Genomic DNA, 122797 nt, shown 5'->3' with positions numbered 1-122797 from the left:
AACAACAGCTGTACATAAACTGTGTAACCAGCACCCATAATTGCATATAATCAAATATGTATAATAAATCCCTTATTCTTACCACTCTTAATGGTTCTGCTTCTCTGATGGAACCCTGATGGATACATCTGGATTATTGCAACTGACTCCTAACTGGTCCCCTTGCTTCTGTCCCTGCCCTCCTGGGAAGCCAGAGTGATCCTGTGAAAGCTTTTCAGACATGTCACTCCTCTGCTCAAATCTCTCCAGTAGCTTCCCATCTCATTCTAAGTAAATGCCAAAGTCTTTCCTTTAATTGTACCAGATTCAGTTTGGATGTCTCTCAGCAGTCAACATCCTTGCCTCATTGCCGAACGTTACTGGCTGCCTCAGCATCATCAGGAGGCAAGAGCTAGTCTTTGGCATGAACTCAATTAAGCCTGCTACAGTAGGAACACCAGAAGCTTTGGCACTCATGTCTGACCCAACTGGGCTTATGAAGGCTCTGGCTTCCCCAGCAACAGCCCAGTGGAAGGAGTTAACACGGTTCCAAAGGGCAGACTGTTAAGACCCTGTTGGCAACCATGAGACTGGACAATGAAAAATTGATGACAGATAAATTCCTCACTCTTCTGCCTTACTATGGACTATTTCAAGACATAATGGTTCCATGTGACCTCTTTGAAGAGATCCCATGTGACTGAGCAACTGGCCTTGGTTTTTGTGGGGCTCTGGCCAGCTAAGTAATGTAAGATCTTATATTTCTTTCCTTCTTTTTGTTTCACTTCTGTTCTCCCCCTCACTTTTGCTTCCTTGGGATTGTAACACCCAAGAAAGCATCAGTGTACAACCTTTGATTCAGGCTCCATTTTCTAAGGAACATAGGTTGACATTTAGTACCAGAAGAGGTCCTAGAAAACAGACCTCCGGGGTGTGATTTTGTAGTTGAATTTCTCACCCATGTGAAAGCAATAGGAATCTCATTGTTGGTAGTAGATGGAGTGATAATAACTTTGCCCTTCAGCTGGCATCACAATTAGTAAAGCTTTCACTTGTGGTGAAGGGAAGGCTGTGTAGAAAAAAGAAATCACAGCCAATCACATTATAAGTGGCAGAGTTGCAAAGGTCTCTAAATGTACAGTGTCAGTAGACCTCCTCCGTCATAGTCAAGGCCCTGATAGGGAAAGAGTAGGATCCTGAGACCTGGGCTAGGGACATCAGGGTAGACAAACCTAAGAATCTTTATCTCATAAGTTCTCCTGGGTGGCTGAAGCAGCCCCTGCCCTCTTGCTAAGGAATAACAGTTTCTCACTTCCTTGAGACTATACAATGATCTCACATGAAGCAGGTCCTTCATAAGATATTTGTTCTCCTTAATACAAATGTACTCCCAAAACACACTCAAAGAACTGGGATCAGTTCCTAGCAAATCCTAAGTGGGGAGATTTAAGTCCTGACCCAGGAAATATAAGCTACACATCAAAGGAATCGAAAGGCCTGGCTAATATATGTGGGAGTGATCTTGGGAGTTTTAGACATGGCAGTGAGGGGGCAGGCATGGCAGAATATAAGACTGGCTAATGGGGAATACATTGTCATGGACCACACTTGAGTAAGTCAGGCTTTCATATGCTTGCAAGGATGCCTGAGCTGGTCTCTGGTAGTTTCCAAAGAGGGTCACCATCAATTCCTTCCTTCCCTCTATGTACATGCCACTCCTCACATCAGAAGATGGAGTCTATTTTCCTCCTTTCCTTGAATTTGGACTGGCCTATGACTTGCCATAACCAACAGAATATGGTAGAAGTGACACTGTTCCAGTTCCAGACCTGGCCTTTGAGAAGACTGGCAGCTTCCATTTCCTCCCTCTTGGATGCCAGCCACCATGTAAGAAATCCAACCACACGGATGCCCTTACACTGTGAAGAGACACCATGCTGAGAAAGAGAGATGCCTGACCAGCCCCAGATGTTCCGTCCATCCCAGCTGAGCTGCCATTTATGTAAGTGAAAAGGACATCCTGGACATTGTGCCTCCTGCAACACCTACAAACAATACATGAAGCGTACGAACACCCAGCTGAGCCTAACCCAGGCTGCAGAATTGTGAGAAATAATAAATTGCTGTTGTGTTAAGCCTTTAAGTTTTGGGTGGGTGGTTATTCAGCAATAGATGATTGAAATATGATCTTAATAGTTTGCAAGGATGGTTCCTTAAAGCAGGATGATGACCTACAATAAATGAGGTCAAGATGCTAGAACTTCCTTGGTAGAGTATTAAGAAGAGGTCAGGGACTTCCCTGGTGGCGCAGTGCTTAAGAATCCGCCTGCCAATGCAGGGGACAAGGGTTTGAGCCCTGGTCCGGGAAGATCCCACATGCCGCGAGGCAACTAAGCCCGTGCACCACAACCACTGAGCCTGCGCTCTAGAGCCTGCGAGCCACAACTACTGAGCCCCAGAGCCACAACTACTGAAGCCTGCACACCTGGAGCCCGTGCTTCGCAGCAAGAGAAGCCCCTGCAATGAGAAGCCCGCACACTGCAATGAAGAGTAGCCCCTGCTCGCCACAGCTAGAGGAAAGCCCGCACGCAGCAATAAAGACCTAACGCAGCCAAAATAAATAAATAAAAATTTTTAAAAATTAAAAAAAGAAAAAGAAGAGGTCAGAAAGTTTAGGGAGGTGGGAATGTAAGATCTAAGAACTCAGCACCCATGTTCTCTAGGAGGGCCCACACGACACCCTCTGCACTAAGTCAAAAAGGAACTCACTGATAAAAGAGACACCAGCACTTCTGAGTAGCTCAGTGGTGACTGTTTTGGGTACCCTGGGATTAAGAGTAATAGATGCTGCCATGGAATTGGGATCCCTAATATCAATACTAATGTTGGGATTCCAGAATGGCAGAGGCGGCATCCAAGACCAGGTGAATGTAATTACTGTCAAGGGCAGCAAGGCCAGAGTGACGATGAGGATGCCTCGATCTGCAGGAATCTATGGCAAGTTGTTATGGAGATGGAATGGATGGACCGCTGACTGGGGGATCCTCTATTTTCATATTTTTTAAAAAATCAGGAGCTGGTAAGCAGATGACTGACATCAGCTGCTACAATGGATAACCACAGTCCCTCATCTAGATTCTAGATCTAAGTTCACAGAGCCAGAACCCCTTGACTACAGCAGAGGCCATAATTATATACAGTAAATATTCCTCCAATCCTTCCCCAAAGGAATCTGCTGTCATTTACCAGGATAACTGTGCATTGGAAAAAGGACAATATTCAGAATATTGAAAGATTGTTAAAGAAATGGAGTCTGAATTGACACAAAACAGAGTTCTCTGGCTAGAGCAGGGAGTAAAGGAGCGCAGGTGATATAGATGGAGTTTAAGTCCAATGGGTCCCAAAGAAGCTGACAGAATCCTTTCATTGATTCCACGATCTGCAGAGTAAAGGCTATAATGATAGGAAAAGCCAAGCAGAAGCTCCTGAAACTCCCTGTATTAGTCAGAGTTCTCCAAAGAAACAGAGGACCAATAGGATGTGTACATATATAGTAAGAGAGTGATTTATTTTAAGGAATTAACTCATGCAATTGTGGAGGCCGGCAAGTGCACAATCTTCAGGGTAGGCTGGCCACTTGGCGACCCAGGGAAGAATTGATAATACAGCTTGAGCCCGAAGGCAGACTGCAGGCAGAATTCCCTCTTCCAAGGGAGAGTCAGGATTTTTTAGCTCTTAAGGCTTTTAACTGACTGAATGAGGCGCACCCACATTATGGAAGGTAATCTTCTTTACTCAAAGTATACTGATTTAAATATAAATCTCATGTAAAAACTACCTCACAGCAGCATCTAGAGTAGCGTTTGACCAAATATCCAGGTACTGTGGCCTAGCCAAGTTAACACGTAAAATTAACCATTACACTGCCCTACAGCTGATTTGTGCAGTATTATTTCTGATCTAATACTTTAGCTGAGCTTGGATTCCCCATCGTATCCCCATTCAATTCACCTGTCTAGCCTCCAGGAAAACAGATGGATCAGTAGAAGATGGATAGATCACTGTGAACTTAACCATGTGATAGCCCCAATCAGAGATGTTCTCCTGGATGTGGTATCTTTACTGGAGCATATCAGCACAATCTCGAACACTTGTGTGTGGTTATTGATTTAGCAAATGCTTTCTTTTCAATACCCGAGAGAAGAGATGATCAAAGGCAGTTAGTTTGCCTTTACATCACAATAGGACAGTGAGAGCACCTTCACTCTCTCCCCTCAGGGCTTTGTTAACTTTCCTGCTCTCTGTTATCTATAGTCTTCAGGGAACTTGATCACCTTGACATCCCACAGAACATCATATTGGTCCACTATACTGATGACGTCATGCTCATTGGACATGAAAAGGAAATGGTAAGCACCATATTTGCCAGGGAGTGGAAGATAAATTGCGTGAAGATTCATGGTCCTGCCACACTGGGAATATTTTTAGGGGTTCAGTGGTTTGGGGCATGCCAGGACAAGTTATCTCACCTCACATATCTCTTAGAAAAATGCACAGTTTTGGGGGGGGCCTCTTTAGATTTTGGAGACAGAATAGACACGCTTAGAACTACTTCTCCAACCCTTTATTAGGTGACCTGGAAAGCTGCCAATTCTGAGTGGCGCCCAGACCAACAGAGGACTGTATAGCAGGTTCAGATCATAAAACAGGCAATGCGGCCACTTTGGATTATATGATCCTGCAGATACAATGTTGCTTGAGGAATCTGTGGTGGATAAAGTTTCTGTGGGGAGTCTCTGAAAGCTCAAATAGGAGAGTTGCAGTGAGGACCCCTAGGATTCTGGAGTAAGGCCATAATTACCATGGTCCATTTGAACAAAAAGGTTCTGATGTGTCACTGGGCCCCAGTAGTGACTGAGCATGTGACCACCAGATGTCAGGTGGCTGTACGTCTAAAGCTAGATGTTATCAGACAGGCACAGCAGCAATCCAATATGATGGAAGTGGTACATTCAGGGCTGGGCTCAAAGAGTTCAGAGGCATGAGTAAATCAAATGAACAGGCAGCTCAGACTCCCATGGCATCTAACTCTGTTGATCTGACACCTCTGCTTTAATTCATACCTATGGCCTCATGGACGGTTCCCTATAGCAAACTGATAAAGGAGGAAGGGAGTAGAAGCCAATTTACACGCAAGTCAGTATAGGCACAAGCTGGAAATGAACCACTCTATTACAACCCCAAGTGGGGGTAGCCCTGAAGGACGGCGGTAAACTCCCTTGGGGCAAAACTCCAAGCAATATACTTTGTCCTTCCTTTTGTATGGAGGAAGATATGACTGAAGCACAGATATACACTAATTCCTAATAACTGGCAAATGGCTTGGCTAGTTGGTCAAGGGCATGGAAAGAGAAAGAGCAGAATTTCAGAGACAAGCAGGTCTGGGTAAGGGGCACACAGATGAACTTATCGGAGTGGGTGCAAAGTATGCAGATCTTGTGTCTCACATTAATGCTCACCAGAGACCACCGAGGCTCTCCAGCCAGATGGCCAAATGTCCCATCTTATGGATGTCAGCTAGCCTCTAAAGTTAGCCACCCTGTTGCTTTGCAAAAGACCCATAAAATGGTGGCCATAGTGGCAAGGATGGAGGCTATGAATGGACCCAACAACTTGGGCTCCCTTTCATCGAGGCTGATCTGACAACGGCCAACAATTAGTCAACCAGCCAGCAGCAGGCAGCAGCATAGAAACATTGGTCAGGGAGGGCAGCCAGCCCTCCGTGGGCAGGTCAGTTGTATCAACCCCCTTCCACCTTGCAGGAAGCAATGATTCATCCTTACTGGAATTATGTACTCCAAATATGGTTTGCATTTCTAGTTCTGCAAGCATCGCCATCCAAAGGTTGAAAGAATGCTCAATCCATTACCCAGAGCCAGAAGACTCATTTTATGGCAAAGGATATGTGACAATGGCCTCATGAACATGGGCTTCACTGGTCTTACCATATGCCCATCACCCAGAAGCAGCCAGCCTGAGAGAACAATGGAATGGAGTGATTTCATTTCCACAAGTTTTAATCTCCTCTTCTGCAAAATAGGATTATAAACAGTTCTAGTACTTCACAAGACTGTTGTGGGATTGGATCTCTTTCTTGGCCCTTGTATGCTGCAAGTGCTCAATAAGTGGTAGGCATTATTATTAATTGAATTAAACTGTGAAAGACCTTCTGCCCCAGGAGGAGCTGGTGATCGGGCTTCACTAAGCCCAGTAGGGCTGTGGATCTCACTCTAGTTTGACCTGCTTTGAATACTCTTAGCTATTCGGAAAGTCTCCGACTTGAATTACACTTTTTGGCCAGTAGGCAGCTCAGCAGAGATGTTGTCACTGAACAGAGCTGGAGGGGAAGAGAAAAGATTCCGCAGAGCTCGGGGAAACCAAAACTAGAAACTCTGACAGGGATTGGCCACCTGGGGGCAATCTGAAAGGGCTATAAAAAACAAGCCTAAGAGCTGTTACCTCACTGCTGTTCCCGTCTATCAGCAGGCTGCAGACAGGAAGCTTCCTTCTCTGCTCTCCTCAAAGGTAAACCCAGAAGCTATGAGATGTGGGTGTCAAGCTGCCAACCTCTGCCAGGCTGCCTGCCCTTGAGGCTCATGCCATGAGAGCCGGGATGCCCATTCTTCAGGGAGTCTACACCCCTGAGTGCCCTGGACTCAGAGTGGTCTGAGGGGATGTGTTGGTGGGCTTTTAGGGGGTTGGGTTGCAAAACCCCAAGAGTCATGAAACTTAGCTTATAGGTGCCATGTCAGCAGTCTCTGGCCTTAACCCTGCCACTTCACCTCCTTGGGCTTTAGTTCCTCATCTGTAAAATGAGAATCAAGCTACCTGTCCAAAGGACTGGACGATTTCTGAAACCCCTTTATTGCAGAATCTAATGTGACAGTGAGTTTATCTTTGAGGATAGATGAAGTGATCTGAAGTAGATATTCAAAGTGTGGGTTTGGGCATTAGTCAATTGTGGCTTTAAATCCTGACTGCTACTCCCTAGTTTAGCAGGCTTGGGATTATTACTTTTCTGAGCTTCAGTTTCCTTATCTATAACGTGTGGTTTAGAACAAAGGTACCTACTTTATGGGGTTGCTATGGGTATAAATAACCTTGTACCATAAAGTGCTGAGGAAGTGCTCAGTAGAGGGGAAGTGGTTTGGGGTTTTTGTTCGTTTTCAATTCAAGGAAAATGCTTTGAGCGGACAAAGTTCACATTAGAGGTGAGTTGTGGTGGGGGAAGGGAAGTGTGTTTCTATTTTGCTGTGTAATGGAAAGAGCATAGGTTTTGGATTCTGCAGTCTTGAGTTTGTGTCTAGGCTGCACAATTCCTTGTGTGACCCTGGGCAAGCTCCTTTACCCCTCTCTGCTTTCTTTGTGAGAAAGGAAGTTGATGTGAAGCCAGTGTTTGGGGCCTGTAAATATTCAATGCAGTGGGAGAATAAATCTATCATCAACCATCGTTTAGAACATTCTGTGTGACAGGCACCGTTCTAATTGCTAGGGATATAGTGGTGAACGGTTGCAAAACTCACAGCCACCCTCCGAAATAGGCTTTATTAATAGGCCCACCTTAGGGATAAGGAAACAGGCTCAGAGAAGCCCCAGGTATCCTGCTTATGACAAAACCAGACAAAGCCAGAAACAGAAACCACAGTAATGATACTAGCTGACTTCCGCTGAGTGCACAGTGCATGCCAGGCACTGTACCGGAGAGGATTCCATCCTGTAATTCTCATAACCACCGGTGTGGCAGGAACATCAGCCCGCTGGTGCCGTGAGGAAACGGAAAGCCTGCGGCTCCTTAGAGGGGTCCTGGGCTCAGTCCAGAGCATCTTGCTGCTTTTTGTGGACTCCCCCTCGAATCTAAAGGGAATACAATAGAGCGGGAGTGGCTCCAATAGGGCTCTGGGGACCGTCTCTTCCCTCTCCCTCATCCCAAGTACGGCGACAAAGCCTTGCGCTGTGCCACCATGCGGCAGAAGGCGGTATCGCTCGTCTTGTGCTACCTGCTACTCAACACCTGCGGCTGCGAGGAGACAGGTAAGGATCCTGGGGCACCTGGGGACTCCGGGATAAAGAAGCGGAGAGTTTCAGGATCCCTGGTTTCGAGACCCAGGCGTGCCTCTGAACGAGAGAAGCTATTCCAATGGACAGCGCGGCGCGGGGTCCCTGTAGCTGGAGTCCCAGATTCGAATCCCTGCTCTGTCAATTCTTCCATTCTCCCTAAATGAGTTCATGCCAGTTCTGTACCAGGCAGAGCGCCCTGGGAAAAGTCCCTTCCCTTCATTGAGGCTCTCCGAAATGGGAGGATGGTGGCCCCACCTCCGGGGGTGGTCCGGAGCATCAGGCACAGAGTAGGGGGACCCTGCTCCCCACTGGACATTGCCCACTCTCCTTCCAGAAGAAAGTGAGTCCGGGTTCTGGGGCACGCTGACCTACATGGCCGTCGGAGGAGGTGGGTCTGGAGGGCGGGGAGCCCCGGAAGGTGGGGCGGGCCCTGCGGCTGGCGTCCCTCACTGCTTCCTCTTCCTCCAGGGCTCATGGCCGTGGCGCTGCCCGCGCTGGGCTTCACGAGCACAGGCATCGCCGCCAACTCGGTGGCTGCCTCGCTGATGAGCTGGTCGGCCGTGGCGAACGGGGGCGGAGTGCCCGCCGGGGGGCTGGTGGCCACGCTGCAGAGCCTGGGTGAGTGTGGGCCGGCCCAGGTGGCCCTCTTTTCTGTCCTGAGCCCTTTTCACAGGCTAACTCAGCTCTACTAGGCGGGGCTTCTTCTAATCCCCACCACTTAATGGGGAAACTGAGGCACCCAGGGATTAAGGAATTTACTCAAATTCTCCCATATAGTTAGCACCACGGCCAGGATTCAAACCCAGTCAGTCTGCCTTCTGGTTTTCAGACTCTAAGGCCAGAGCCTTCACTAATGCTTTGGCCAAGTCACAAGTCCCTCCGTTTCCTCATGCGTTAACCAGGATAAACATCCTCAATTTAACATTTTATGAGTCTCCTCAATCCCAGAGAACCAGAGTGCCAAGGAAATGTGGTGAAGCGACCCGATTCAATCTCATACCAACCCTGCTCTTGCAATTCTTGAACATCATGAAGGGGATGGATACAGAGCACAGAATGGTGCTTCTAAAATACGTGCTTTCACCTCTCTCTCTTTCTTCCAGCCCTTTCTTTTTCTTTCTCTCTCTCCCCCTCTGAGGCGTCCAAAATCCTACAGAAAAACCACCCCTGACAAACTGCCCCTCTGCCTTTCTGAACCCTCCATCTTCCCTCAATTCTGGATGGCAAAAGCCCGAAGAACCAGCCCAAAAGGACACAGCCCTTCTCAGAGGGGGCAGAGAGGAAGACACAGACCAGGCTGCACCCCTGGTCTGCAGTGAGAGGTGAAGGGTGTGGGCAAGGCTAGAAACAGTCCTGTGCTATAAGGTGGTTGTTCTCTCACCAACTGTATTTGCTTTACAGGGGCTAACGGTGGCAGTGCCCTCATGGCCAAGATTGGGGCCCTTCTGGGCTATACTGTCCACAAGCAAACCGAAAGCAGAGGGAAGGAGAGAGCGGATGAGGAGTAGCTAGCAGCTCCCTGGACCCCGCTCCTTCCTCCTTGTCTTCCTTTTCCAGCTGCAGTCCAGAGGTTCCTCTTTCACACTTGGCAATGACCTAGGTAAAAAAAACAGAATAAACGTCTCTCAGAAAACACTCTGTCCTGCTGTGAGTCGTGCTGGCTATGAGAAGCCCCACAAGATCTGGCTCTGGGCTGCCTCATCCACACACCCCACCCGCATTTCCCCCAAAGGCCATCACAGCTCCTGGGGCAGAACTAGCTGATTTTGCCTCTGAGCCTCGGCGTATTCTGTTCTCTCTGCCTAGAATGTCCTTCTGAAGCTCATAACCCAGCGCAGACATCTCCTCCTCCGGGACTCCTTCCCAGCAGAGCTGCTAATCCTGTCACAGCCTGAATGCTCAGGCTCTATTTCTCAGGGTTCCTGGGGAGGCAGATTCTTTCTGTTTTCGGTGAGAGAAGTTTCCAACTACTTCCCTGATTGGGCAGAGATGGAGAAGCCAGATCTCCATTCTCCAAAGAAGTGCTAGAGTAGTCTCCCTCAGGCTCAGGATAGAAGGCCAGACATTTGTCTTGGGGAAACGGTGTAACAGCAGCTTCTGGGGGGTCAACAAGGCCTCCCTTCCCTCAGAAAACTCTGGGGACAGGGTAGGCAGTTTTCATGCGGAGCCTACATGCCTTCTGAGGGGGAAGGGAAGGCCAAGCCCTTGGGAGGATCTGAGGTTTGGGAGGCCTGTTCAGTGAACGAGAGTGCCAGGACTTAGGCAGGGGGAGGGCAAAAAGGCCCTGGAAATTGTTTGGTAGTAAAGCTAGGGCTGGTTCTAGCACCAATCGTGCTGTGGTTCTGGTCTGAGTGGGTGTACCAGCCTCGATACCAGACCAGCCTTCTAGAGAGATCTGCACCCCTGGGAAGTGGCCATGTGTGAACTACAAAAGCTGGTCACTACAGGGCCAAGCCAGCTGTCCTCAGGCCTCCCCTACCCAGCCCCACTTCTAATCCAGAATTTCTTCTTCGATTACAAATGTATGGAGGTGGGTAAGAGGCTCCTTCGTGCTTGCTCCCATCCCCAGGTCCAGCGCCACCCCTGCAGGTGGCAATGGTTTGCCTCAGCTGGCTTGCCCCAGGCCCCCAGAGAAGCAGTGTTTGTGGAAGAGGGGACACAGGTGGTGCAAGCACTATCTGCACCTCAAACACTGTCTCCACAGCTTGTGTCCAAGAGCGGAAGCTGAGCTGAGTCCCCTGCCCTGATAATCACCACTGGGCCTCAGCTGAGTCCTGCCTTTGTTCGGGCCATTCACTGAGGGGCAGATGGAGTGGACCTCTGCCCAGGAGGGGATGGGGTCTCAAGCATCACACTCTCCCAGGCCTGGTAACTGCACCCCAGTCTGTAGAGTTGATATCCCAGAGACAGAAACGTGTATCCCTCAGCCCCTTCACGGCGGGCACTGCGTCTAATTCATCTCTCCTCCCCAGTGCCTGGCACACAGTAGGTGCTCAATATATGTGGGTAGAATTGAACCTGAGGTTAGTCTCCGCCCATCTACCTGTCCCTTTACCTTTCCCAACTTTCATGGGAAGGAGGGACTGGACCACTTGTTCTTTCCCTGGGGAGCCCTTGATAATACCCGCTGTCACTGCCATGCAGGCCTCGGAGAGGGGACCTCAACCCCCTTTAACACTGTGGTCAAGTAAACACAGGCCCCTAACCTTTTATTCAATATTCTCTAGCACAGATGAGGCTGGGTTTTCAATAAGGCAGTGGAGCAGAGTGGTTAGGGATGTCCCTCTGGAGTCCCACAGACCTGGGTTCAAACCCGCCCTGCCATCTCCTACCTGCATGCCCTGGCACAAGTTCCTTCACTTCTCTGTGCCTCAGTTTCCTCCCCTGTAAACTGAGAATGATAATAGCATCTACCTCGTGGGGTTTTTGTTATGAGATTAGATGAAATAATGAACAGAAAGTTTAACATGACGCTGGCACATAGTAAGCACTCAGTCAATGTCCGTTATTATTATGATTAAGGACTTGCATGAAGCAAAGAGGAAAGAGCCAAACAACAGCCAAGAATGAGATGCTCTAACTGTGGAGTCAGGGTTTACTTTCTGGGGCTCACAGCCCCTGTTCTTCCTTCCTCCTAAGAGCGGGCAGCCTGCCCCAGGGGCAAACACCCTCCTTAGACATCATATTGCCTTGCACAGCATCAAGGCCAGAGAGAAATGGACAGCTCTACCCCCAGATTTTAGATCTGAGGCCTCAGCAATTCTCAAGCTGAATGACACTGGCAATGACTTGTCTTTAAGGAGATCCTCTGCCTACCACAGGATCCCTTTGGGCCTGTGCAGGATAAATCTTTGCTTTCATTCTGCAGCGGTTTGCTGGGCGCTCACTCTGTGTCAGGCACTGTGCCAAGTGTTAAGGACACTGCAGTGGAAGAGACCCAGTTCCTACGTACTTGGAGCCCATAGCGTACAAACTAGGAGCCCCCCAAAGCATCCATGACCCCCTTTCTCCCTCCCTGTCACCACCTCCTCACCCCCATCTCCGTTCACCCATCCTGGCCCTTGTCAACTTTCACGGACCACAATTGTCTTGTCTACAAAGTAGGAGACAGAATGATGGATACAAACCAGAATTCACTAGTGCAACAAGTCCGGACATGCTAATCACCTTTGGACTTCTCCTTGACAACGGCCTTCAGAAAGACACAATGCTGAGTCCTGGCCCAGCTCCGGGGGGGGCACTCAGGCAGGTTACTTGCCCTCTCTGAGTCCCAGCTTCCTCATTTTCAAAACCAGGGGGGCTGGACATCAGAGTCTCCGAGCGCTTCCTGCTCTACAACTGCTGAGCCTGAAGCACAGACTTCTGAATCCCCTGGGTCCTGTCAGGTCCCAGTCCTCTGAGATTTTATTTTTGGAAGCTACCAAAAGCCACCTTGTGGTGCCAACTTTGGTGACTAAGGTGGGTGATGGTGCTGAGAGATGCCTGTTTGGTCACAAATGAGGGTGGCTAGAAACTAGCAGGGCAGTTCCTCACTCTGGGACCACACCCTAACACAAGCCCAAAAATAGATCCCATCTGTGTGGCTTACTTGATGGAAAACAGCATTGAGGTCCTCTGACATCATCATTTCTCTCTGGACCTCAGTGTCCTAGTCTATAAAACAGAGGAAGGGAAGTGTTAGACTCTCCTCTAGACCTAGAATGTCTTTCCAAAGTGCTCAAGTTAGAGGTGTCTTGCTCTTTGATAAAAATCCCTTTATCTAGAGATTTCTTTTATTCTTTAAGGCCCTCCCTGGCCCCCAGACCCTTGAAAGTCCACTCACTCCCTCTCCAGGCAAGCCTCCCACAATTCCATTGCTCTATGCATGGATGTGGCCACCAGGTGGCAATACAGTCCCAGCCTGGAATCCTCAGCCTGAATTCTCCTCCAGCAGCTCCACCAAGATCAACAGCCCTCCCTGGGGCCAGGCCCCCCATAGATGTTAGAGACCAAAAAGATTCAGGCCCTGCGCCTGCTCTGCAGCAGGAGCTCCTGAAGCTCACAGGAGTGGTCAACGCTCAGGATCCCTGCAGGGCCTGCCTCTTCCTCTCCTTCCAGACCCTCAGTCCTGCAATGCTGGGATCTCCTGAGCACAGCATTCAGGACCCTCTGCAATCAGGTCTCACTTCCAGCCTGTGCTTCCAGACCTGAGCCACAGGGATTTAAAGGCAATGAGAGGAGCACTCCACACAAACATTTCTTGTCTGGGCAGCAGATGGTGATGCCAGGAAGAGGGCATCCCTGGACCCAGACTTGAAGGGGACCTGGGCCAGCAGAGGGCCTGGGTCAGCAGTAGCCGGAGGGAGCTGAGGCAGAGGAGGCCTGTGGCTTCCTGTGAAGAACTAAAGAGCCACTTCCTTTAAGCAGATGGCTGTGAGGGAGGGGCAGAAGATTAGAGAGCGCGGGCTTCCTGGCTCAGAGGGAGAGGAAGGCCCTAGGAAGACCCTAGGAAGTGGCCCAGGGCAGCCTTCTATTTCCTTTCCCTCTGGGGTCTCCATGAAGCAGACAGTGCAGACAGGCAGGGTCACACCTTTCCCACGTGCTGTGAAGCCACAGAGAGGAGAGTCAGGTTAGGGGCAGTTCATTTGTACAAGACCAGTAAACAAATGGCACCTTGGTTACTCAAAGAAGTAGGCCCAAAGGCACCTCCAGGCATGCAGGAACCGAGACTAGACAAAGGCCTTCCCCATGACCTTCCAGTGACAGTTCCTTCTTCACTCTGGGGTCTCCGCTCAAATGTCACCTACTCGGAGAAGCCCTCCCTGACCACTACTTTAAAGCAGCCTCCTTGTTTCTCTCTACCAGAGTGGTTCCCAAACTTATCCGCTGCTGGGGATTACTTGGAGGCCTCAAAACATACAGATACCTGTGTCTCACCCACAGAGATTATGATTTAACTGGTCTGGGGTGTAGCCTTGGGCTTCGGCAGTTAAAAAAAAAATCTCTGGGTGATTCTAATGTGCAGACAGGCAAGTGTGGGAACCACTGTGCTAGCATATGATCCTGTTTCGATTTTCTATGTGAGGCCAGTGAAGAAATGGGGCTTGGTTACTTCAAGAAGCAGGCCCAAGCCCTCAGCCCCAAATACTCAAGTCCAAGTACTCAGCTTCAGAACCCAGTCCCAAACACCCAGATCCAAGGTTTTACATATATTGACTCATGTCATCCTTACCACAATCTTCTTTTTTTTTAATATTTATTTGTTTATTTAGGCTGTGCCAGGTCTTAGTTGCAGCACACGGGATCTTCATTGCAGCGTGCGAACTCTTAGTTGCGGCGTGCATGTGGGACTTAGTTCCCCGACTAGGGATTGAACCGGGGCCGCAGAGTCTTACCCACTGGACCACCAGGGAAGTCCCTTTACCACAATCTTCTTAGGTGTTATTAGGATCCTCATTTTACAGAAAAGAAATCAAGGCAGAGAGAGGTCAAATCACTTCCCCGAGGTAAACAGCTGGCAAGTGACAGGCCAGGATTCAAACCCAGTCAGCCTCACTAGGACAGTGCCTGGCACCCAGAGGGGACTCTATAAGTGACTGTCCAGTCAAGGAACTTAATGTTAATCTCCTTCTGCCTCACCCATCCAACCCCATTCAACTGAGCAACCAGGCAGCCTGGAGATTCTATTTTCTAATTATTTCTTTAGTCTGTTCACACGTCTCCACCCACATGGCCCCCCTCTCAGCATCTAGCTCACTACCCTCAGGCCTGGAGGGCAACTACAAGGTCCTTCTAATGGGTCTCCCTGTGTCCACTCTTGCCCCCCTGTGTTCACTCTTGTCTATTCTCCACATAGAGTCAGGAAGATCTGAAAACAAAGTAGATCAAGTGACATCCGCCCCAACCCCCTCAAAACCAACGGTGGCTGCCCATCACACTTAGCATAAAATTCTACTTCCTGGGCTTTCCTGGTGGCACAGTGGTAAAGAATCTGCCTGCCAGTGCAGGGGACACAGGTTCGAGCCCTGGCCCGGGAAGATCCCACATGCCGTGGAGCAACTAAGCCCGTGTGTCACAACTACTGAGTCTGTGCTCTAGAGCCCGCAAGCCACAGCTGCTGAAGCCCGCGTGCCACAACTGCTGAAGCCTGCGTGCCTAGAGCCCGTGCTCCGCAACAAGAGAAGCCATCGCAATGAGAAACCCACGCACCACAACGAAGAGTAGCCCCCGCTCGCCGCAACTAAAAGAAAGCCCGCGCGCAGCAACGAGGACCCAACAGAGCCAAAAATAACATAAATAAATAAATTTATTTTTTTAAAAAATTCTACTTCCTTGCTTTGGCCTTCAAGGTCTTTAATAACCTGCTCCCCTAAATCTCCACAGTCTTACCTCACCTTCCTTCCCCTCCCCCAACTCTTTTCCAGCCATACTGGCCTCTTTTCCCTTCCCAGAACCCTCCAAGAGCCTGCCAAGTTCAGTGCCTGTCCACAAGCTCTTTCCTCTGCTTGGAACACTCTTGTTGCTTCAGGAGTCAGCTGGAATGTGACTTCTCCAGAGACCTGAGCCCCCAGTCTAAATTAAACACTCCGTTATTCCAGCAGCCTGTACCTTATGTTCCTAGAATTGATCACGGTTGTAATAACAGCACGATTGGTATAAGCATTTTGTTACTGTCAGACCTGCTCACTAGACTTGAGCTCTCTGAGCACAAGCACAGGACTCATCGTTATTTACCGCCAGCACCCAGCTCAGCGCCTGGCACACAAGAGGCGTCCAATAGCTTTGGTTGAGTGGGTGGACAGCTGGATGGACAGACGGATGGGTGGACGAGTGACTGAGTGAACAAATATATTTTAAAACTTATAAAACTATTCACCTGCCTGTATTTCTCAGGTCAGCTATAAAGTGCGCGATTCACAGGGGTGTTATTTTCATCCTTCTAGAGGCCCCACCCACCAGCCCTTCAAGGCCTTTCTCAGGCCAGGCCACTGGGCGGGGCTTCCGGGGGCCGGATGATTGACGGCACGGGAGGCGTGCCCGGAGTCAGCCTCTGCTCCCTGATTGGCGGGCGCCACGACAGGCTGCACTCACAGCCACTGCTATCGGAGTAGATGCAGTGGGACCCAAGGCGAGGGAACGCAGCAAGGCGTGCCCGTGGACCTCGGCGAGGTCGTCCGCAGCCGCGCCAGCCTCAGCTCATCGGAGTCCCCTGAGGTCGCGTTCACGTAGCGCCGAGCGTTTGGCCAGGTTCTCGCCATCCTGCAGGGATATGTGACAGCGGAAGGGGCCCGCGCTGTGGCTGGACGGCTGCCCGCAGCGGGCGGGGCAGAGAGCCAGTGACCAAACCTCGACGCGCTCACTGAAGCGCGGCTATTTCGGGCCGCTGACCTCAGCGAGGAAAGTCCCAGAAACACAGCCCCACACTCCCCCCTCACACCTCTGGACACGCTTCACCTCTTCCCCCCACCCCAAACTCAGACCCCAAAGAGCTGGACGAGGAGTAGCACTGGACTCCTACCTCCTTCACACCCCATGCCAGCCCCGCAGAAGATGCTGTTCCCATTTTACAGAGGCACAAACTGGGGTCTCTGGATGGATGCTCTTTACCTAAGGTCACATGTGAGATAGTGGCCAAGGCAGGGCAAACTTCAAAGCCCAACCTCTTTCTTCTACCCCTCAGCTTGGTGTCTCTTGTCCACCTGCCCTGCTACCAGGCCCATCCTGCCGGAAGCATCATAAAGTCCTGAGGGTCCCATGGCTCCTGTTCCACACAGCTGGATCCCACCCCCACTGGGGCCTCAGCAGCTGTGTCTGGGCAGCACATGGGGGTCACAGATCCTGGGTTGGGCAGGCACCAGGTGGGAGAGGGCATAGCTTCCCCAGGTATCCAGGTGGCCTCCCTCCCTTCACTCAGGTGTCTCCACCTCATCCAAGGGCCTTCCCTTGCTGCCCATCTAAATACTACTTCGCACTTGCCTTCTGTCCTTTTATCTCCTTTATTATTTTTTTCTTGGCACTACCAAACGGCAGGTAATTATTTGCTTGGCCTCCATCTCTGCTGAGGAGCCGGATCTCATCACCTCTGCTCCCTCTACTATCTGTGGCCTTTGCAGAGCCATTCCCCAAGGGACCCTGCCTCTCCTGCCTCCTCCTATTGTCCTCTCTCCCTTCTTCCTCCCACAAATGTTTATCCATGCCTACTCTGTGTCACTGAATAAGCTCAGTGCTGGTCCTTGCAAAGGGAGAGACTGACAAGGAAACCACGTTATAATTCATTCACCCATCCCCAATCCTATTGCCTTCCCCTGTTCTGCCCTCAGCGGTGCAGTCTGCTCTCCACACTGCAGCTTGAGCCATCCCGATAAAAGGGAGGTCAGAACATGTCACTCTTATGCTCAACCCCCTCCCATGGCTCCCTAGCCCAGAGGAAAAACCAGTGTCCTTGCTGTGACCTGCAAGGCCTGCATGAGCTACCTCACCGCCTCCCACTCTCCCCTCTGAGAGCTCTATTCTGGCTGCACGGGCTGCCTTGCTGTTTTTCAACCTGCCGAGCATGCTTCTGCCTCAAGCCTTTGCATTTGCCCTTGGTGCTGCTAGGAATGTCTTCCCCAGGTATCCAGGTGGCCTCCCTCTCTTCACTCAGATGTCTCCACCTCGTCCAAGGGCTTCCCTCACTGCCCATCTAAATACTACTTCCTACTTGCCTTCTGTCCTTTTACCTGCTTTATTATCTTTTTCTTGGCCCTACCAAATGACAGGTATTGCTTATTGTGTGTTCCCCTACAGGAGTATAAGTCCCATGAAATCTCCTACAGTTCCCCACCCCTCAGGAGAACAAAAAAGGGGGGGAAAGAGAAAAGAATATCAGGAAACTATGAAGAAAGAAAAGACACCATTAACCATATTACTATAGATAATTATATTTAAAGCCTCAATAATTAAAACAACTTGCTTTGGTTGCAGGAAGAGACAAAGGAATGGGCTGGACTAGAATGTCCAGAAATAGACCCAACTGCACAGGAGAATTTAGTATTTGATAAAGGTGTCATCTCAAAGTGGAGAATGGACTCTCTAGTAAATTGTTCTAGGACAACTAGGTAGCCTACTGGGGGAAAAATGAGATCTCTACCTCACACGGAGCATTAGGATAAGCTCCAAAGATTTAAATGTTAAAAAATAGGGGCTTCCCTGGTGGTGCAGTGGTTGAGAGTCCGCCTGCCGATGCAGGGGACGCGGGTTCGTGCCCCGGTCCGGGAGGATCCCACATGCCGCGGAGCGGCTGGGCCCGTGAGCCATGGCCGCTGAGCCTGCGTGTCCGGAGCCTGTGCTCCACAACGGGAGAGGCCACAGCAGTGAGAGGCCCGCGTACCGCAAAAACAAACAAACAAAAAACAAAAACAAAATAAATGTTAAAAAATATTAAAATAAAATAAAAGCACTGGGACTTCCCTGGCGGCACAGTGGTTAAGAATCCGCCTGCCGTTCCTTTCTAACCCCAGCTAGGCAAGATGGCTCCCGCAAAGAAGGGTGGCCGGAAGAAGAAGGGCCGGTCCGCCATCAACGAGGTGGTGACCAGAGAATACACCATCAACATTCACAAGCGCATCCGTGGAGTGGGTTTCAAGAAGCGTGCCCCTCGGGCACTCAAAAAAATACGGAAATTTGCCATGAAGGAGATGGGAACTCCAGATGTACGCATTGACACCAGGTTCAACAAAGCTGTCTGAGCCAAAGGAATAAGGAATGTCCCATAACGTATCCGTGTGCGGTTGTCCAGAAAACGGAATGAAGATGAAGATTCACCAAACAAGCTCTGTACGTTGGTTACCTATGTACCTGTCACCACTTTCAAAAATCTACAGACAGTTAATGTGGATGAGAACTAACTGCTGATTCTCCAACAAAGTTACAGAGCTGCCTTCGCAAAAAAAAAAGGATCCGCCTGCCAATGCAGGGGACATGAGTTCGGGTTCGAGCCCTGGTTCGGGAAGATCCCACATGTCGCGGAGCAACTAAGCCTGTGTGCCACTTAGTTGTCATAAATAAATAAATAAATAAATTTAAAATAAAAGCACTAAAGGAAAACGGGAAAGAATCTGTAATCTCATAGTGGGAAAAGTCTAACCATGACTCAAAAAGAGTCATTAGAAAAGATTGATAGGGACTTCCCTGGTGGCGCCGTGGTTAAGAATCTGCCTGCCAATGCAGGGGACATGGGTTTGAGCCCTGGTCAGAGAAGATCCCACATGCTGCGGAGCGACTAAGCCCTAACGCCACAACTACTGAGCCTGCACTCTAGAGCCCACGCGCCACAGCTGCTGAGCCCACATGCCACAACTACTGAAGCCTGCGCACCTAGAGCCCATGCTCCGCGACAAGAGAAGCCACCACCACGAGAAACCTGCGCGCCGCAACGAAGAGCAGGCCCCACTCGCCGCAGCTAGAGAAAGCCCATGCGCAGCAACGAAGACCCAACGCAGCCAAAAAAAAAAAAAAGAAAGAAAACCTAAATACATAAATAAATAAAAAAGAAAAGATTGATAAAGTCAACTATATAAAATTAAAAACTGTTTCATGGAAAACTCGTATAAATCAAGTCATAAGATGAATGAAAAACTAAAGGAAAATATTTGCATCTCAGATCACAGATAAAGGGTCATCTCTCTAATTTATAAAGAATTCCCAGAAGTCCATTAAAAGGGCCAACAATCTGTAGAAATAGGCATAAGATATGAACTGACAGTTTGCAGAAAAGTCAATACAAATGGCTTTTAAAGATATAGAAAGAAGATCAAACTCACTCGAAAGAAATGAAAATCAGGAAAACCACACTAGGATACCATTTCTTATCAGTCTGGCAAAAAATCCAAAAATTTAATAATATACTCTGTGGGCATTTCTGTAAGGAAACCGTACTCTCACACCTGCAAATATAAATTGGTACAGGTCCCCAAAAGGACATTTTGGCAAAATCTATCAAAATTACAAATGAGTCCAGGTATTCTACATCTGGGAATTTATCCTTTGGATATACTTGCACAAGTGAGAAATGATGTATGGATACAGTTATTATCTGCAGCACTGTTTGCAATAGCAAAAGACTGGAAACAAGTCAACTGTCCATTAGTAAGTGTTAGGTTAGGTAGAACACAGTCTATCCATAAAATGGGATACTATGCAACTAAGAAAGAGAATAAGGGAGATCTGTGTGTCCAGATGGGGAAAGGATATCTGTAAGGGATATTAAGTTTAAAAAACAAAGTGCAGAGCAGCATATATGATATCCCACCTTTCGTAGGAAAAGGGGGGAGAATTATATACACAGTTGACCCTTGAACAATGCAGGGGTTAGGGGCTCTGAATCCCTGCACAGTGGAAAAACCCATGTACTGCTCTCTCTGCCTCATAAACAAAGGACTTGATAAATGACTCACACAAGGGCAGGAACGGAAACAGTTTGGAGAGAATCAGGATTCAGACTCTAACTCTTTTGATTCCATAGATTGTGATCGCTAATCAAACACAAACTTTTCCCCACACAATTAAAGATCTGTAAAATGAAAATCCAGGTACTATATTTATTGGGAAAAAAATCCCTGTATAAGTGGAACCACCTGTGTCGTTCAAGGGCCAACTATATATTCAAATTCCTGCTGAGGAGCAGGGCAACCAGTGATTAAGAGCCCAGGCTCAGAAGCCAGACTACCTGAGTACAAATACACATTCTAGTACCATACTGGGTTCAGTAGTGTCCCACCAAATGTCCACTTGGAACCTGTGAATGTGACCTTATTTGGAAATAGGTCTTTGCAGATGTAATCAAGGTAAGATGAGGTCATCCCTGATTAGGGTGGGCCCTACATCCAATATGACTGGTGTCCTTTTAAGAAGAAGAAACTTTGGACACAGCGACAGACACACACATATGAAGACAGAGGCAGAGATTAGAGTGCTGCATCTACAAGTCAAGGAATGACAAGGATTGCTGGCAACCACCTGAAAATAGGAAAGAGGCACGGAAGTTCTCCCTATAGCCACCGGAAGGAATGAGCCTTTTTGACACCTCAATTTTGGACTTTTAGCCTCCAGAACTGTGAGAGAATAAATTTCTGTTGTTTTAAGCTACCCAGTTTGCGATAATTTCTTATAGCAGCCCTAGAAGCTGTAGTAGTAATACAGCTACTTAGAAGCTGTGTAATCTTGGAAAAGTTATTTAGCCTCTCTGTGCTCCAGTTTTCTCATTGGTCCTGGAACCAATCCTCCACAGATACCAAGGGACAACTATCAATGAATCACTATATTCTTGGACAAGTAACTCAGCCTCCCTGGGCCTCAGTTTCCCCATCTGTAAAATAAGGACAGTGAGATTGACCTTACTGTGCGTTTAGTGTGCTCAGTGACACAATACAATGGGCACCTCACATGCCTCATCTCAGTTCATCACATTACAGACTTTATTAATATAGCCATTTTACAGATGAGGAGACAGGCTTCAGGAGTTTAAGCAGCTTGTTCAAGGTTACCCAGTCAGTAAATGGAGTAGTCAGGATTTGTCTAGAGGCCAACGTCAAGGTTATGGAGAGAAGGCAGTGTTAATCGGTTCAAGCAGACCCTGGGCCAAACCCCAGTTTTTCACTTATTCACTAGTTGTGTGACCTTGGGTGAGTCTCTGGAACTCTCTGGCCTCTATCCCTATTAACAGGAAGAATGACTCTACTTCACAGGGAGATAATGCAGGTAGAATGTCTAGAACAAGGCCTGGCATAGAGTAGGTGCTCAGTAAAGGGTGTTCCCTCCTCCCTTCCTTATTTCCCTGCTCTGGTAGGGATGTCAGGCCTGCGGGCTGACCTAGCTGTCTTAGAGACAATATTTGTGTTCCCTCCTCCCATACTGAAAAGGCCTGGGGGACTGCTGAGAGCACCCCTCAGTCCCAGGGTCACTCCATTCGCAGGGAACCTCTGCCTGCTGGGGTCTAGGGGATAGTCGCCAGGCTGATGGAGAGCAGCCCAGTCGGAGAAGGGCTATTCCGGCCCCAGGCCTGACACAGAAACCACAGCATTGTGCCACCTCATTGCGCAGTGTGTGTGTGGCTAGCGTGTGCACACAGGAGGTAGAAGGGCTGGTGCTCTGCAGGGGCGTGGCTGGCGCTCTGCCCCATGTTGAGTGAGCTGCCGGGCTACTACCTGCTGGAAGGTGAACACATTGTGTGGACGGCAGCTGGAGAAGTTGGCACAGTCCAGCTGCTGCTTGTCCAAGTGACAGCCCAGTGCGTCGCTAACGCTACGCATGGTGGAACAAATAGGAATTGTACCCTGAGGGCCTGGGCCACCCAAACTGGCCCACTTTCTTCCGCCCACCACCTACTGACACCCTCTCACTGAGCGCCCTGGCCCCCAAGGGCCTCAGGTCTCACAGGCTATGAAGCAGAGTAGCTCCTCCACCCCAACAGGGCTCCTATACTCTGGAAATAAGCAAGCCGTCCATAAAGCAGGAGGGACTGCAGATAGACTGCAGAGACACCCTTGGAAGAAGGGTCTGTGCCCAGCAATGCTCCCCACTTCAACTGGGAGTCCCATTCTTGAGAAAGGGCTGCTGAGGAAAGGAAAGGAGTCCTGCCCAAAGGCAGAGGGATGGCCAAGTTAACCTGACCCTTATCTGGAAGCCCCAGAGCTCAGACGGGACGCTGCATCAGGACTGGCTTCTCCTTGGTGCCACTGACTTGGAGGCCACAGCGGATGTTGCCCCCCACCCCCAGGCCATGGTCACGAGCATCACCTTATAGCCCATACTGAAGGGCTGCTTATGGCTGAACTGGAGGGTGATGACCTGCCCTGAGGGGCAGGAGAGAGCATGGGACTTCCAGGGACCCCAGAATCCTTGGACTGCAGACTCGGGGCTGAACGGTGCTCTCTGGGCAGCCTCCAAGACCATATACCATCTCCACCACTATTCTCACTCATCTCTGAAATATCCCAGCCCACTCAGTGAAAGACTCCAGCCCCCTCTGAAGTACTCCTGTTGCCTCTGAAATAATCCAGCCTCCCCCAGAAGACTTCAACCTTCTCTACAACATTCCAGCTTCTCTCTGAAATACTCTAGATCCTCCTCACTCCCCATAATATTCTAGCACTTTCTGAAATAACCCAGCCCTCAGTGAAATTCTGTAGTCCCTCACTATACAATATTCCAATCATCTCTGAAGTACTCCAGCCCCGGCTTTGAAACAGCACTCCACTGTTAAGCTGCAGCTCAACTTTATTTTTAAATTTTATTTATTTATTTAGGCCGCACCACACAGCATGCAGAACTTCCCCAACCAGGGATCGAACCCGTGCCCCCTGGAGTGGAAGCGCGGAGTCTTAACCACTGGACCGCCAGGGAAGTCCTGCAGCTCAACTTTAAATGTGTGCTCCAAGTTCAATACTCCAGTCCCCCTGAAATATGCCAACACGCGTAATACTCCTCACCCCACGATAATACTCTAGTCCTCACTCCCATTATAGTCTCCACCCCCAGTGAAAATCCTCCAGCCCCTTCAGTAACACTCCAGTCTCACTCTGATAGCCCCAAACCTCTGTAATGCTCTGTCTGTCCACAAAGATGGACCCCCAGGCCTGCCTAGAACATACTGAGAGGTAGTACCTGCTCTGGCTCCTGCTGGTTCAGGCGTCCTCCTGGACCTCAAATGGCTCCTGGACATCAGCATAGGGCAGCATCAACACCCCTGCTGGGAGGAGGCTGTGAGATGACCCCACCAGCTTCCTCACAGTCCTCCAGCCAAACAGAGTCCCCTTCTAGAAATCTTCCCCCCACCCCCACCCAGGTTAAGGGCCCCACTAACAAAACATGATAGTAGTCCCCAAAGGTTGGCGGCGCCCAGGCCCTGTGGGACAGCACACCACTGACTTGCCAGGTCAACTTGTCAGGAACCCCCTGGCTGGGTCAGCTGCCCAGAGTAATCCCGCAGGCTCAGTCAGCTCCAGCGCCCGACCGGTTTCCCCCTTGTGCTGCTCTGAGACACCTGTCCTGTGGCTCCATGGATCTAAGATAAAAGGGCAGTTAGGCCAAGGCCAAGCTGTCTCTGTTCAAGGAACACAGTGACCCAGTAGGGCTTCTGAGTCACCAGGGAGTGGAGCTGGGCACCTGGGGAGGGTTTGGGGGGCTACCTGCCCTTTTTTGTGCTTATTCAAGTGCCACCCCTGGGTCACCCTTATGTGAGGGTGAGTGTAGCCAGAACCTAGCAAGTCCCTGACCGTGAGGTGGCTGCGAGGAAGGTGATATTAATTATGGGTTAGCAAGTGGAAGGAGCTAGGTCCCAAGGCCAGCTCTGTTGTGTTACTTTAGGCCAATCGCTTTTCCCCTCTGAGCTGCAGTCGCTTTACCTTTGAAACAGATAGTAATACTTTTCTTGCCCCTTACCAGTTTGCTTTAAAGCTCCAGTGAACTAGCAGTTAGAGAATGAATCTTGCATTTAACAAGTATTTATTGAGTGCCTACTATGTGCCAGGTCTGCATCAGACATAGACATAAAGTATGTATTATTTCTCCCTGCATCAATCAGCTTACGTGCGTGCAGGGACTAGGGTATACAGTGATGGTGGGAGAGATTCTAAAACTCCTGATCAGACATCCCTCCCTGGCTCCGGACAGCCTTTTGTACACCTACTATGTACGAGGTACTTTCAAAGGCATCATATCCTTTACTCCTCATCCTGGGAAATAAATATTAAGTTCTGGTTTTACTGATGTGGAAATTAAAGCTTAGTGTTGTTAAGTCACGGCCCAAGAAAACATAGCTAGTAACTTATGGGGCTTAAATTTGGTCCATCCTACCTTTGACAAGGAAGAAGTCAGAGCAGCGCCACACCCTGATGCCCTCCACGAGCCAGGTCTGTTCCTGGGGGTCCTGGCAGTGGGGCCTGAGCCAGTGCCATCTCTGTCCTCCAAGAGACCCCAGTCCCATAGAGGACAAGAGGACTAGACTCCAAGCCAGACATCTGGAGGTTGAATAGGCCTCATAGGGCATCCTGTCCCACCCTGTGCTTGTTCACATCAGGAAACAGAGGTCCAGAGGTGGGCAGACCCTTATTCAAGGTCACACAGCCCGTCAGAGGCCCTGCCTCTTACCCAGGTGAAGACTTGCTGCTCATAAAAGACAGAAAGTGCCAATCGCCCTCCAGCGGTGCTGACAAGAAGTGCTCGAGGGTCAGGGAAGGGAGAAAATACCACCTGCCTAGAAGGCTGAGCCTGGGCAAGAAAAGAGGAGAGAGAGGCTGCCAGCTGGGGAGACCTCTGGGCCAAGGGTTGGCAGTGGGACTTGTGTGCATCACCATGGGGGCCCATCCCCTGCCCACACATGAGGCTAGTCCATGAGGATCTCCTCTGTTGCTCTCCCTGGTGATTCCTGAGACAAACCATTCTGCTGCTGAGCTATTCTGAGAACGTAGTTCTTCCTGCTTCTGAGCTGAAATTCTGCTGCCTGACGCTGCATCCGCTGGTCAGAATTTTGCTGTCTGGGTCCCCAGAAGGAGTGTCATCCCAGAGCCTTGGGGGGTGGAAGTCGGGGGAGGGACTCTATCAGAGTTTTCACCTGTGGGCAATCTCCTATTTCTCCTTCAGAACCCACTAGATACCCTCTCCCCTGGGGAGTCATCCCTCTCCCCCAAGCAAAGTTCATTCCTTTCTTCATTCCTGTTTTCAACCAACGACTATCAAGCACCTACTAGGTGCCAGGCACGATCGATGTGCTGGGCAGACCTGGTGACAAAAGCCCTGCCCTAGTGGAGCCGAAAGCCTAGGCGGGAGGCAGAAAAACACATTGACTAATACACACCCTGATAGCTGTTTTTTTCCCCAAAACTATCTAGCCAAATTTTATACATTACATTTGGCAATGATGTCTCTCTGGTCTCCTTTAGTAGAGAACAGTGACCCCATCCTGCCTTTTTTCCTTTTTAAAGACAACAACTGTTTTAAATGACCTAGTCAGTTGTCTTTCAGAATGTTCCACATTATAGGTGAGCATGAAGGTTCCCTCTAGTGTCGTTTACCGTATTCCTCTAAACCCGGTGTCGCTTGTAACTGGAAGTTAGGTGGAGACCACAGGATAGCAAACTTTCTCTGTGAAGGGGCCAAAAGTAAATATTTTGGACTCTGCAGCTCATACAGTCCCTGTTGCAAGTACTCAGCACCGTCGTCGTAGCATGAGAGTAGCCATACACAGTATGCAAATGGAGCGTGGCTGTGTTTCAGTTACAACTTTATTCAAGGACATTGAAATTGGGATTTAACGTAATTTTCATATGTCACGCAATATTATTCTTTCTTTGATTTTTTAGAACCATTTAAAAATGTAAAAACCGGGCTTCCCTGGTGGCGTAGTGGTTGGGAGTCCGCCTGCCGACGCAGGGGACACGGGTTCGTGCCCCGGTGCGGGAAGATCCCACATGCCGCGGAGCGGCTGGGTCCGTGAGCCATAGCCGCTGAGCCTGCGCGTCCGGAGCCTGTGCTCTGCAACGGGAGAGGCCACAACAGTGAGAGGCCTGCGTACTGCAAAAAATAAAATAAAATAAAAATGTAAAAACCATTTTTACTTCAGGGGCTGCACAGAAACAGGCAGAGGGCCATCTTTGACCCATGGTTTGCTAACCCCTGACTGGATTTAGGTTAAGCATCTGTAGCAAGAATTCTTCATACTGATGGTGTATACCTAATAGTCATCACATGAGGAGGCATGTACTGCCAGCTTATGCCAGTTACGGGGTGAGTTGCAGGATGTCCACTAGACCTCTCCATTGAAAAGAGAGACCCTCTTTGCAAATGCCAGGTCAGCTGTGCGGGGCTCCTTCAGCATTATGTGAACATTGTGCTCTTTAGAACCTTTCAACTAGCGTTTTTAGCACCAGCTATGCACTGAATTGTGTCCCCGCCACAAATTCATATGTTGAAGCCCAAACTCCAGTGTGACTGTATTTGGAGATAGGGCCCTTATGGAAGTAGTTAAGGTTAAATAAGGTCATAAGGGTGGTGCTCAAATCCAATCAGACAGGTGTCCTTATAAGAAGATACACCAGAGGGCTTCCCTGGGGGCGCAGTGGTTAAAATCCGCCTGCCAATGCAGGGGACACGCGTTCGATCCCTGGTCCGGGAAGATCCCACATGCTTTGGAGCAACTAAGCCTGTGCGCCACAACTACTGAATCTGCTCTCTAGAGCCCACAAGCCACAACTACTGAGGCCAAGTGCTGCAACTACTGAAGCCTGCGTGCCTACAGCCCATGCTCCCCAAAAAGAGAAGCCACCGCAGTGAGAAGCCCACGCACCACAACGAAGAGTAGCTCCCGCTCCCTGCAACTAGAGAAAGCCCTCACATAGCAACGAAGACCCAACACAGCCATAAGAAAAGAAAGAAAGAGGGCTTCCCTGGTGGCGCAGTGGTTGAGAGTCTGCCTGCCAATGCAGGGGACACGGGTTCGTGCCCCAGTCCGTGAAGATCCCACATGCCGCGGAGCGACTGGGCCCGTGAGCCATGGCCGCTGAGCCTGTGCGTCCGGAGCCTGTGCTCCACAACAGGAGAGGCCACAACAGTGAGGGGCCCGCGTATCGAGAAAGAAAGAAAGAAAGAAAGGAAGAAAGGAAGAAAGGAAGAAAAAGAAAGAAAGAAGATACACCAGAGTTCCTTCTGTCTCTGCCATGTGAGGGCACATTGAGAAGGCAGCCATCTGCAAGCCAGGAAGAGGGCTCCCACAAGAAACCCACCCTGCCAGACCTTGATCTGGGACTGCTAACTTCCAGAACTGTAAGAAGTAAATGTTTGTTGTTTGAGCCACGCAGTCTATGGCTTTTGGTATGGCAGCCCAAGTGACTAACGCATCATTGACAATTCTTGCCTAAATTGATTATCATCTACTTGAGGCTGCAACATGGAGTTTTTCTAGTTCTCACATTCCCTCTAGTGTATTAGCTGGCATTCTTCTACAAAGAAAAGCTTTCCTTCATCAAGTAGGAATGAACCGCAGCTCCTCCTAAAAAGACAGGATAAATGTTAAATTCTCTAAGGGAAGGTTTTGGGGTTTTTTTCTTTTTAATGGGAAATTCTAGAACCTGTTTGTATGCTGAGAGGATAATTCTTTGGAGAGGGAAAGACATGGTGCAGGAGAGGAGGTTACAGAAGGCGTAAAGTCCTAAAAAGGTGGGAGGATGTAGAGTGCAATTGGGGAAGGGGGAAAAAGGGTGGGAAAAGGGAGGGCAGAAGAAAGGGTGTGAACTGGTCATCTGCGCAGACACACAGGGCCAGCTTACTAAGAAATGCACCGGAGGGTTGCTGGGCCTGGTTCGCATCCTTTGAATCTGGGAGCTGTAACTCTTGGCTGTCTGGCAGGTGGCTTTCTCCTCCTCACCCAGAGAAGGTGAATGGTTGGATTGCTACAGGCCTGGGGCTTTCCAGGCAAGCACACCGGAGGCGGCAAGGCAGGGCAGGGGCTTGGCAAAGGGGCACCATAACGACTGACCACAGAATCCAAGATAGTTGAAAACAGAAGTGAGAGCGGGAGAGTGATGGCTGGATGAGAAATGGATGGGAGGTCTCAGCAGCTGGCTGGGCCTTGATTTTTGGTTTTGGTATCAGTTTTCAGAACTGATTTAAAGGAACACATGAGCGAGCGCAGGAGCTGTGAGCACTAAGGATAGTGGGGGAGGCCCCCCCCGTGGCCTCTTTGCCCTGTGCCCATTGTCTCCTGTGTCATATGGGGGGCACGTGCCACATGGAGGGCAAGGACTGGACCTGACTCCTATTTGAGCCTGCCACAGACTAGTGACAGGGAAGGTTGAATATGATCGAACGAATGAATGAATGGTAGTGAACACTTATACGGCACTTACTATGTACCAAGCACTAGTCTAACAGCTCATCAATTTCTCTCAAGACTTCTGTAAGGTAGAGACTCCCCATTTTACAGATGAAGAAACCGAAGCATGGAAAGGTAAAATAATTTGTCCAAAGTCACAGAGCTAGGAAGAGGCAAAGTTGGACTGCAAACCAGGCAGTCTGAGCCCAGAGTCTGTGCTCCTAACCACCAGGTTATTCTGAATGGATGAATGAGAGTCATAGACTCGGCCTATCTCTGTCCTCGGTGAAGCCAGGCATATCTTGAGGTCAGAGCCCCGATCTGGTCAAGAGAGACCCCGAGACGATCAACAATGAACTGAGAAATACTCAGTTCTAGATTGTGACAACTGCCATGAAGGAGACAAACTGGGTGCCAAGGGCAAGAGTAAAGGGACCTCCTTAGATGAGGTGGTCAGGGAAGGCTTTTCTGAAGAGGCAGCACTTCAGGTTAAGGATAGAAAGGAGCCAGTACTGTGAAAAGCCAAGGAAAGAGTGTCCTAGGAAGAGGGAACTGCATGTGAGAAGATCCTGAGGCAAAAAGTCAATGTAGTCTAGGAACTGAAAAGGATTTCAGTGCGGCTGAAAAGGAGGATGGCCCAATGGACCTGAAGAGGTGGGCACGGGCCAGGTACGCAAGGCTTGGGAGGTCATGGCAAGGCATTTGGATTTTATTATTCTTCCCTATTATTGAATTGTATTTTTGTTATTCCAAGCAAAATGGGAGGTAAGCCATGAGAGAGTTTTAAGCAAGGAACTTATGTGGTCTGATTTGTATCTTAAAAGCAGAAGCAGGGCTTCCCTGGTGGCGCAGTGGTTGAGAGTCCGCCTGCCGATGCAGGGGACACGGGTTCGTGCCCCACTCATCTTCCCGGAGCAGCTGGACCCGTGAGCCGTGGCCGCTGAGTCTGAGCGTCCAGAGCCTGTGCTCCGCAACGGGAAAGGCCACAGCAGTGAGAGGCCCGCGTACCGCAAAAAAAAAAAAAAAGCAGAAGCAGTTCTGTTCTGTTCATTTGCTTATTCATTGATTCTTGAATATTTTCATTCATTCTTTAATTCTTACATTCAGTCGTTTATTTTTTCATTGGGCTTTCATTTGTTTACCTATTAATTCCTTTGCTCCTTGACTGATCCATGCACTCCTGTACCCAGAGAACCTGCCTCTCTGTGCCAGGCCCTGCCTGGGCTCCAGGGGCATTGCCAAGAGCCAGGTCTAGTCCTTGGCCTTGAGGAAAACATATCCCACACCGCACACCCCAGGAAAATGATGCTGAGTGCTCAGCTGGGGATAAGAAGCCAGCCCTTGAAGGATGACAGAGCCTGATAGATTGGGGGATCCCCAGGGATGGGACCAGTCTCTTTCATGTCTGTGCTCCTGAAGCCTGACACCTGACAGGCAATGATAAATGTTTGTTTGTTAACTGAACAGGTGGGACAATAGCCAGCCAGGGAGTGCTTGATGGCGGAGGTGATGATGTCCAGCCAGGGTGACGCCACCCTTCCCAAGTCCCTGCACCTCCACCTCCTCCCCTGTGTCTTCCTCCCCCCATCCTTCCTCCCATTATCCTAAGAGAAAGCCATTCTTACCTGCACCCCACTGTTCTCTGCCACCCCGCAAGCATATTGAGACACACGTGAGCCCATGCGTGTGCACAGACACACACAGGCATTCAAACGCATCCCTGCTCATACACAGAAGCACATGTGCCTGCATAATGTGTCCCAGTTGTTGATTCCAAAATTGCAGTCATCACGTTCATTGCCTCCAATCACACACTCACACACACACACACACACCTGTTCTTACACACGCTCCCTGCCTCCCCACTATATCCCAACACACATACTTCTCCACCAAACAGCCCTCCCACACACATCTCTTCCTCCCCAGACAGGAGGGATTCTCCTGGTCCTGGCTGAAGGCTGAAGAAGTAATAGTGGTGGTGGTGGGGGGATTGAACCCCAGGTTGAGGGGAGGTCAGGGTCCTCCCTGACCTTGGAAAGGCTGGAACTGTGATAGAAGATGCTACTCAGTTTTTCTAAAACTTGGGTGTGGGGGGAGGCTTGACATCTCCCTGCTTCCTCAGTGTAGCCCAGTGACTGATCCTCTGAAAAGCAGTTTCCTAAGAGAAGGGTCTTCTGCTGCTCCCCACTGTCCTAGATCCCTGCCTCCACGGCGCTCAGTCCCCAAGGATGGCAAGGTGTGGTGACTGGATCCGAAGTGGCCCTGGTGACAGCAGTCTGAGGTCAACTGGCTGTGAGAATTTGGGTTAAGGTCTGTCCGCATCTTGTCTTCAGTTTTCTCAGCTGCAGAAGGGGGGTGGGGCAGTGATAGAGAAAAGCCCCTCTTAACCTCAAATGCCATGATTTTAAAAGAGCAGGTGCTTCTGGGTGTGAGGAACCTGCCCCCTTGGAGGGGGTCTTGGGAAGGTTGTGCTGGGGATTCAGGTCTGGGGACAGGAGCCAGGGTGCAGGGGGAGGCCTGGGAAAGCCGAGCCGCGGTAACCCGGGGGAAGGTGGGAAATGGGGGCGGGAGGGCCTGGGATTTGAGGGCCCCTCCCCGCTGCGGGCAGCTGGCTTGGGGCTGGGGCGTGACTGCAAGTTCTCCCCGTCGCCACCGCCACCGCGCCGCTGCGGCTGCAATAAGAGAAGTCCGAGGCTGCTTCCTCCTCTCTGCCCAGAGGGGGCGGCGGTCAGAGGCGGGCAGCACCCCAGTTTTCTCGCCCCCACCCCCGTCGGTACTTGTGGCTGCTGGGAGCCCCGGCTGGCTAGCCCCGGGGTCGGTCAGAAGCGGTGTCCCCTGGGACCAGGTAGGTGCAGTCAGGTGGGGCTGGAGGGGCAGGCGGTGCCCCGCCCCCAGCCCGCCCTAGGCCCCAGGGTCCGGGTTGCTGGGGAGTGGGGGGACGTGAACTTGGGGAAGATTGCTGAGGGAGTTGAAGGCCAAAGCGACCCCGCTCTGAAAAGAGCCTGTAAAGGAAAACTGAGGAGGCCTGGAGAGTGAAACCGGTAAAATTTGGGGAGGGCGATGAGGGAATATGGGGAAAGTAAACTAAAAGGACCCCCCAAAATGGTCTGGTGGGGAAAACGGAGGGAACCTGTAGAGATAGAATTTGGGAAAGGGGCTGAGTCGGGGGAGGGAAACTGAGGGGACCCCCACAAGGGCCTGGGAACCTTGAAAGCGAGAATTTGGGGAGAAGCTGAGGGGTCTGGAAGAGAGGAACTACTATTTGGGGGGCCTGGGAGAATCAGGTGAGGGAGTTTGACAGAAAGGGGTCAAGGAGAACCATTTCTGGAGGACGCAGAACGTGGGGCGCAATTCCGGTGGTCCAGAAAGTCCCCCTATCCGGAATCGGCAGAAGTTGGGGGCGAAGTCTGTAGCTGGGAAGGGAGGGGAGGCTGCCACGCTGCAGCCCCCTAGACTCTCCCGCCCAGCACAGGTGGGCGGGTCCCGGTTGGCTAGGGGACTCCTTCAACTTGCTGGAGGCGTGGGTTCCCGTTTCCTGGGGAAGTCCCCGCCCTCGGCAGGGATGGGCCTCTCTGGGTGCCCCCTCCTGGCCCGCGGTGGCGGTCTCGGTCCACGTTCCTCTCGGGATCCGGGAATTGCTGGCCGCCCCGACGGAAATCCTGCCTTTGACCGCGATTGCAGGGAGGGGCTGTCTCCATGGCAACAAGAGGGCGGAGAGACCGAGCCCAGCGCTTGGCTGCAGCGGTACTCAACGCCCGCGGTGCCCCCTTTGGTCCCCTACCCTCCCCCCCCATTTTGGGTCCTCAGTCGAGGGCGGCCTGCGGGACAGAGGAGTAAGGCAATGATGCTCAGTGTTCAGGGAGGTGGGGAATCTGCATTCTCAGGGACTTAGCCAGACTGGGACCTTGATTGCTGTGTTACTTTAGGCAAGTTATGGGGCTTCTCTGGGCCTCATTTTCCTCATTTGAATTATGTAGGACATTATCTCTGCCCCTACCCAGCTCCCATTCCCCACCTTATCCCCAGTCATGAGAACCAGTTTTTGCCCAGTGTGCTGGAGGGGTTAAGACTTATCACCCCTTCACTTTCCCAAAAGCATGGAGCGGGACCAAGAAGCCTGACAGGGCCTCCAGGAACCAGCACACAGCTGACTTCTAGTGAAATAAATGTTTGTGGGTCTGTTGAGGCCCCATACTGGGAAAGTCAGCAGGTTTGAGATATGTCCCCCACACCCCTGCCCCCCCTTTTTTTGCTATTTTTTGTGTTTATGTTCATGGTGTAAGCACTGGTTTGTCAGCAAGTTTTGCCGTTCTCAATTCCAAATAATACAAAGTTCAATATGAGTTTTATGGAAACTTCATTTTATTGAAACCAGTGATCCCTGAGTCCTTTGGCATCCTTCCATCTGTGTGTGGTGGTGGGAGAGCAGGGCTGTGTTCCCACTTCTAAGATGGGAAGATGGAGGTTTGGGAGTGAAGGACTGACTGGCTAGCAGTAGGGACCCAGAGTCCAGGGCATCCCGTCCCTGATGTGGTGAAGGAAGTAGCCAGAGATGAGGCCGGCGTTCCCCCCGAACCCTACCAAATCCCACGTAGCCCTCTGGAGGGGGGAGCGGGTGAGGAGGGGTGTGATGGAAGAAGGTATGGGGTTCCTGGGCTTCATGGCTGGCACCTGCTCCCCAGTGGATGTGAAGTGGTGAGTGAGGGTGGAGAGTGTCTGTGGATGTGCTTTGGGCTTTGAGTGAATGAGCATGGGCATGTGAACATATGTGTGGGTGTTTGGGTGTTCTCTGCAGCCACCTGGGGCTGACGTGGCAAAGGAAGTGGCCAGACTTTTGGGAGGATGGGTAGGGAGACCCCAGAACTGGGGAAGGAGGAGCCAGGGCCCTTCCTGCACAGAGCAGACCAGGCTGGGCTACCATGGGACCCCGGGGAAGTCTGGCCACACAGTGGAATCTAGGCTCCTGTTCCCTCAGCTCCCCCTGAACCACCCATGGCTCCCATCCCCCAAGAATCTCCATTCCCTCAAGACCCCTATTTTAGAGGCTAATGAGTAGGTTTTCAGCAACAGATGAGAAACCACCTTTACCCACAAGAAATGGAGGAAATTCAGCTGACGCCCTCAGGGCCATGTGGAGGGGAAAGTGAGGGTGGCCCCTCTCCCCCCTGCAGGCACCTGGCCCTACGGGTGGCAGAGTCAGACTCTGGTATGGCCTCAGCCCCTGGGTGTTCAGGGCTGGAGGTGGTAAGGCCTCAAGCAGGAATGGTGCGAGATGGTTGGAGGTCCTATGAGAGGCGAGGGCCTCAGTGAGGGAGATGAGGGCTCAGTAAGGGCACTAGAGCCAGTGAGGGGTGGAGGGTCCCAGTGAGGGGTGGAAGCATTCATCAGGGGTGTCAGGCCTTGGCGAGGGACGGTGTGCAGCGGGGCTGAGACTTGGGCCTGCTCCTGGCCAGCCCAGAGCCCTGAGGAGGAGCCGGAACTCTTGCTGGATGGTGGTTTCCTGCTGCTGTTCAGTCCCAGTTCCCTTATGGTGAAATCCCCCAGGCAGCTGGGTCAGCTCAGCCCTCCAGCCGCACCCAGAGCACTTCTCTTTCTTCTCAGCCTTGCAGCTCCTCCTCCCTCAGCCTCAGAGGGGGCTTCCCCAAGGGAAGGGAACAGAAGTGAAAGTTCACTGAGCAACTACTGAGTGCCCTGTGCTTTCAGGGGCTTGACTTCAGTTGATGCGCAGAAGCAACCCCATGAGGTAGAGATTTAGATTCCTATTTTCTAGGTGAAGGAACTGCAGCTCAGAGAGAAGTGAACTGACTTGCCCAATGTCTCAAGCTAGTTGTCAGGCAGGGTAGAATTTGAGGCAAAATCTGTCTTCAGATCCCACAGGACGTCCTGTGTCTCCATCAAAGCCCTGATGTGGCGTTGACAAGTATGGACCTCAAGGAAGATGGGTGAGCCTGGGGCTCCTATGTCCAGGAGTAGGGGTGGGAGGGAGGCAGGTTCCCTGCTGGGTGGCCAGCTGCCATATGTCAGGGGTGGTGTGATCAGTTGGCCAGGAGCTGGGTAGGAAATATGACATTCACCAGTCAGGGACAGCATGACCTCCTGCTCAGGCTTTGGAGAGCATAGCCGGGAACAGAACTCTGGACCCAAATTAATAATCCTGGCTTTGAATCCCCTGTCTGGCTGTTTGACCTCCAGCAAGTGACTTCCCCCCTACACGCAAGAGGGAGGTAGACTGATAAATGGTCCCTGGGGTCATTCTAGCATATGCTTCTCAGCCTCACTCAGCCACACTGGGCAAGAGCCTTCCCAATAACTGCACGGAAGGTACAGATGCAAAAACTGAGGCTCAGAGGGCTCACATTATTCACCCAAGGCCCCAGAGCTGGGTAGGACCACACAGAGGGAGATGCTGAAGGTGGGAACAACATGGTCCAGGACTGGACCTCAGCTCTGACATCCACAACCTGATCTTGATCCAGATCAGACTTTGGAAACCAACTCCTGTCAACCAGATGTTCAAGAGGCATGTTTATTAACAGACTCAACTCCCTGCAGCGACCAGAACACTTGTAGCCGTTCTCTGAGCTAGTGACTTTCTGGTGTTAGCAGGCAGCCTAGATCAGCGCTGAGAAAAGAGAGACCTGGATTCAGATTCTAAGAGCTATGAAAATCAGTGATTGCCTGAGAGACCCTGGGCAGGTCACTTCCCCTCGCTGGGCTGTAATGAGAATTCAGGGCATGTAGCACAGGGCCTGGCACACTGTAGGTGCTCATTAAGGTACATACGTTATTGCTTTCACAAGGACTTCAAAATGCAACATCGCTTATGACGGGCTTTGGAGCCAAATTGATTGGGGTTGCATTTTAGCTTCCCCTTACTTGCTATGTAGCTAATCTTAGGGAAGTTATTTAACACCTTTGTGACTCAGCTTCTTTATCTGTAAAATAGGGGTAAAAATAAAACCTACCTCATAGGGTCACTAAATGAGATCAATCATGGGAATTGCTTGGCACAATGTCAGGCACTGAGTAGGTGTTTAATAAATTAGCATTTTAGAACTAATAGTCATTGCCCCCCCACCCCAGACTTTTAGGAAGTCAAATTACCCTCCTAGGAATTGGTGGCTGGTAGTTGAGATCAGAGCTAGGTGAGGACAGAGTCCTGGGGGGCTATTTTCGTGCAGATGCCAAGCAGAGAGGACCCTACCTGCTCCCTTTCTCTTTTTCCTAGCTTTAGCTCTTTAGTTCTCTGTCTCTGCCTCTCTCTTTCTCCGTCTCTGTCCCTCTCTGTCTCTCTACCTCTCATTTCTGTCTGTTTGTCTCTTCTCTTTGTTTCTTTCTGGCAGTGATATGCTGGAGCTAGCTAGCTGGTACTGGCTCTTGGGAGCTGATTCTGCGAATCTCTTTCCAGCCCAGCGTTCAGGAAGTCACTTCAGTAACTTGAAATCAGCCATGGTGGGAATATTTACACCATGGAAATCAGCAACTGCTACAAATCAGGGCCCTTTTCTCCCCTTTTCTTTTAAGTCAGTATACCAGGATACCCTCACCCCTGCCCCCGCTGCTTTGCCAGGGCTCTCCCTAAGCCCATAGAGCCTTCTGCCTCCTTCTCGGAAGCTGACAGTTTCTGAACCCACATTCCACTCCAGGCGTGCAGAATTCTGGGCTCCCCTTAGGCTGATTTGAAAACATTGTGGTAACAGGTACCTGTGTATTGTTGGAAGTGGCCGCATTGTATCTAAGTGGGGACCCAAGAGGTTGTATAAGTTTGTATCTCTTACAGAGGGGAGCTCTGTGTGGGTCTGTGACTCAGGGATGGGGGAGCTACATATATCTCTGGGTTTCCCTCTGGGGGCTCTGTGCACCTGTGCATGCTTGCAGGAATAGCTGTAATCATCTGTGTCTGTGACCAGGCAATGGAGAGAAGTGGTTCAGATCCTGGAACCAAACGCCAGGATACATCATCTGTGTGACCTTGGGCAAGTTTCTAAACCTCTCTGTGCCTCAGTCGCCTTATCAATAATTATAATACTTACCTCGTAGAGTTGTCGTGAGAATAAAATGAGGTAATATATATATATAAAGCGTTGAATGCAGTGGCTGGCACAGAGGAAGTGCTATAAATCCTCCATATGCTATTCTTTGGGAGAGGCTGTGTGTGTGCATGTGTGCGTGTGCATGTGTGTGTGCGTGTGTGTGCATGTGTGCGTGTGCATGTGTGTGTGCATGTGTGTGTGTGTGTGTGTGTGTGTAGATGGGTGAGGGCTGAAGGTGTGTGTGTATTCACAGATGTCTGCATCTGTGAATCTGTACAGAGGAGCTCAGAGTCCCTGTGTGAGGCGCTGCGTGTAGCTGAGGTGACGTGTGTGCGTCTGAGAAGGTGTCGGGAGGGCCGTGTGGACCTGCGTGTAGGGCTCTGTGTTGTTTGAGACGTGCAATGTGTCTTCCTGTGAGAAGACCTCCATTCTCACCCTATAACCTTTGTTTTCATCTTACCCCCATCTGTTTCCTCAGTGCCTGAAATCCCCTGCCTTAGCTCTAGATGCCCCCCACCTCCACGTCTATTCTCTCCCTGAGTCTAACCAGCCCTGTAGCCCTTCAGACAGTGGCTTCACCCCAGGGGAGGGGTCCTGAGGTGAAGACCTCGGCAATGGCTTGGTGAACAGGGCCTATTTTGGGGCTCAAACCACAGCCTGCTTCACAGCTCACCACATGGGTGTCACCCCCCCACACACACACGGGAGAATGGTTACAGTGGAGCATGAGACAGGCTGGTGGGTCTAGAGTGGGAGTCAGGGCACTGATGTGACAGAGCCATCAGCCAAGCAGCTGGATCCAGTGGATCCAGGAAGGCTTCCTGGAAGAGGTGAGTCGTGCTGGGTAGGAGGGGCAGGACCCATAGAGAAGAGGGGGGAGGCTATCCATAAAGGGAACTGGACTTGGGAGTTGAGAAAAGCAAGACCGGGCACCTGTCCCAAGGATCCTTGGGCCCCTCTGGGAGAAATCAGGGTTCACTGGGTTGGTGAACCCTCTCATATCTCATATCTGAGGAAACCGAGCCCTCTCCCCAGCAGTTCCTCTCTGACTGTTGCAGTGGCAGAGTTTCTGGAGGGGCGTGGAGAGCCCTTGCTCAATGACCTGCCTGCCGTGTCGCTCAGAGGACACAAAGGCTTGGCTCACTTAGGGGTTCCCCAAGGGACCCTGGTGGCTCTGGCTTCTGACCTGGGCCTTCCCCTGATGTGGGGATAAGAACAAGCTCTGGAGGTAGGTGTCCACCTGCACTCAGCTACCAGACGTAGTCCTGGGGTTGCCAGGGTTTACCCAGCCCAGGGTGGGAACAGAGGCAGCGCCCGGAGGCTGGGCTTGTTTTTAGGAGACAGTGACCAGAGGCCTGTAGTGAGCTGAGCAGCGCTTGACAGAAATCCTATTAGAGACATGAGTCTAACCCAAAGGTCCGAGTGTGTGAGCGCACGAGTCTGTTAGCCTGAGAGGCAGCCTGTGGCGTGTGTGTGCCTGTGTGTGCTACCATGCATCAGGGCCTGGGCTCGTGTGAGAGTCAGTTGTGTTGGTGTGTGGCAGTGCTGGTGAGCACACTCATGCACGTGTGCGCTGTGAGTACTGGTGTGTCACTGTGCGCTGCCATGGGTGCTACTCTATGTGTTGGTGTGTCGGGTGGATATGAGCGCGAGAGGGCTGGTGTGGTGGCGTGTCCTGTCTGGGGGTGGATGTATAAGTGAGCCGGGGCTGTGGGAAGGAAAATGAAGGCAGAAGGCACGCTAGGGCCGAGCCCGGGCCGCCTGGCTTCCCGGAGAGGACAGGCGCCGGCATCTGGCTGCAGGAACACTGGCAGAGACTTCACCTTCCGTGTCCTCTGTCTCGCCTTCAGGTCTCTGGCCCCTCCCAAGGACCATGCCGCAGCCCCACTGACCCAGGAGTAGGGGCCTGAGGGGTGAGTGGGAGGAATGGGGACGGAGGGCTCTCAGGGTCAGGAAATGGGGTAGGGGTGGCTTTTCTGGGCCCCACAATTCCTCACAGCCCCCTCCTCCTACAAGGACCCTGTTGCTAGGTAACAGATGGGGGAGCCGGAATGAGGCAGCTTGAAAGGCCAGAGGCTGGACCCACGACAGGAAATGGCCTTGATCCCCCTCTGCAGGGAAGCTCCAGGTGCAGTCACACAGCCCTCACACACACTTACACACAAACACACATTGATACATAGACATGCACACACACATACCCACAGAGACATGCACACCTACTTACACAGACCTACACACACAGATACACACACGCAGACAGGCACAAATACTCCCACTCAGGGCTATGCACACAGACGTGACACACAGATACAGAGGCACCCACTCACACACACCCACCTGCATGCACAGTCACACACACACACACAGGCACGCACATGCACGCTCACACAGAAACACATGCATACGTAATACTCATACAGACATGAACACACAGAGTCATCACATGCAATAAACATACACACACTCATACACACACAGACGCAGACATTCACAAAAGGCTGCACATACACACACACACACACACACCAGCAAACTCACAAATACTCAGAGATACACACACGAGCACTCTGACGGAGTCACGGAAACCCAACACATTGAAGCGCTAGGAGGCAAAAATATGTAAATGAACACAGCAACATCGTGAAGCAGAAAACCAGCCCCGTGGAGGAGACACATACTCTCTCCACACACACTAAGGCAGCTGGGGGGGTGGACGCAACGGTGGCCCGGCCCCACCTCTATCCCTCACTAGGGAGGACACCCCCTACTCCAGGCCTGAGAGAGAAAGCTGCATGCCTGCGTGAGTGTGTGTGTGCAAGCGTGCGTGCATGTGTGCCTAGGGTGGCATATCTGGCAGGGGCCCCAAGTGAAGCATGCCCCCGTTCTGTAGCAGGGCACGTGGAATGGGCTGTGTGTTCTGCAAGAAGTTGGAGCCGGGGCCCAAGGAGGATGGTGGCCTGGAAGAGGACTTCAGGGGCTACGGGGCTGCAGACTGCTGTGGCCCTGCCCCTACTCAGGGCCGGCCTGCATCCTCCTTCGCCCATATCCCCAACTACAACAACTTCTCCCCTCAGCCCGCCAGCCCCGCCTTCCTCAATGGGGGCACCATCAGGGGCATCTCAGGTGAGTCCAATGGGCTGGAGTCAGGCACTGACTGGACCCTGGCAGGACCTAGGGGACGGAGAGACTTGGACTTGCCCTTAGGAGCCTCCATTATGATTTGGGAGACACGGCCCTGCTTTTAGCGCACAGTCTGAGGGAGTATGTACAGCCCTACCTTCAGAAACCCCAGTCTGAAGGGGAGACATAGTTCTGTTCCCAGTCTGAGAGAAGGACTCTGATGACAGATGCCGGTGGGAAGTCTGCTTGGTGGGGGAGAGCAGAAGCGACTCCCCAGGGAGCCCCCAAGGGGGGAGGGATGGGCTTGAAGGTGTGTGTCCTGAATCCACGTCCAAAGCAGAAATCCACTGCATTCCAAAGACCTTTGCGAGCCAGTGCACTGCAGCAGTGGGGAGGCGTAGTGCCTGGCTGTGGAACAGGACTCTGGGGGTGCAGCCCCTGTGGTGCCCCCTGATGAGTAGCCCTGACTCTGCAGGGACTGGGGTGACCCTGTTCATCGCCCTTTATGACTATGAGGCCCGAACAGAGGATGACCTCACCTTCGCCAAGGGCGAGAAGTTCCACATCCTGAACAACATGTAAGTGATCAGGCCACCAGCTCAGGACACGGCCTAGACCGGGAGCAGGACCCAGAGAGGAATCCTGCCTGCTCCTTGTCCTCAGAAAGCTCTAGCCTAGTTGGGGAGGGATACTTGACAATCACAGGCCGGGGTGGTTGCTACTATGTAGGGGAAGCCTGAGGAACTACGGGCACAGAAAGAACACCAGCCATGGTCTCCAGGGTAGTAGTGATCAGGGCAGGCTTTCTGGAAGGGATTTCTAAGCTGAGACTAGAAAAATGAATAGACATTGAAAGAAGGGGTGAGAAAAAAGGAAGAGAGAGCGAGAGAGAATGAAACTAGAGAGAACGAAACTAAATGATGACTTCTGGAAACCACCAAGTGGTTCAGTATAGGTGGGCCATAAAGTATGAAGTGCAGAACAGAGAGAGCAGATCCTGGAGAGGTGGGTGGGAGCAGATTCTGCAGGGCTCTTTAAGCCATCTTGAGGAGTCTGGATTTTATCAAGAAGGAAATATAGCCATTGGAGGGGTTTTTAATGGAGAAGTGACCTAGTTAGCTGTCCACTGCCCGCCCAAACCCCAGCCCAGCTGAAGTGTCAGAAAAGAAAACCAGGAGGCCCAGATGTCCCCAGACATATTCCTTCAGCAGGGAGAAGCTCCCGGGGCAGCTGCAGTGGCTGGGGCAGAACAGACGAAAGCCTTGGGGAGGGTGTGTACCCAAGGTGAGGGGTTGGCAGGGCCAGTGTCCACCTGATCCTCGGCGTGACCCTGCCTGGCCCCATGGTGCCCCAGGGGCTGGGGTGCCAACGCCGCCGCCTGTTCTGTGCCTTCAGCGAGGGTGACTGGTGGGAGGCTCGGTCTCTCAGCTCTGGACAAACTGGCTACATTCCCAGCAACTACGTGGCCCCTGTGGACTCCATCCAGGCTGAAGAGTAAGTAGGGGTTGGGGGGAGGCCAGCCTTACAGACAGGACCCTGGAGTCCAGACTCAAGGCCACCTCTTGGGCAAGTCACAGCTCTACTCTGAGCCTATCTCCTTACCTGTAATTCTGTAAGATCTTTGTGAGGATAAAAAGATAATAATGATGACACTAAGAGTAAGTAAATATTATCTAGCATGTACTATGTTCTGGACACTATTCAAAGTGCTTCCTGTGCATTAACAAAGTTAGAAACTAATAGAATCCTATTTTACAAATGAGGAAACTGAGGCACAGAGAAATTAAATATCCTGCCCAGTTCACATGGCTAGTAAGTAGGTGGAGCTGGTATTTGAACCCAGATAGTCTGGCTACATTTGCTAAGCATTATATATATACAGCCTCTCGGAGATAACAGCAGTGTATGAACTTTAAAAAAAAATTGTAAAGTGCTAAACAGATGGAAGGGGGCATTACTTAGAATTAATTCTATTAAGGAATCAGGCAAGTATCATTTATGGAGCATCTTGATGTAATTGAGATACTATGACAGATACTTTACCTATCTAGGTTCATTTAATTCTCACAGTAACACTATGGATATTATTATTGTCCCATTTTACAGATGAGGAAACTGAGGCTCATAAAAACTCTTTATCTAGCCTCACATATACATACATATATGGGAAAAGTAAAGATTGGAGAGACGGCAGAATGGGAGTCACCAGGACTTGGTGACTGAGTTGCCATTGGGCTATGGGGAGTGGGAGGAATCCAGGGTGACCCAAAACCTTCCTGAGGAACTGAGTGGGTGCCATTTGCTGAAGTGGGGAACACAGGAGCAGGCACAGATACATGAGCGAGCTTGTTAGGTTGAATTCGTGGAGAGGAACACCCACATGGAAGAGACGGCCAGCAATTAGATTAAGTTGTGCTTTGTATGCGAGGTGCCCAGCCCATGCCAAGCCATGCCCCTGAATTAGCCCAGAGGAAGGGGCATCTTATTCTCATTGGAACTAAGGCTCCTTAGTTTGTTTGCTGTGGCTCCTGCAGAGGGCACACCTGGGCTGGGGTGGCAGGACTCTTCAGAGTGGAGATGATAAATAGAGCTGCACAGGGGAGTGAAGGAAGAGGGAGAAGAGTGAGAAAGAGATTGGCCCTAGGACCCAACTTTGGAAAGAGCTGTTGGAAAACCAGGCCAGGCTAAGTCAGAACAGCCAAGAGGGTGGAGGGGAGGTTTCAGGAAACAAGAGAGGGAGTGTCAGAGGCTGCCACTGGATTTGGCAGTGGGGGTGACCTTGGTGAGAGATCTCTCCATGTGAAGTGGGGGTGGAGGCCAGACAGCAGAGCCTGGGAGGGAGTGGGAGGTGAGGAAGTAGAGACCCAAGTGTGAAGTGCTTTTTCAAGTGAAGGAAGGTGAGAGATATAGCAGAATGTTGATGGCAGGATAGAGCTTAGAACGGTTTCCTTTGGGGAAGGAAGAAATGTGGGCATATGTAGAGGCTGGTGGTGGGATGGAGAGGCTGCTGATGGGGGCTGGTCGGTGGGGGAGAGGTGTCCTTGAGCAGATGGGAGTGAACGGGGTCCTGAGCTCAAATGGGATGAGGCCTTCATCTGGAGAGGGTGGTAGGAGGCGTGGAGGAGAGGAGAGGTGATGAGGCAGAAGATGAGAGGTTTGGGGGTCCACATCTCGGCGGCAGTGTTGTGAAGTTCAGAGAGGCACTCCATGCAGTGTCATGGTTAAGAACAGTGTCGTGGTCAAGAGCGCATGCCCTAGAGCAGACAGCTTGGGTTCCTGTTCCGGCAGCACAGCTTAAGAGTCGAGTGGCTGTGGGTAAGTTGCTTAACCACTAGGCATTTCAATTTTCTCGTCTGTCTAATGGGGGTTAATAATAGTACCTACTTCACAGTGTTGTTATAAGACTTAAATGAATACATATATGTATGACAGCAGAGCCTGACACAAAATAAGCGGTGTTATGATTACGTCAATTATTAAGGATGTAGCTAATGTCATGGGTGTGAGTGGGGGCAGAGCATTGATAAAACTTGGGAATGTGTTCTGTCTGAATAGTTCTTCAACAGTTTCTCCTTTCCCACCCTGCCTGCCCTCCTGGACACGCTATTCGCCAATGCCTTCCCCTCTTCCCCAAACTGTGCGTAGTACCCAGGTATGGATTGACAGTCCCAGAGTTCACTGAGACTGCCACCTCCCTTGATTTGAAAACTATGCTCCTTCTAATTCAGCCCAAGATGGTCACAGGCCAATTTAGTGATCAAACGACATCTGAGTCTTCTATGACACCTACGGTCACCTCGACTCTCCCAGTGTACTCTCACAGTTGGTTTCAGGCTACAGTTCAGTCCCAGAAAGAATATCCAAGAGACAGCAGGGATGCTTGAGGTCTGAGGTTGAAGTAGAGACTTAGAACAACATCCAGATTTAAGAGAGTGGAGGAAAAGCAGCAGTCAGAGCTGGGCAGCAGCCGTCAAAAAGAGGGGAAGAGGGAGTTCCCTGTCAGTCCAGTGGTTGGGGCTCGGCGCTTTCGCTGTCGTGGCCCGGGTTCAATCTCTGGTCAGGGAATTAAGATCCCACAAGCCACGAGGTGCAGCCGAGGGGGGAAAAAAAAAGGAGGGGAAGAGAAGCAGGAAGGGGTGTCGATCTGGACGACAAATGAGGAAAGGGTTTGAGATGTGTGCAGGGAGAGGAATCTGAGCGACTGCCTGCGATGGTGGGAAAAGAAGTAGGGTGGGTGGCAAAGGATTTCAGGTAGAGCTCATCAGCCAGCCCTGTGGGCAGGTCAGTTCCCCTCTCTGTGCCTCAAGTTCCTCATCTGTAAATGAGCCTATGGAAGGAGCGGTAGTGAGATGGACCCTGATGAGGTCACTGATGACCGGGGTTCTAGCAATTTAAATTCAAGAGAAACCCAGAGAGTGGAGAGAAGTCTAACCTTTATTGGGCACCTTCTGTGTACCAGGCATTCTACATTCGCCTTCTCTGTGATCCTCCCAATCAGGCTGAATCTTGGCTACTGAGGTGACTTTTCCCAGGAGGCTGGGTTGGGGGTTGAACTGGGTGTATCTGACTTTTGCCTGGCCTCCCAACAGGTGGTACTTTGGAAAGATCGCGAGGAAGGACTCAGAGAGGCAGCTGCTCTCCCCGGGGAACCCCCGGGGGGCCTTTCTCATTCGAGAGAGCGAGACCACCAAAGGTGGGGCTGTGCCACTGACCATACAACAGGGAAGCCTAGCCTTTAGGGGGGAGGCTAGGAGCCGTGGGGTGGGGCTTGGGACAGGGCCACGACTGGGACAGGGTTGGAGGGGCAGAGGTAAAGCTGGGACTGGGTTCAGGGGATGTGGCCATCCAACCTCAGAGTCGCCAGCCCTGTGGGCCTCTCTGGGCTCCCAGACTGGGGATGACGAGGAAAGCTGGCCCAGAGGTGACCCTTGCCCACAGGCGCCTACTCCCTGTCCATCCGGGATTGGGACCAGGCCAGAGGCGATCACGTGAAGCATTACAAGATCCGCAAGCTGGACACAGGTGGCTACTACATCACCACGAGGGCTCAGTTCGACTCGGTACAGGAGCTGGTGCAGCACTACCTGGGTGAGAGCAGCCCTCAAGGCTGGCGTGTGCTTCAGATTCCTGAACCAATCCGCTGAGACTGAGGCCCAGAGAAGGGGCTCCCAAAGCAGTAGTGGCTGGACCAGAACTAGAACCCAAATATCCGGGCTCCCAGCCCAAGATCCTGCTCTGTAGGTTTCCAGAGGAAACTGAGGCATGAAGCTGTCCATGGCCAAACGATGCCCTCTAATGTCTGAGCTGGGTAGGAGACTGAGTGGACCTGACTTGGAGGATGGGCTGTGGGGTTGAGGAGAAGGTTAGCATCCATGCCTGGTTTCTGCTTTGGTTGGTTAGGCCAAGGATAGGTCCGTGGAAGGGTGAGGGCTTCATGTCCACACCTTTGTCTGGAATTCCCAAATCCATTTCTACCTGTCAGGCCCAGCTGGAGGCCACCTCTTATGCGAAGGCCCCAATCCTTTCAGGGATCATCTCTCCCTCTGGTGCCACCTCGTTCCCTGGGCACCAACATGTTCACCTACTCAGTGGACCAGGTTGCCTTCTGCCCTGGCCTGTGACCTCAGCTGTGTCCTAGTTCCTTATAACTGATCTTGGGGGCTGGGGTGGGGTGAGGAATGTGTGGGCCATTCTGGTCTGCCTTTGACCTCCAACCTCCCAATCCCCCACTGCCCAGAGGTGAACGATGGGCTGTGCCACCTGCTCACGGCGGCCTGCACCACCGTGAAGCCGCAGACGCTGGGCCTGGCCAAGGACGCCTGGGAGATCAGCCGCAGCTCCATCGCGCTCGAGCGGCGGCTGGGTACCGGCTGCTTCGGGGATGTGTGGCTGGGTACGGAGGTCCTGGGAGCGGGGGCCGGGGCCCGAGGCAGGGGCGAGGGCTTGGGACGGCGGCGAGCCGGTCCTGACAAGCCTTTCCGCCCGACAGGCATGTGGAACGGCAGCACGAAGGTGGCGGTGAAGACGCTGAAGCCGGGCACCATGTCCCCGAAGGCCTTCCTGGCGGAGGCGCAGATCATGAAGCTGCTGCGCCATGACAAGCTGGTGCAGCTGTACGCAGTCGTGTCGGAGGAGCCCATCTACATCGTGACAGAATTCCTGTGCCACGGTGAGGGGCGGGGTCATGAGGCGGAGTCTGGAAGGGCGGGATTTGGGGCGAAGTTAAGCTGCGTGTCTCTGGGGGAGGAACTTGGGTGGCGACTTGGGATGGGGCGAGGAACAATGGGCAGGGTCCGAGTGAGGGGCCGGAATGAGTGAAAACACAGGAGCGCTGGGAGTGGGGGCGGGGCCAAGTTAGACGGGGCGGGCCCGGCCTGGGGGCGGAGCCTCGTGGGTGGTCAGCTGGTGGGTGGAGCTTGGGCGAGTGAAGGCGGGATCTGTGATGAGAAAGGATCTGGGGCAGAGTCTTAGTGGGGTTTGTCTAGGGAAGATGGAGGAAGAGAAGAAATGAGACGTGGGCAGAATCAGGGTGTCTGTGAGAGTAGGGCCTGGGCGAGATCTGTGAAGGGTTGAGGCACCTGGCAGAATCCTGAGCGGGGGCGGATCTAGGGTGAGAGGCCTGGGAGCAAGGGATGGGGTCAAACTATGTGAGAGGAGTCATGGAGAGGGGCGAGGCCAAGAGAGAGAAGGCAAGCCTGGAGCTGGGAGTAGTGTCTTGATGCTGATTTTTTGAGTTCTCCTCCCCAGGTAGCTTGCTGGAGTTCCTCAAGGACCGGGAGGGCTGGGATTTGAGGCTGCCCCAACTGGTGGACATGGCAGCCCAGGTAAACTGGGACAACAGCCTTTAACTCTCAGAGCCCCTCCTATTATTTTCCACAAATCCCTGTGTCCTCAAACGCCTAGCCTACCCCTGGAAGTGCAGCCCCAGCCCCCTGGATCATCTGTGCGACCTGAGGCAGGGCACTGCCCCTCTCTTTGAGCCCCAGTCTGGAAAGTGGGTTTTTCAAATGATCCCCCACGCAAACCATGGTGTTCCCATCTCTCTATACCTTCGCCCCCAGGTAGCTGAGGGCATGGCCTACATGGAGCGCATGAACTACATCCACCGAGACCTGAGGGCAGCCAACATCCTTGTGGGGGAGCGGCTGCTGTGCAAGATTGCTGACTTCGGGCTGGCCCGTCTCATCGAGGATGATGAATACAACCCCCATCAAGGTGCCCTGCCTCACCCCACCTTCCAAGAGCTCCCCAGTGCACCAAGGGGCTGCCATGGGGCCCCACATTCCCGCAGACCATCCGGGACATTCCCACTCTAATGTAGTGTAAGAGGCAACTCTGGGTTCAAACCCAGCTCCTTCACTTACCAACCATGTGGACTTGGGCAAGTCACCTAACCTCTCTGGGAGCTGTCTTTTCTCACAATAAAATTCTCAATGAAAATATTCAGACAACAGTAAGTCAACAGATATTTACCAAGCACCTACTATGTGCAAGGCACTGCTATAAATCTCAAGTGAAAGACCATAGAGTGTAATAGGGAAAATGCTGTAGCCAGAATGCCTGGGTATGAATCCTAGACACTTACAAGCTGTGTGATTTGGGCAAGTTATTAACTACTCAGTGCCACCTTTTCCTCTTCTGCACAATGGGGATAATAATAGTAATAGTAAAAAAAATAGTAATAAAACTCACAGGGTTTTCATGAAAGTTAATTGAATTAATGCATGTAAATCGCTTAAAATGGTGCCTGGCACATGGTAAAGGCTATACAAGTGTTAGCTATTATTATGATGGGAATTATTACAATGTTTATAAAGTGCCCGGTACTATACTAGACACAGTAACAAGTGCTGGCTAGATACCAGGTCTTTTCTGTTATGCCCAGAGACCTCTGTGCTTAGGGTCTCCAGTCCTAAAGATGCCATTCTCTTAATCCAGCTGTCCCCAGGGATTTCTGCACTAACTTTCCCTTCTCCCCCAATCTCCCCAGGGACCAAGTTCCCCATCAAGTGGACAGCCCCAGAGGCTGCCCTCTTTGGCAGATTCACCATCAAGTCAGATGTGTGGTCCTTTGGGATCCTGCTCACTGAACTCATCACCAAGGGCCGAGTCCCCTACCCAGGTTTGCTGGGAGGTGGGGAGGTGGAAGGGTGGTCATGGGAAGGGCTTCTTCCTGGTTGCCTCTTCAGGAGGGGCTAAGCCCCCTGACTGACGGAGCCCCACCCTCCAGGCATGAATAAACGGGAAGTGCTGGAACAGGTGGAACATGGCTACCACATGCCGTGCCCCACAGGCTGCCCAGCATCCCTGTACGAGGTCATGGAACAGACCTGGCGTCTGGACCCGGATGAGAGGCCTACCTTCGAGTACCTGCAGTCCTTCCTGGAGGACTACTTCACCTCCACAGAACCCCAGTACCAGCCTGGGGATGAGACATAGCCTGTTTGGGCATCAACCACCTCTCTGGGGGTGCTCACCAGCCCTTCCAATTGCCAGGGCTCTGGTCCCAAAGCCCCGCAGGCCTAGAACCCTATAGAGTCCTAGCATGTCAGAGCAAGCATCATCTAGGGCAACCCATTCATTTTAAAGATGAGGCAAATCAAGGCTCAGAGATAACCCCTCACCAACTCTGGCCCCAAGCTCTATTTCTCCCCTTCCCACTTCTGCCCCTGCATGCCTCTAGTCTTCCTGTCTGCACTCCCCCCACAAAAGAAATGCTCAGATCTTGTCTAGTTATTTATAAAACTGTATATCCTTTCCCTCACTTATCTCCTGTCCCTGCTTTCCTACCCTGTCATCCCACCCTGGTCCTGGCCCCCAGAATTCACCTCCTACTCAATTCTCTCATGTCTGTAAGTTACAAAGAGAGGGAAAGACTTTGCCGGATCCCTTTCCTGCTGGGTGGATTCTGTAGTCCAGGACTGAGGTCCAAGCCCAGGGTGAAGGAGAGTGTTGCTGAGGGCTCATCCCCTCTCTGAATCATGTGTGTGTTTACTGATTTTGTAAATAAGAAAAGTGACAATATGAATCCTTGAGCCGTGAAAATCCCTTCTTGTGGGAGGGATGGTGGTCGGTGGGAGGTGAGTGGGGTTGCTTTGGCCGCTGGGAGGCGGGGGAGGCAAGAGCGCGCCCTAATGCCTACTAAGCACAGGGCACCCAAGGTGCCCTAGGACACCCCAAAGTCCTGAAGCTCATCCCCTTGTGAGTTTAGGGCGAGTTGAGAGATGGATATAGAAGACAGGTAGCTGCAGATCAAAACATCTCCTTCATTACTGATGTGGCTTTCAGTCTGCATGCAGTGGTTTTGCTAATTCTTTAGTTGATTTCAGCAGATCTACTGTTCATCACAGGCACCACAGAAGACCCTCAGGCCTCCCCGAGTGGGGCAGGGGGAAGACCACAGTGGACCCTCTGCAGCTCCCCAGAAGGGACAAGGTGGGGGGGGGGAGGCCTGCGAGTCTAGCTCGTTGGATTTCACTTGGGGCAACTGTGCCCCCAGGGGGCTTCTGGAGAGGTTTGGAGGCATTTTTGTTAGTCACAATGACTGGGGGCTCCTACTGGCATGTAGTGGACAGGGAGGGGGCTGCTTAACAGCCTGCCATGTACCCTGCAATGAAGATTTGTCCCCCCCCCCCCCCCGCTCCCCCTTTGAGAGACTCCAGCAGCTGATGTGCCTCCGGGTGGAAACAAGACAAACAGGGAGGGCTTCCCTGGTGGCGCAGTGGTTGAGAGTCCGCCTGCAGATGCAGGGGACGCGGGTTCGTGCCCCAGTCCGGGAAGATCCCACACGCCACGGAACGGCTGGGCCCCTGAGCCATGGCCGCTGAGCCTGCGTGTCCAGAGCCTGTGCTCCGCAACGGGAGAGGCCACAACAGTGAGAGGCCCGCGTACTGAAAAAAAAAAAAATAGACGAACAGGGAATAAGGATTCCCACCTCTCCCATCAGGAAGTTGTTGACCCCTGACTTATTAAGGGAATGGCCAGGGGAAAGAGTCTGGGGGCTGGGAATCACTGCTACGCTTGGCAGACAATGACTAAGCATTGACTCTGTGAAGGGCCATTTGCTGGCAGGACCCTGGGAACACAGAAATGAACAAGACCTGTCCCTGTCCTAGAAGAGTTCACAGTCAGGCTGGGTAGAAATAATAGTAATAATAACTCATTTATTAAGTGTCAGCTGAATGCCGGATGTGTTTACATCCATCTTTTCATTTAACCCATTCCTGAATCTGGTTCTATGATTAGCTCCCCTCCATTTACAGATGAGGAAACTGAGGCCCAGGGGTTACATGATGTACCAAGGTCACACAGATATATGTGACAGAGCTGGGATTTGAACCCAGGTCTCACACCAAGGCCCATGATCTTTCTACCAGACCTTGCTGCCTCTGGGCCTTGGGAAAAGATCCTATCTGTCCCAGGTGGATGTCTGGGTGATCCTTCTCTCTCGAAATATTGGTAGAAGGAGTCCCTGGAAACCCCCCAAGCTGAGTGACTTAAAGGAAAGTGGATGAGGTGGCCAGTGCAGATGGAGCATTCCCTGTGCTCAGCCCTGTGCTGGGGTTGGCTGAACAGGAGCGATAAGATGGGTAGAGGCCAAGTGGCTGCTTAGAGAAGTGGTCACAGGAGTGGGAGCCTTAGCTCTGTACATTCCAACTCTCAGGGGCCAAGGCTTCCAGAAGGCCATGGTCTCTGGCAAACCAAACTCACAAGAGCCTGATGTATAAACCTAGTGTTTCCACCTGCCATGGAGTAAGCAGATAAGAGCACAGTTCTGGAGCTGTAGTGTAGTATTGTGAATCTTGCCTCTACCACTTGCTAGCTGTGTCACTTAGTGCAAGCTATTAATCTCTCCAAGCCTCAATTTCTTCATCTTTGAAATGGAAATAAATGCACAATACATGTTAGCTGTCTTTGTCACTACCACTTACAAATCATTTACTCTATGCCAGACATCCTACTAAGTGCATGCCGCCTACTAAGTGCACAGAGCCCTATAAGGTGAGGGCTATTATATCTTTTTTTTTTTTTTTGGCTATTATATCTTGATTTTACTAATAAGGAAACTGAAGCGCAGTGAAGTAAATAGATTATAAGACATAATGGCAGAGCAGGGGCTTGAACCAGGTCCTCTGACTCCAAAATCAGTGCTCTCAGTAACTAGAGTCTTTTCCTGGGACCAGACTATTCCTGTCTGCCCAAAGGGGCTCTGCCTGGCACCTGGATATCCATTTAGTTTAAATGGAGGCCCAGCAGGGCAGTGAGCCACCTGGAGTCCACCAGGCCCCCATGACTCCTCAGCAGAGACCAGAGCCACCTGAGCCTGGAATCCCTATGTCTACTGGTTCCCTGTCCCTCCCTCCCTCTGGTGCAGCCGAACGAATTCTCCCTTGCACCCCCTTTTCTGTGCATCCTTCTGTTCCCTTCAGATAGAGCACAATGCAATTGATTAGGCCTCTGTTTTCTCAATTTCAATCACATCCTCGCCCTGCCTCCCTGAGATTACAGGCGGGTCACCTTGATTGCGGTTTCCACCGTTCACAAAACCCTTCAGTCATTTACAAAACCATCTCTGTCTCATTCACTCCCCCACCTGGCTCTTCTCTTCTGTGATGCGTGATTTTACTGGCTTAAGACTCAGAGGGCAATTTTATTTCCAAGTTCATGGTGGGGGAGGAGGACACCTAATTGACTAATGCTGGATGTTTCACATGCCTCGTCTAATTTGAGCCTCGCCATGAGGCAGTGCAGAAGTATGATTATTCCTGTTTTACAAAAGTGGAAACAAAGACTCTGAAAGACTACAATGCTTGCTCAAGGTCATCCAGCTGGATGATAGAGTCAGGATTTGAACACAGGTTTGCGTGACTTCAAAGTCTTATGCATCCCCCTGTGTCACGTTGCCTTATTTAATGGAGCAGCATGGGGAAGTATAATACTCAACCAGAGTCAGGGCCAGAGAGGATAGGGGGTGGGGGTAGCCCCATATGTGCTGAGGGTTGTTTTCATAAAAGAGCCAAGTCATTTATTAATTTCACACACATCTACTGATGTCTCTTGTAGGCTGGTCCTGTCCAGGAGACAGAACAGTAAACAATTACAACACTTAGGGGCAAGGTCAGTCTGGAGGCCAAGGGAGACTTCTTGGAGGAGGTGAAAGAAAAGTCTGCTTGATGAAGCAGCCAGAGGGTGAGATCATCTCCCACTGAGGGAATGGCATGTGCAAAGGTCCAGAGGTATGGGAGAGCAAGGCCAAGTCAGGCAAGAGCAAATAATTATGTATGGGAGGGTTGAGGGAAAAGATGAGGCATATAAGAAGATGGTTGGAAAGTCAAGGCAAGAGGTAGGAGGGTGAGAAAACCAAGGGTTATGGTCCCTGAGTTGTGGAGAAAAGTCAGAGAGAAAAAATCTCGGTGCCCCAGGACCTATTGGGATGAGTCTATTCTGGATCCCACTGCTCCAGTTCTGAGCTGGGTGGACCCACTATCCACTCCAGGAATTCTCTCCCAGGTACAGTATCAAAGCCTCCCTTCTACCCGGCCATCCACATCCATTACACCCCCCCCCCAACACACACACACCCGGATGGTCTTGCAGTGTAACTAACACACACACGCGCGCGCGCACACACACACACACACACACACACACACACACACACACACACACACACACACACACACACACACACACACACACACACACACACACACACACACACACACACACACACACACACACACACACCGGATGGTTTTGCAGTGGTGTCCATACTCCCTCTAGTGGTCACTCTGGGCACTACATCCAAAACTTTCGTCCGAGACAGGAGGACCAGGTCCCTTCAGAGCCTCCCAATCCATCAGAATGGGAGAGACAGTAATTCAGTACAGTTCCTACTCTCAGAAATCTCACAATGTGATGATACTGAGAGTGAAGGAGACAGGCACAGGCAGAAGACGTAGGAGAACAGGGGAGGGTCCTAACTCAATTGGGCAGGGGGAAGTCTTCTCATTAGAGGTGTTGCTTCACCACCGGAGACCTGAAAAAGGAGTGAAAGTTTGCTAGCAAGAAAGAAGCAAGCAAGAGAGGGGCATTCCAGACTTGACAGAATTAAGTAGCTCAGAGGCAGGAAATGGGACCGTGCAGAGAGATACAATTAAGTAGGTGTGATTGGAGTAAAAAATTTGAGGGGGATCAGTGGCTAAAGATGAAGATGACGAGGTAGGCAGGGGGTCTTGTCTGCCATTGCCCTCGGGCTAGGATTCCAAACCTTGGGCCACGGAAGCCACTGAAGGTTTTGAGCAAGGTAATAACAGAGTCAGATTCACTTTCCAGAAGGAACCCCGTGGTGACCAACACGGAGGAAGGATAGGAGGGGAAGAGGTGGGAGAGGAACACCCTTCTTGGACACAAAGAACCACACCAGGTCACACTCATAGGAGAACACAGAGCTTTGGGCAGGCCTGTGAACCAGATATATCAACACACGTGATGACACCTACAGACATGTCAGTGGGACCCCAGGCTGAGCACCCAGACAAACAAACACATACTGACAGACGCTCAGACATATAACTCAGGTCCTCGAGCCAAAAGGAAACCAAGGACACACATTTACCCCCAGACACAGGCTGACAGTGAGAACCATGCATGCCCTGATGGACACAGGAATTCACACACACAGACACACACACACACACACACACACACACACACACACACACACACACGCAGTGTGGCTGTCAAGGGCTCTACCCTGCCCCCCTCTCTCTCTCCCTGGGTCCCTCACCACCTCGGGCAGGAACAAAGCTGACCTTTGCCCTCTGGCCTCTGGCCTCTCCTCCCACACCCCCTGCCCAGAGGGAGGAGCCGTTTGAAGTCTGGGCTGCAGCTGGGGTTTCCTGTTGCCTGGAGGAATGTGGGAGGACTTTCTGGGAGGGGTGAGTGCAGGGAGGCTAGCCCATGAGGAGGGATAATGGGGACCTGGGGGCCTTGGTTCCCACTGTACCACAGTGAAGGAGGGCTTCCTGCTTCCATGGTCTCTTGGGCCCCAGCTCTGAGCCGTTCCCATCCAGAGGAGGGGAAAACCAAGGCCATAATGGCTCCAGTCCAACGGGCCTCTTGTTCCTGGATCAGTAGCTCAGTGGCTCAGGACAGGCCCTCAACCTCTTTTGGCCCAGTTTCTCCTTCTGTGGACTGGGATGAATTCCTCTCCAGCAATCCAGACCTTTCCTGCGGTAGCTCCAAGAGTGGGACCAACCCCAGAACTTCTGTAGTCAGGGAAGGCAAGGCTCCCTTCACTCTGCCCTTTCCAGGAGCTCCAGGGGCCTGGTTCCAGGCTGCTGTGACCTCTCAGTTATTGTCATTATTATTATCATGACTTAATAATCCCTCAGCATGCCCGTGCCAGTTTTCAAAGTGCTTTCACATCCATGTGTTCAGTAAATCTTCTCAACAGCTTTGCCTGTAACACAGAGAAAGGGTTACTCCTCAACTTGACACATGTGGAAATTGAGACTCAGCGAGTTTTAAGGACACACAAGTAAATGCAGAATCAGAACCAGGTCTGGGGAATTCCCCGGCAGTCCAGTGGTTAGGACTCCACGCTTCCACTGCAGGGGGCCCAGGTTCGATCCCTGGACGGGGAACTAAGATCCTGCATGTCGCTTGGCACAGCTGAAAAAAAAGAACCAGGTCTGTCTGGCTCCTATTCCACATGGCCTCCAAACCCTTGGGCCCTACAACTTTACCTCTGGACTCTCACCTCTATTTCCTGGGGTCTAGCTATACCACCTTCTGCTTACATTGAATCAGAAATGGTTGGAGTGAGCAGAACCCAGAAAGGATGATGCAGGTTCTTCCAGGACCTGGGTCCCCGCCTTCAAGTCTGCTTTCTCTGGGCGCTTATAGCTACCCTGCCCAGCCTGAGGTGACCCCAGATGCTGTTTTTGAGGACTGGGTAGTCCCCATTTAGACTAGGCTGGTGAAGCAGAGATGTCAATTAGACACTAGGTGGCAGCAGCCACCTACAGGAAGACTCAGCTTGAGTTTGGGGAGACCACCCCCCCTCACCCAACACAATTTTAAGAGGCTCCAAGAGAAGGACCAGCCCCCAAATGACTGGGAAACCCTGTGATGCTTGGTTTCCAGCTATGCCCAACACCTTAGGGACCAAGCACCCACCCTGTCTGGGGAGGGGGTCTCTGAAGCAACCTAGAGTGGGAGGGGAACGCGCGGACAGCCCCACCTAACTTCTATTCCCCTCTCACTCGTGGAGCCATGGGCCCTACTCACCTTGCACCTTATGACCTAACCTCTCCCCTCCCACGCGTTTCCCAAATGCCTTTTCATCCCAATCTACCTGGGGCTGCCTATTTCCCAGAAGCTATCCTGTATGCCCACCCAATTCCCTCCCCAAATTTGCTTCAGCTTAGGTGGGACCTTCATGCCCTTGGGCAGAGCCTAATAGGTAAGGATGCTGTGAGGGGGTAAAAGAAAGGGGAACCTGGGCCTCTCCTATGCTCCCCAGTGATAAGTCTCACCAGTGGGGGACCAGCTGGTGCAAGATGCCAAAGTCCCATCTATTTGTGATAACTTTAGACTCAGGCTTTGGAGGTGCAAAGGGCCCCTAACGACTTTAACCACTGCTTTCATTAATATCTGACCTTATAACTGTTCCCATTCAATGAATAAATCTTTGAACCCAGGGCTTGCCTGCAAAGAGAAGCTGCTCCCAAATGGGGGGCCTCTGCCACTGGCCATGCCAGCCCCATGATGCCAGATCAATAGGTGTACTATTTAGACCCTAAACCTCTCCCACGGCTGCTGTGCCCCGGTCCCCGCAAAAGGCCAACAGAGAGTGCCCCCTAGATCCCCTCTTTTGCCCTCTGGGGGTTCCAGACTGTCTAGAGGAGGGGCTTGGGAGGGGTGGAGGTGTAGGGAAGGTGGTGACAGGGAGCTGCAGTTGGCAAAATGACACCACCTGCCTTTGTCACATGCTGGCCCTCACCTCGCAACACCCCGCAGGGCCAAAGGAAGAGTCAGAAACAGGTGGGCCAAGGACAAAGGCACTGCTGAAGAAACTTCAGACATGGGGCAAGACAGAAAAAAGCCAGCAGACACTGGACAAAGGAATGTCAGAAACACAGATGAAGTGGGACTAGCGCAGGACCAGTCAGGGCCGGTGCTGGTAGACACCAAGAACTGGGCAGCCACCATGCATTATTCATCTCCATGTCCCCTGTGAGCCCTGCATACCTCAGTTAACATTTGTCGAATTGAAGTGCCAAGGGAGGACACACAGACACTGGGAGAGAAGGTCAGACAGAGACCTGCGGAGTCAAAGCTCCCTGCCACGGCCCAGAGGTTAAGCAGTGGGCTTTGGAATGAAACGGATCCTGGTCTGGCTGGGCTCTACCACTTCTTCAGTGGGTGTCATGGGCCTCAGTGCCCTCATCTCTAAAATGGAAATGATAACCATACCATTTCACCAGGTCTTTGCAGGACTCAAGAGCCCTGCGGTGTTCAGTAAATGGCAGCAGCAGCAGTTTTCCTTTCTGGGCTGTCCAGATACCTCCCCTTGGTAACCAGGCCCTGGCAGTGCACATTTCCATCTGTGGGGATAGGCCAGGCAGGGGGCCCAGAGCGAGGGGCTGGATAACAGATGTGACCTGAAGAGGAGGTAGGTGAAAGTGCTGAGTCCAGCCCCCTGGGCACAGCAGGGGCTCTGAACTGTTGAATCTGAATGTTGCTTCCTGACACAAGGAAAAAGCTCAGTCGAATTCAGGAAGGCAAGGTGTGTGTGTGTGTGTGTGTGTGTGTGTGTGTGTGTGTGTGAGAGAGAGAGAGAGAAGAGAGAGAGAGAGAGAGAGAGAGAGAGAGAGAGAGAGAGAGATCTGTGGATTATCCAGGAATTTGTGCCCTCGCCGCCCTTGGACTTCTAGAAACACTAAGCTTTGGTGGGGGTCGCTAAACCCAGAGCTCAGAACTTGAGACGGGGTCACTGAGTGAGGAGGAGGTGCTGGTGGGCTTTGAGGTTTCTAGAGCAGCCCTCTCGCCATAAACCCTTGCGCTTTACTCAGTAGGAAACCTTTTCATAAAGGGAGAATGCCCCCAAATTCAGGGAGCCGGTCCTCTCCTCTTTCCTCTTCCTCTCTTATTTAATTGGGATGCCCCAGAAAGTAGCAGGCCCTTTAGCTAATCCCTCGATTCCCTATTCTACTCTCATTCCCTTCGCAGACCCCGCCCCTTCGCTCCCGCCCCTAACCTCCGCTCAAGCCAGAGCCCCCACGGGGGACTAGGAACGTAGGAAACGTTCCCAATCCTTGGGGAGAGCCAGCACCCCTTGGTAAAACAGGACTCGCCCCGGCCGGAGGGGCCCGGGCGCTGGGGTCCCTGCAGGGTCCCGGCCGCGCCGTCGGAGCTGCTGGCACCGCCCCGCCCGCCCCGCGCGCCGAGCGGCCGAGCGGCCGAGGCGGGGACTACAAGTCCCGGCGTGCCGCGCGCGCGCTCCCCCCTGGGGTTCCGGATGGTGAGCGGCGAAGGTAAGGCGAGCTCGCAGAGGCAGCGGCGGCGGCGGCGGAGACGGAGAGCGGCAGGCAGGCAGGCAGGGCGAGGGCGAGAGACGGAGGGAGGGAGCGAGCGAGGCAGACCAGACAGACAGACAGGCGGGCGGGCGGGCAAAGCGAGCCACCCGCCAGGCTGCGCTCAGCCCCGCTCGCAGCGGAGAGAGCAGAAGGCAGGAGGAGGGAGGGGAGGAGGGGGAGGGAGGGAGAGAGGGAATCCAGCTACCACCACCCAAAGCCAGCGTCTGCTTTCTGTCCTCATTTCCTTTTCCCACCCAGCTCTGAGAGCAGAGAAAGGCAGAGGGAGCGAGAGATAGAGACAGTCAGAGAGACAGACAGACAGCCAGAGAGAGCAGGAGGGAGGAGGGCGGAGGAGGAGGAGCAGGAGGAGGACTACGCGGGGCGCGTTCCCTCCCAGGTTTGCAATTGGGGGGGGTGGGGGCGGGGGTGTCCAGGGCTGTGAGAGTGTGTGCGCGGTGGGGGGAGCGAGGGGGGCGCAGAGAGCGAAGGAGTGATAGAGGTGGGGGGCGCCGCGGGAGCGGGGGGCCGTGTCCAGTGGAGTTAGCGGCGGAGAATGTGAGCCGAGGCGCGAGCCATGCTGTCAGCAACGGCGGGCGGCTCAGGGCTCCACCACGACTGCTCTCCCCAGCTGCCGAGCGCCCGCGTCGCTGCCGCGGCCGGAAGACAGACGCCCCCCAAAGCCCCTCGCCTGGCTCGGACCAACGGAGCCGGCAGCCCAGCACTCCGGTGAGTGGCGCCTCCTCCCCAGCCCTAGACCCCCGCTGGGGACCGGCCGGCCGGGCTCTTTTGTGCAGCGCACCGGGGGGGCTCTGCGCCCCCTCCGCGCGCCCGGGTCCGGTCCGCCGGACCCCGTGGCTGCGGTGCCCGCGGTGCGATCGGTCTTTGTTTCCACCGGGGCCCGCGGCTCGGCTGGGCTCGGCTCGAAGCCTGGCAGGCAGCGCCGGGAAGGGGGAGGGGGAGGTGGACGAGAAGGGGGGGCGGGGAGGGGGGGTTCTCGGGTTTCCTGGCCGCCCCGCGGCTCCCCCGGCTCGGGGGCGAGGTGCGCGCCCAGCGCTGCCGCGCGCCCCCTCCTCCTTCCCCCTCCCTCCGTCTTTGGATTTAAAACTGCAATTTGCTCTCCAGCTTGCTGAGAATGTGGGGGGGGGGGTGGGTGAAGGGGGGGACCGTGGGAGCGGAGAACAAGGCTGGATTTTAGGAACGGCCCTGGGAAAGGGGGAGACTGCGGAGGGAGGAGCCCCTCCCCTTCAACCCCCAAATCCCAAGGTTCTGCTGGTGCTCTGGGAGTTGAGGGGCGGGGACCTAATGACCCGGAGGGGGTGTGGGGCGGAGGAGGGATTTGGGGGCGGCCAGGGCCGTAGGGGTTGGGCCGCGTGCCCGGTTACCTGGCGAACAAAGTCGGCTCACTTTTGCATAAATAAATAAATAATCGCCTATCAATGCGTTTCCTCTGAGGCTCTGATTGAATCGGCCCCCTCTTCCCCAGGGGGTGGGGTGCTGAGTGACAGCTGTCAGCCCCCTGGGCCGGTAGCTGGGGGTGAATTGCAGAATCCCTCTGCTTTCTGGCTAAGGGCGCATTCCCCTGCTGGGTCCTGGTCCCCAGGCAGAGCCAGAGGGGCAGGGGGCTGGCTCTGAGTCTAGGAAATAACCTTGTTTCCTGTTCTACAGGAAAAGGGACAGCAACCCAGAGTTTGGGGGCTGGGGATGAAGACTGATGGGAGCTGGAGGGGTTCCCCAGCAGCCTGACCCCCCAGCCTCCTGCCAGGCGAAGGGGCCAGCTGAGGGAGGAAGGATGTGGGCCTTGCTGGCCGGAGGCGGGAGCTGGGGCCGTCCCTGAGGCGGGCAGCGGGCACTGAGAGGGAGGAGGGAGAGAGAGAGAAGCGGGGGCGGGAATTCTCTACCGCAGACCCTGGGGGCCAGGGCCAGATGTGGAGGGGTGGGGAGTCCCCCCCTCCCTCCTAGCTTGGGGGCCCTGGGGCTGGGCTGGGAGGGGCTGAGCCTGGTGCCCTCCGTTCTGCACCAGTGCCTGACTGGCAGGGCCAGCTGAATTTGGGCCCAGGCGTCACCCTGGGAGGTAGGGCCAGGCTGCACCAGCCTGGCCCCTGAGCACAAGGAGGGACCCTTGGGGGGCCTGTGCCTGTCTGGCTGGGCAGGCGTTTCCCGCCGGACCAGTTGGTGTCAGGCGGGACTTGGCCCCAGCTCCCTGGGCAGAGCTCAGGGTGTGAGGACAAGCTTTGCCTCCGGGTCAGGGTGGCCACATTTTGTCCGCTGCTGCCGCCGGCGGGGCGGGGGCATGCGCCCGGGCCTGGGCAGAGTCCTGCCAGGAGCATTTGGGGTGTTTCTATTGTTGGCTTGTTCCTGTTCCGTGTGGCCCGGTGTGTGTAGCTGTGTGAGCTGGGGCTGTAGGTGACAGATTACCAGTTGGTCGTCCCCCACCCACACACAGCCCCCACCCCTGCCGCCTGGAGGGGCAGGCTGGGTTGTGGTGGTGAGCTGCGGGGGGACCCCCCAGGTGGCATGTGCCTGCAGCTTGCCATCTCCCTCCTTTGAGCAGATGTATATTTTTATAGTAATGGAAAATCAAACTGGATAGTAAGTTGAATTCATTTTTTTCTTCTGCTGTGTCAATAGTTGGAGTAACCCCTAGAGACTAGTGAACTTCTTGCCCCAGAGCTTCTATCCTCCAGAGGTTGCAAAGATCAGTGAGGGCATGAGCTTTGGGGGACCAGTTCAAACCAGTGACTCTTGTCCCTCTTGGTCTGGCATTGGGGCAGGTGCCCGGGTGGGCGGGCATTGCCCCCTCCCCAGGCATTCCCCCCACACCCCACCCCACCCCAGGTGTAGTCTGTCCTCTCAGCCACCTCCTTGGTCAGTGCCTAAGCTGTGCCCAAGCCCTCAGGGACCTTCTCCTGGTGGGCTCTCTCCCCCTGCCTGGGCTCCCGGCCCACGTGTTGATATTTATTTTCTGTAGTAAAATCCATTTTTAATGCCGTTACTTTTGAAATAATATAGAGAGAAACAAATGTGATGTGTTTAAGTTGCCCTCTGTGAGTTTTTAATGTGATCTATGGCTGAGGTAGTGATGGAAGGAGCTGTTCGGCTTGGGGGAATTTGGTGTCATAAAGAAAAAGAGCTTGCTGTTATTATGGTTGCTGGGCTGGGGGGTCTGGAGCAGGGTCGTGGGGGCAGGGAGCCCCAGCACCCCCAGGTGCTGTGGATGGACAGGGCTGCTTCTCAGTTTGGAGGTGTGTGGGTTCCAGGATTGTTTTGCATTGCTCCGCAGCCCTTGATGGGGCCTTTGGTGAGGGGGCTTGGGAGCTGGGGGGCTTTGTCCCCCCCATTCCACCTGGTTAGATTGGGGCAGGGAGGCTTATGGAACCCCCTGCTGAGCTCAGTGGGGGGTATACTGTAGGGAGGATGGATTTGGATTCTAAAGGAGATTAAGAGACAGAGACGGGATCTTTACCTGCTTGGTGTGGCTGTGCTGGAGGCTTGCGGGGCAAACTGTCCCTGGCAGAAGACCTTTTTTTTTTAGGGGGGGCTGATCTGGACCGGCAGAGCCCCAGAGGGACATTGCTTGTTCTCAATCAGCCTGGAGCGCTGGCTCGAGCCACTACCTCCTCTTGCCTCTGTTCCCCATTGGACAGGGGCTTTCTCCAGGCAAACCTGATCCCCCTCACTTCCCCTCTTCTCTGCCCCACCCCAAGTCAACTTCTTTTTTTTTTTTTTTTTTTTTTTTTTGGTTTGTGGAATACAGAGCTCTGTGCCCCAGGCCAGCCACCCAAGACCACAGGGTGCCATGCCTTCATACCAGATGCCCAGGCACTTCTGGTGTGATTAGTGAGGTCAAGCAGACTCACCATTATGGGATGGAGCCCAGCTCTGCCTCTGGGTCCCCTGGGTCTCTTGGGACAGAGCTGGGGAGGGGGAAGCCAGGATGGGGTGGAGCTGGGAACTGAAGGGGGGGAGCAACGGTAACATTGTTGCTAATGTCAGCAGATGGGCCCCCCAGGGAGAGAGCTGGGGGAGGTGGGGAGGAAAGAGACCCAGAGAGCCGGACTTGAGGTGGAAAGAGGAAAAGATGGTGACAGAAGCCAGTGATGAGGGGGTGAGAGAGAAAACGGTCAAGGAGAAGAGCCAGGATCACAGCCCCTGGAGATGGCATCCAGGGGACCAAGAAGGCCTAGGCATGTGCCACTCCCCACCCCACAGCCCAAAATGAGCGGGCACTGAGAGCCTCTCACCCAAGATCAAATGCTGCTAGGATAGTATCTGGAGGAGAGACAAGCGAACGTCTCTGGGAAAAGAGAGGAGGACAGGTGGGAGAGGGAGAGAAGGAAGCTCTCCCACGGGAGGAGAGAGAACGGGGAGACAGGGGGATTCCAGGGGTCACTTGACTAATGCTCCTGCCCCAGGGCAGCGTCTCCCCTCTCCCCAAATTTCTGGGAACAGAGCCGACCTCTTCTTTGGACCTGGGGGCGGAGCCTGAGGCAGGTACAGCGCCCCACAGGTTGTGGGCGCTCTGTGTCAGGAGGCACCGGGCTTTTAAAAGTGGGGAACATTAGGACCGTTAGAGACACCAGGGGTGTCATCCGATTGGATCCCCCCACCTTGTTTGACAGGAGGAAATCCAGTCTAGAGGGGCCCCCTCCCCTTGCTTGCCTGGGACCCAGGCTCTTTCCGTCCACCTCTCTGTAGTTAGAGAGCTGGAACAGCTGCAGGGGGCCTCCTGGGTGCGGAGGGGGCCAGAGCCTGCAGAGAGGAGCAGGCGGGCACCCTTGTGGCCAGAGCCCCCCCAGGGGAGGGGGAGGCGCCGCTGCCGGGAGAGAGGGAGGGAGGGGAGAGAGGAGGGGAAACAGTGAGTCAGGCTTCCAAGAGCTGAGGATGAGAGAGCCAGAGCTGGGAGGGAGAGGGCAGGGAGGGCTGCTCAGAAGCGAGGAGAGGGAGGGGGCCCAGCCAGGGGCAAGGAGAGCTCTAGAGGGAGGGAGCCAGCCCCTGGCCCTGGCCCAGCGGTAGGGCTGTGCAGGGCTGTGCAGCCAACATGGACTTTGCCCGTGGCAGGTCAGGAAGGAGCCAGATTCTGCCCCTGCGGCGTCCCGGCGTCCTTTTCATTCCCTATTCCTCATTTATGATCCCACCCCAGGGTCTCAGGAAGAATGACTGACTGTGTCATCCCATCCCTTCCTCAGTTTCCCCATCTATTGTGGGATTTGGACTGTGAGCTCTTCTTAGAGAGGGAAGAACAGAGCCTCCTGGGAAGTGTTGGGGGTACCTCCTCCAGCTGCTGGCTTTGTGCCGGGGCCCTGCTGGAGGCTGCCACCAGTCAGTGTAGGGTGCAGGTCTCCGCGCTAGGGCCCCTCTTGAGCCCTCAGAGTTGCTGGGCCAGGGAGTGGCGGTGACGAGTGCTGGGCTGCAGTGTGTGTGTGTGTGGTGCCGGGCTGGCAATGGTAGGTGGACTGCCTGGGGCCTCTCAGGATGGCCAGGGCGTAGACAGGGCCACGAACTCCAGATGTCCAGAGCCAACCTCTATTTGGGGAGGGAGGAGACACCCTTGTGATCCACCCCCCTCCACCTTATCCCTGTGGGTCAGAGGCACTGGGGCAGCCGGGAGGTAGGAATGGTCCCTGTGGGAGCTGGTGAGAACTGCCTATGGGGCCCCTCGTGTCCGGAGCTGGGACCAGCACTGGAGGGATCCCCAGGGACTGCTTGGGAGGGAGGAGGGAAGGAGCCCCCCTCCCACCCATCTGACAGGAAGCTATGGCTTCGTCCAAGGCCTGGCATCCCCCAGCCCTTCCCTCCTGGATCCCCAGCGTCTCTTCCATTGGTGAGGGGATGAGGGAGGTGGGCACTGAAGCTTCCTCTCCTACAGGGCCTGGCTTTGGGGGGAACGGTGAAGTGAAGGCAAAGTGAGGCCCCCTGCCTCCCCCTACACGCACGCACACAGACTCAGCTGCAGTGAGGCCCTGTTTTCTCCTCTCTCTGCTCTGGGGTCCTTGGCTTGGGAGCCCAGGGGAGGGGCCACTTCTGCAGCTGGCTGGCCTCGAACTCCCAGCTCCGCCAGCTGCTACTGAAGCTTCCAGAAGCTGCAGCTCTGCACCCCCTCCCCGCCCCCTGAGCCAGGAGAGGCCTTTGCTGACCTGGGGGAGGGTGTCTTGGTGAGCGAGTGGGCACCCTTAGAAGGACTAGCACAGACAACCAGACAGATGGGTGGCGGAGCAGATGGACAGAGACACCCACGCACAGGCAGACGGAGAGAGACAGACAGATGGACCAGGACTGGGAGAGACGGACATACAGAGGTGCTGGCAGAGACAGAAGTCAGAAAAATGGAAGGGCCTGGGGAGAAAGAAACAGACAGAGAGAGACAGGGACTTGGAGACAGGGAGATCCAAGGGGGGAGACAAGGTGACTGAGATGGGAGAAGGAGAGATATGGGGGAGAGAGGGAGGGGCAGGAAGAGATAAAGAAAGGGGGAAACCCAGACCTAGAGAAAGAGAGAGGAGAGACTGAAGGCTACAAACCACAAACAAGGATTTGATGAGAATCTGGAAGGTGTTTTCTCCTGCTTCCCTCCCCAAACCCCCAGGCCAGCCAAGTCTCCATTCCTTCCACCCCCGGCTCAGTTTCCAGCTGCTAAAGAGGTCAGGGAGAAAGAGAGAGAGGAAGACACACACACACACACACACACTCACACACACTCACACACACACACACACACACACACACACTCCCCCCAGATCCCAGAGACCCCTTTCCCCTGAGCTCTTTGTAGGGGGAGGGAGTTGCGGAGGGTGCCTCTCCTAGCCCTGACCCCTACTCACAAATGTACATACCTCTTGTCTCAGAAAATATCCCAGAATACTCCCCACTCACTCCCCACTCACACTCACTGTGTGTCTCCTTGTGTAAGTGCACCCCCCCATACTCACGCCTGTCCGCAGGGGCCTGGCCTCACACACACTCACAAATACACATTTTGTGGCATACATGTCTCTGCTCCCACACTCATCCTGAATCTCACAAACATAACCGGTGAACCTGTCCCTATGCTTTCTTACCCATACAGGCAGTGACACACAGGCCTCATCGTGGCTTCTCGAAACATGTTGATACACACACATACACAGTCACACTCTCACACAACAGTGGCCGTCACCCCAGAGCAGAGAGAGGACTCTTTCTCTCTGGAGGGGAAGATCAGGGTTCCCAGGGAGCCATGGTGTCATGGGGGGGGTATGCCCCCCACTCTGACCTAGCTGCCAGGGCAGGGAGGCAGGAGACACTTTAAGCCGGTGGCAGCCTTCCTGCAGGGCCTGGCCTGGACACAGAGAAATTGGCTGGTGTGAAAGAGCTGAGAGCTGGTGAGAGTGTGTATGCACGTGTACAAACATGTGCACGTATGTACAGGTATAAGGGATGGTGAGTGTCTGTTACAATGTGTATGAGAGAGACTGAGTGCATATGAGGTGGGATATGGGTGTGACAGGGAGATCCACTCCCCAAGGTGTGTGGAGTGTGTGGGTGTGGGTGTGACAGCTACTTGTCGGGTATGTCTGTGTGGAGGCATGCATATGTGACAGGTGCATGTGGCTGTACCTGGCTTTGCAGTGTGCGGGTGTGTGTCATGGGCGTACACATGTGAAGGACTGGGACTCTGGGGCTGAGGGGCATGTGTACCAGGGTGCAGTGTTCTGCAGATGTGAAGGTGTGGGGGATGTTTGCGTGTGAGTGTAGTGTAGGCAGGGTGCATGGATGAGGGGGTAGCTGCCTGTGTGAGGCTGTGAGCTCGTAGCCTGGGTTGGAGGGCTGTTTTCCAAGGCAAGGATGCTGCTTGAACAGAGGCCACCGGCATGAACACATGCGAAGGGGCTCCGAGGCACACAGTTGGGCGCTGACCCGCACAGACGCACAAGGACAGACATACCCGCCCCTGTCCTCCCTCTTCGTCTCTCCTGGCGTCAGTGGTTTTCAAAGGAGCCTCCACGAGGACTGTTTGCTGTGCAGTTCCTCCCACCCCCCAGCCCGTGCCTCTTCAAACACAGGGATGCCCTCCAGGCAGCTTTGTGGAGGCTCCTGCCTCGACCATCTGAAGGCAGATGGGTGGGCTGGGATCTGCTGCCGCCCCCCCAGGGAGCGAGGAGGCGGCACTGCGCCTTCGGCCTGGGCACAGGAAGAGACAGATGGACTGCCTGTCTCGACACCCGGACGTGGGGTCTGGGGGTGGGCGGGCACCACCGGCAGAGGGGCTCTAGCGGGCAGCCCCCAGGTGGGCCCCTGAGCAAAGGCCAGGACTCTGCCCTTCACCTCCTCAGAGGGGCACCCGCCCTCACCCCGCAGCCCCATCACCTGTCTGGGCACAGGGGCCCAACTCCAGCCCCTCGCACCTCCTAAATACACAACCACTTCCCCACTCACAGCTCCAGCACCCCTAAACACACAGCCCCAGCACGCCCCCAAACACACAACCACCACATGCCTGCTCACCCAAACACATATTACAGCCCTAGTACTTAACCAAAACCCAGATGTTTATGACCCCCAGTATACCCCCAGACACCCCAACACACACACAAGGCTTCTACCACATCCTCAAACATATCAACTCTTCCTCCAATCCCAGCACCTCCCCAGATACACCCAGGACCCTACTGTTAGCCCTAATACCTTCCACACACTCAGGTTCTCAGAGTCCCAGCACCTAACCAGACACCCTCAGACTCTCCCGACGGCCCCAGCGTTTCCCTCCGCTGCAGCTCATCACGTCCCCAGACACACCGATACAGCCCCCTACACCTTTCCAAACTCTCCCTGCGACATACATGTACACACACCGCCTCAAAACCCACGCAGAGGAGGACACCGCTGCAGCCACACCATTTACCTCAAACACACAGACACGGTGCATCTTTGAACAGTAGTGTCCCCTCAGCTTCTCGTACCTTCCAGGCCGTGCACGTGCATGCGCACCCCGCACACGCACACGCACACACACACCCCAGATCCCAGCACCTCCTCAAACAAGCAGTCCTCTGTGCATTCCCCAGCAAGCTCCAGCTCCAGTACTTTCCTCAGCCATCCAAGGGCCCAGGGACAGCCCCCGCCCCTCTCCAAACACCAGTCCCGCACTCATACACAAACACACAGGGCCCCAGCCCAGTCACCCCTCAGAGCAGCTCCGCCCTGCGCCCACACCTCACCCTGCAGCCGCACTCCCACCATCACACGTTCCAGCACAGCCTCCCTCCTCAGCGCTCTCCGTCACCGCCCCCCCACCCCACCTTGTCCTCCCCAGCCTCCCTCCCCCAAACCTCCCCGCAGATAGCCTCAGCCTTGCAGACACACTGGCCCACTCTTCTGTGCTCTCTCTCGTTTCTGGGCTGCCTGGTCCTCCCCCACTTCCCAGAGCCTCCTCTGCCTGGGGAGGCATCTCCACCCCCCCTCATTGCCCCAGGCCTTTCATTCCTGGACAGTGAGGCTGTACATCTGGTTCAAAGCTGCCCCACCCAAGACCCTGTGCTCTGGGCACCCTGGCCTGGGCTTTGGGGGTTTGGGGCCTCTTTGGGGGCTTCTTGGCACCTGGTCATCCTGGTGTGTCAGCCAAGAACTCTGAGTACCCAGCCCTGCCCTGACTCTGTCGTGTATGGGTGGGAGGTGGGGGCGGCCTGGGCAGGGGGATTTACCCCCAGCCTGCACTTTCTCAGGTGCTTGCCAAATCCCCCTCTTCTTGGGCTCACCTGAGGGGGACATTGGGCCTGGAGCTTCAGGAAAAAAGATGGACAAGGTGCTGGCTTGACATGCTTCCCCTCCCACCCCCCCCCCCCCCCCAGATCCGGGCTTGGGGCTTGGTCTCCCTGGGAGTCAGTTCCGACAGTGAAGGTTACTTTACTAGATGCATGATTTTAAACGGAATCTCCACCATCTGTTCCACCCCCTAATTACAGATGCACAGAATCCGCCTCAGAGGGCAGCATGAGGGGAGTGATTTAGAGGCTGAGCTGCTTCTGCCTGCATTAGGGCTGGGGAGACTGGGGGGGCCTCTGGGTATTGCTCACAGCCCCCCAATCCCATCTCTTTCCCAGGGGCCCCTCGTGCCTCTTCTCTTGCTGGGGGAAAGGCTCCTAGAAAGGTGCCCCGACCCCCTAGACCTGAAAGAGGAAGCGACTGCAATGCTGAGGGAGGGGTCCCTGAGAGATCGCCTGTGTCCCAGGCCCCAAGTCTGGGGAGGCAGGCTCCATTAGAGCCTTAAAAAATTCAGTGGATCGATCTCTTGCCTGCTTCTTGTGCCCTGGGGAGCCACAGGCGCTGGCCTGGCCCAGCTGTCTGCCCACCCCAGGGTAGCAAGGATTAGTGAGGTTAGGGAGGGGGCGGTTAGAGCAGAGGTGGGGACATCCAGGTTTTGGCAGCAGAGGATGTGGCCAGGCACGCCAGGACCCACCAGGTGTGTTTGCACGTATGTGCCGGTCCTCCTTGGCGCAGCTGGCAGGCCCGACCCCAGCTTGAGCCTTGCCCTGTGGGGCTGGACGGGCACCAGGGGCCGGAGGGGATGGGCCAGGGCCTGGGCCTCAGAGGGTTCCGAGGGACACCCCGAGGATGGGTCTACCTTTGCCCGTGGCTCCGGGGACCTGGGGCCCGGGCCAGCTCGCTGGTGGTGGTGGCGGCCGCGGGCACACTGCGGTAGAAGCTGGAGCATTCACTGTGGGGAGAAAGGGAGAGAGGCCGGGCTACAGGAATTTTAAAGATTGCTGTAGGCAGGAGGGTCTCTGGAACCCTGTGGAGCGGGCAGTCATGCAGAAGTAATCCTATCGCCGCCTGCCTGGAGGAGAGGAGAGGAGAGGGGGCTGGGAGGGGAAGGATGGCGCGGCCGCCCCTTTCCCACCTCAGCCCCTGCCCCGGCCAGCTGTGGAGGGAGCCCAGGACCCCAGGGGGCTCCCCCGGGGAGGCACCACCCTTCCACCGCTGCCTGTGCCCCCTGGAGGGGCGGCACCGCAGCTGTTGCTGGGCTAGGAGCTCTGGGTTTTATAAATAATGCAGCTTGGAGGTGGGGGCCCACTCAGCCTTGGGTCACCCACTGTGGCCTCATCTCCAGCTGGCAGTCCTGTGGCAGAGCCCCTCTGCCTTCCAGCCTGCTCCTCCTCTTTTGCTATGTGAGCTTGGGCCAGAGGCCCAGCCTATGTGAGCTGGGCCAGGGCAAGGGAGTGTGGAAGAACCCAGAACCCCCTGTCCTTTTGTACCCCGCCCCCACCAGCCTTCACAGGTTAACTGACCACTGGCTCAGCAAATGCAGGCCGGGAAGGGATGACCCGCTGTACAGGGGCCTCCCCAGTTCCAGCCCCTCCATTTTGCAGATGGAGTAACCAAGTCCAGAGAGGGCAGGGATGGCCAAGGCCAGCCAGCTGATGAGCACCTCCTTCCTGTCCCGTTCTGCTGTCACTCAAGGCTCTTCTCAGCCTCAGCTCAGCTAAGAGCAGGGCCTGGGGGGGTGGGGGGGGTGGGGGGGCGGGGGATGTTTGGGAAAGTGGTTGCGGCTGAGACGTTGCCATGGCGATGCTGCAGGATGCCGAGCTGAAGTGGGGGTCCTACAGGGTCTCTGGGGCCCCCAGCTCCACACCCCTGTGGTCTTCTCCTCCCCATCTCCTGTCCCCCACCCAGAGGCCTGTCAGGCAGCTCCGGTGACAGGCTGGGTGGGTGACAGGTGGTGCAGGTGATGGGCTGGGTGGGTGACGAGCTGGGTGGGTGACAGGTGGTGCAGGTGATGGGCTGGGTGGGTGATGAGCTGGGTGGGTGACAGGTGGTGCGGGTGCGAGGCAGGCAGGTGACAAGCTGGGTGGTGACGGGCCCTGCTGATGACAGGCAGGGGGTGTGGTTGGCGGGGATGCTGTCTCCTGGCTGGTGGCCTGTCGCAGCCCCCCACCCTCACGCGTGTGCACATGCACAGACTCTGGGCTCAGAGCTTGGGGCTAAGATACTAATGAGGCTTATTACGTGTGGAGGGGCAGGTGCCCAGGCTCACTAATGAGAGGCCTTTAACGAAGAGGGGAGACAGCTGGGGGGCTTTGAGGAATTTGGCTGGCCCTCCTGGTCTGGAGGGTGAGCCAGGTCGGGACCCCACCTACCCTTCCCCCCGGCCACTTGGCTTTGTGTTAATACTACCCACAGTCATGATAGTTACCATTGTCCGAGCGTTTGCTACGCTGGCCGAGCCCTTTACATGCGTTTTCTTATTTCAACTCAGCAGTCGTAGGAGGGAGGCACTATTGCCCATTTTATGGATGAGGAATCTGAGGCTGAGAAGGCAAGGGACTTCACATAACAAGTTTCTGTTGCAGCTGACATTTTAATCTTAAGTCTTTCTGTCCCCAGAGCCTGTGCTCTTAACCATCCCACCAGTAAAACTCAGGTCTTGGTGCAGACCCCGACCTTCTCTCAGGGCCTCAGTTTCACTCTTCTGGAAAATGGGTGTGCGGTGGAGGAGTGAGCACCATACGCTCTTCAGCTCTGACTTGGGTGGCTTCAGGGGCTCCTCCAGTTAACTGCCAAAGCCTCACCCCATCTGGCCCAGATTCTAGGTGACACCCCTGGACTGGAGAGAGGGCAGGGCTTAGCACTGAGGGAGCGGAGCTGAAGGGGGGATGCCTGGGGTATCCAGACCACTTCCTGCATTGCGTGGTGGGGTGGCTGAGGCCTGGAGAGGAGCAGCAAGGGCCCAAGGCCACACACCCTGTGAGCTGTAGGGCCCCGTGGGACCCCAGGTCTCCTGGCCTGTTGGAAGGGTGGGGCTGGGAGTGGTGCCAGAGCTGGGAGGTCACCTCCTCCTGGACCCCACCCACCAGCCTAGCTTCTGCCCTGGAGGTTGTGAGCCCCTGCATCCTGGGAGGGGGCAGGGGGCTGTTGGCCACCTCTTTAGGGCCATGCCCCTTCCCCGTCAGTCTGGGCCCGTAGTGTCAGTTGATCTCCTCCCTTTGGGACCCATTGGGGTGGAAACTCCCTGGCAACAGCTGATGGATGGGTTAAGGCCTTGACATTGGCCTGGGGCCACAGCATGACCCTGGAGGGACCAGGCTAGGGCTGGGGGGCTTGGAGGGGAATTTAAGGGAGAAGAATTAGGGTCATAAATCTTGGAGCGTCTGGGTTCTCTTCTCCTCGACCTTAATCTCCTACCAAACCTGCTCTCTGGCTGCTCATCCAAGTCTGAGGGTTGAGGGGGGTCCACCTGCCCATTCCCCTCTCCCTCCAACTGATGCCCCCCCCGAAATTGCACCCCCTATGGGGAAGAACAAGTTGCAGCCACTGCCGCTGGACAGAATTAAGAACTTGTGTGTCTAGACTCCTGGATTTGGCCTCTGATTCATAACGGTAGGCAGGGCAGAGAGCTTCACTGCCTCAGTTTCCCCAGCCTTGGGTTTGAAATCCTCTCCTGGTGCCTGACTGCTCAGTCAGGAAGGAGTGCTAAGACCAAGAGGGATTTCACAGCTGCGGGACACATGGCCCTGTCCTCAGAAGCCCCATTCTGAGATAAGCAGCACAGTCCTGGCCTTGAGAGCCCTCACACCCAGAGGTGAGGTCTTGAACTCAGGCTGGGTGTGCGCTGAGGCTCAGGTAGGGAGTGGGTGGTGCTGGGTGGCTGGGCTGCTCTCTGAAGCAAAGGCCGAGGCTGGGGAGAGGCCAGGAGAAGGGTGGCGGTTTGCCTGGGGGGCTGAGGAGCCGTCTGTGGTTGGGGGTGGGAGCCTGGAAGGGTCCGGCTTTCCCATAGTCCCGGGCAGCTGTAGCCTGAAGTTCTGGGGCCCTCCTAGCTCCCCAGGGAACCCGCTGCTGCCCGGCCCTGGAGACCCAGGCGTCCTGGCGGGTGAGGGCGGGTCTCCGGCAGGCGCCCTGCCAAGCCTCGCAGCCTGCTCACCAGGAATCTTGTTGCTGAGAGATGGAAAATCCCGGTCGGGCCTGCAGCTCATCCCTCCCCTCCGGGAGGAGGAGGGGCCCAAAGATTCCTTCCTGCACCCGCCCTCCCATCTGGGGCAGGGCCCTCCTCAGCAGTGGGTGGGGCTGGGGGGCCCAGGACAGGCCTCTAAGGCTCCGTCACATGTCCTGGAGCCTAGCCCAGCCAGCAGTGGGCACCGGGGCACTCTGGAGGCAGAATGAGCCTGGTGTGGCAGAGGAGAGGTGGGGGTAGGGTGCTGAGGCCACAGGGGGGCCTGCATAGGGGCCTAAGCCTGGCCCTGGCCCCACTGGCTCCTCCAGGGTGGAGGGTGAAGAGTTGGTTCTCTCCTTGGACAGGAAGACGAATGATCCCATTATGGGAGCGTGATTTTATTCCACGTGTCACGGAGTCTGAGATTAACTTGCTCACCAGTCTGTGACAAACCCCTCACACCCAACACACACATACACACACAGAGGCACAGAGACACACGGAGTTCCTTGGTCTCACAAATGCACCTTCCACAGGCACACATAAGCATTTCCATACTACAACGCATGGCAGACTCTCACACGCAGATACACAAGCACACACTCACACTTAAAGATACACCGAGATCTAGACCCACAGTCTCCAAAGCACAACGTTCTCCCACTCACACTAAGGCCACACAGACAGAGATACAAACAGGCGGTCCAGGGGGATGCTCGCAGCCCTACTTAGACATGCACAGATCAAGGACGCCCGGTGCCCCACAGGCACAGATACACGTAGACACACACAACCCCAGACACAGTCTTGTGGGCAAGCCTAGACCAACCGCCACACACACTTAGACAAAGGCCCAAAAACATACAGAGACAAAGACAGGCACAGACACACAGCCGGCAGCACGCACACAAGCACAGGCGTGCACACCCGGACACAGACAAAGACAAATAAATGCCCAGAGGTTTTGCTGTGGACAAAATGTGAGGCGCACACACACATCTGGGCCTCCTGCTCGGCCTCTCTGCCTGGGGACGTGGTGATCTGGCGCCCGTGGCTCCAGGGAGAACTCTGAGGAACCTTCTGCTCGGTCAGAGCCCCCCACCCTGGGCCCAGGGCCAGCCCCCACCTCTGGCTCCCGGCCCGTGGCCAAGGCCACGCAGCCACACCCTCAGCAGCGCCCTGACATCCTACCTTACCCTCCGCGTCATGCACACTCACGGTCACACCGTCTCCTCCCGCACGTGCTCACCACGACACCCTCCACGCCCGCACACTTACGGTTTCTCCCTCACACCCCCCCTCAGGTGTCCCCTCCTTGTTGTCTTTCTCAATCATTTCCCCACCCCCTCGCCCCGCAGACATGCACAACCTCCTGCACAGCCCTCGTGGCCCACACCCTCGCCTTCTCACGCAGACCCCCATGCACAAATAGAACGCACGGGCTCTCTGCCACAGACCCACAAGCCATGTACACGCGCTCCTTCACATACTTCCTCAGCACCGCTCTCACAGACTAATTCACAAATGCAGCACACACACACACGCACACTCCCCCGCATACATCCCCACCGCCTTCTCACATGCGCGCGTGCGTGCACACACACACACACATACTTTCAGAGCCTCCCTCACACCATCACTTTCCTTCCTCTGTCTCTCACAAACACTCCCTCTGCCAAGAGCGTGGCTCTGCTGCAGAGCAGCCCCTGAAGTACTTGTCACTGTACTCCACCACGTCCTTGGCCTTCCTGGCCTCAGTCTCTTCCCTTCCACCTCCAGCCCTGCATACTGTGGCCTTGTATTCTTTTGCCATTTTTCCGTTTAGTCAACAAGAATATATAGAGTATTCATTTATTCATTCAACAAATGTTGACTGAGCACTGATTATGGGTTAAGCATTGGGGATACTATGATGACACAGGTCCTTCCCTCGTAGAGCTCTCAATTTTGTGTCCAATTCGTTTGCTGCTTGTCTCATCTGACTAGAATGGAAGGTAACCCTTGATCTTGGATGTTGAGAGATGTGTAGGAGTTCACAGGAGGAAAAGTAGGGGAAGGGTGTTCTAGGCAGAGGGAAAAGCATGTGCAGAGCCTACAAGTAAATCAAGGTACAGTAGGCTGGAAACTGAGGTGATGCTCAGAGACTAGAGGAGAAGCTGCAAAGAGGGAAGAAGCCAGATGTCACAGAGTTTAGATGCCATGCTCAGGGGTTTAGATTTTGTCTAGTGGGCCACAAGGAGTCATGGGAAGTCTTTAGTGACAGGACAGGGTGAGGAAATGATGGTGGTCTGACCTAGAAGAGGTGAGTGGGAAGGAAAGGAGACTCATTTAGGCACAAGAACCAGTGGGGTTCCAGTTCCAGAGCTGTGACCTCAGGAAAGTCACACAACCTCTGTGACCTGGGTCCATCACATGAGGGTGGGAGACAGTACCGGAGCCGGGCTTATGGTATATGCTCGATAAACAGTAGCCATTATTGTCGGTTATCGGTAGGACGTGGCAGGGCATCAGATGAGGAGGAGATTTTACTGAGCACCTACTGAGTGCTGGGTACTGTGCCAGGTGCTGGGGCCCAGAGGGGAGGGAGGTGATCTGCGGCTTCAGGAAGCTCACACACCGTAACCACAGCTCACGTGGACAACAGAGCGCAGGGTGTGAGGGTGGAGGCAAAGCACCTCGGAAGGTTAGAGGAGCATGAGGGCTCTGGGTGGCTCACGAAGGAGCTGGCATTGAGCCGAACCCTAAAGAGGCTGGTTGAACTTGGGCAGGCAGAGGTGGGAGAAGGAGCTTCGGGAAGAAGGAGCCCTGTGAACGACAGCCTGAGGGCAAGGGGTCTAATCCGGCTGTTGTGTGGGACACAGGAAGGGGGTGTCATGGGATGGGATTATGGAGGCGAGACCTTGGTGGCCAGGCTAAGAGGGGGTGGTCAGCACGGGCTGAGCTGCACTCTAGAAATCCCATGTTTTGGTGGTGACCTGGAATGTGTCCGTTAGAGACTCTGCTCCAGGCTCCGCCAGTAAGCCGTCGGGTGACGGTGAACAGCATGCCATTGCCCTCCTCGACCTCAGTGTCCCCATCTGTGTGATGAGTTCAGTCTTGTTTAGGAGGGAGTTCCGGCATCATGTCCTGGGGCTGGCCTAGCCTACCTGTTGGGCATCTTCTGGCCTGGGATTCTGGGTCTCAGCAGTGCTTCCTTCCTGAACATTCTCAGCCAAAGAAAGGAGCAAAATGAGGGGTTCCCCAGAGGCAGGTTTGGGGCGCTGCAAATGAGGGGCCAGGAGCTGCACACGGAAGGGAGGGGTCTGTGCCTGGATCTGACTCCAAGCCCCAGAGGGAAACCAGACGAGAACGTCAAGGTCCCTCTTCCCTCTCGCCCTGACCCGTGTGGTGGCAGGTGTGGGCCATGTGCCCAGTCCCTGGTCCAGGGGGTATCAGGACTGTTCTGCCCACTGACAGAGGAGCAGGGCTTGGGTTCAAGAATGTGGCCCAGGGCTTAGAGTCCCCTGGGGTTAAGGAGCCAGGAGGCCAATCTCAGGGTGGCAGAGCCAAGTAAACGCCCATGGGTAACCGGGTTCATTTATATTTAGGAGTTGTGGTCTAAGGCAAGTCCTGGTGACACCCCAGCTGCCCGGGATCCTGGCTGCAAAGGGCTCTTTAAGCATCTCACCTGTGAGGTGGGGCCGGCAGAGAATTAATTTCCTGTGCTATTTTAATTTTGCTGTATTTAATTTGCTGTTTATTTTAATTAATTAATGGCGGGTAATGGTCTATCGTAACTTGCTGCGGCTGGCTCCTCTTCCTTTTCAGAAGGGTGGAAGGCCAGGCCAGGTGATTGCCGAGTTAGCATTGGGGGCACGGGACGGCCTTGGGGGCCTGACCCTCTCCCCCTTTGCCCCTCAATCCAAGGGTCTTCTCCACTCTCCCTGGTTCTCCTCCAAATGGGCCCTCTCCTCTCCCCTCACTAGTAGCCCCTCCTACTTCTTCCTCTTCTCCCCTCAGGCCTGCCTCAGGGCCTCAGATGCAGTAACTTGGTGAAGAGAGGCCAACATGAGATCCCTGCCTGTCCCCCAAGAAACTGTGTTTTAATGTCATAGGTGGTGGATTAAAGGACAGGGAGCTTGGCTTGCAACCGAAGTGGTGCTTAAGAGCTGTTGGGAAAACTTATAAAGTGGGGGTCAGTTTTAAATGGCAGCTCCCTTCCCCACCCCAGCGCCCAAACAGCACGCCCATCGGTGTGGTCAGGCCTATGGGACACTAGCATGTTCAAACGCCTGTGAACACATCCATGGGCATCATTTCAGTTATTAGTTAATCTCTAGGACAGACCTCCAGGGGAGGATTATCCCCTGTAGAGAGGAGGAAGTGAGGTTCAGAGAGGCTAAGTGACTTGTCCAAGGTCACACAGCAACTAAGGAAAGCAGGGTCTGGATTCTGGCTATAATCTATCTGGCTGCATAGAAGGAGTTAACAGTTGGAGGGAAGTGGCTTGGGGCTTAGGGTAGGGGGATTAGGTCAGAAGACTGATGGGGCCAGGAGATGGGGTCGTCTGGCTTTCGAGGATGTGGGGAGAGGAGAGGAGCGGGTCCTTGCCACAAGGGGCTTCCCGAGATGTGAGGTCTCTGCCACCTGTTTCCATTTCCCTCGGTGCCTTCAGTTGTCTGTTTGGAACTGGGGTTTGCTTTGTCACTTGCACTGTACCTTACCAGGGGGACCCTTCCATGGCTAGGTGGAACTCTACTTTTATTTATTTTAACAAACACATAGCATTTACCACGTCCCAGATACTCTTCTAACTTTATAAATAGATATTCATTTAATCATCATAGTAGCCCTCTTATTATCGTCTTTATTTTACGTATCAGAAAACTGAGGCTTAGAAAGGTTAAGTATGGATAACTTGTCCAAGGTCACGCAGCCAGTACCTGGTGGAGCAGCCTTTGAACTTGGAATACCGGGATCCACAGTCCTAGTTCGGAGCCACCATCCATCCTGCCCCCTTAATGCTCTAAGTGGGAGATAGGGCCCTGAATTCCCAGGACGTACTGCATCTTTGGGGAGCCTCTAGCCTTGGTGGAAGGGGAGCTCCAGCCCCACCCTCACCAAACCCAAGTCTGATAGGGCAGACAGAGCCCACAGATCTAGAGCTGCTTTGTGAGGGAAGCTGGCAGAGTGTCAGGGTGTGCCTGGCTGGGAGGCGCATATCAGCAGTTAGGATGCCTTTAGAGCATGGCCCCATGGCCACAGTTCTGGCCATGGTAGGGGGTCGGGGACACAGAAGTGTTGACAGAAGCATTGCCTCAGACGGAGCCCTCAGAGAGCTTGCCTTCTGACTGACTGGAAAAACAAGGCAGGTGTGTGTGAGCAGTTATCAACAGTTGTGTAAGACGGGGAGAGAAACGGCACAAAACCCGAGGCCGTTGAAAGAGTTTGGGCTTGGAATCCTTTGTGGCCGTTTGACTCCTCTCTCAGCCTCAGTTTCCTCACCTGTCAAGGGGAAATAATGATGGCTCTGACTCCATAGGATTTTGTGAGGCTCAAATTAGATAAAATGTGCAGGATTTGAGCTTTGGAGCAGGGGCGCAGTGAGCATCCATCCAGATGGCATTGGAGCAGATCAGACTGGGAATAGTGAGGACGAGGAGGCCAGTGAGGGTCGCGGCTTTGGAGTCAGACTGCTTGGGTTTAAATCCCAACCATGATGGGTCGCTTACCCTCTCTGGCCTTGATTTCCTTGTCTGTAAAATGGGTATAATAATAGTGCACCCCCACCACCACCACCATCATTGGGTATTGTGAGGATTAAACTAGTTAATTCATTTATTAAATAAGCAATAGTGAGCACCTGCTGGGTGCCAGACATATTTCTACTCACTGCAGATAATAAATAGTCAGTACGTGTTAGCGATCTTATTGTTATCATCAGTCATTTTCAGGAGGCAGGGGACTGTTCAGGGAGGAGGAAAAGAGGAGGCCGAGGCTTTTCAGGGTCTTTGCCTAAACGGGGATGAACGACATTCTGATCACAGGCTGATGTTTAGTGAGTGCTTACCATGTTCTCGGCACGTTAGCTTATGAGGTGCTCACATCATCCCCGTTTTGCAGGTAGCAAACAGGTCGAGAGAGGTGTAGTGACCTGCCCAAAGGAACACAGCTAGTAGCGGGTGGAGCTGGGTTTTGAGAGACTCAAAAGCCAGGCTCTTGATTACAAAGCTTTAAACCTGATTAAGAGATGGCATGGGGTAGGGGCAGTGAGCAGTGATCCAGCAGAGGAAGGAGGGAGAGACCTGGCCAGGAGAGGGACAGAGGTGGGCAAAGCCTCCAGCCTCGGCAAATAGTGAGGAATGGACCAAGTCAGCATATGCTCCCCCAGTGGGTTTTCCCAGCAGTAAACAAGGCATGAGCTCAGGGAAGGGAGCGGGTGAAGACTGGAGGCCAGGCTTCCCAGAAGAGGTGGGTCTTGAGAAATAGGCAGTTGAAAGACATGGGGAGCCGGTGCATTCCAGGCAGAGCGCACAGCATCCGCAAAGGCCCTGAGGTGAGTGAGCAGCGCGGTGTAGGGCTGAGAAGTGGGAGGAAATGGCTGAGGGAGGTCAGAATGAGGGTTGGGAGGGCTGCTGGCCTCAGGGGCATAGGGAGAGAGACAGCCCCAGGGAGATGGGGAGGATGACAGATTCAAGAGGCCTAGCTAATGTAGGAATAGAAATAACCTCCCATCTGGACAGGAAATAGAGCACAGTGAACAAGAGGGTAGGTTCTAGAGTCACATTCTAGTCAGGCTGCTTCCTACCGTGTGATCAGAGCAAGGCACTTGATGTCTCATTTTCAAAATGAGGGGTAATGAAAGTACCTCCCTCCTGAGATGAGACCGTCTGTGAGGAGTGCGTAGTGCGGTGCCGGGCACGTCGTAAGCACTTGATTCATTCATTCATTCCTCAACTACCAAGTGCACACTTGGTGTCAGGCACTTTTTTAGGGCACACGGCAGAAAACAAAGTCGGTAAAAATCCCTGCCCTCAAAGAGCTTACATTTAGAGGGTGAAACAGTTAACACAAAAATCAGTAAAATATATGGTTTGTTAGATGCTGATAAATGCCAAGCAGAAAAATGAAACATGGAAAGGGCTTGGGGAGTGCCAAGGTTAGAGTGGTTGCAATTTCAAGTAAACTTATAAATGGAGGTTATTGTATAGAATTATTGTATAGCTGTATTATAGCATTATTTGTATAACAGGTTTTAGTAGAAAAAGCACCTTCCAGTTTAGGAGGCATTTATCCTTCATTAGCGTCACTCAAGGTGTAGGTATTTCTGTCCCCATTTTGTAGATAAGGACGTTGAGGCTCAAAGAGAAGATTCTGACCTTGGAGTCATGACTCGAGGATAGGCTATACTGGCTGACTCCCTGTGACAAGAGGAGTGTTGTTCCTGAAAGTCTGGAGAGAAGGAGAGAGAGGCTAATTGGAGAGGGTATAGAAAGTGGCTAAGGTGGGTCAGTGTCTCGGGATAGAGCTGAGCTGGAGAGCAGGGGCAGAGGCCTACTTCCTGGAGCGAGAGCTCAGGTCAGCATACCTCAGTGTGGCCTGATCAGAGTGGGTTCGAAGTGGCTGGACCCAGGGGCAACCCTGAGGGCAGAGCAGGGGCAGCAGGCTGGGCCTGAGACACTGCGTGATTGAGCAGAGGGGCAGAATCTGTCCAGAACTGAGTGAGTGTGTGGGTGGTATGGAGAATATGGGAGGGGCTTGAGGAGAGGACTGACCAGACAAGAGGGAACAGTGAGGAGGTTGGTGGGCCAGAGCTGGCTGTGCAGGCTCTTGAATATCAGGGTAAAGACCTCGGCCTTGATGTTGTTGTCAGCAGTGGGGAGCTATTAAAGTTTTTGGAGCAGGGACACGGTGTCATGAGAATGAGATTTTTTTTTTTTTTTTTTTTTTTTTTTTTGCGGTACGCAGGCCTCTCACTGTTGTGGCCTTTCCCGTCGCGGAGCACAGGCTCCGGACGCGCAGGCTCAGCGGCCACGGCTCACGGGCCCAGCCGCTCCGCGGCATGTGGTATCTTCCCGGACTGGGGCACGAACCCGTGTCCCCTGCATCGGCAGGCGGACTCTCAACCACTGCGCCACCAGGGAAGCCCGAGAATGAGATTTGAGGAAGATGAATCTAACACTAGGTAGAGCAGATTTAGGGGAGGTATTTGGAAGTGGGGAGCCTGCCGGGGGGCTAGCATAGTTGACCAGGCAAGAAATGATGAGGAGGTCAGATCAGAGAGACAGCTCGGACTAGTGGAAAGAGTGGGGCCCAGGAGATGGTACTCCTGGATGCTACCCTTGGGTCTGCCTTGAATTTTCTTTTTTCTTTCTTTCTTTTTTTTTTTTTCCTTGGACGCACAGCTCGTGGCTTGTGGGATCTTAGCTCCCCGACCAGGGATTGAATCTGGGCCCACAGCAGTGAAAGCGCCAAGTCCTAACCACTGGACCACCAGGGAACTGCCTACCTCGCATTTTCTGAGGGACCTTAGGCTAGTCCTTTCCCCTCTGTGCCTGTTTCCCCATTTGGATTGAACTAAAGGCTTCCCCCCGCTTTTTTTTTTTAACTCTTTGGGCTAAGGATCCATTTTGAGAAGATGATGAGCCTTCTCTTCAGAAAAATACTAAAATACATTTTGGTTAAAATCGTGTGAGGTTTACAGACTTGTCAAAGTCCATTCATGGAACCAAGCTAGATCATCAGTAATAGTAAAAATAGCAGCTGGCGTTAACATGATTATGGGCCAGGTGCTTATTATGGGCGAAGTGCTATACATCATAATCCCGTTCAGTCCGCTCAACAACCCTATGAGGTAGGTACCATTATTATCATTCTGTTAAGAGTTGAGGAAACTGAGGAGGCCTAGAGAGGTAGAGTGACTTGCCCAAAGTCAGAGCTGGACTCAAAACCTGGGTGTGTCAGCTCCAGAGCTTGAGATCTTAACCGCTGTGGTTAAAGGCTAGGATTCTAGGATGGAGGAAGGAGAAGTGGCAGGGAGGAGGGCAGATGTGGGAGAATTTTCAAAGAAAGCCATGGAGAAGGAGACCTAGAGAGAAACTGTGGGAAGGGCGGATAGTGGTACCAGCTCAGTCCTGAGGTGACAGGCACAAGGTGGTTGGAGGTGAAGATTCTGTTTGGAGGCGCCTTGTGTAGCTTCCAGGAGATTGGTATCTGTCCCACATGACCCTCAGCTAAGTGACCTGCTCTGGAGCCTGCTGGGGAGGGGTGGGGCTACTCTGTCTTCTTGGCTTGATTATGTTCTGCCCCTTTGGCAGGAAGAGCTTACCCTTGACTCTTTGACTCAGCCTCCAGTGCTGTCTCTGGAATCTACCCTTCCTCCCCCTTCCCAAGGCCATTGACAAGGGCCAGTGGGCCTTGATCTCTCTAGGGGAGTTTGGAAGTGGGGACACCCTTTCCATCCCAGAGAAGAGTACTGGGGCCCATGTCCTGAGATCAGAGTGGGATCTGGAACCCAAACAGCATTGGGTACATGTTAGGTTCTGGTTGAGATCCTGATCAGCAGTACCATCTAGGAGGAGGTGATCGAGATTAGACTGGGCCATAGTCTCAGGCTGGAATCTAGATTTATGGTGGGTTGCACTTGTTGGTCGTCTAGAACAGGGGTTGGAAACTTTCTGTAAATAGTCTGATAGTAAAAATTTTAGGCTTTGTAGACCATTGGGTCTCTGTCATGAGTACTCAGCTCTGCCATTGCACCTTGAAAGCCTTCATAGACGGTGCTTGAATGAATGAGCATGGTGGGAACTTCCCTGGCAGTCCAGTGGTTAAAGACTTTGCCTTCCAGTGCAGGAGGTGCAGGTTCAATCTCTGGTCGGGGGAGCTGAGATCCCATGTGCCTTGGAGCCAAAAAACCAAAATATAAAACAGAATAAATGTTGTAACAAATTCAATAAAGACTTTTAAAATGGTCCACATAAAAAAAAAATCTAAAAAAAAAAAAACGAACGAGCATGGCTCTGGTCCAATCATACTTGAATCATAAAAACAGACAGCAGGCTAGATTTGGCCCTCTGGCCATAGTTTACCAATCCCTGATCTAGAACCTTATTCTTCCTGCAGATGTCTAGATCTTAAATATTGCCAGACAGTGATCTAAGCAAGCAAGGCTGGGTGCTCTAGAGCCACACTCTCGCTGGATCTAGATATTGGGAATTGGTGATCAAGAAATGTACTAGAGAGTGGTTTAAAGCAGACTAAGCCATAATCTCTGGCTGAGCCAGATTCACAGAAAGCTGGGGAGGGGTGGTGTGGGATGGTGAGATTTAGACCCACACGTAAGGCTGTGGTCTGGATATGGGGAAGTGGGTGAGCTAAAGCCACACAGATATTGATCTAGAGCAGGCAAAGTCTTGGTCCAAAGCCAGAACACCATATGATCTAGAACAGCACTGTCCAGTGGAAATGTAATAGGAGCCACATATGTAATCTAAGTTTTCTAGTAGCACATTAAACAAAATAAAAAGAAAGAAATGAATTAGTGTTAATAATATATCTTATGTAACCCAATATACCCAAAATATAGTCATTTAAACACATAGCCATTGTAAAAATCATTGCGATATTTTATATTCTTTTTTCATATTTAGACTTCAAAATGTGGTGTATAGTTTATATTTACAGCACATCCCAGTTGCAACTAGCCACATTCCCAGTGCCCAATACCTAGTTTCTACCACATTGGGCAGCATATTCTACCAGCATTGGGCAGTTTGGAAGCAGGCTTTTCTTTGGGACCAGGGTCCAGAGGAGTCATGAGCCAGGATGATCTGGAGTAGATAGAGTTGGACACACCAGAGGTTATATTCTTAGCAGACTTGAACTGGGTATAGACTGGCTTATCCTGGGAGAGCATCTAGGCCCTGGGTTGGGAGGTGGTAGTGGTAGTGGTTGTGGTGGGATCCCTTCCTTGGAGTCCTGACCAACTGGCCTCCAGCCCCTCCTTCCCTCATCCCAATGTCACCTCTGACTCTGGAGTCTGGTCTGGCCTGGCAGGTGGGGGTGGGGCCAGGTAGCAGCTGGACCCTTGAGGGAGCAGGAGCTCCACCCCTCCAAGCTAGCTGCTGCCAAGCCTTCCTGGACTGACTCTGTGGAAACAGGGGGCCCAGAGACAGAAATAAACTGCCAGGTTTCCGGGGCGGAGTGGGGGGCCTGCCAGCCTTTGTGCTTCCTTGCTAAGGGGTCGGGGGGACAGGAAGCAACTCCTGGCCCTCTCCCAGGCTGTTACCCCTGCATGCCATCTCTCCTTACCCCCAGGTGTCCTCACCCCCATGGCTCTGAGGCTGGGCTAAGCCTAGATAGAATTTGGTGGATTAGTGAACCCTGGGGGCCCAGGAGTCTGGGACTGACCCTTGGGAGCAGAGGGTGATCCTCCAGGGCCCTGGACACAGCTTTGTGCCCATTTCTAGATCCCATCCTAGGGGCCCCAGTAGCTGCCCCAGGGCAGGAGGTGAACAGATTCAGAGGACTGCAGCAGGGCATTAGACTAGGAGTTGGAAGATCTGTGTTAGATGCTCAGCTCTGCCACTAACTGGTCAAAGGCAACTTTGAGCAAATCACTTTGAGCCTCAGTTTACTCTTCTGTGAAAACGGGGCAGTGTTTGTCCTGCTCGTCTCAGGGCACTATAGTTCAGTGGTTTACGCAGCCTCTGGAGCCAGAATTTTGCTAATTCTGGCCTCTGCCACTGTGTGACCTTTGGCGGGTCACTTAACCTTCCTGAGCCTCAGTTTCCTCATCAGTAAAGAAGGAACATTACCTGCTTTATGGGAACTTTATAATCAAGTGAGTTAATGCATGCTAATTATACAGGGCAAGTGCCCAGTGTTGGATCTTGCCATCGGGTAGACCATAAGCTCAAATGGGTTGTAAGTGAAAATGCATTATTCGAATATGAGGGATTCTTCCCCTGTTAAGAGTCCTCTCGGACCCCCTCATTTTATAAACGGGAAAACTGAGGCCCCCAAAAGAGGCGGCATTTTGGCCAAGGAGAGGCACACAGCAAGCAAAACCTTTATTTGGTACCCACCGTATAAAGCCAGGTAGCTCACCCCCAATCTACAGGTAAGGAAATCGAGGCCGGTGATTGGCTACTGGTGCCCAGTGGCGCTATCCAGTGAGGCCTGAGTCCGCTGCTAGGGAGGGAGTGCCCTGGCCGCCCACGCTCACCGGAGGAGGGGCGTGCAGGTAGCGGGCGCCCTGGAGCCGCAGCCGGAGCCAGGCGCGCTATTAATAATCCCGCTGCTCCGGCTCGGCCTCGGCCGAGAGCGCAGGTCCGGACCGCCGCCGGGCGCCTCCCGGGCCTGGGCCGGGGCCCGAGCCCCAGACGGATCGCGGCGGCCCTCCCCTTCCCCTCGCCACGTGACCCCCCCCACTCCGCGGGCAGCCGAGGGCCCGGGCTGGCGGGCCGGGGGCCAGGAAAAAGCCAAAAACACCGAGGCTGGGCCGCTCCCCTCCCGCTCAAAATAGCCCCCAGCCGGGGCTGCCACGCATTCCGCTGGGCCCGGGGCGCGGGAAGGGGCGGCCGGCCGGGCCCCCGCCCGGCCCGACGTGGCTGCCCGGCCGGGTTGGAAGGGGGGGGCGAGGGCGGGCCGCGCGGCCGGCCGGCATGTGGCTCTCCTTCGGGGAGCCTTGGCAGCCCGGGCTGCGCGCTGCGCCGGGATGATGGAGAGCTTCTGGAATTTCCTGCAGCTGGAGAGCGCGGCCGGCCGGGGGAGCGGGCTGAGCGCGCGGCTCGGGAAGGGGCGCCTTGCAACCCGACCCTAGGGGGCGCCCCCGCGGCGAGGGTACTTGGGGGAGATCTCCAGACCCGCCCCCCACACTGCACGCGAGGCAGGCGGCACACACCACCCCCATCCCCCGCCGTGCTTTTCGGGTCTGGCGGGGGTCCAGTCCCGCCCCTCCCGGCCAGGGCGGCGGAGAGGGGCCAGGTGCAGGCAGCGCCCCTCCCCCAGCCGCCTGGTTTCCCTCTCGGCCCGTCACCTCCTCCAGGAGTCAGAAGCTCTGCGGCCTCATCTGGGAGGGGGCGGGGGTGGCAGGGATCAGGGGGCTGTGCAGGCCTGCCAGGTAGCCCGAGAGGCGGCGGCGGGAAAAGTCGGAGACGGACCGTTCGGGCCTGAGAACGGCTGGGCCTGCGGACCAGAGCCTCCTGCTCAAGCTGGAGGCGCCTAAGGGCTTCTAGGAGGGAGTTGAGGCCACCTTCTCGCAACCACTCCCCAACCCCCATCTCCCGCATGGTGGTCGGATGTGCCAGAAAAATCCTGGACAATTTTCTCGACGGCGGCGGCAGCTTTCTTTGGGGGCGGCTCTGCACCTTGCAGGTCCTGGAATCAAGAAAAGGGCTCCCGGGAGGGAGGGGCTTCCTTTTACAGGAGCCCTGGGATCCAGGGGAGTAGGTAAGTGACCTCTTAGGGCTCACTCTGGGCACGGTGTCTTGCGGGAGGGAAAGAGGTCTACCCTGCCCTTTGTGGGGGAGGGGAAGAGATGCTTTCCCACCACTCTGCTAGTTCCAGTACCATTTGGTGCTCTGCAAACTGATGAACCTTTTGGCAACTCAGCAGGCACCTCCCCCTCCTGGGGTGGACCCGCTCTCCCCTTGCCAGTGGTCCCTGTTCAACTTCACGTCCTGCCCCAACCCAGCAGACCCTCACCGTGCGAAACAAGCAGGGGGGATAGGTGCAGTTCCAATACCTTTTCCTCCACTCACTGGCTGTGTGACCTTGAGCAAGTCCCTTCACTCCTTAGTCCGTTTGCTCATTTGAAAAGCTAGATGATAGTAGGTAAGCCACGGCCTTGAAGTTGAAGAACATTTAAAGCAATCACCATAGTGTCTGCATATGGTCAGGACAGGAAATAAAGGGCACCTGTGTATCAGACAGCCCCCTTCAGAGCCTTCAAAGTGTTCGAATCCCCCTTCCCTTCCAGCAACCTCGAGAAATTCAGCCTTCCGAGGTAAGTAGTGCCTCTCAGCTGGTCTGGGAAGGATGGAAAGACATTGGTTCTGTTGAGTGTTCATTTATTCATTAAACACATATCTAAGGTGGTTCTCAGCTAGTTCCAGTCTGGGGGAGAGACATACATTTGTGGTGGAGACTGAGAATTAGGACTGTTCGCCACATTATGTTAAAGTTGGAAGGGCCCTTAAGAAATCCTTCCTGCTAGGCTAGCTCTTAGTACAGATGGAGAAACTGAGGCCCTGGGAGGAGGCAGGGTCTCCTCACAAAGCTCCCTCTGCTGTTGGGGGGTGGAGGTGGAGGTGGGGGTGGAGGCTGGCAGACAGCTCTGGGGCCAGGAAGTTGGGGCAGCCCCCGGCCCAGCTCCCTGGGGCATGGCCCATGCAGGCTGAGAAGCTGGTGGACTTCTGCTTTCCTCTCCCTCCCATCTCCTTGCTGACCTTTCACTCCACCTCTGCTAGAGTGGGTGGGGGGTGGAACCCAGATACCCAGATTCAAATTCAAATGCTTGTTGGCTCCCCCTCAGCCCAGGATGTTGGGCCTGGGCCTGTGTCAACTCCCACCCTTCCCTCTCCTCCTATCCCACCCTCCCCCCGGTTCTCCCTGTTTCCTGTTGGATGGGCCTTCCTTGTGTACTGGAAGGAACTCAAGGCTCCATTTGTTGTCTGTGTGAACTTGAACAAACTACACCACCTCTGTGAGCCTCGTTTTGCTTTTCAGCAAAATGGAGTTGAAATTAAAACTACCTTGCAGAAAACGTCTTTCACAGCATCCCAGAGGCTCCCTGGCAGAGAACTATTTAAATAATAAAAGGCGAGGACTTCCCTGGCAGTCCAGTGGTTAAGACATCATGCTTCCACACGCTTCCGCTGCAGGAGGCGTGGGTTCAATCCCTGGTCAGGGAACTAAGATCCCACATGCCACATGGTGTGGCCAAAAAATAATAACAAATTAATAATAATAATAAAAGGCAGGGATTCCCTAGAATGTACATTCTAGGCCAGGTATAGGGAACAGAGCAGCCTCCCTTTACCTTTGGTTTGGGGAGGCAGCTCTCTGGGGCCCTGGGATAGGAAGTGGGTTGGGGGTGAGTGTCTACCAGATAAATTTGGCAAAGTACAAATTCGAGGAAGCTTATGTGGCCCAGATTCCAGGGCTGCCAGGTGCCCATGTGTCTGAATACACTGCTGGGCAGTTCTCATAAACTCTCTAGGACTACAGGCTCTCCCTCTCCTAGCTAATCCAGTCCCATCTCGCTCTGCCTCAGAGAAACCTTCCTAGGCTGACTGTCCCCCACCCCCAGTTATCATGGAGGGCTCTCAGAGACTGTAGAAGAGAAAGGGGCTGGAAGCAGCAGTTGGGCTGTGTGACTTTGGGCAGGGCACTTCCCCTCTCTGGGCCTCGGTTTCCTCCTGCATAGCAGAGGAGGCTGGATTAGTGACTCCCTAAGGCACCTTCCAGCTCTGACAGGCTCGGAGCCTGTGTTGACTGATGTATCCTAGGAGATAGGAGCACACAGAACCGAGTCAGCTGGGAGATTCCTGTTGAGGTATCCCCCCCTCCTCCAGAAAGCTGGAGTGCCTCCCTTCCCAAGACACACCCTCCAGGGATCCTGGCTGAGATTGTGATGGGTGGAGGGGGCATATCACCCAAGTGGTGCTGCTGATTCCCAGGGTCCCTGTTGTCAGTAGAGAGGCCTGCGCCTAAGAACGAGAGCTTGTGTCAGGCAGGGCTGTGAGACTCTGCTTGCTTCTAGGGGAAGGGAATGTGTGTGTCAGTGACCAGCCAGCCTCCAGGGAATGGGGGGTGCGGTGCATGAGGCAGCTAGCTTGTGGGATGGTGTGTCCAGAAGAGCAAACACAGGGGCAGTTTACTGGGGTGTGTGCAAGACAAGGAGGCTGACAATGGGAGGGAGGAAAAAACATAGATGAACCGCAGAGCCAGGCTTTGGGTTAGGGCAGGCTGTGTGGGGAGGCTCCAGCCTTATGGGGAAGTTACAGAAGATTCAACACACAGTCGAACACAGTTTTGCCTGTGCCTAGGTTTGTCGGCTTGTTTATAGGTGCTGTGCTGAACTGCAGTGTTCTGAATTGCAGTTGTCACGTTCTGTTGTGGGGTATCTGTGCAGGGGTGTTGTCAAGGTTTTCTGAACAGCAAGTGTCTGGCTGTTTGCGGGGAGTGTCTGTACAGGACGACATTGTAAGGCAATAGGCAGCTTTTGTCCGTTTGGGGTACTCTCAGGTTGTTCGAGGGGCATCAGTTCTGGCTGTTAGGAAGCCTTGGGCTGTATTGGGGGAATTGCCAGGCTGTGAGGGATTCCTGGCCATGTTTTGGGTGCCTCCTCCCCCGCCATCTCTTACACACTGGGAGAGAGGTCTCCTGTCTTAATCAGTCCCTCCGCAGGTAGGCAAGCCGGCAGTCGCAACCCGCTCACACTCGCAGTAATTTTACCACGGTGCCTAAATCAGGAACAGGCGTGAATTGACCTTTTAACCCCTTCCCTGCCACGGGATTAGACTGTTTCCTGTTCAATCTCCTCCAGAACCAGTTCCATCCCTCCTGGGGCTCCCCCCCACCCAAGGAGCGGATAAGCAACCCCCACATCTCTTTTCTCCCCCTCCTCTCTTGAGCCTTGCGGGGGGCCTGAGGGCCAGGCTGGTGCAGGGCCTGGCAGGAGCCGAGGGCCCAGGCGGGAGTGATAAATATTGAAGAGGAGGGATTTCGGTGTGGGCTGGAGCAGCTGCAGTGGTTCGAGTGTCACACTATCTCTCCCCAGGTTTACTGACCCATTTCCATTCACGCGGCTGCCGGTTTCCTAGCAACGGCAACAGTCCCCCCAGAACAGGCGGAGTGTGTGTCTGCCATTAGCGACTGCCGCAACTGTGTCAAGGTTACCCCGCTCCCTGCAAACCCACCCCGGCGGGTTTGTTTTCTGCCAGCGCCTGGCACACACCGTGCCAGCCTGGGAGGGCGAGGGAGGGGGCCGGGGGCCAGCCCAGGGGCTTGGGTGTGTGGGGGGGGCCGAGGAGGAGCTGTAGTTCCCGGTCCAGTGGGAGCCAACTTGGACTGAGGCCGAAGCAGCCGCCCCCCCCTCTTGGCTGGTGGAATTCCTAAGCCCGAGGGGAGCAGGGGGCGGGGCTGTCCCTCAGCCCTGACCCCCGAGATTCCAGAGCCTGGGGGGAGGGGTCTGGGCAGAGGGGCCTCCGGGAAGCCTGCCCGATCTGACCCCACCTGGCTTGTTCTGCTCCTGCCCTGGCTTCCTCCCACTTCTGTGCGGCTCCATGCTCTTCTCTGCTCTCAGCTCTTTGTCCCAGCTTCTGTGCCTGGTCTCCCCCATCAGACTCCCCAGGGCAGGGTTGTATTTCTCCCATCAGACCAGGGGCTCCCGAGGTTGGGGTTCATGATACCTCCTTTCCTTCTCTTCCCTCAGCACCAGTTCATGACTGTTTTTCTAAATGTCATGGGAGATGAGACTAAACAGTTGGTGTGGCAAAGGATAATTTTTCTTAACAGGGACTAGCAGGGCAAGTACTCCCATTCCACCCACTGGGGGAAGTAGGTTCTGCCTGCACTCCCCAGCCTGGCAGCACTCGTTTGGGAGTGGCCATTGGAAGTAGAGTACCCCTCTTTTTCACCCTGGAAGCCTGGCTGCAAAGGGTTAAAGCAGCTCCCACCTCACCTTGGTATGTGAGCTTCCCCCAGGCTGGGGGGATGGGAGGATGGGGGTCTGTCGCCTTATAGCCACTCATGTGGTCAGCTCAGACCTGACCAGTCACATTCCTGCCCAGGAGAACCAGGGCTTGAGGTGGAGGGGCAGGGGCCTGGAGGGGGCTGGGTTTGTAGGAATCGGGGCGGGGGGGTGGGTGGGTACCGAGAAGGTGGGGCAAGGGGCTGCTGGGAACATGGAAGGATTGTGCAATGTAAACCTCTGGAAGCCTGAATCAGCCTCCTATTCCTCTGGGTCTGTCCCCCTGTCTTTCCTGCCAGTTTGCAACCCCCCGAACATTCCCGTGGTCCACATAGCTGTGACACAGGTACAGATCTGGTCCCAGTTCTAAACAAAGAAAAGAGTGTAGCAGAAGCAGTTTCTGACATGCAGGGTGGCCCAGAGATTTGTGGGTAGCCTCCAGTGTGACTTGCTGGTGCTTGGAGGAGGTCGGCTGGGTTTTTGGCTGGGTCAGAGGCTCTGAGATCTAGGGTACAGAGCAGGCTGTGCTAGATAGTAGAAAGAGACCTGGGCGGGGACCCAGGAAGCCTGGTTCTCTGCCCAGTCCTATACCTGACTCCTCATGGTCTCAGTCTCCCCATCTGAGGGGCTCAGGCCAGTGGTCTCTTACAGCCCTCCTGTCCTATTGGTTAGTGGTTCTGGGTGAGGGATGAGGAGTGGGGGGCAACGGTCTGGAGGGATTGTGGGAAGCTGCCAGCTCAAGGGGGAGTTTGCAACGTGATCCCAGAGCGAAAATAGCCCAGGTCATTTTCAGCTGCTTGGGCGGAGGTATCTGATCCCAGCAGGGCAGGGCAGCTTGGGCAGGGGGCAGGGAGGAGCATTCTGTAAAGCTCTCTGGGAAACCAGACCCCAGGATGGGAGGGTGGGAAAAGGTTGGCATGCCCGGCTGGGCTTCCTGAGACCACCCCCTCCCCGCGGGGGCTCTGGAATGGAAAGATGAGGAATGCAGAGGGTTAACAGGAGGTGAGGGCTGGACTCCAGCCCCCTTTGGGTCCTGGCCTGGATGAGGTGAAAGGTCAGCCCCAAGGAGTCCAGGCACAGCTGGGGAAAGAGTAACCGGATCCTAGCCCTGCTCAGGGGATCATAGAGCCGCCTCCCCCAGGAAAGGTGCTTTGACATCCCCAGGAAGGAGTTTGTTTCGAGGACTTGTTCTCAGCAAGCACTGGGGGCTAGGGGAAGGTCCTGGCCCAAGGGGTCAGGGAGAGCTACAGGCCTGGAGCCCCAGCCAGTATGGCAGTGCTTTTTCATCCTAAGGTCAGTGGAGGTGGAGGTGAGCTTGCTGGAAAGGTTAGAGGTAGCCTGTTCTGGCCTTGCTCCTACTGTGTCCCATTTATGACTCTGATAGCCAACATTGGGGATTGGGGAAGCTTAAAGGTAGGAGACTACCCCCCAGAACACACACTGATTAGTGAGAGAAGCTGCCTGATACTAGACGGTGACACTGAGATGTGTTTGGGGTGGAGAATTACACCCTAACTCTGAGATGGCTTTACTGTGTGTGGTGGGGTGTTAGAGGGTAGCATGGTGTGATGGGAGGCAGAGATAAGACACGGAAGAACGTGGGCTATGAAGTCAAGTTTGACCAGGGTTCAAATCCTTGCCTCTGCCTTAGGCAAGCTATTTAACGTAAGCCTCAGTTTCCCCAGCTACAAAATGGGACTAATAGTACTCACCATAAAGGGCAATTGTAAAGATTGGCACAGAACAAGTGCTCAGTAAAAAGTAACCCTTAGTGAGCCTCATTGTGTCCCAAGGTCACACAGTAGTGTGGCACCCGCTTTAAAACTGGCAGTCTGGCTCCAGAGGAGTTGGTGAGCCGCTAGAGTTGGTCTGAGGGAGAGGATAGTCATGAGAATGTGACTGGGTCAGTGTCCCCAGGGCTCTGCAGGAGACTGTGGGAGTATCCAGGTCACTTGGGCTAGGATGGGGTGAGGTGAATGATGTTTAGTCTGTGGCAAGGGGTGGCTGGGGCAAAGTTCTTAACGCCAACCTCTGGGGCTGGCGACAGCCCCCTGTTCCCCACCCCGGCGGGTTTGTGCAGCCATGTGTGGGTGTAGCTCTCCCCGGAGTGTGGCTCTAGGTATGTTTGAGAAGGCGCAGGCATCCCAAGAAAGAACAAGTCGCCTTTTGTACGAGTCCAGCCCGGGGCTGGGCTAGGCCCTCTCTGGGGGATCCCCTGTTTCCGCGCCCAGCTCCCTGCCCACGGACAGCGCCCCAGCCCCGCCTGCCACCTGAGGGGGCCGCGAGGCTGCCTGAGCGACCCCTCCCGGGACCCACGCTTCGGCCCGGAGCAGGGGGGCGGGGTCTGGGGCAGGGGCGTGTCCGAAGACCTGACCCCGCCCCATGACATCACTCCAGGTGCTACCAATCTCCGGGAGCTGTGCCCACGGGCGGCCCGCCCCTCCCAGGCTCCGCTCTCCGGAGATCGGGAGGCGCAGTAGGTGGAGGAGGAGGCAGCGCCGGCCCATGGGGCGGGGAGACCATTGAAGGCCTCGCCCTTCCTGCTCTGGGCGGGGCTGAGCACACGACCCTGAGAGTGTACAGAGCAGCTCACAAGATCTCTCTCCTGGTGCACTCTACCTTCTTGCCCACCTGTCCAAATCTTACCAGGTACCACTTTCTGCAGGAAGCCTTCCAGAACCGACCTCCCCCCAATCTTTTCTCTGATGACCTACACCCTTTTAGCGATCCTCCGTCATAACGGCGATACCAGTACTGACTGCTCCTAACAGCAGCAGCCGTCCACTGAACGATTTACCAGACTGCTCCGTGTTTTTCATTGAATATCTTACCTGATGGATCTCTGATTGCTTTCTACCTTGTCTTATGAGCCTTTCTCAGCCGCTGGGTTGGAAGTTCCTCTGGGCAGGGCTTCCAGACATGGCATGGCTCAGAATAGGCACTATTAAATGTTTAGGATGGATAGTAAATGAGGAGATAGGCTCATGGATGGAAAATATCCTGGCAAAAGTCACACAGCAAGTAGGTAGAACAATCAAAGCTAGAAACCAGGTTTCCAGGCTCCGTTCAGGTCTTTAGTTCTGGTGTGTGACTAAGAGTAGGGAGTTGCACAGAGGATGCCACAGACCTTCCCTCTTCCCGTAGGAGGGCTTCTACCCCCACCAAAGATCAGAAGAACCCGAAATCTGTTTTCCTCCGCAGTCCACACACCTTGTACCAGAATCCCTGACTTCTGAGAGGATGAGGAAGAAGAGATCTGGAGGAGCTGGGAGGGCTTTTGCAGGCCAGAGTGGCAGTTCTGGGCTATAAGGAGTAGTGTGATTCCAGTAATTGGAGGGTACTGGTTCTGGGGACATAAAGCATTTCGCTTGCAGGTGGGAGGTTCCAAGCGGGGCAGGGAGGAGGGTTGGGAGCCAAAGTATGTAGGGGTTCAGTGCAAGGGAGGCAGGGATTGTGCTGGGCCAGCACTCCCCCCGCCACCGAGCCGGCCCGGTGGAATGCTGCGAGGCCCGGGGGATGGGGCCAGGCAGCCAAGGTGTCTCCGGTGGCACAGAAGCAGTTAAGAGCTGCCTCAGCCCGTTCCTTCAGACAATTAGTGACATCTCGCTTGACAACACCACACTGAGCCGATGCAGACCTCAGCCCCCCTCCCGGCCCCCCCATGGCCGCTTCAGCTGTTTATTCTTGGGCTTTAACAATTGGGATTCTGACTTGGAGGAGCGGGCGCCCTGCGCTGCCCTCTGACCCTCCGTCGCCTTGGCAACTGGAGCCCGGTAGGCCTGGGCTCTGCGTTAGGATTACAGATCCTGAATTCACAATCTTGCTGCTCCCCTGCAAGCAGAAACAGCAGCAGCAGCAGCATGCGGGATCTTCAGCTAGACTGGAGGGGACAGAGAAAGAGGATCCCCAGGGGCCAGCCTGAGGCACGGATGGGAACCAGGGATGCCCACCGGCACCCCAGAGAGTGGTCCCCCCCATGGAGTGGAGCAGGGCCCAGAGCTCTGCTCAGCTCTCAAGGTCTCCCATCCTCTCTCTGGAAACTTTCTTCCTGGTGGAGCCCCGAGGGCAGGGGCCAGGCTTCTTCATCACTGCCCTCTTTCCCCCTCAGTCTGCCCCCTACCATGCCCAGAACTACAAGTGCCAGCAGACTGTGCCCCTGCCGTGCCCGCAGCCATGGCAACAGGCCCCCCTCCCTTGTCAGCTCTGCTCCTTTCTCCCTCCCCACCATCACCATCTCCCCCCCCAGCAGCCAACTGCCCCAGCTGAAACCGGAGCCGATGCATCTGTGAGCCTCATGCCCAGACCCACATTCCATTTCTGTCCGGTCCCCCCCAGCTCTGACGATGACATCTCCCCCTCCTCCTCTTCAGGCCCCCTCCCTCCTTGCCTCTGTCTACTCCTGCTGCCCCCCTACACACACACACTTTATCACTTAGTGTCTCCCCCTTCCTCCCTCCCCAGTCTCTTGAGTGCGTCTGGCCCTTTCACTCTGTGTCTGTTGGTCTTTGGGTGTGTCAGTCCCTCTGTGTGTCTCCAGCTCCCTGTGGTGTCTTCAGTTCCCTGAGCCTTGCCCCGTCCGCGGCAACTCCTTCTCCATCTCCTTCCCCTCTGCGTGTGTCTTGCTCTCTCTCTCTGTCTTTGTCTCTGCCTCATCCTGCCTGTCTCTCTGTCTCTTTGTCTTTTTCCTCCTCCTCTGTCCCTCTCTTCCTGAGTCTCTTTTTCACTCTTCTCCTTCCTCTGGCTTCTTCTCTGTCTCTCCCGCAGCCCCTCCCTCCTCAGCTCTTCCTGCCTCTTCACCCTCATTCTGCCCTGTTTCTCTTGCCCCCACATTCCCCCTCTTTCCGTCTCTCTCTTCCTGAATCTGATTCTTTGCCTTGGTTTCTCATTCTCTCTCTCTTCTTCCGACTCTCTCCTTCTAGTACATAGATTTCTTTCCAGCCTTCTTTATCTATTTCCCACTTGGCCATTACCGTCACGGCCCCTGGGTTGGAACTGGGAGAGTGGGCCCCTTCAGAATCACCCCGAAGGAGTCCCCTTTCAAGCGGGGGCCAGATGTCCTGGCACCCCATTGGGCACATGTAGTTGAACCTGAGATGAGGAGGAGAGGTTCTAAGGTCAAAGAGCCAACAGGGGGTGGGGTACCAGGAACCAAGAATGCCAGGCCTCCCTTCCCAGGGTTTCAGAGGACGGGCTCCATCCATCTAGCTTACCTTCTACCAGCCCAGGTGGAGGCAGGGGATAGTCTTAGGGGCTGAGCTGGCCCAAGAAGCCCCCAGCTCTAAGAACTCAAAGTAGAGCATGGTTAGGCTTCCCTCACCGATTCCTGGGATTTGTTCCTCCCCTGCTACCATGAAAGCTGTTTCAGACTGTGCCTCAGTTTCCCCCAGTGGCACGGGGTGCGGGTGGGGTACTACCCTTGCTCTATCTCTGACTTTTTTTAAAGTACTTTGAGTTCCTGGAGCAAAATCGGGCTTATAAAGAACAGGGAAAGGGTAAAGTGACTCCCACCCCCTTGCTCAACACTACGCTGTGCTGGAGGGGGACTCCAGCACAGAAGAATTTGTTTGGCTCGGGGCAGGGGTAGAATAAGGGTCCTGTCTCCTTAAGTATCTGGTGGAGGACAATGCCCACCCCCACCCCCCCCCACCCCCCCCCCCCGCAAAGACTGGCAGCCCCTGCTGTCAGGCCCTCCCTCCCAGTCTGGGCAGTGGCCTCTAGCCTTTCTCCCCACAGCCCCTCTTCAGAATGAGCTTCCCGTCATGGGAAGCAGGCCCTGGGGTGGGGATGCCAGGCCTCCAGGGCCCAGCCCTTGCCTCTGGGTGTGATGAGACCTGGCCAGACAGACAGTTCTAGGACCCTGGGGTCTGGGCACTACTCACCAAGTGGCCAGGCGGGGGAGTAGGGGTGCCTGGGGGAGGCGGGTTGCACGCAAGGCATGCTGGGCCCCCTCGGCGGGTGGGTGGGGGGAACAAAGCTGGCATCGAGGCCTCAGCTAAAATTAGCCGCTTCCCTGCGCGGGAGCGAGCATGCCTGCCAGCCGCCCAGATCGCCGCTGCCTCGGCAGGCCATCTGTCGCCACGTTTTGCTCAGTCCCCCAGGGCCCCCCAGCTCCAGCCACCCTAGGGGCTAGACAACTCTGCTCTGAGGCTGTCGCCGGCCAGGGCTCTGGACTCTGCTGCTGTCATGCTGTGTGACCTCAGGCTAGGCCTGTCCCTCTCTGAGCTCCTGTACAACGAGAGGGCCCCAGACACTGACCTCCCAGTCCCCCAGTCCTTCGGAGCACCAGGTGCTGGTGCTGCTTATGGGGGCTGGAGTGTGGGCTGCCTCCCTCCCATAGAGCTGGCCCTCTGGTCCAAAGTTTGAAGGTGGGCCAAGTGGGGTTTAGGGTAAAAGTCAGGCTATATCCTATCCATTTCCTTGATCCTCACTGGACAGTAGGGCCGCTCTATAAGCAACAACACCCTGACACACACGTGCACACACAGTCTCCAAGCAGTCTTAAGAAACAGCTTCAGGTGGGAAGCCTGGAGGTGGAGGCCGAGTTCAGCCGATACTGGCTTGATCCGTGGCTTGGGCAAGTCTCCTGCCCTCTCTTAGTCTCTTTTCCCCTCTTCAATAAGAAGCTCCCGTTTCCTGAGCACCTGTCCACTTCATGCTGCGTTATCTCGTGAGGCTGACGTTATCGTTCCTGCTTTACAGCTGAGGAAACTGAGGTACAGAAAGCTGAGGTTCCTGGTGAGGAAGTGGTGGAGCCAGGGGCTGGACCCGCTGTGTCCTCCTTCCCGTGGCCCCCAGTTCTCTGCTTGCTGGTCTGCAGCCTCAGCGCTTCCCTGGCTGCTGCCTCTTCCCCACCTCCCCAAAGCCAAAGAGACTGAGCCTCTGCTCCAAGGTCACTGTGCTTGGCCTGGGAGGAGTTCAGACTTGAACCCAGGCCCCTTGGCTCCTGTCCTCCCTCACTTTCTGGCCAGCAGGCTGGGCCTGTTCCCTGGGTGAGTCATGCCCCTGGACTTTGGCCTCCTTGTCAGGCTCTGTGGCCTGAATTTGGAGAGGGGGCCCTTGTAAGAAAGAGGGGCTCCCCTGGCCACAGTGGGAGTCTGAAGCTATCGTCCCACTCCCTCAGTCCTGGGCCCTGAGGGCATGGTGACAGCAACCCCTACCCTGCCTACCCTCCGCTGCCTCTAAGAAGTCTTGTAGGATCTGCTCCTCAGGCCTCGTTGACAGCCTCCCTCCACTACACAGTCTGCCCCCTCCCTCGATAACAGCTACATTCAGTTAGAAGTGGGGTGGGGGTGGCTGCCTGGGGAGGTGGCATTTTCAGGTTGTCTGTGTGCCCAGGTGGCTTTCTTCCCAGCACTCATCTTCCCCAGCTCCGGGGCCAGTGGGTTACCCAGGAGGGAGGCCACGGCACCTCCCCTCCTGGTGTTCAGGGACCAAGGTCACGCCCAGAGCCCTGTGCACCTCCACCTCCTGGGGCCAGTGGTGTTTGTCACTGGGGCAACATGTGGCTGGGCCCGGCTCTGGCAGTGCTGGGGTGACATTCATGCCCTGTGAGCTGTGACGCCTCTGCAGGCAGAGGACGGCACCACCAGGCTGGCAGTGACGGGGGAGGGGTGGGGTGGGCTGTCACCCGTCCAGAGCAGCCAGGGTGACATGTCGTTTACCCATCCTGCAGTCTGGAGGGAGGACTGATGGGGAAGGGGTGAGGTCGTGTCCCTGGCTTATACTCTGTGTGTTCGGGGGAGGGTCCGTACCTCTGTCACACCTGGAAGGTGAGGGAGGGGTGTGTGTGTGTGTGTGTGAGAGAGAGAGAGAGAGAGACAGTGAGTGAGAGACAGGCTCTCTGTGCATTTCGCATCCTATCAGTGGGTGAGGGGGCGCCTGGTTGTATGTCTGTTACACCATTGTGAGGGTGACAACCTGTGTTCTTGTCTCATACTGTCTGGGGTATCAGATGTGCCCATCTCAGGCCTTGGAGGAAGTGGTAGGCTCTGCGCTTAGCTCATCCTGTCGGGAGGGTAGTCACTCTCGTGCTCCTGTGTCTCTGACTGTTGGGTGTGTGTGACATGTCACCATGTGCCTATCTCATGCCGGTGTGGGGAGTGACATGTGTGATTATCTCATGCTGTTGGGGGGTTGTCAGTAACTTGGGAGCTTGTCTGTCACCCTAAAGAGACGACATGTTGCTCAGTGGTACGGGGCTGACGGTTGGCAGGGCCCCAAAGCGCAGGCCAGAGCAAGCACCCAGGCCACGGGCGCAGGGACAAGCTGGGATGGGGGAGTCTCTGTTCCACAAGACCTACCTTCTGACCCAGGTGCCAGCCCTTGGGACTGTCCCCCAGGAGGAAAGACCCAGTGTTTTGCAGATGGTGTGGAAAGGGGCCTCTGGGGCTGGGGCAGGTGTGACTGGGGAGGTGGGGCACCAGGCAGGGCTGGCATGGGGGCCTGTGTCCCCGCAGGTCTGGGAACCCCTATGCCTGCCTCTCCTGACCCTGAAACTGTTAAACTAATTAAGGCTGTGGAGCCGCAGGATTAATCGGGGCAGCTCGGCAGCGCGGACCGGGAGCTCAGGTAGTCGATTAGTGCGCCGCGGAGGATATTGGATTTCTGAACCGCAAGTCAGCACTATTCCGGCCTGTTATCTCTCCCAGGCTCGAGGGTCAGGAGGCGGGAGGCTCCAGGCTCCTGGCCGCCCCGCCCGGTGGCGCTGGAGCAGCCACTCCCCCTGCCCACCCGCGTCCCCACCCACCGCCCCTGCCCTCCCTGGCCCTGCAGCAGGTTCCCGCTCTGTCACCCTCGGGTCCCCTCCATCAGGCTTGCGGCCCCAGCGCCGCCCTCCGCCCCCTCAGTCCCTCCTGGCCTGACTCGCACTCTGTGCCTTACTGACTCGCTCCTCAGCCTCTGACTCGTCTCTCTGCACTGCAGTCGCCTTCCCTGTCGCTCTCCCTGTCCCCCACTCTGTTAGCCTCTCCCATCACCCGTCTCTGTCCCTCTGCTTTTGTGTTTGTGTGTGCCTGTCTCTGTTCTCATGTCTCTCTGTCTCTGTCTCTCTCCCTGTGTGTCTCTGTGTATCTTTCTCGCTCGCTCTCTGTCTTTTCCTCTCCCTCTGGCGTTCAATCTCTCCTCTCTCTCTCTCTCTCTCTCTTCCTCTCTCTCTCTCTCTGTCTTTTACTCTCTCTCTTGTGTGGTCTCGGCTGGTGTCTGCAACCAGAACAAATCTCCCCCAGCCAACACCCCCTGAACAAGGAGGCCAGAGCAGCTAATGGGAAACATGTGATTCTGCCTTGCGCTTGGAGCACCGTGAAGGGAGCCTTAGTCCCAGCTCAGCCCCTGCTCCCCCCTTGCTGCGTTCCCCCCACCACGCTGTCCCCTGCCTCCCAGCATCCCCCCAGCCTGTGCGGGCACAGGCGCAAGTTCCCCAGTCATTTACATTTCCGGGGGTGTCGGAGCTGGCGTTTATCAGTTGGGGAGTATCAGGCTGTGGAGGGGTTGGAAGCAGCTTTACTCCTTAGGTCGCCCCAGCCCCCAGGGCCAGGCAGACCTCATGCAGACTCCCCCCACCCACCACCACCATATGTAGGAGAACAGGGCCAAGATGAGCTGAGCTGTGGCGGCCTGGGGGGGGGGGGGGCGGCCAATCCACCCCCACTGGAGGGCTCTGGGGCCACCCAGATTTCCATCTTTTCCGCCCTCCTGGGCCTCTGGGGAGCTACAGAGGTGGGGGCTCCCCAAGGGCTTGGGAGCTGCCCGGCTGCATTTCTCTGCCCACCCAACCAGGGGGGAAGGGGGGACGGATCAGAGGAGGGAGGCTCTGGCAGGTTGGAATTCTCCTTCTCTGCCTGTGGATAAATTGTCCCTAATCCAGGCTTGGGGAGTTGTCTGGCTCCTACAGAAAGAGAGAGAGAGAGAGAACGCAGGAGATAGGGAGGGAGGAGGGAAGCAGGCATACAAACACAGTGACACAGACACACACTGTCTCACAAAGGGTCTCCCATGCACACACACACACGCGTGCGCACACACACTGACAAGTTACATAAAGGCACCACACAAACACTGAGGCACCGTTTTACTGACAGGCATACCATGGCACACAGACTCACCCATGTTGACACTGACACAGACATACAATGACATGGCACAAGGACCCACTGACATACACAGATGCACAACGATAAAGTCATACAGCACACACACGCAGAGTTACACACGTGAGCACATACTGACCCACAGTGAAACAGACCCACAGGGACACTGTGACCAGTCATGCCATCACACCATGACCCTGAAAACCCAGAGAAAGGCAGAGGTAGGAGGGAGGCAACACTGATCCACAGTGACACCAGTGCCCGCAGTCACAGGCCTCGAGATTGGAAGCCTGCAGGGACACACGCCCCGCCCCAGTACACACGCCCAGAGAGTCAGAGATGGGCAGAAGCCGGTTCAGCTCCTGACAGCAGTGAGATGCAGAGAGCTGTGTGCACACATGGGCACTCACCCCCTGACCACAGCTGGGCACACCTGTAACACATTAGGTACACACTCACACCTCTGTGTCCCCACAGGCGTGCAGACATAGGCTCAGCTGGACACACACAACTGAACAGACCCAGGTGCACACACCCACACATATAATTGAAGACACTGAACACAAGTATCAGCTCACACACACACACACAGTCCCATACGTGTAACACTCTTACACATATACTCGTATAGACATACAAATACACCCAGAGAAGCGTACAGAAGGCTAAGTAGCCCCAGGAAGCCACACACAGGTGTATTTGCCCAGACAGCTGACGCTCACAGACGTGCATCTGTACAGGCAGGATCTCTCTCTCTCACACACACACACACACACACACACACATTCCCAGGCAACCAAAACCTATAAGCAGTCCATGAGACCTGGTTCCCAGACCCACTCTCGGCTTCAGTACAGACCTCAGGGAGGCAGACAAATGGGCAGGAAGCCGGTTGGGGGGGGGCGGTAAGGAGGGCCACGATTATTAAAGAAAACAAGAGACATATAACCAGTCGCTGATGGAGAAGGGTAAATGCCAGCTGCCTATACACCTCTCATGAAAATCTGCATTCACCATCACTTTGAACAGCAACTCTCACACCTACGTTGTAAGTGAGCTCTTAGCATTTATAGTTTCCCCAGCGTGCTTCTCCCCATTCATAAGCTCTCCCCTTTTTATAGATGAGAAAACTGAGAGACAGAGAGGTTAACTGACTTGCCCAAGATCACATAGTTGGTGAGAGTTGAGCCAAGGACCATTCTGACTCCCAAGGCCAGGTTCTTTTCACCATAGCATGTGTGTTCATGTTCACGCGTACATGGACCTACCCGCACGACGATGCTACCTGGGGTTTCAAGAGGTAGGCTCACACTCCCCAGTGAAATGAAGTTGGAGCCAATTTCATCCTGTGCAAGAGTGGACCCCATCTAGGATGGCCTCCTGGTCCCTCTCTCTGGCTCATCCCGTATCCATGCTTATGTCTGCGGTGCTGTTTTTGTTTCCACAGATGGGAGCTTGCCTGCCTGTCTGCCCATTGGCCTGGACCCCAGAGCCTGCCCAACTGAGTGCGTGCAGAGGGCCCCGGCTTTGGGGCGACTCTCAGGCCGCCGAAGAGACCACTCTGGAACCACTGGCGAAGACAGGCCTTTCTTGCTGAGCTGGGCCTGTCTGCACAGCCTGCTCAGGTAACAGTGTATAGGGAAGCCGGGTCTGTGACTGGCCACCCCAGGAAGTGGGGATCAGGGGTACTTCCTTCCCAGTCATGGCAGGGATTTCCCCCCTCCCAGCTTAAGCCAAAAAGAGGCCCTTTAGAATCAAAATATTTTAACCCAACTTACTCAGACTCCCCATTATCCAGAAAGGTGAGGTCCGTGGATATACAGGCAGTTCCCTGGAGTCCTGCCTCCTAGTCTGGGGACTCTTCCCTGCACCTGGATGACCTGAGAGAACTGGGAAGGGAAAGGGGTTGTGACAGTGACCAGAACCCAGGACAGAGGTAGAGACCAGAATGCCTGATGTGTGAAGCTGACCCCGCAGGACCCCTCCCTTCTAGAGTCTGTGGAAGCTGAGAGGACCTGGGTAATTCGCGTATGCTAGGCTGCCCTCCTGAGATGAGATGGGGCAGGGGTGGGGGCAGGACCCACCTCCTGACTCTGGGCCCGAATTAGCCCACCCAGGCTCAGGAGCCACAGAGGCCAGGTGGGGCTGCCCTGCCCTGCAGAGGCAACTCCCCGAACTGACACATGAAGCCTCAAGCCTCGGGCTCCAGGAAGCTCCCTAGATCCCAGCCTGCCTGGGGACCCCACCCAACTTCCAAAAGAGCATTCTTGGGGCCTGAGGTCTGGGGGCGGGGCCTCCTGGGATTGTAAGCGTGGGGAGGTTCAGCTGTGGAGGATGCAGGGCTGGATGTACCTGACTGTATGTGCACAGAGCATCTCGTGTGCAAAGTCCTCTGACTTGTGTGCAAGCAGGCACGTGCAGGACTCTGTCCGCAGGTGTGCAGGGTTCTGCACACAAGAGTAAGTGGACTGGGCTGGGGGACATTCAGAGGCTGTGTATGTGGTACATCGGAGTGAGTGTGCAGGATTCAGAGCGTGTCCTGGGCAGGTGTGGGGAGACTGGAGTGTTGTGTGTGCCACGCTGGATGGTGTCTGTGTGCAGGGCGCTAGTGTACACTGGAGAGGTGTGTAGACAAGAATCTGAACACACTGGGGTGATGTGTGAGTACAGTGGGGTGGGGTGTGTACACGAAGATCCTTCCGCGTATCACCGGGGAAGCGTGTGTTCAGGGTTCCGGCTGCACACTGGGGGTGGTGTGTGCACGTGGCTCCGTTTGTGCTTTGGAGGTGGGCTGGGCAAGCCTTCAGCTGAGCTGGGCTCAGCAGTGCCCAGCCTTGTGGCCAAATTGCTGAAGTCACTTCCTTTCCAGCAGCAACTTTCCAGGAGGAGGAGTTCTTCAGACCTGGGCGGGGAGGGGGGGGCAGAACAAGGAGCTCTCAGGGGAAGGAGGTGGGCGGTGGTGAGAGGCTGTGGGGAGGGCCTGGTGGGGCTGGAGGAGGGAAGTCCTCCAGTAGACAGAAGGAAAGACAAGGACAGGAGTCTGGAAGGGCCAAGGGCAGGAGGGGATGGGGGCGGAGCAGGGCGGGAAGCACAGTCCCTGGGTGACCTCGGAGAGAGGAAGGGAGGGCTGCCCGGCAGGGTGACCCTCAGGTTCAGCCAGAGCTGGCGCTGGTGCCCACACACCTGGCACCCAGGGCTGGGGGCTGGCAGGGGGCGGGCCTGGGGCAGACCTGCTTGCCAGGTGCCCCGCTCCGGGCAGGAAGGGGGTGGACAAGGGCTGCACAAAGGAGCTCTGTGTGGCTGGGGGTAGGGTGGGGTGGGGTGTGCTGTGCTGTGGTGGGGAGCCCTGATGATTCCAGGGGGTGGGGCGGGGCTTGCTCCCCTCGGGGGCGTCAGTGGCTCTAAGGGGACACCTAGTGGTGAGGGAGGGTAGTGCATGAGATGACCTAGGTGGGAGGGGTGCCGAAGCTGGGTCGGGGTAGATTAGAAGTCAAAAATTAGAACTGGTGGTTGGGACTAGGACAGTTAGAGGAAGCTTCAGGGGAGGGGGCTGACTCTCTGGACAGTGAAGAAGTTTGGTTTAGAGGAGCCCAACAAACCTAAGTGCAGGCGCCAGCTCTTCCCTGTCATGGCTGTTTGTCCTTAAGGGCATTACTTAACCTCTCTGAGCCACCATTTACATGCCAAATAAGTGACAGCTGCCATTATTTTTTTCATCGTTGTTATTTTTGTTATGATTTTGGTCTGGAGTCAGGTTGGAAGAAGATCTTCAGGTACAATTGGGTGGCTGGGAGAGGGCTGAAGATAAGGAAGTTGAGAGGGGTGATGCATAGTTCCTGAAGGGGCAGATCCTGGGAGATAAAGGCCCTGAAGGGAGGTGATGGGGGAAGTTTCACAGCAGCAGTGATAGCCCCTTTGATGCAGAGTTTTCCATTTGAGGACATCCCTGAGGCTTCAGTCCGGGCTGGGAGGGAAATGGTGTTGGGGGGGCGGGGAGGAGTATGCAGGCTAGAGAGAGGGCCATGAGGCCGGAAGTGAGAGCTGGGGCTGGCAGCCTGGCTCCCCTGGGGAGGCTGTGGGTGGGGGAGGGGAGGCTGCCTGGGGAAGGGGTGGGGTGGTCACAGCCGCAGCGGGGGAGGGTGGGGCTGGGGACTCAAGGATGTGGGCTGGCCCTTCCCGGCACTGTGCACAGCAGGTTGGGGCCCCCAGCCCCCTTCCCTCCCAGCCAGCTGGTGTCCCCATAGGCAGGCTCAGACACACTGACCCAGAAGCAGACAGATGGACAGAAGAACCTTTTCGACTTTGTTCACAGACGTGGGATAGGTGGTGCCCTTGGGAGGGGTCCAAGAAAATGGATGCCTGGGTGTGGTGGGGAGGGGTGCCAGCTGCTTCCCTCAGATCCTGGAGGCTGCGAGAGAGCAGTGGACAGAGTCAGGAGGTCTGGCAGGACGACGTGCCCAAAGGTCTTCACGGGTGGGTGGAACAGAAGCAACCACTGGAGAGGAGGTTTCTCTCTTCTGCCAAGATCACACCCTCAGGCCCCAAGTGGGAGGTCTCCAGAGCAGGGAGGGTTGGTGAGCCCCACCCTCAGTAAGGGAGGGATGATGGCTTCTGGTAGGCATCTCAAAGAGGGCAGCACTGTGGATCAAGCATACTGTTGGAAATCTGACCTGGAGACTCCACAGAGTCTGAGCCCCTTCGCTCCTTTGTGAGTGTCTTACCCGCAGCCCATCCTGCGAGAGCAACAGTGAGATTCTTGAAGCAGAGAGAGCCTAGCCTAGAAGGGGCCAGGCTGCAGTCTGCCTGCCGGCAGGCATGAGAGAGAACAGAACCCTGAGTGATCGAGTAAATGGGGCAGTGAGGAACAGCTGAGGCCTGGGACCTGCAGGGACAGGGGATGTTCTGCCTGGATGAGCAACAAAGAGGCCCTCCTCATGCCATTTTGTGGTCTTGGGCAAAGTCTCTTTCCCTCTTCCGGTCTCAGTTTCCTCATCTATAAAATGGGAGGCGCACGAGGTGGCACTAGAACAGCATAGCCACTAGGGGAGCCGATTAAAAATGCAGAATCCCAGATGTCCCTTCAGATTTATGAGTCAGACTCCCCTGGACTAGGGTCTGGGTATCTGCAAGGTTACATAGCTTCCCCAGGCCCAGGGTTTGGAAGCCAATGGGTTAGATGATTTTAAGGTTCCTTCCAGCCTTAAGTGAGGCCACAGCTCTAGAAGGAGCACTTTCAGGAGTGGCTGAAGGAGAGTTGCAGGAGCTGGGAGTGGAAGGAGGCTTTGGACTTGGCAGAATTAGGAATCTTGCCACTTAGCAGCTATGTGACTTCAGGCAAGTTATACAACTGCTCTGAGCCTGTTTCCTCTGTAACGTGGAGACAGTAAACCATGTCTCCCAGGTTCGGTGAAGATTCAGTGGGTCATGTATGTGGAGGTGCTTCATAGATTGCAAATTGCCGCCCACCAAAGGCGAGTGGACGAGTGTCCCTGCCCACACTCCCCTGTCCCCAAGTCAGCTCTGCAGTCTTCCTGTGGAGTTAACAACCCTGGGTAGCGATCCTCCCAGTGGTCAAGGACCATTCAGCTCCCTGCTCCCCCAAACCCCAGCTCTTGGGGATCAGCCGGGGCCCTGAGTCCCCAGGCTCCCTTGGGGGTCAGACATGCCTGGATCTAAATCCCAACTCTGCCCTGACCAGCTCAGGGAGTCACTCGGTAAATATTTATGTAGCATCCGTAGCCCGGGCCCTGGGGTCAGGGGACACAACGGAAAACAAGACAGACACAGTCCTTGCCCCTGAAGAGCCCATACTTAGGGAGCAGACACACTGAACACCCAGTCGTACAAGTAATTGACTGCAGTCATGATAAATACAGTGAAGGCGAAACAAAGAGGGCTCTAAAAATATGTAGCAGGGGCCGGATGGAGGCTAGAGGTGGCATGGAGGGCGGAGAATGTCCCTTTTCACATTCTTAATCTCCTTCCCTCCTTCCACATCCTACTTGGGTCCCACTTTTGGGTCTGGAGAGGAAAGAGAGAGAGCCTCAGGGGGAAAGGCAGGGCTGATTGTTCTGTGTGCCTCATTCATTCATTCGTTCGTTCAGTAAATATTTTTTGAAGCACATTTGTGGGCCATGTGCTGATCCGGGGGTTGGGAGATACACACAGAAGTCAGCAGGACAGAAATCCTTGCCTTCATGGTGCTTACCACCTTCCAGCGGATGGTTTCCTCGACTGTGGAAGCAGGGATGATAATCGTATCGATCCCAGGTTTGCAGGGGGGTCAGATGAGGTAGTCCACATAAAGCGCTTAGTCCCGTGTTTGGCAGCAGAGAAGGCGTCCCCAGAATGTGTGCTTTTGTCGTTGTTGACTCCCTGGTATGATTGTTAAACCTCTGACCTCAGGCACTCTTCCGTTTTTCTTTGCAGCTCTTATCCCGCTAATAATTAAGTCACTTACCATAATCTGTTAAATGTTTGTCTACCCAGCTCTTGTGCAAAGTAGGCACTCCATAGATAATGAGTATATGAATGAGTGAATGATGTCACTTCATCTCAGCCTCCATTTCCTCATCTGCAAAATGGGGTTATTCATAGCCCCTACCTCGCAGGATTGGTATGAAGAATTAAATGAAACGATGCCTGGACAGCTTCCGGCCCAGCGCCTGGCGCGCAGTAGGTGCTCACTAAACCTGAGCTGCGGTGGTCCTTTCCAGGCGCTGTCCACGCCCCGAGGCCTGGGCTCAGGCCGAAGCTGCCCCGCAGCACCCCCAGCTGACAGCCAGCGACTGGCAGAGCCCCCAGGCACGGGGGCCCTCTCTCTTTCAGGTCAGCTGGGCGTGCGCTGGAGGGAGTACTGGGGGAGCTGGGGTCGGTATGTGGGGGAGACCGGGCCCCGTGGGCAGGTGGGCAGTGGTTGGGCTGTGGCCAGCAGACCGCTGAGATCTCCTCTTGCCTGTCTCGCTGCCCACAGAGATCTCCAGTGTGACAGCCCAGGCGGCAGAGCCGAGGGTGAGTGGCCGGGCTTCTCCTAGAGCCCTGGGGATGGGGCAAGAAGGAAGAGGCCATGTCCTTGATAGGACCTCCGGGCCCTCTGACAGGGGCCTGGCCCTCTCCTGACGTTTGATCCACCTTGCTGATGGGCTTCCCTCCCCAAAGCGGGTGAACTGTTCTCCCCCAGCCCTTAGCCAGAGTCTAGACAAAAGTGGGTGAGCTGTCAATAAGTGGAACTGGGGCCCGTGGGGGTTCACGATGCGTGTGGTGGTTTAGGAAAAGCTGGGGGTCAGCAAGGGGATGGGGCTTCGGGAGGGGACTCAGGGGAGGGGTGCCGGGGATCACTGAGGACATGGGAAGCTGACGAGGACTTAGGCGTTCGGTGAGGGACCTCCTGGCTGTGCTGCCTGGCAGGTCCTGGTCCCGGCTTCTCGCACCCTCATGTCAGCCCCGGCCCCGCCCGGCGGCCCGTGGAGGACAAGGTCAGGATGCGTGTGAAGCCCCAGGGCCTGGTGGTGACTTCCAGTGCCGTGTGCAGCTCTCCTGACTACCTCCGGGAGCCCAAGTACTACCCCGGCGGCCCCCCCACCCCCCGGCCCTTGCTTCCCGCCCGGCCCCCTGCCAGCCCACCCGACAAGGCCTTCGCCCACACCTTCTCCGAGAACCCGCGCCCACCCCCACGCCGGGACCCCAGCACCCGGCGCCCACCAGTCCTTGCCAAGGGGGACGACCCGCTGCCCCCGAGGGCAGCCCGTCCTGTCTCCCAGGCCCGCTGCCCCACCCCCGCGGGAGACGGCAGCAGCTCCCGACGGCGCTGGGACAACGGGCGGGTGAACCTGCGTCCAGTGGTCCAGCTGATTGACATCATGAAGGACCTGACCCGGCTCTCCCAGGACCTGCAGCACAGCGGCGTGCACCTGGACTGCGGTGGCCTCCGGCTCAGCCGCCCACCTGCCCCGCCCCCCGGGGACCTTCAGTATAGCTTCTTCTCCTCACCCAGCCTGGCCAACAGCATCCGCAGCCCTGAGGAGCGGGCCACCCCCCATGCCAAGTCTGAGCGGTCCAGCCACCCCCTCTACGAGCCTGAGCCTGAGCCTAGGGACAGTCCCCAGCCCGGCCAAGGCCATAGTCCCGGAGCCACGGCCGCGGCCACTGGTCTGCCACCAGAGCCCGAGCCAGACGGCCCTGATTACTCAGAACTCGCTGACGCCGACATCCTGAGTGAGCTGGCCTCCCTGACTTGCCCCGAGGCCCAGCTGCTGGAGGCCCAGGCCCTCGAGCCACCGTCGCCTGAGCCAGAGCCTCAGCTCCTAGACCCCCAGCCCCGCTTCCTGGACCCGCAGGCACTAGAGCCGCTCGGGGAAGCTTTGGAGCTGCCGCCCCTGCAACCCCTTGCTGATCCTCTGGGGTTGCCGGGCCTGGCTCTGCAGGCCCTAGATACCCTGCCCGACTCCCTGGAGTCGCAGCTGCTCGACCCTCAGGCGCTTGACCCCCTGCCCAAGTTGCTTGACGTCCCTAGCCGCCGCCTGGAGCCCCAGCAGCCCCTGGGACCCTGCCCGCTGGCTGAGCCCTTGCGCCTGGACTTGTGCTCACCCCATGGCCCTCCTGGGCCTGAGGGTCACCCCAAATACGCCTTGCGGCGCACCGATAGGCCAAAGATCCTGTGTCGCCGACGGAAAGCCGGACGGGGACGCAAGGCAGACGCCGGCCCCGAGGGCCGTCTGCTGCCCCTGCCTGTGCCCACAGGGCTGGCCGCTGCCCTGGCTGAGCCCCCACCCCCGCCCCCGCCCCCACCTCACACCCTGCCCGGCCCAGGCCCAGTCCCAGAGCTGGAGCCCGAATCCTCCCAGACCCCAGTGGTCCCTACCCGCAGAGGCAAGTGCCGGGGCGTGCGGCGCATGGTGGTGAAGATGGCCAAGATCCCCGTGTCACTGGGCCGGCGGAACAAGACCACGTACAAGGTGTCGTCTTTGAGCAGCAGCCTGAGCGTGGAGGGCAAGGAGCTGGGCCTGCGCGTGTCCACAGAGCCCACCCCGCTGCTGAAGATGAAGAACAATGGGCGGAACGTGGTGGTGGTCTTCCCACCCGGCGAGATGCCCATCATTCTCAAGCGTAAGCGCGGCCGCCCTCCTAAGAACCTGCTCCTGGGCCCCGGCAAGCCCAAGGAGCCAGCGGTGGTGGCGGCCGAGGCAGCCACTGTGGCGGCAGCCACCATGGCCATGCCGGAGGTGAAGAAACGGCGGCGGCGGAAGCAGAAGCTGGCATCTCCCCAGCCGTCCTACGCAGCAGATGCCAACGACAGCAAGGCCGAGTACTCAGACGTCCTCGCCAAGCTGGCCTTCCTGAACCGCCAGAGCCAGTGCGCTGGGCGGTGCTCACCGCCCCGCTGCTGGACACCCAGTGAGCCCGAGTCAGTGCACCAGGCGCCCGACACACAGAGCATCTCCCACTTCCTGCACCGTGTGCAGGGCTTCCGGCGGCGAGGTGGCAAAGCAGGCGGTTTTGGTGGCCGGGGTGGGGGCCACGCGGCCAAGGCGGCCCGATGCTCCTTCAGCGACTTCTTTGAGGGCATCGGCAAGAAAAAGAAGGTGGTGGCCGTGGCAGCCGCCGGGGTCGGGGGCCCTGGCCTCGCTGAGTTGGGGCACCCACGCAAACGGGGCCGGGGGGAGGTAGACGCTGTGACTGGGAAGCCCAAACGCAAGAGGCGGTCCCGGAAGAACGGGACTCTGTTCCCGGAACAGGTGCCCAGTGGCCCAGGCTTTGGGGAGGCGGGCACTGAGTGGGCCGGGGACAAGGGTGGTGGCTGGGCCCCTCACCATGGGCACCCGGGCGGGCAAGCTGGCCGAAACTGCGGGTTCCAGGGGACCGAGGCCCGGGCCTTTGCCTCCACTGGGCTAGAGAGCGGGGCTTCGGGCCGTGGCAGCTACTACAGCACAGCCGCACCTGCGGGCCAGACGGAGCTCAGCCAGGAGCGCCAAAACCTCTTCACCGGCTATTTCCGCTCACTGCTCGACTCGGATGACTCCTCCGACCTCTTGGACTTTGCCCTCTCAGCCTCTCGCCCCGAGTCCCGGAAGGCATCAGGCACCTACACAGGGCCCCCCAGCAGCGCCCTGCCCGCCCAGCGGGGCCTGGCCACCTTCCCCAGCCGGGGAGCCAAGGCCAGCCCGGTGGCGGTGGGCAGCAGCGGGGCTGGGGCGGACCCCTCCTTCCAGCCCGTTCTGCCCACTCGCCAGACCTTCCCGCCGGGCCGGGCAGCGAGCTATGGGCTGACCCCCGGCGCTTCAGACTGCCGGGCAGCCGAGACCTTCCCGAAGCTGGCTCCTCTGCCTTCTGCCGTGGCTCGCTCACCTACCGCACACCCGCCCGCCAGCACCTACCCCCCGCAGTACGGGGGCTACGGGGCTGGACAAAGTGTATTCGCACCCACTAAGCCCTTTACGGGCCAGGACTGCGCCAACAGCAAGGACTGCAGCTTTGCCTACGGCAGTGGCAACAGCCTCCCTGCCTCACCCAGCAGCGCCCACAGCGCTGGCTACGCCCCACCGCCTACCGGTGGCCCCTGCCTGCCACCAAGCAAGGCATCCTTCTTCAACAGCTCTGAGGGGGGCCCCTTCTCTGGTTCGGCCCCCACACCCCTGCGCTGTGACAGCCGGGCCAGCACGGTCTCACCCGGCGGCTACATGGTACCCAAGGGCACCACAGCCTCTGCCACCTCTGCCGCGTCCTCGTCCTCCTCCTCCTTCCAGCCCTCGCCTGAGAACTGTCGGCAGTTTGCGGGGGCTTCTCAGTGGCCTTTCCGGCAGGGCTATGGAGGCCTGGACTGGGCCTCGGAGGCCTTCAGTCAGCTCTACAATCCCGGTTTCGACTGCCACGTCAGCGAGCCCAACGTGATCCTGGACATCTCCAACTACACGCCGCAGAAGGTGAAGCAGCAGACAGCCGTGTCCGAGACCTTCTCCGAGTCATCCTCCGACAGCACCCAGTTCAATCAGCCCGGCGGCGGCGGTTTCCGGCGTGCCAACAGCGAGGCCTCGAGCAGCGAGGGCCAGTCGAGCCTGTCCAGCCTGGAGAAACTGATGATGGACTGGAACGAGGCATCGTCCGCCCCCGGTTACAACTGGAACCAGAGCGTCCTCTTCCAGAGCAGCTCCAAGCCAGGCCGCGGACGGCGGAAGAAGGTGGACCTGTTCGAGGCCTCACATCTGGGCTTCCCGTCAACCGCCTCGGCCAGCGCCGCGGGCTACCCATCCAAACGGAGCACCGGGCCCCGGCAGCCTCGGGGTGGACGGGGGGGCGGGGCCTGCTCAGCCAAGAAGGAGCGGGGCGGGGCGGCGGCCAAAGCCAAGTTCATCCCCAAGCCCCAGCCGGTCAACCCGCTGTTCCAGGACAGCCCAGACCTCGGCCTGGACTACTACAGCGGGGACAGCAGCATGTCACCGCTGCCCTCGCAGTCGAGGGCCTTCAGCGTGGGCGAGCGAGATCCCTGTGACTTCATGGGACCCTACTCCATGAACCCGTCCACGCCATCGGACGGCACCTTCGGCCAAGGCTTCCACTGCGACTCGCCCAGCCTCGGTGCCCCTGAGCTGGATGGCAAGCATTTCCCGCCGCTGGCCCACCCGCCTACGGTGTTTGATGCTGGCCTGCAGAAGGCCTACTCCCCCACCTGCTCCCCGACCCTGGGCTTCAAGGAAGAGCTGCGGCCGCCACCCACAAAGCTGGCTGCCTGTGAGCCCCTCAAGCATGGGCTCCAGGGGGCCAGCCTGAGCCATGCAGCTGCAGCCCAGGCCCACCTGAGCTGCCGGGACCTGCCGCTGGGCCAGCCCCACTACGACTCCCCCAGCTGCAAGGGTACGGCATATTGGTACCCGCCAGGCTCAGCTGCCCGTAGCCCGCCCTACGAAGGCAAGGTGGGTTCAGGGCTGCTTGCTGACTTCCTGGGCAGGACGGAGGCCGCGTGCCTCAGTGCCCCACACCTGGCTAGCCCGCCGGCCACACCTAAGGCCGACAAGGAGCCACTGGAGATGGCCCGGCCGCCCGGCCCACCCCGTGGCCCCGCTGCAGCTGCTGCTGGCTATGGCTGCCCACTCCTTAGTGACTTAACCCTGTCCCCTGTGCCGAGGGACTCGCTGCTGCCCCTGCAGGATACCGCCTACAGGTATCCAGGCTTTATGCCGCAGGCGCATCCCGGCCTGGGTGGGGGCCCCAAGAGCGGCTTCCTGGGGCCCATGGCGGAACCTCACCCTGAGGACACATTCACCGTCACCTCCCTGTAGTGCCAACTGAAGTGCCGACTGGACCTCGAGGTTTTGTTCCTGGGTGAGTCTGAGGATGCGGGTGCAGTGGGAAGAAGCCGGGGGTGGGGTGGGGGTGGGGTGGGGGCATGAGGACATTAGAGCTTGGGCAAGGGGAAGAAGTATAGCAACGAGCAGGAAGGATTTGAGGACAAGACTGGGGACCCGAGTTGGGATTCAGGGAGTCTGGCGTTAGATGTTGGGAATAGTCTTAGGGAGGAGATGGGGTCTTGGGTGGGGAACCCAGTGTGGGGCTTGGGCATTCAGGGGGTCCCGTTATTGAAATGGCTGGAGGACCATAGACTGGATGGGGCCATCTAGTTAGGTTCCTCAAGCGTTCATTTCCCTCATCCATGCTAGGTCGTGGGCAGGGACCACCTGAGTCCCAGGAAGCACTCACCACTTGACCTCTTGCAAGGGAGGGCGTTTGCATCGCCCTGCATGTGACAGATGGAGAAAGAAGCAGGTTGGATAATTATCCGCCGAGGCCCATCCAGGATACTGACCCTGCCTGCTTCCCTGTCTCCCTGGGAGCTTCATTTAGTTCACGATGCAGTCTGGCAAGGGCCAGGCTGAGGGTGTGGCCAGTATGTCCTTTTCTGGTCTCCCAGAGTACCCCAAAGGCTATTTTTCAACAGGGGTGTTGGGATCTCCCTGTGCCTGGGGACCTGTAGCCAGCGCGGGTCTATCCCCAGGCAGGATGTTTCCTACCTAGAAAAAGCCAGTCCCTTTCCTGAAGCCAATTGCTTTTCTTAAGAATTCCATTAGGGAACTCCCTGGCAGTGCAGTGGTGAGGACTCGTTTCCACTGCAGGGGGCATGGGTTCAATCCCGGGTTGGGGAACAAAGATCCTGCGATCCTGCAAGCCGCACTGCGCGGCCAAAAAAAAAAAAAAAAAAAAGAATTCCGTTAAATATTGTTAGGTATTCAGATATTGTTTTATCAGGTACTGTCACCTCATTGAGTTTTCTTAAGATTTTGTGTTTAGGAAAAGAAAAATAAAAGAGGGGAAATGCCCGCAAAGTGGTAAAACGGGACAGAGTTGGAGGAATCATTTTCTTGATGAACAACCTGCTCCAGAAATGCAGCCGTAACTGGCCCATGAGATCCCGCTTTTGGAACAGACCTGTTACAAAAATTGACCCAGACGTGGTGGGTGGTGATGGAGTGGGCTGGGGGCCTTTCTGAGCCCCTCACTCCGCCTGACCTCTGCTACAGTATACTGCAGCCTCCTGGGAGTGCCTTTTCCTGGAGAATGAATAGGAGGGCTCCTGGAAAGCCCCGTCCCTGCTCTGGGAAGGCTGTTCGAAGCCAGGGTGACTCAGGGTCTTGAAGTCATGTCAGTGGAAACTTATTACCCCCTCTCTGCCTGACCTCAGCTCCCTCGGTGCCTGAAGATGGCAGAGGGCAGCACATGGGAGTCAAGAGGCCTGGGGAAGGACCATTCCCCAACTGGCCAACTTGCTACATGCCCTTGACCAAGCTTTCGCCCCTCCTCCACCCCACCCCACCCCCACCTCTGTTTCCCCATCTGTTGAAGGCAGTTGACTTTGATAATCTCTTGGGCTCTTAAAACTCTGCATGGCATAGACAGTGGACCAGAATTTCTTGGGGGACAGCATAGTTTTCCTCCTAATGAAACCAGAACAAGATTAAAAATGGCCTTCCGTTCCCCATGCACCTCATTGCAAGCAGCAGAGCCGCAGATCTGAAGCAGGCCAGGGAGAAGCTGCTTAGGGTTTAAAATGTCAAACTCCTGATCCTTCTCACTGGAGGGGAGATGTCTCATGGATAATCCAGACATGTGAAATAATCCGAAAACCTTTCCTCCTGGGCTCTGGGTGGGAAAATAAACGGGTGAGGGGGCTGGGTTTTTGGGCAGGTCACGGCTCAGTGAGATACATAATGGAACCACCCAGTGAGCCCTGAACGCAGGAGGGACTGGGATGCCATCCAGCCCCACATTCTGGCCCCGCTCCCCACTCAGAGCTGGGAGTTCACAGCACTGTCCTCAAACCGATGCATTCAGTTGTTCCAGCCAGAGACGTCTGTCCAGCGCCCACTGCATGCCAAGCACTGGGGACACAGCAGTGAACACCTCAAACGAGGTCCTGGTCCTCAAGGGTCTTCCAGTTTAGCGGGAAAGACAGTAAACAGAATGTTGGTAATTATCGCTGTAGGAAGGACTGTGCAAGAGGGGAAAAGCTAGGAGGCCATGAGGGCTTGCGGCCAGCTGACCAGACGCTGAGGCTGATGCCTGAAAGATGAGGGGGCGTCAGCCAAATGGGAAGTGGGAAGAGCATTCTGGGCAGAGGGAACAGCAGTGGGTAAAGCCCTGAGGCAGGAAGCGGCTCAGCTTTGAGGAGCCGATGGGAGGACGGCAACACTGAGTGAGGGGGTGAGGGGGCAGGGCCAGATCATGCAGGGCATTGGAAGGAGTTTGAACTTTGTCCCAAGACAAATGGGGAACCACTGAAGCGTTCTCAGCTTCAGTGGAGCAGGGCTGGTGTTGAAGGAGGGAGACCGGCTGCGGTAGCCCAGGCAAGCAGTGGTGGTGGCTTGGACCATGGTGGTGGGAGGGCTGTCCCCCTTCTTTATCCAAACACTCCCTCATCTAGGGCAAACTCTACCCCCCCCCCCGCCCCGCCCAAGGACTGATTACAATCATTGTGGGAGTGAAGAAGCCTTGGGGATATAGGGAAGGAGAACAGTGAGGAAAAAGAGTTAACAGAGGGAGTGTCACTGTCAACAGAGGGCTTAAGCAGGGAGGACAGTGACACACTCATTCACCGACAGGCACTGAGCCCTTTTGACCCTTGGCACAGGGGGAGCAGTCACTGAGCTTAGCCTCACGTCTTGAGCCCCTCCATGCCCGTCCCGATACCAGACACGGGGAAGACAAAGCAGACGTGGCCCCTGTCCTCAGGAGTGCCCATCCACCCCAAAAAAGCTAAAGCAAGCACACAGAGAGCCTCAAACACCTGGTGGGAAGTGGCAGGGAGAAGCAAAGCTCGTGCACCAGGAAGGTGGGCCGTGGGGTCAGAAGTCACCGCTCTGCCCCTTTGGTGAGAGAAGGGACATATATTCGTGCCGGGCCCTTTGTGCAACACTGCCTCACTGACCCTTCACAGCAGCCTGGAAGGTGCGGGTCCTCACCCTCACCCCCCATCAGAGAGTTGAGGAAACAGGTACAGCTCTGAACCCTGCCCAGGGGGTCCATAGGTAGTAAATGGCAGAGTCATGATTTGAACCCAGTACTGCACCCCCTCCCAGCCTGGATGCTCTGCTCCCCCTCCACTCTGCGCCCCTGATTCCCCATCCGCAAAATGACGGGTTGATTGGATGCTCACTACAACCCTTTCTGGGTCTGACATTTTAAACGGATTTTGAGGTTCTGTGAAAGAAGCTGCATCTGAGCTCGTCCTTGAAGAATAGGCGAGATTTGGACACACGGAGATGGAGACGGGGGCGGGGGGGGGGGGCGGGGGAGGGCATTCCAGGCCGAGGAAACCGTGAGCCAGGGCAGGTCACATCCCAATGTGAACCCAATGTGAATTAGAAGAAGAAAGCTTGGAGGAGCCAGAGCGGGGAATGGGGCACCTGAATGGTCTGGGAGCTGAGTTGATGGGACAGAGAGGGACGTGGGGCCGGGGTGGGGTGGGGGTGGGGGGTGAGGGAGACTTGGGCCCCGCAAACATCTTCTAGTCCCTTAGATGGAATGCAGAGCCAGACAGACTGGCTCCGCCTTGGGCCCTCACGGCTGAAGATCAGCCCTTCCAGACCCTGGGGAAAGGGTGGGAGGGTGGGAAGGGCCCTCCAAGGTGTTTAGGGATCTCGAGTCCCCCCTCTCCTCCCTATTCCCTCTCAGGCCTGGACCTGAGGCCAAGAGAAATGTCACAGGTCCTCCAAGGTTACACCAGCTGGGGCCTCACCGGAGCAGAAGGCGGCTTCCAAGGCCACCAACCAGCCAGGGTCAGCAGGCATGCCCGGACCTGGGCCAGGCACTGGCCGCTCTGGGCTTTGTCTCTCCATGTCTTGAAACCTCAAGAGGTCACCTGATCTTGCCTCTGGCCCTAGGCAAGAGGCCCTCACGTCAGGGGTCAGCCAGGCCTGCCCTGCCTCTCCTGGGCTCCTCTTCCCACTCTCTGGGGCTCTCCTCCCTCCAATCCGATCTCTTGCCTCTCCTGCAGCCATTTTCAGGCCAGGCCTTCTTGTGCTGAGCCCTCATTTCCTGGAAATATAATCTCTCCATGAGCATGCCCTCTCACGCTCCTCCTCGCCCATCTCCCCACATCCCTGTGGACCCAGAAGAACCCAAGGGAGCAAGGCCCTGAAACTGGAGGGTGGTGGCTAGGAGCATGCCTGTGGGCACAAACAGGCCTCCGTGCAGAGCCCGGTTCCATCCCTTACCAGCTGGGTGACCTGGTGAGTCACGTCACCTCACTGCATCTCTTGTGAGAACTAAATGAGATTACCCGTGAAGCACTTAGCCTGTCCCTGGCACACAGGAAGCATGTAATCAGTGGTTGGTAGATGGGTGAATAAAATACCTCCCCGCCGTCTGTGCGCGTCACACACCTCTGGCCCTTTCCTCCGAGCTCAGGACTCTGTAGCCAGCACTCCTTCACCTGCTCTTCCTGCTTCCCTTCTAGGAAGGAGCTTGTATTCTAGTATGGGTTTGGGGCCTTTGGCAGGAGGCTGTGAAATACCACCTAGTTATATGCCTTAACAGTGGGGCTGAGTCCTCCCTGGGCGGTCCAGAGACAAGGTAAGTCACAGACCCCACACCAAGGGACCTAAAGCCTGTTGGGCAACAGGACCCAGACTCCTAAATGATCCAGGTCAGCTAGAAACTCTGTCCACACACAGTTATCCACAGCAGTCCTCTCTTTTGGTACAGATACTCCGAAAGAAGATTGCCTTGTGATTTTGTAATACATCATGATTTCTCTCCCGGCAGATTTGCCCTCCTTGTCATCCTAACTTTTGCTGCCATAGTGCCGTCTGTTTGTGCTGGAGGGCAGGAGGAAGTAGGTTAATTCTGTGTTCAACCAGCATGAACCAGGCGCCTGCCCCGGGCCAGGCATTGCATCCGGTACTAAAGGTACCACTGAACAAGATGAGCAGTGTCCTGCCCTCATGGAGTTTACAGCCTTGAAACAGGTGTTCATTACAAGCCTCCATGTGGGCATCACTCTCCAGGGGAGGGACTGAAGTGCTCCCACCGGAAATACCAGGGACCACCCTCTTGAACCGTGGTAGGGCAGGGCAGACAGCAAGAGCTTCCTGGGGGGGGGGTGCGGGGGGGCAGAAAATCGGTCTTGAACAAATTTGAGGCCTCGGCAGCTATAGCCCTAGCTCAGCCACCTGGGTCAGCACAGCCAGTGCGTGCCAGGTCTCTGCCCCAACACCTGCCCCCGCTTCCTGAGCCCATAGCCCCCACTGTGGCTGCTGCATGTCCCTCAGCATTTTGGGATGCATGGTGTCTGGAGCAACCTTCCCCTCCGCCCCCCCCAGAACATTTACTGGATGAATTGACTAAAACATGTCTGCTCTGGTGACTTCATTGCTTAACACCTTTTGATTGCGTCCTCCCCTCGCCAGCCTCCTTGCCTCCAAAATAAAGGCCCGACTTCCTAACCTGGTATTCCGGGTATTCAAGGCTGCTTCTTCAGCCCTGACCTCCTGCTCACACAGCCTCCCTTTCCAGCTCTATACTGTGGGATTGGGAGGGAGCTTTCCAGGCCCTTTCCCCAGTGTGCCCTGTGTCTTTGCTTTAGCTGTTCCCTGGCCTGGGCCGCCCTTTCCTAGTCATCATCCATCTCCCACCTGTCATTTCCTATCTTTCACTCAGACACTGCCTCCTCCAAGAAGCGTTCCAGGATCCTTCCCAGGCGCAATTAATCTCCAGCCCTTTATGCATCCATGACAGCCCTTCCCGGGAATGTTTTCCTCACCATGCCATCAGCTCCTTTAGGCTGGTTACTCATCTCTGTGCACTGTCCCTGTCTCCCCAGTGTTTCATCAGGCCGGGGACACTTCAAGGGTCAGGATTTTTTTTTTTTTTCCAGGAGTCAAAGAAGGGCACGTAGACTAGGGAGAATTGTGAGAGAAAAGGTTAGGCATTGGGTAACGGGGCATGAGCTGGTTTCTCTCAACCGTACTGTTATCAGATGCGCTCCTAAGGATGAGGCAGGGGAGGGGTGTATAAATAAACCAGTTCCAACTCTCAGGCTAACTGGGCTTTTGGAGTTCTGTAAATTCAGCGCCTTCCAGTTTACAGAGAGGAAGAGGGACTCGCCCAAAGACACAGAGCCACCCAGGCAGGGAAGCCCAGAAAGGTAGAGTCAGGAAGGTCGCTCGGGGATCACCCAGTTCCATGTTCTTGCTACTTCCTCAGCCTCCACTCAGTTGCATGCCCAACACATACCCAGATGTGGGACAGATGCCTGTCCTTATATAGGCATCTCCGATCAGGAGGGTGGAGAGTGTGGGTGTTCGGGGTGGGGGCGTGTATAGCCTCCTCCCAGGACAGGTAAGGAGCGTGAGGCTCTGAGAGGTGAGAGATACGCACAAGGTCACACAAGCTTGGTGGGCAACCATGGAAGTAAACCCCATTTGGTCCCACTAGCATCCCTCTCTATGCCCCGCAGTGGGGGAGGTAGGAGAAGATCTCTAAGGAGGGAATGACTGGCAGAGCTAGAGTTTAAGGAATGCCTCTAGTCACTGGTGGACAGATTTTGAAAAACTTCCCTGGAGTGAGGAGGAGAGCCACACACCCACCCACATGCCACAGCCTACCCATCCCCAATTGGAAGCTTCATCCTTCAGAGAACTCTGGGTCCAGAGAACATCCTTCAGAGAACTCTGGTCTCCATCTGTCAGGTGTGGTCTGGGCCTCAGGGAAGCAGTATCCTCTCCACATTTAAGGGACTCAAAAGCCTGACTTTGCCTGAAGACATCAGAAAGGCTGGATCAGCCTCCCTGGACAGCTGTGATTTGTCTCTGACCCCTTGTCTTTGGTGCTCTATCTCAGTGCCTGAAGATCTCTGCCATTCCCTGTTCAACCCCCTTATTTTACATAGCAACTGAAGCCCAGAGAGGGAAAGGACTTGCCCTAGGTCACACAGCATATCCGTCTCTCAAATCCTCATGCACTCTTTGCCTTCTGCTCCACTGCCTTGTTTGATGTTGAGACCCCTTTCTGGAGGGTAGAGACTAGAAGGTAGGTTTAGACCTTAGCGCATGGCCTGGCAGTTAGCAGCTGTGAATACATGTCTGCTGGTTGCTTGAATGAATGCTCCTTTTGCCAGGGAGAGCAGCTCTCTTTGGACAACCTGACTTATATGTGATCTGTAGCACTTTAAATCCCTGCTCAGCTCTCCCTTGGCACCCCCAGTGCCAGCGCCCACTGACAGGCAGAGACCACCTAAAGCCCTGGCCTCACAGATGGTAAAACTACTGGAGCATGAGACTCTGGGACGTGCAGTCCTTCGTTATGGAGGCATTAAAAGGTTAAGTCTCGTGAACAATGGCTGGTGTCCTGGGGCGCCAGCCACTGCTGGCATCGGGGATACGGAGGTACCCCACGCAGGTCTCTGCCCAGGAGGAGCACGGAAGGGAATGATAAGTGCCCCAGTAGCTATGGTAACAGGGCGGTCTGAGGAGGCGTCCGGAGATGTGCAACACCTGACCTGGACCTTGACTCACCGATCAGACTCAGACCGGTCACGGCTCTTTCGTTCAGTCGGCGCACCTTGTTGACCCCAGCATGTGCTGGGCGCCGTGCTCAGCGGTGTGTTGAAGAGCCACAGTCCCTCTCACCAAAGCTGGGTGAGGTGCCCCCGCTGTGCTCCCTGAGTCCCCCAGGGCTCCCCTTGACACACCCCCATCTCCCTGCGTGTGGTCGCCTGGTTTGGGGTCTGCTTTGCTTCCCTCTGTGCTCTGTGAGCCCCTCAAGGGCAGAGACCAGATCCGTCTTGCCGTCTGCTTTGTCTCCAGTGCCCAGCACCGGGCCATCTGGCCCAGCAGCACTGCTTCTGTTCCGTGGCGAGTTGAACCTGGTGAAGTCAGGGTTCTGCATGGCCATAGCATTCTGCTTTCTCCCTGGCTCAGGAACCTCTGGTTTTGATTCTTTCCCCATCCCCCACCCCCCACCATCCCCCCAGATTCTGGCCAAGTCATGAAAGCTGGGGAGGGCGGTGTGAGGAGGAAGGTGAGACAGCGGTGGCTTAGCAGAGGGTGAGAAAGCCTCCCTGCTGCCTGGCCGCGGGCACCACGGGAATGGTTCTGGCAGGAGCTGCCTGCTGGGCTGAGATCACCATGGAGACCTGGCTTGGAGAGGGTCACTGGCAGTGGCTAAGGGCTGGAGGGGGCGGGGGTGACAGGGATTTGTGCAGAGGCTCCCAGCCTGCCCCGGGGCCCTTAAGGGGAGCAGGGAAGGCTGGGGTTCAGCACAGTTCGCTTGCTAAGTAGTTTGGAGCTGCCCGTCCTAAATCTCCCCCTCGTCACCCCAATACACCATATCTGTCACCCCAACAGGGGTTCCTTAGCTTGACAGCTGTTCTTCAACTGCAGTAAAGCTGTCCTACAGATAGATGCCCCCAGCCCTCCAGCTGAACCTGTCCCCCCACCCTGCTTATCACCCTAACTGGAGAACTGACACCCACCCCAGCTGTATCCCCTGCCCCGATCACCCCAGTTGCGATACAGCTTTTCTCCCCATCACCCCAGTTGTAATACAGCTGTCGCCCTAACAAGCACACCTCTTAACCCTATGGCTAATATTCCATCCTCCCCTCACCAGCAGGAGACCCCAGAGCTTAACAGAGATGCAGCTCCTACCCTCCCCCTCACGCCTCTGCATTCCGCCTGGGCTGAGGCACCAGGATGGGGTGCTGTCCCACCTCCCAGGAGCCCACCTGGCTCCCTGAGGGGAGTCCTGGCAAGTCCAGCCTCGGGACAAAAGTCTTCCCGGGGGCTGACTGCCCAGCAGACAGCAGCCAAGGCTGAGCAGAATTTAAATGTGGCCCCGTTGGAAAGGGAAGCCAAGAAAGAGGACAAGAGAGGGAAGGCTTTCTGTGGCCGCCTGGTTCCTGCAGGGGTGGGGGAGGGTGGATGGCTTGCTGAGGAGTCTCAGAAGGTGGTTTTAGGACCCCCACACCTGCCCCTTAATTTTGGTGGGTTGGTCACTCACCCAATGTAGGAGACATGAATTTCAGGGCTCTGAGAAGAGGACAGAGCTCTGAAAGAGCCAGGCTAACGACTGGAGGTCTTGAGAATAACTGAGCCCACACCCCTTTCCCACTGGGCATCTTCCCACTCACCCCAGCAAAGCTAGGGCTCTGGATAGGGAGTCAGGTCCCCAGAGCCCTGCAAACATAATTAGGACCGACTGTCTAGGGAAAGGGGGTACTTGAGATCTCTATTGTCTAGTGATTGTAGGGACTGGGGACTCGAGATTTTCTGAGCTTCAGGAAGGCGGGGTGCAGCCAAACAGATGGTATTGTGTTGGGCAATTTCTTTATTCAGACAGACTTCCTCATCACCTCACCCCTCTAAGGAACAGAATGACATTGATAGGGAATGGGGAGAAGGTTGGATTTGGAAGAAATTAAAGCAGTGGTTCACACCTGTGCTGTGCTAAGGCCCTGCCTTCGCATTATGTCATTCCTCAGAACAGCCTAGGTAGGAGGAATTACTAAACGAACTGGTACATGAGGAAGCCGAGGCTTGGGGAGCCTAGCTGGCCCAGGCCCCGTGAAGATAATGACTAGTACTAATTAGGATCATTTATGACACATTTATGGACCAGGCTTAATCTGCCTCAAACCACTGAACCTTCCCAACGAATTTACGGGATAGTTCTGTTATCCCCTTTTTACAGATGAGTAAACTGAGGCTGACAAAGATTCACTGACTTGCCCAAGGTCATAGAGCTATTAAATGGTGGTGCTAGCGTTTGAACTCAGCTGTGTCTGACTCAGGAGCTCAAGTTCTGAACAGATTGCACTGCCTGGAATCCCAGCTCCTCATCCAGTACATCCTTTACCTCTCAGTGGTGTGGGCCTTGGACACACACCTATTTTACAGATGGGGAAAGTGAGCTCAGAGCAGGCCAGAAAGCAGTCCGGAGGCTCATGGATGGGGCCACTTGGAATTTTCTGGGAGAAGGAACAATGCAGTTCCCTTCTCTCAGAATCCTGGTAGGAACCGGGTGGAGGTCCTGCTTTTAACCTCCCTCTTCCCAGAGCTCAGGGTCTGTCCCTGCCGCTGACTTCTGCCTCTTCTCTTGTGTTTCTCTGCAGCTTTCAGAAAACCAACGCCAAGACCCCTCCCAGCGTCCACATGGTCCTCCGGCAGGCGCCTGCCCCTCTGCCTCCCGCCCCACCTCCCCTGCACCCCCTGCAGCCCCATCGCCCCCCCCACCCCTCCCTGCCCATCTCCTCCACGCAGAAGCCGAAGGTGAGCCCTTTCTGCACAAAACCAGCAATTGTAAATACTTTTTAAAAATGTACAAAACTTAAAAACAAAACACAGTTTTAGAAAAAGACAAAAAAAAGAGAGAGAGAGAACGCGAGCGTGTGCAAGAGGTTGCGAGCGGGGCCTCAAGGTGTCCAGAGCCCCTGCAAGTATGCACTGAGAAATTTATCTACAGGTCGTTTGACAAAAATGAACAATATCCTATTTATTGTATATACTGTTTTATTATAAATCGTGGATTGTATATTGCATTCTGTAAACCTGCTGTGGTCCCGTGGTGTGCAAATTCGCATGGTGGGGGGGAGGGAGAGGAACCTCTTGCGGGAGCTTTTTTTTTTGTTTTTTTGTTTTTTTTTTCTTATTTTTCACTCTTTTGGGTTTTCTCTTCTGTTGTTGTTGTTGTTTTCTGTTGGCAGGACACACCCAAAGATCCAAGTTTGTATTAAAAAGAAATGAAAAAAAGCAAAAAAAAAAAAAAAACAAAAACAAAAAAACAACCTCGTGTCTTGTGAAAGGGGGTGAGTGAGGGTGGACAGAGTGGAAGGGGTGTGACAGCTGGGGGTCGTCACCAGCCACTGGGTCCCCAGAGGAGTTGAAATACCTTCATGTGTTCCCTCCCTCAGAGCTCTCCCTTCTGCCTGAGATCTGAGTCACCTTTGCATCTGGGCCCCTCCCTTTCCACCCTAGGCCCTGGGTCT

General features: G+C 54.9%; 4 protein-coding genes across 7 annotated transcripts; all 4 read left to right on the top strand.

The window, feature by feature from the left end:
- The first annotated feature begins 6518 nt into the window (after window positions 1–6518).
- On the top strand, window positions 6519–9723 carry IFI6 (interferon alpha inducible protein 6). Of its 3 annotated transcripts, XR_009517977.1 has the most exons (6): window positions 6519–6564; window positions 7971–8070; window positions 8432–8485; window positions 8566–8715; window positions 9201–9419; window positions 9499–9618. XR_009517977.1 is itself a non-coding variant. In XM_060001959.1 (5 exons), exons 2-5 carry the CDS (start codon window positions 8001–8003, stop codon window positions 9603–9605), a joined length of 381 nt encoding a protein of 126 aa, XP_059857942.1. In that variant the 5' UTR covers window positions 6519–6564; window positions 7971–8000; the 3' UTR covers window positions 9606–9723. The 3 variants fall into 3 exon arrangements, 2 of the variants coding, with proteins under 2 accessions (XP_059857942.1, XP_059858012.1); XM_060001959.1 differs by lacking the exon at window positions 9201–9419 and having other exon boundaries at window positions 9499–9723; XM_060002029.1 differs by lacking the exons at window positions 8432–8485; window positions 9201–9419 and having other exon boundaries at window positions 9499–9723.
- Window positions 9724–18566: 8843 nt separating this feature from the next.
- On the top strand, window positions 18567–18994 carry LOC132417949 (large ribosomal subunit protein eL31-like). Its single transcript, XM_060001866.1, is given in 1 exon segment — window positions 18567–18994. A coding segment is annotated over 1 exon segment (378 nt). The 5' UTR covers window positions 18567–18584; the 3' UTR covers window positions 18963–18994.
- A 12638-nt stretch (window positions 18995–31632) lies between these two features.
- FGR (FGR proto-oncogene, Src family tyrosine kinase) lies at window positions 31633–49108 on the top strand. Of its 2 annotated transcripts, none has more exons than XM_060001685.1 (13): window positions 31633–31769; window positions 38808–38870; window positions 39851–40083; window positions 40556–40658; window positions 41476–41574; window positions 44670–44773; window positions 45019–45168; window positions 45818–45973; window positions 46070–46249; window positions 46828–46904; window positions 47142–47295; window positions 48071–48202; window positions 48311–49108. In XM_060001685.1, exons 3-13 carry the CDS (start codon window positions 39864–39866, stop codon window positions 48517–48519), a joined length of 1584 nt encoding a protein of 527 aa, XP_059857668.1. In that variant the 5' UTR covers window positions 31633–31769; window positions 38808–38870; window positions 39851–39863; the 3' UTR covers window positions 48520–49108. The 2 variants fall into 2 exon arrangements, with proteins under 2 accessions (XP_059857668.1, XP_059857743.1); XM_060001760.1 differs by lacking the exon at window positions 31633–31769 and adding an exon at window positions 34823–34866.
- An 8454-nt stretch (window positions 49109–57562) lies between these two features.
- Window positions 57563–122559, top strand: AHDC1 (AT-hook DNA binding motif containing 1). The gene is made up of 7 exons (XM_060017090.1): window positions 57563–58062; window positions 58294–58391; window positions 100775–100952; window positions 106044–106155; window positions 106301–106338; window positions 106735–111642; window positions 121925–122559. The coding sequence occupies exon 6, from the start codon at window positions 106809–106811 to the stop codon at window positions 111597–111599; it is 4791 nt and encodes a 1596-aa protein (XP_059873073.1). The 5' UTR covers window positions 57563–58062; window positions 58294–58391; window positions 100775–100952; window positions 106044–106155; window positions 106301–106338; window positions 106735–106808; the 3' UTR covers window positions 111600–111642; window positions 121925–122559.
- Window positions 122560–122797: the final 238 nt, after the last annotated feature.

This window comes from Delphinus delphis, chromosome 1 (assembly GCF_949987515.2).
Source record: "Delphinus delphis chromosome 1, mDelDel1.2, whole genome shotgun sequence".
In the NCBI taxonomy this organism is placed as follows: Eukaryota; Metazoa; Chordata; class Mammalia; order Artiodactyla; family Delphinidae; genus Delphinus; species Delphinus delphis.
This window is presented reverse-complemented; position numbering and strand designations above follow the sequence as displayed.

What these genes read in the sequence shown, in the direction of transcription:
- FGR (XM_060001685.1), top strand. Translation starts at nt 39,864, where the DNA reads ATGGGCTGTGTGTTCTGCAAGAAGTTGGAGCCGGGGCCCAAGGAGGAT. An exon ending in CACCATCAGGGGCATCTCAG is followed by an intron (nt 40,084 to 40,555) that starts GTGAGTCCAATG and finishes CTGACTCTGCAG; the next exon opens with GGACTGGGGTGACCCTGTTC. An exon ending in TGAATACAACCCCCATCAAG is followed by an intron (nt 47,296 to 48,070) that starts GTGCCCTGCCTC and finishes CAATCTCCCCAG; the next exon opens with GGACCAAGTTCCCCATCAAG.
- IFI6 (XM_060001959.1), top strand. Translation starts at nt 8,001, where the DNA reads ATGCGGCAGAAGGCGGTATCGCTCGTCTTGTGCTACCTGCTACTCAAC. An exon ending in CTGCGGCTGCGAGGAGACAG is followed by an intron (nt 8,071 to 8,431) that starts GTAAGGATCCTG and finishes CTCTCCTTCCAG; the next exon opens with AAGAAAGTGAGTCCGGGTTC. An exon ending in GGCCACGCTGCAGAGCCTGG is followed by an intron (nt 8,716 to 9,498) that starts GTGAGTGTGGGC and finishes TTTGCTTTACAG; the next exon opens with GGGCTAACGGTGGCAGTGCC.
- AHDC1 (XM_060017090.1), top strand. Translation starts at nt 106,809, where the DNA reads ATGCGTGTGAAGCCCCAGGGCCTGGTGGTGACTTCCAGTGCCGTGTGC.